Here is a 103,555-nt window from a genome sequence, read left to right on the forward strand (position 1 = left end):
TTTTGTGTTTTTTTGCGTCACTTTTCCACTATTTGATGCTATTACCAATTTGTTTTGCTCTTAGCAATTTGGTACCAACTACATTTAGCAAAGAAGTACTGCTAAATTACACTTAAAATGGCTAAACTGTAAACAAAACAAAACTCTGGCTCATTCTCAAACACAAGCTGAAGTGTTATAACCCACTGTTGAAACTTAGCACAGCAGAAATTCTATCCTTCCAATGTCCATAAATACAAGCTAGACCGGGTTACCCACAAAACTTCTGGTTTGAAAAGCTCTCATCGCTAAAAGCTCAAAACATGATGGTGGTGATTTGACGTTGTTTGCTTTTTTTCACAGAGTTGTAAATTACTGGTCATTCTATCAGGTGATTGCAAAATAACATCTGAGCCAAATGACTAAAATGCAGGAAGTCAGAGAAGTTTAAACTCAACTATTCACCTTTGGCAGAAAAATTGTTATGCTACTGTAATTATTACTGTGCATGAGCAGTACTTGCATCACTCTAAACTGGCAGTTAAAGGTGAAGTGAGTAATTTCTGTGCTACTAGTATCACCAAATGCAATTTCAAATGTAATGTTTTCAAACCATCTGCCATTGGTCCAAACAAATAGACAGTCCCGATTTAAACTCACACCACTGGTTGAGCCAATGTTACAGAGTAATTGCAAATTATTATAATTAATATAAATCATTATAAATATTAAAATATTATAGTATCCAGAAACTACAGACTATACCTTAAAAATACTTGATTTTGAAAACTAATTAGTTTAATAAACAGAAATGCACGCATGCCACCTGCAATCTGAGTGCAGTTTGTTGCTAAACTAGCACATAATGTGTTTACCAACTGCATTTTTGAATACATCTGCATTAATACAACTACACAGCGATTTATACAGATTGTCCACTTAGTTCTAACAAAACAAAAGTTATAATGGGTGTCAAAGGTAAAGCAGGACAGGCTGGTGTGTGACTGGATGCCTCTCCAAGACCCCCCGAGAGCAGCGCCAATGTTAATAATGACGAACAGCAACAAAGCCCATTACGAAAATGAGATCACCCTCTGTGTGGTGAGGACTCCCTGCCAAGAGCCCACACAACAGGCCCCAGGCAGAGTCACACATAAAAATGCCTGTCACCTCTTCCTCCCCCCTGACATGCTGTAAGAGAGCAGCTTCCACAGTTCAAAGGCAGGGCTAGAATGATTTCTCAACGATCATGTGACACTGAAGACTTTTTTTGCTGAAAATTCCGCTTTGCCATCACAGTAAGAAATTTTGTGTGAAAACATATTAAAATGTATTTTTAATTTATTTAATTTTTAAATATGTATATTTTTTAATTGTAATAATATTTTACAATAGTATTTTCACTGAATTTTTGATCAAATAAATGCAGCCTTGCTTGCTGCATTTATGAATTCTGACCTAGACATGCTTTGTGAGATTCACCCATATGTTCAATGTTTCTGCCAACAATTCATAGACCTGCAGGACATGATCCTCAGCTCATGCTCTAACTGGCTTGAGGATCTTCAAAATCCAGGACAGTAGCAGGTGATGATAAGTGCGAGGGTGTTTGGCTGTGGTTGAGTTGTAAGGGTAGAGCTGGGTATGTTGAGGGGCTGCTGAAGCAGGAAGCAGCAGATATCAGGATGCTGAGCATCTGTGGGGTTCTCCAGCAGTCTGTCACCTCTATGAATACCCACCAGACCTTGAAATTTAACACCACACACAAACACATCCCTCAATCTTCTGTGTTATTATGCATCAGGCTAATAGTTCACACAGTTAACAAGAATATTAACAGGGGAAAAAAACTGAAACATTTCTAAGAATCTGTATGTAACGATTATGATGTACAAAAGTGTTGGTCACATTTCAGTCAGTAGTGGTTCTTCAGATATCGATAAAACACTCATACCACTCACAAAAATATATATATATTTTTTTCTGTTCAAACTTATATACATCTATATCTTTTTAGGGGTCCATTTACTAAAAATGAACAGAATGAGTGCAAATAATTCATAGGAGTATTTGTATGCAAGTTGTCCTCTTTCCATTGAATGCAAAAGTGTATCTAAGAATGATTTCATGTACAATTTGCAAAATCAATGTGAACTTATTTAATGGATTTTTTTTTTCAGCTGAATAATCATAAACCAGATATACAACAATTTGACATTGAACAGACGGTATTTCTACCCTTCACAGATTAGTTTTTATTCACGCCTAATTAAATATGGCACCTACTCTAACAACTGCCTATAACTATAATTATATGGTCAATATCCCACCCAGCCCTTATATGCTGTCCAGAGACACACTCGAGTCAATATTCATGCTTAAAATGCAAGAGGCACAGGAATGGAATTAGGGGGAAATTAAGAGAGTACATATTAATAATCAGTGTTTTGTTTGCCAGTTATTAAGAGTATGAAGGGTAATAAAACCAATTAGTTATTGATTATAAGATTCATTTTTAGCTCTGTATTGGGAGGACTTTCTGCAGCAGTTGTGTTTCCACAGCACATTGCCAAACCTCAAGCTTAGACTGACAGCACTGTGAACATGACAGAAAAATCAAGTATTTATGTAGGCTGCTTGAATTGGGGCTGTCAGCATTCCTACAGACTCTGGCCGTGATTGAATGAAAATGTTAAACGCCTCAATTTCTCCCATCATATTCCCGGAAGGATTCAAACTTTTTTTTTTCCAGAATGCCACTGTGAGAAAGCCTTGAAGGACTTAGGTTATGTATACCCATATTTACATATGCCCCTCAGAAGTGTTTGTTCTTTTCACACTTTCAACATACTTGCATTGCAAAGACAAACTCCACACTCCAATGTGACAGCACAGGGCTTTTAGCCAGTGCTGCCATCTAGTGCATGCAATGTTAATTACAATCCAAATTATACAAAAATTCAAAAACACATATTTTAAGTACCCCTCTGAATCATTATAAAAAGGCCTAAGATAACTAACTCTTAATTCAGATAAGCAATTTATAAATCATGCAAAATTAACTGATCAAATAGCGAGGTAGCCTAACTAATGCACTTCAGCATCTCAGTCTCCCAATGTTTATGCCTTCATAGACTGGAATTGTGCTCTATGCATTCATAACACACCATAGTGAACATTAGACACTGAAAAGCAATGTTTCATTACATCCATAAATGTGCTGTTATGTAATACAGAATTATACAACAAGTCTACAGGTTACACACAGTACATACTTTAAAGGAGGAAAAGGTTGAAACTTTAGGTATATGAACTGGCTATTATCCCTTCTGCTTGTAATTCATTATATATATGAGCAATATCACATGAATAGGTATTGCTTTATACAACAGTTCAATGGCACAAGTCTGTAAATATATAAGAAAAACAACGGAGTGTCTTTAAAAACCCTTTTGTGCAGAACTACTTCCTTCCGCCAAATCTCAGTTTGACAGTTTAACAGCTGAGCTCAAGATCCATTACTAATTTGAGAACGTCACTTTAGAACTAGTTACGAAGGAACGTTGAGTTGCTTTATTGAAAGCTTATTGTATCACTGTATTAAAAGCTCTCTGTATTATATGTAGAGTATTATGAGAGAGAGATTGATTAAGCGAGTGTGATCACTTGCATCTGATAAAGCAGTCATTCTTCACCTCAATCTCATATTCACAATAAAACATTATTCTGAATATCCGCTGAGTGAAGGGATATCTTTGTCCTACTATTCTTTCATCTGTTAAAGGGATACTCCAGCCCAAAATGAAAATTTTGTCATTAATCACTTACCCCCATGTTGTTCCAAACCCGTAAAAGCTCAGTTCATCTTTGGAACACAATTTAAGATATTTTGGATGAAAACCCGGGAGGCCTGTGACTGTCCCATAGACTGCCAAGTAAATAACAGTGTCAAGGTCCATAAAAGGTATGAAACTCGTCATCAGAATACTCCATCTGACAGCAGAAATGCAATCTGGGTTATATGAAGCGACGGGAACACTTTTTGTAAGCAAAGAAAACAAAAATAATGACTTTATTCAACAATTCCTTTGTCAACAGTCTCCTCTGTGTCTCTCCATATCACTGTATGCTGCGTGTGCTCTTCTGTATAATCCGCGCCACAAGGATGTGCTGTTTCTATGTGTATTTAGCTTTGATTTGAAAGAAAACAGCACATCCTTTTGGCGCGGATGATACAGAAGAGTACACGCAGCATACAGTGATATGGAGAGACACAGAGGAGACTGTACTTCATATAACCCAGATTGCACACAAAAAAATAAGTTTTTATTGAATGTTATTCATATAAAGCAGTCATAAAAGTTGCTAGACAATTCAGTCAAAAGTACAAAGGCGGCACTCTGATATTCAGAACTGAAGTTACATAAAATTTTATGTGATGAGATTTTGCCCTCAGCCAAAACTATTTGCTCTGGAACAAATAATAGATTAATGAGACCAAAGACTGCCCATTAGAATTACCCAAAACAAATTATATCTCATGTTTAACCACTATAGAGACATCAGAGCCAGCAGCAAATTCCAGAAAATCTGGCCGATGTGAGGCTGCTCTCTGGACGAGTTCATGAGCACTGAACGGCCGCTGATGCCCTGGAGCTCACATCTCCGAAAATATTGACGCAAATTTTCAAATAGAGTTTATTTTTATTAACAAACCATATATGTGATGTCTAAACAAGTACATTCTAGAATTTGATATGTGTGGCAAGTCTAGCATAATCTATTTAATAATTAAAAAAATCTTCAATGCAACTTCATAAAGTTATCTCTCTGGGATCCCATAAACTCTCCATTCAGCGAATCCTCAGCAGATGCATTAGCATGACACGTTCCAGCAGTAATGAGAATCAGATGATGTGAATACAGCCTTAAATATGTTTACAATTCCTTCCCCCTTAATGGCACAGCTGAGAAACTCCTAAAATCAACACTGTTTGTCCTCAATTCATGGACACATTCTCTCACTGCCTGCTCGTTGGATTCATTTTGAAAAGATGAGTACAATGCAACATCTGTGTGACTTTTGGCACGCTCTCCACCATTTCCTGACAGTGAAGCAGCATCTGATGGCGGCACAGTCATAATGAAATGCACCGCTCTCTCCCCGGCAGCAGCCATCAGCTCCCACATTATCTGATACCCGGCTAGATCATTTGTAGCACTTTTGAACACATCATCTGCCTGAATCTCATGCTTGTCACAAAGTACAAGGACGCCAATTTGTTACCATGTGCCCGTAATGGTAATCTAGGCAGATCGTTCTATGCAGTTACTCCAGGGAGAATTCCAGCAAAACCCATCTGAAGTCTATGTAGACATGGCTAAGATAAACCTGGCTTGGTCAGTGTTGGGGCAGCTACTCTGAAGTTAAAGCAGTTTAACTTTAGTCAAGCTAAAAAGCAGTTACCTACACAACAAGCAACTAACAAAACACTGAAGTAATATAACAGGGCAATATATATATATATATATATATATATATATATATATATATATATATATATATATATATATATATATATATATATAAAAATCACAGATTATGTGCATGTTTATTTCACCAAGGCTACATCATAACTAAGCAATGAGTAGAACAATACAACACTTGCAAATAAATATATTTTATTTTAATTCCTCCCTACCACACAACCCAGCTCCATATAGTCAGAACAGAAATACTTGTTCAGAACAAGTATAAATAATATATACAGTAGATTATATACAGTAGCTATGCCAAGGTTGTGGGTTCAATTCCAAGGGAACATATGAACTGATTTAAAAAGTATACCTTGAATGCAATACAAGTCACTTTGGATAAAAGCATCTGCCAAATGAATAAATATAAATACACAAATAAATTATGCAGTTAGAGAAATTATCTAGCTCAAAAATTAAAGACATTTTAACATTGTTAAAAGGTATACGATTATAAGTTCATCCATTGGTATAAGAGATCATGCTCACAATCTAATAAAAAGAGATTACAGAGCACAAAACATCTTATCTTGCAGTTGAAGTACCTGAGCAGCAAAAACAGAAACTTACATAACCTTGAAAGACTTCTCAGAAAAGATTTAGATAATGTTGTTTACAACTAACAGGCAAAGTGGAAGCTAATTGGTTGCTGGAACATGAAACATGGCCTACGTAAGACTGGATAAGCTCTTTCCCTGTGGCTGTAGACAACAGGGGTGAAGTGAAATATATTTGTTATGATTCCACTGGAACTGGGATGTTTTGAAGGGAAGAATTAAAATAGAAAGCATTAATTTGCAAGTGTTATATTGTTCTGTTCATTACTTAGTCATGATGTAGCCTGGGGGAAATAAACACGCATGAAATCTGTGGGCCTGTGACGCAAAATTTGGAGTAAGAATTTAAAAATAAATAAAACTCACAGCACTTTGACTCAGTCTTACTCAAAGTGCAGCTATTTTCACATGAGTGTCCATCTGGTGTGCACTTCCTTTTATTGACAGCACATTTGGCGCCCCATTACAACTGATTCTGCTTTTCCCAGCCAACATCTGGTGCTTTGGCTATTGTTTTGTATTTTTCACCACTTTGTCTTCTTTGATGAAGCCATTTTAGCTTGCTGTTTGATTTGCTTCACTTAGAGTTGAGTGACATTGTGGAAAACGGATAGAAATTTCAGCTTTTTTTGTTCACAAGTGCGACATATCCAGTACACAGCGCCCTGGAAAAACTCTTAGTTGGAAGCCATTTAGCACACAAAGCAACATTTTCAAAGCAACAGTCCCCCTTGAAGCAACCTGGGATTAAGTGCTTTACTCAAGAACACAATGATGATGGTTCAGTTAAGGGCCTATAATTTCTGCCATGCTGAAAACACAGACGGAATCCTGGAATCCAGTTATAAAAATGAAATTTAGTTTGCATGTTTTGTGTGTCTCTGTGGGAATGATCGGCACAGTTTTGTCTACTACACAATCTCAAGCATGAAGTCTGCTAGTTTATGGTGTTTGCAGCAGAACTTCATCTCCAGAGCTGCTCTGGGAGTTCACTTCATGAGCATTTCACCATTTCATTTTCATAAAACTATTGTTATATATACACAGAAACTCAAAGGTGGCCGGATTAAAGGTCGAGTTTAAAAAGAAGAAATTATGCTTGAAATATATTACTATTGTACAGTATTTATTATTTTTCCAAGTAATGATAAAAATACAGTTTATTAAAACAACAAACATTATCATACAAAATCAACGAATTTTTCTAACATTTTTATTTAAACCTCTGTTGTGCAGCACTTTGTTAAAATTTCATTTGATTATATTTTAAAAGATTAATTACTTAAGATTAATTATTTTTAAAAGATTACAGTTTTATTCATTCATTTGATCACCATCATTTTTGAATTGATATGTATTAAACATTTCATAAATCACTAATATTGTTAAAAAAAATAAATTACTAAATTGTTAAATTTATGAATTAAACTGTTTAGACATCCTTTTTTATGTAAATTTAATTCATAGCCTACATTAAAACAGAATACAGGAAAGCACAGAATTTTAGGAAAAATAAAGGAATTTGTAAAAATAAATTAATTAATTTAACCAGATTTCACAGGGCCCTTTTCACGAATCGCTACATGTGGGGTTCAAACCAGCAAACCTATACTATTTACTTACTATTCAGGATTCACTCCTTCAACTGTTTTGCTAAAATCAACTTTCCACATCATAAACCTTTTGAAACGACTGGCTTCTCTTCTATTTCAGCAAACTAAAGATGTGGTCGTAAAAGCGGAATCGAATAGTTAACCAAGCCTTTCATTCAGTTCCTTTAGACCGTCCTCTCTGACATTGCAACCCCTCCCATGTCTCCTCCTATAACGCCTGTACTTGTCAGCATGTCCATGATGATCTGATATGCATTATTCATTAGGGCTAAGTAAGCTACATTTAATTTCCAAATCAGCTGCTCACATTCCCTTTAATGATATGCTAATAGCTAAGGAGACTCAATTCCCTTAGCAGCAGTCCCTCAGACTGGAAAAGTGTTTAGGATTGCATAATCGTGCCACGATAAGCGTCGCATTAGCCTTTATGTTTTCCTGTCTGCTGTGTCCTGTTCTATCTCAGTCAGCACAGTTAGCAGAACGATTATCTCTGGAAAACATGAGGTGTGCTAGTGCACATGCATATATGTGCAGAGCTAAGGGTTTTTTATTAGCTTATAGGTATTAAGCTTCAGGAAAATACACTTTGTACGCCAAATATATCTTGCTTTAAAGCAAATGGAAACGTGTAATTCACAGGCTAATTTACATTTCAAACAACGTGGCTTTGATTTTAGCCTAGCATTGTTACATAACTTGAAAGCGTTTGATCTTTTATACTAGCCAGTATTCCACCACACCAAAGGTGTTCAGCACATATGACTTTCTTTTCTTTCTTCAACTGATCCTTTTCTTTGGCATTAGCCTCTGGAGAGATAAGAAAAATACCTTTTTTTTTTCAAATCATTTTTTCTGTATTTTTTCCATTAATATTCACCATAGGGATTTCAAAAATTGTTTTAATAAAGAAACGTTTTTCTCCAAAATAAATGAATAAATAGACAATCCATTAACTGATCAACAGAAAAAAAAAGGAAAGAAAAAAAAAACACTGAGATGACTCACATCACAAAATTTGATTGGAAGCTCCCCCAAAAAAACATATACTGTAAAAAAAAAAAAAAAAAAAAAAAAAAAATGACAAGACTGTATTAAATGTCTTTTATAACTGAATAAAATGCAATCTTAGAAAGCAGTGCAAATGGTCAAATCAAATAAACAATGGTAAAATATAAAATTAGCTATATTTCTATTATCTAAGTTATGTATATTAACTCTAATTATCTATATTCATTTTATATTTAATATTGAAACATTAAAATTTTAACGTTAAAACATTAAAAATATAAAAAGTCATTTAGTAAACTACTACAAGTATAAAATAATAAAATACATGAATTTCCATTACTGTAGAGACTTTATGTCATAACAGACCTCTCTGATTATAGACTGCCCTTAGCTTTTGCAAAATTTGGAAAAACTTTTAAACATTATTGCTAAAAAAAAAAAAAAAAATGAAAAAAAAAAAAAAATTATCTAAGAGGAAAATGAATGGGATTTTTACTTCTGGAGCTGAAGAGGACAGAAAATGTTGATGCACCCAGAGAGAGAAAAGAAACAGGATTGGAAACATAGGCACCACAGCTCAAAGACCATGGAGAAGTTGAACTTCTAGGCTACGGGTCCACAATATATTTCTTCAACATCTTACATTTTCAAGATTAAAGCAAGCACAAGCAAGTTGATAATATAGTGTTAACAATTTAATCTACAGTACATTTATTCCAGTCAGCAGTTTCCAAACTTACTAGTCCTTTTAACTTTCATAAGGGCAGAGATTAAGTTCCTAAAAAGCCGACAGCAACCTGGGGTTGGTTAGGAAAATGAATATATGGCTCATCCATATGTTCAGTTTTCCCGGCTGCAGCAAACCTATGAACTGATGACCACAGCATTGTTCCTCCATGTGTGCAATCAATTTCTGCATTCTTCATTTTCTCTCTTTTTCCCAAAAGTAATTTCATTGGTTCAGATCTGGAGATCATGAATGGCACCTGTTGCACTTTGCAAGATACTTTCTAAAACTGTTTATAATGTACTGCCCAAAAACCTTTGTTACTACCGTCCTCTGATGCAGATGGAATATGACGCCGATTTATTACTTTAACGCATCAAGCACAGAAACAGTTCTTCCCATCCTCAAGTGACCTTTAATGACAACTAACCAAGTCGATGGAAGTGCACATCACAATTTCAAGCTAAATCAAAGAGAAAATGAAGACCATCGGTGTTTACAAAATCAATTTTATGCTAACTTCAAACCCTGGCTCATTTGTATGTCCGTAGCAGCTCATCTTCCTGGCTGCGATGAAAATACAGTATCGGTGCAACCTAAAAAACGATGATGAATTAGACGTCTTGGAGCACGCCTGAGCTAATGATAATCCGAAGGCGAAAATCTGAGATGACCTTCAGCGAGCACCTGCACATTAATCATCCAGTGATACGGCCAGCATTTCATTACCGGCCCCCGTATGATAGGTGCTTTCCTACACGCCTGTGATCTATTACATCATCGCGATTAGCATGGTACTCCAAGTTGGTGGCAGAGAAGAGAGACTGGTGGGTTGGAACATGGCGTAACAGGTGGCCTTGTCAATAAGGCTGCGATCCCAAACACACACGTTGCATAAAACTGTTTGGTTATACTGAAGCGCAAAGAATCACATTTATGGACTCACCAGAAACCAGTCACTCCTTCAGGAGAAGAAAAACATTATTATAGCACCTCGGCCACATTCTGTTAGAGTGGCTGTTTCTGATTTTGTTAAAGTCTCTGCCAACAAACACTGCAGGCTTGTTTTTCTCTCCAATACTACAAGCCAAGACGCTGACTTGCTTGGAACAACATCCTGTGCGAGGAACAGATTAATCATTTAGACAAGGAGGAAGGGAACGGTTCTAGAGTGAAAGTGAAAAGAAGGGAAGTGGGAAAAGACTGCTTTCTCACATCGACATGTGAGTGTTTTCCCTTAAAAGAATGAGCCAAGCCAAACTCAATCCAAATTCCATTTTTCCCACAATCAGATTACTGTCAATCCTCTTTCTTGCAGCTCACCAGAATAAGGAAGTCTCGGCTACAGCGGAGCTTCATCAACGGGGTGCCACTTCTGAGGTTTTTTTGAATGTTCAAGGATAGATCACGACCCAAAGCACACCCCCAACATCCTGCTTTTTGTGTTTAACTGGACCCCCAGGGCCAGCTGGAGATCAGGTTTGAGAACTAACTGTAGCAGTAACCTTATCAATGTAGTCTTTAGCAAAGATAACATGATGGCAATGACAGAAAATGTCCACCAATGTCCTTTCTGCTTCTGTGAGCTATAGCTGCTCTAACCCTGTAATCAGTCTCTCAGACCCAGGTAGCGCTCCGCTTCAGCAGGAGGGTCATGAGGAGGACGTTTCGGCTTCTCTGGGAGAAGTCATGTGGAATAAGCCCTCACTGAAGTCTAATCTGCTGTGCAAATGCTCCGTGAGGGCTGGTCAAGGACTTTGAGACCTCTGCAAACTATCACACTTCTACACACATAAACAAACATACAAGTGAAAAATGCAAAGACGCACATACGCAAACAAAATACCAACAACAACAGAAAATTAACCTATAAACAAAACAGTGACTTCATATCACTGTTCAGACAAACTCTCTGGGGTATAGAGGATGATGCTCAGTCATCCTTAAATAAGTGAAAAATCACACAGTCGACTTTGAAAACAGCCTTGGATAACTTAAGGACAGTGATATGCCTTTTGCCAAACAGAACATTATCGGAATCGGTTACCACTGCATCTGTCTGGGAAAAGAAATGCAGTGATTGAATTATAGTTATTTTCAAGGCTTTCAGTGTACTGTCATTATAAAATAAATTCATTATTGTTTATTTAATTCTAACAAGTAAACAGAATTGTAGAATAAATTGCTTATAATCTCTGCACAGGAGATTTGGTGTTATTTCTGAACAAAAGGAAATATATTGGTATCGGCAATGGCTATCGGCCAAAATGAGCTGAAAAATATCAGCAAAAATCCAATATTGTGCATCCCTTATATTTAATTTACCGATTAAAATCATAAGTAAGCATCAACACAACGTTTACAGGATAAATAATTTAATTCACCAATTTAACTGATTGACCCAAAATGCATGCAAAAGCAATGCAAATGTACCGAAGCTAAATTCAACAATACAACTTTTTTCAAGTTTTTTGTGCTGTAGCTTTCTGGTTCATATCATCCTATAATCAGTTAAAAAACAAATAAACACAAAATCAAAAATGAAACATTAAAAGTTAATGTCTTGTACTGTATATATTTAGCTATGATTTGAGATTATATGTTTAACTGCATTTATTTTATTTTTATTTTTTTGCTTTCAGTATAGTTATATCCCAAAATGGGTCATGACACGCCAGTTCAGAACCATTCATTTACAGAGTGGATTCTGACAGATTTCGATGCTTTGACGTTAGATCTATGATACTGACACAATGATTCACATCATCTCAGACTGTTCAGAGGGTAATCAGTCAGCCACGATAGGACACATATCCTCTCCTCAATAAAGACCCCACACAGGGTAGGAGATCAGGGTAGACTATCTAGACTATTTTCTGAGCAATGGGAAGAAAAAGTGCATTTTACAGCAGAGCCTCTCAGCATCAGTGAAAACAGATTACATCCGTTTGTGCTCCGATGCCCGTCTGACAGCGGCAGCGCATGGTACACCTGCCCTCCAACTTTGAGTGCATGCATTATTCAGCATCACTACAGCTCTGCGTGCCACCGGTGTTGTCGTCTAAAACTGCGGGCGTCCATATGCCGTAATCAAAGCAGGCCAGAGAGCAGCTTGTCTCGCTGTGATATCCTGCAGTTTCTACATGATAGTTTTTGAGAGACTTGGAGGGGAGGGAGGTGGCTCTAGTTGCCAGACTCACATTCAGTCTTGTGGTTTAGGTACTATAACTGCTGCTGGAAGTCGTTTTAAACTCCAACTGCAAAGTGTAAATAAATATTAATAATAATAAAAAAGTAACCAAATCAACTCAACAATTAAAAGTTAATGTCTATATATTTAGCTATTATGCGAGATTATTATGTTTAACTGCATTTTTTATTTTTTATTTTATTATTTGCTTTAAGTATAGTTTTATCCCAAAATTGGTTATGACACAACAGTTCAGAGCCACTCTTTTATCAATTTAACTCATAAATGATTTAATCAGTTACTTTACTTAATAAATATAATAATTAAAAGTATAATAAATGATAAATATTCACTATAAATAATTGTCTGAGACCAATAAAATTATGAATTAATGCAAAGAAATTTCCCTCTGCTTGTCAGCATGGATTTATACATAAAATTTATTGAGTGAATTTATGTCCATCATTAAAAACATTTGTCAGCTGAAACAAATTATCAAATGCCATTTTAATTAGTCTGAAATTAAATTTTAATGAACCACTTACAAGTACCAACTCTTTAAATGGTTCTTCTACTTCAAAAAGGAAGAAAATGAAAATAGCATCTGCAACTAAAAAATGAATTATAAGTTACAAAGGCACTGCAGGCTGGAGTTTGGATGACGCCAATGTTCTCCGGTGCTCTTCCCAAAAGCAGGTAACAGATGTAAACTCTCTCATCTGGCTCTCACGTCTGGGCTTCTTTCAATGGAGCCACACTGACATTTCAGAGAAAAGTGTTTTTCCTTACTATTCATAGAATACATTATCAGGAGAAATCAGCTGTTAAAAGGGCCAAAAGCATCTATACAAGAAACACCAACTGTGGACTCCCCAAGAATACTTTTTAAGTAGTCAATTTTGCCACCTTTGACTACTAATTATGTGTCAGCACAGTGGGAAAAACAGGGGGAAATGCATGCAAATCTATCATGCAATATCTAACAGCAAAGATTATATGACGGAAGAAGCAGGGGACTGTCAGATCTATAGGTCTTAGATATCAAGCCGAATTGTGTTTCAAGAATTGGGATATTTAGTGCAGAAGACAACAGCTAATGGACTCAATGGTCAAAACATCTGTCAAATCACATTTTTAAAAGACCAAACTGATTGCTGTAGACTGTCAGCATTTAGGCTTATGTTGAATGATATGGAAATAAATCAAATTAAATATTCAACTTTAAAGCCACTTTTCATCTATTTAATGCTTTACTCATTTGCCACAATAAAACGTTTTTTAAATTATCTTCAAAGCCATTGAAATCAATTGTTGGCCTTAATATAAACATTCTAAAAACTGATCATATTTGAATGTACTTCAATGTAACAAAACTGATCATATTTGAATATACTTTAATGATCTATTCAGCTGAACGGGTTAAATTATTTATTCTGTTTAATGAGCTGTTCAACATGGCATAGAATCAAGCTTGATCAAAATGTAACAACCTCCTCAAGCCCTATTTTTCAGCCCACCAATTAAAACAATTTTTCATAATCTACTCAATTCTATTAGGCAAGGCAAGGCAAGTTTATTTATATAGCACATTTCATACACAAAAGTAATTCAAAGTGCTTCACATAAAAGAAAAGATAATAATAATAATAATAATAATAATAATAATCACAACAATAATAGGAATTTAAAAACTTTGAAAATGATTTAAATATTGATTTAAGAGGTTTAAAATAAGTTTAAAACAGTTAAGAATAGAAAATGATTATACATAAAATATAGTGCAATCAGTTCGGACATTGCACAGTACTCATTCAATATAAAGGCAAAGCTAAACAGATGAGTTTTGATTAGTTAAAAAAATACTGATATTACTAATCAAATGGACAAAATCTTTGTAATAACAAAAGTAACATCCTCAATATAACACTATTTTTTTGGCATTTCACTTTAAAATACACTTCAATTCAAAGGTTTGGGGTCTATAGGATTTTTAAAGATGTCTCATATATTTATTTGATTGAAAATACAGTAGAAGCAGTAATTTTGTGAAATATTGTTTAAATGTAAAATTACTATTTCCTATAATAAAATGCAATTCCTGTGATGGCAAATTTAAATTTTCAACAGCCAATACACAAGTCTTTAGTGTCACATGATCTTCTAATATGTTGATTTGATGCTAAAGAAACATTTCTTATCATTATCAGTGTTTAAAACAATTCAATTTAATTTTATGTATCCTTGCTGAATAAAAGTATTAATTTATTTTAAAAAAAATTAAACTAACGTTCATGTTAACATGGTTATTATAAAGTGCAAAAAGTAAAACTGTCTAGAATCTCAGCAATCATTACATGACACAAAAGTGAGTAGTGATTTAATAGCGGAGATGGAAATCACTTGGTAGGCACAAAGAGCAGGTGGTCTGGTCTGCAGAGAGCAGAGGCATGGTTAACTGCGTGAAACGCCCCCATTACATGAGTCACACGCTGTGGCCATTACAGAGCCGCAACACCTGGGAGCTCCCCCATGATCCCTTGCACTGTTCTCATGGAGCAATGAGACATGCTTGTCCTTCTGCAAAACATCCACTGCCTCCCAAAAACCCTCCTCCCTCACAAATTTTAGAGCTGAAACATGAAAATATGCAAATGTGGTGATACCAAACTACAAGTATATGTCTTATTCCACTCTCTAGTTCCCTGTAATTTGAATTAGTATATTACGAACATGAATCCAAAACACTAGCCAGAACCTTGATACACTAAACACTGATGATTCAATTACCTGCAACATGATTATGAAGTTATGCATTAAAATGTAGCTGGTATTTATTAATACACATAACAAACTATATGCCTGGTAATATTTATTCAAAAGTGGGAAAATTTGCCAAAAAAAGTTTTAATAATTTTAAATTTAGTTCAAACTTCAATTCTGATTTAACAATATCTCCAGTTATTAAAATCCATACACAAAAGTGATATTGTGTGCCTGGTTACAGTGACATGTCAGATTAATTAATTGAACTAAATACTATGGTACTAAATTATTACAATATTCAATTACTATGGTTTTGTCATGGTACTCCATGATAATGCAAAATATACAGTGGCTTTACTATGGCATATTTCAAAAATATTGTGACATGGTAAATGTACAGAAAAACATGGTATTACCATAGTATCATGTCCAAAAAAAACATGGTAATATCACAGTAGATTAACACCCCCAACCTACCCCAAAGATGCTTAGGTGTTCACTATTTCAGACTTTTAAACCTGTTAATTTGTCCATAATGCAGAAAAACAGTAACTGGAAAACATCTAAGTAAGAATGATCCGAAACAACCTGAGACCAGTGAACTGAATCGCCTAGTGAGAGAATAATTAGAAGCCAAATCTCTCCTCTATATTAAATCAGGGGCCTGCATTAATTCTAATCAGCGTGTGTAGCCAGGCTTGACTGCGGGCCCCGAGGGGGATAGAGAACAGCACCCTATCCTCCACACCCAGGCCTGGCAGAGAGTGCATCTGGCTCGGACCCTGCTCTTCAGGGTTCAGCGCTTCCCTCCAGCACTCAGACTCACACACACAGGTGAGAGTCTGCAGCCTTTCCCTGCTCCAGCTGTTTAACTGTACCTGACGGAGCTGTTCAAATGGCCTTTGAGACACAGCGATGGAAATGGCAGAAGAATTATTGCCTGGCATTTGCAGCTATGATCCTACAAACAGCAAGGTAGACTGTCAAGGGTGTTTAAAGATATTTTAATTTAATGGTGTGTTTTGAAAGCATGATCAATGTTTAAATAATGAGACTTCATGTTGATCATTGACTTTCATGCCATCATATTAGATTGAGTAATGTGCTGGCTTGGATGACATTTATTAAAATATGATTGCTTATTAAAACTACATGTAATTAAAGATTGCATGTACACACACAATATATATGTGACCCTGGACCACAAAACCAGTCTAAGTCGCTGGGGTATATTTGTAGCAATAGCTAAAAATACATTGTGTGGGTCAAAATTATTGATTTTTCTTTTATGCCAAAAATCATTAGGATATTAAGTAAAGATCATGTTCCATGAAGATATTTTGTAAATTTCCTACTGTAAATATATTAATACTTAATTTTTGATTGGTAATATGTATTGCTAAGAATTCATTTGAACAACTTTAAAGGCGATTTTCTCAATATTTTTATTTTTTGCACCCTCAGATTCCAGATTTTCAAATAGTTGTATCTCAGCCAAATATTGTCCGATCCTAACAAACCATACATCAATGGAAAGCTTATTTATTCAGCTTTCAGATGATGTACTGTATAAATTTATGAATTTCGATAAATTGACCCTTATGACTAGTTTTGTGGTCCAGTGTAAGATTATGACTAAAAATCATGTAGAATGCAACACAAAATTCTTATGAGAGAGTGGAACATTACAATAAATATTCCTGAAATGTACTCCGCTTATATCATTAATTATATACCCATAGTGGCTCCTGAAACAATGCAAGTTTTGATTGTTCAGCCCTTTTCTGGATCTCTTGGTAGCAAACCAAGCAAATCATAGAAGCAGCACATATTTAGTGCACTCTATGGCAAAAGTACCCATTAATCTCTATAAGGATTTTCAAGAAAAATGTCCATGTCAGAGCCCAGGGACCCCTTCTTTTCTGGCTACACTCCACTTTCCTATAAAATAAGTGCAAAAGCCCCCAAAAATGAAATAAAAACGAAAACAGTCCACACAGCAGATAAAACCTATCACCATCAAGACAAAAAGTTTTACCTTTGATTTGACAGCCCAGTACTCCTCTGTCCCATACTGTTTCTGAGAGTGGTGAGGTAGTCAAAACTGATGACAGCCGTCTGAAAACATTCATTTCAGAGACAAAGAAAACTCTGAATAAAAATCTGCATACTGGACACAGAACAATACATTTAAAAAAAAAATATATATATATATATGTTTTTTAAAGTAACACTGGACAGGACAATACATTTAAAATATGCTGTATTTGCATTTTACTTTAGATATTTTTTTTAAAGTCATTTACTTGCTGTGATTCAAACACAACTATTTAAAAGTATTTAATATACATTTAATATTTAATAAATCATTTAATATAAAAGTAATAATTATTATTTAAAAGTTTTCAAAGTTTAATGAATTCAAAGCATTAAATGAAAAAAAAAAAAACATCATATTTACTGTCGCAACTTCCCTCCCAAATCTGATGATGCTGAGATAATTGAAGTCCACATTTTTGCTGGACAAGTAAATCCTGACGATGCAAACACTTAAGTGGCAACAGATGATACCTACAGTAGACGAACAGCCATGTGAGGAGCTGCAAAAAGACAGAGATCCATCAACATCATCACTGAGCAGCTGCCCCTGTAGTAACTACACTCAAAACATCAGCTTAATTTAAAAAACACACACAAACCAATGTTATACTTTAACTGATCATTGAATTTATCATAATGACTCTAGTCATATGCCTTCCCACACACAGTATGTAAACAACAAATAAACCATGAATGATATACTAACATATTTTTTAAAAATAATAGTAAACGATACTTAGTATTCACTAATAAAGTGTTGGTTACTTTGATTAAATTAATTTGCTGCTGTTAAAGTATTGGGGGCGTGGCACCAAGTTTGTGGCGTCATTGGTTTACATGTGAGATGGTTATGAAAACTAATAAATGAACCGGTTTAAGCAACTGAAGCAATATTTAGATATTTATGAAATTTATGAATGAGGTAAATGAAATACCACCACTACATAGTTTAAACAAAGGAAATCGAAACACGAGTGAACCGGTGTCATTCATAACATCAGTATCACAAATATTGTTTGTTACACAAGCGCTTGCGTAACACACAGCGAGAATATAACAAAATGACCGCCACCGTTTTATTGCATGATGTCTGAGTTAATAACTGTGACTAATGTTGTATTTTCAGAGAATTACAGAACAGGTGACTGATTTACCTTCATTGGCTGTCATCCGCTAACCGGTGTCGCTCTGTGACCTTTAAACTCTGGCGTATCTGTTGACAACGCAACGTGCGTGACGCGCAATGCATCATGGTTATTGAAGTTTACAATTATATTCAATCACTAGTGAAAAATACCCATATATGCCAATTAAAAATTAAATTAACCTTAAATATTAAATATTTCAAGGTATTAATCTATTTTCAAGCGTGCCTTCCATGTAAGAAACTAACACAGCTGTGATTTATTTTCTTACAAAAATACATTCTCATGGTTGAAACCTAATTTTAACATTTTCAGATAAGTACCACAACATTAAATTATGGTAAGTGGATGTAAGCTCAAAAATTAATGACCATATCCTTTTTTTTTTCAATTAAATGATATGACTGAGCAGATGCTCACAGCAAAAAAATAAATAAAAATCAACCACATTCTTCTTACAGGGAACCTCAGGCTACAAATCTATTTTAGAAGGTAAACACATTATATACAGTGTTTCTTTCAGGTGAAGAGGACAGGACAGGGTGATGGAGCGTGACGAGATTTAAGATGACATGAGCTCGGACAGATAATGTGACCGGAACATTAGCAAAGTCATCCTAGATGCAGCCTGATTAACAACACTGATTAAATGTCTCGTGCATTTGCATAGCATAAGCTATACATAAAACACTCAAGTTATCACTCATCTATTACATTTAAAAGTAATTAAAGCTAGATTCTTGACATTTTTGCACTGCTAGTGTCATGTAGTTAGCAGAACAACTATAGAGAGAGAGACAGAGAGAGAGAGAGAGTGAACGTTAGTAAAGAGTTCAGATGCAAAAGCCTCTAAGTGGCTTCTGAAATTTTCTTCTAAAATTAGATTTTTTATCAGGCTTCTATATTTATGTTATATATTTATTTCACATAACTGACATAGAAAAGGACCTATACATTCCCATTAAAGTAAAATTACTGAACCTAAACCTAGGAGCCTGATAAAAATGCTAATTTTAGAAGAAAATTTTAGAAGCTCCTTAGAGGCTTTTACATCTGAATTTGTTTTATTTTTTTATATATATATATAATATATATATATATATATACTATTTTTTATTTTTTTTTATATATGTGTGTGTGTGTGTGTGTGTGTGTGTGTGTGGTTGTCTTCAAACAACCTTTGCAAACGCCTCTCTCGCGTCACACCTCCCGCAACTAAAACATCACAAACACAGCTCTTAAGGATCTATTAAAGTGAAGTCATGTCTCAACAAGTAAAATTAGTCTACTACTTTCAATAAAAGGTCCAACATATTAGGAATACTTTTAACTTGAAGTTCAGATTGCCTGCAGAAAAGAAACTCTGCAACTTTGTTTCATAGATGAAACCCAAATCGATGAATTCTATAAAATTTCTCTAGTTTGTGTAAAAAATGTTGTAGTTTTTTTTTTTTTATTTATGTTTTTTTTGTTTGTTTGTTTGATTCTTTTTTTCTCCTTTTGTGGATTTATTGTTGGGTCGCATCCACCTTCAAATTTTGCTTGCACTTCTATAATTGAAAGAAATCTGAATTTCTTTTTCCACACCAGCTAAAGAAACTCTGGCTCTGGGAGGAGGGTCTGCTACAGCAGCCACGCCCCAAACTCTTGCCATTGGCTGGATGGCTAATATATATGTTGGCAGGCAGGTAAGACATCCTATCAATGCATATGGACCGAATACAATGATTGGACAAACATTTTACGATCTTAAGACTTCCACAGAGATAGATATATATTTTTAAATATTTAGATCACTTTAATTATTGTTTGCACTGAGGATGTGAAGAGACTTTCACCCAATATAGCAAAAAAATATTCTTGGAAAAAATATAAATATAAATAAAAAATATAAATATTTTTTAGAGAGCACTTTAAAAGTTTTGTAAAAGGCAAAATGCTGAAATACACACAAAACGAGTAGACTGACAAAGAAAACCCATCTGTAGCCAACACAACAAATTACTTTCCAATCTTTTTTTTAATTATTTGATTCATTTCATTAAACATTTTATAAGAAAGAAAAAAACACTAGACAATACAACAATCAACACTCATTAGGCTTCTGAAAAACAAGTGCGCCCAGTGACCAGACATCCACAATAAATACAATTCTGTGTTACTGAAGACACTTGATGCTTGAAATCAGATCATTTCTGATGTCCTCTTCAGATGTCTTCTGCTTCTTTGTTTGTTTTTCTTCCAGAAAACGGCTTTCGGTTTTTCTGCACCTGGAGCTGCATTAAAAGAAAAATATAAAATGAGATTAGATGCAGATGTTCAAACTACAATGTTTACCAGATACATCTAATGGCTACTTCATCTAGTTCCCACTCACCTTTGCTCCTTCAATGATGTGTGGATCCTTTTGTAATGCATTCTGCAGTCCTTCCTCAGTAGTAAACCCTATCCAGCAAAACCCCCGATGAAAACCTGTCTCTTTATCCTGTTAGACAAGGGAGAACTCATCTCAGCAATACAGACTTTTAACAAGATGAAACATTACATCTTAGTGCATTCGTACTTACAAATGGCAGTAGACACTTCTTCACCTGGCCAAACTGCCCGAAGTATTCTTTAACTTCCTCTGAAACCGAACACAGTGCAATAACATACATTAGACAATTATCTGTTGTACATACAAAACATTATTATGTTCTATTCTATCAATGATGCTGCGAAGTTAAGTAAGGATAATGACTTTACTTACACTCTTAATATGAATTTAATCTGATGTAATACCATGGATTAAATGAGATCTTTTACTCACTCGTTGCGATGGTCCATGGTACTTTTGACACAAATACTTCAAACACCTTCTTGCCTGCTGCTGCTGCTGTCGCCGCCATGTTTAGTCCTTGCGAATGAAGCTGACGGTGACCCCGACCACGTGACCAGAAGAAAAAAAATTATTCCATTAACCTACACAGTTTAGAAACTTAAAATATTGCATTAAGATGCATTTCATGTTCATAGTCGTTATTTTATTTACGTTATATAATAAATATATCTAAATCAAATCGAAGATTTTCATTGTTGACGTCAGAAGTAGAAAGGTCACAATTTGACGGCAAAGATGGCAGCCTCCATAGCGGAGCATGGAGAAGATGCTTTTAGAAAACTGTTCAAGCAATACAAGAGGAGAAATCCTCCTCCAGACTTCAGTGAGGTCATTAATTTCTCCAAACCTTGTAAAGACAAGGTGAGCCATTCAGATTTGAAGAATATTTCCGTATTCATTATCTTTGACACTATAAGTGTTTCCTAAACTGTGTACAGTGTAGTATTATTATTGAAATTAGTCAGTTATTAGAACATATGATTGCCTGTATAAACCAGACCTTATAATAACAAGGTGAGCTATCTAGACTTGAAGAATATTGGCATATTCAGGTCTTTACTTAACTGTGTATATTATTGTAATTTTTTTTTTTTTACCAGTAATTAGAATATGTTATGACTAAGATTTATTAATTAATTTGGCTGTGGACTGTGTTTATTGACTAATTCTAGCATCAGGTATAATATTAGATGCTAACAGAACTTGGCACAAATTCAATTTTGGGTTTCTAGTCATTAAAATTGTCTGCTTTGCAAGGTTTTTACCTGTGAACTTAATTCCGCTCCTATAATTGAGGAAGATGTTTCCAAAGCTGGTCTTCGGCCGGTAAAAGACTGGAGGGCATTTGGTCTTCATGGATATCCAGGTATGGTTTAGACAGGCTGGTGACACTTTTGAATAATTAACAATCTGTATGTTCTTCGGAATGTAAAGGATTTTATGGGTTTGCTTGAAACTCCCTGACATGTTGTTATTGGAATCTTCCATGTCTTTCTGTGTACGTTTGATGGGATTAAATTAACTATATTGTTACTGTTGGAATGTAGGGTTTATCTTTATATGCAACCCATTCCTGCCGGGTTCTCAGCAGTACTGGGTAAAGCAGTGTCTGAAGATCTATCCACGGAAACCCAACGTGTGTAACCTGGATATGCATATGTCTTCTGTGGAGACTGAAAACATCTGGGAAAAAAGTATCGATGTTATTCGGTAGGATCCTGCCTTGCATTGGCAATTTAGTGGAATATAATTTATTATATGTTATTTTTGTGCATTTAGGCAATTTTTTTGAATAAAACAAATGTCATATATGTGTATTTTGAGTATCTTCTTCCTCTGCTGAGCATATTTCTTCCCCATACACGCTTTCCTTGTGGCTATGTCTGTGGTAATTGTACTGAAACCTAGATGGTAGATTTGAGGATTTGCAGTTTGTTAGAGTCTCTTTATCACAAAGCATTTGTATAAATGGTTTGCACTGCACCTGATCTATCTCACAACTGTTCCTTATCTGAATGGGTCTGTGTATTATTGCAGGAGGAAAGGCTGTGGGAAAGGAGAGCCCAAAACTTTGCTTGAAAAGCTGCGCTGGGTGACACTGGGTTACCACTATGATTGGAACTCCAAGGTACTACTTTCACTTTCTAATGTGCTTTTAGCGAGCTTCAGCTGTGCGTCTAACACATTTTTTTTTTAATTTTTTAACAATGACTATAACAATTTAACAATGAGATTAAAGAATCCTGTAAAATGTTCACAGTTTCCACTAAAAAAAATCTTAAGAATTTCAACCAATTTCAAAACTGAGAAACTTAAGAAATGTTTCTTGAGCATGAATTCAGCATATTAGAATGATTTCTGATGGATCATGTGACAGTGAAGACTTGAGTAATGACTGCTGAGAATTCAGCGTTTGCCATCACAGGAGTAAATTACTTTTTAAGTATATAAAATAGAAAACAGTTATTTCAAATTGTAATAATATTTCACAATATTACTGTTTTTACCTATTTTTTTGTATCAAATAAATACAGCCTTGGTGAGCATAAAAACATTACAAATCTAAATCCAAATCTTTGAAGGTGCATGTATAATATGTTTGTTTTATAATTAGTCTAACCAATACCAGTATATACTTTTATTGATTTATTTTATTGTTTTGCAAAGTAAGTATATTGCTGTGGAGCCTATTGTTTTTGCTGTAGAGAAAAAGAGAGGAAGAAAACATTGTCCTGGATCTTCTTAGCATTATTTGCTCCTTTCCGGGCATTTCATCTCTAATTGTACAGGCCTGATGTCTGCCTGTCTGGTTTATATGCTAATTACATAAAAGTGTTTAGTCTTCTGTCCTATTAAATCAGCTAGGAGGTGCACACCGGATTCATTAGCTCTGAAGTTAGTTTGACGCCGCCGAACATCTGACAGCAATCAGTGAATTTTAAACAGAGACTCTTTCCTCCTCCCTTTAAGTAGAACTGAAGGCTGAGGCGTTCACCCCGCTCGAATCAGACGCATAAGCTGCTAATTCAGCTCTTTAGAAAGGCTGTGTTCATATGATTGTCCATTGATTACACTTTCATGCATAACCGCTGACAATGACCCACTGCAAAAGACACAGAGGAGAAAGAATGCTGCAAAATATCTATTTTATCATGTCAGTCATGATGTTAAAGTCATATTTGCACTTTGCCACAAAGACAAAACATCCATTTTTTTTTTTTTTACATTTCATGATCAAAGAGAATCAGGGTGGAAGCTTATTTATGCCATGTAATAAAAAATAAAAAAAAGAAATTTACGACTTTTTATCTCACTTTTTTTTACTCACACTTACAAGTTTATATCACAGTTTATTGTCAAAAAAGTCTGACTTGTGAAATATAAACTTATAGTTGTGCGATTAAAAAGTTGAAGTTACCTTTAAAAAAAATTTTTATTCCGTTGTGGAAATAAGCTTTCATACACCAGGGTGGCGGGGTGTGATGGTTAATTATCTAGGTTGGCTATTGTGCCCTTGAGCTAACCTGTGCTGTAAGTCGCTTTGAACAAAAGTGACTGCTAAATGATTATTCATAATAAGAGGCATTTATGCCATTATAGTATAATGAGATATAGTGTTCTGAAATACTTTTGTTCTGCAGACTTACTCTCCAGACCACTACACTCCCTTCCCCAAAGAACTTCACTCGCTTTCTCACAAAGTGGCAGCAGCCTGTGGCTTTCCTGGCTTTAACGCAGAGGCGGGCATTCTCAACTACTACCGATCTGATTCGTCGCTTGGAATCCATGTTGACGAATCAGAGCTTGACCATACCCGACCTTTGTTATCTTTCAGGTGAGGAATATTTTTTTACTCAAATTTTGGCTCCATATGCTGACTCATATTACTTATGAGTGTGACAAGTTGGCTTGGATTAATTAACATGGATGTGCTGGGCAATTTAATGTTGTGTGCTTCAAATAAAAACAGGAAGCTTTTTAGAACTAGAGCAACATTCTGAAGAAGAAAGAATGCACGACACTACAATTCAGATGTTTGAAGTCAATAAGTTTTTTTTTTTAATTCAGAAAGGATACATTAAAATTTATCAAAAGTGACAACACAAATGCTGTTCTTTTGAACATTCTAATCATCAAAATATTCTGGAAAATACAATTTCAACATTAAGGAGAAGAAGAAGAAATGTTTCTTGAGCACTAGATATAAAATTAAAATTAAAATGATCATGTAACACTTAAGATAATTGTGAAAATTCAGCTTTTCCATCAAAGGAATAAATTACATTTAAAAATATATTAAAATGGAAAACATTCCTTTTATATTGTAATACTATTTCACAATATTACTGTTTTACTGATTTTACCGACCCCAAACTTTTAAACAATAGTGTATGTATTTTATTATTTCTGTGCTGCACAGAGAATGCTGGGAAATTAAATTTAGTCGTGGATACTTTATTTAAATATATTAGTTAATTAATACCATATTTTTTGCCATGATGCATGCTCCCACGTCTGATAGTCAGGACTCAAAGAAAATCACCAATTAAACAAAAAAAGAAAGAAAAGGTTCATGGCAGAAATGGAAGGATTTTGGTCAAAATTTTAAATAAATAAAAAATAAAAACTTTAATTGTGGCTGTTGACCACAGAGTTTAATCAATACTTATTCTTTGTTGTGTTTGAATAGCAATTCCACCAAAATAATGGTCATTATGACATGATGGTGATGTTCATGAGTGTTCATCTACTAAATATGATCGTTCTGACATGACTTAAATGCAGCATTGGTGATTGGAGATACAGAAGGTTGTCATTGTCTAATATTGCTTAAAAAATAAAATGCATGCGCCATTTTTTCCATAAAGACATCTTAAGAAATGCATTCATAACTCTTTTTTTGCTTCTCACATTTAATGTTAGTTTTGGTCAGACTGCTGTATTCCTTTTGGGCGGGACTAAGAGGGAAGACCGCCCCACAGCCATGTTCATGAACAGCGGTGACATAATGGTGATGTCAGGACCCAGCCGCCTACTTTATCACGCAGTACCCTGCATCGTCTCCGCCCCGGCTGGAAACATGCTGCCACCCTGCCTGGGCCAGAGACTAGAGACGGAGGTGCAGGACGATGACATCATCCAAAGTGTGTCCGAAGAGGATTGGGATGTTTGCTCCTGGTATTTGCAGACGTCTCGGGTAAATGTGACCGTTCGACAAGTACTTGCTTCTGGGCAGACCTTTCCAGATTCACAGGCATCACATTTGTCAACAGACAGCTGTGAGAAATCAGAGGAAGGAAAAAATAAGAAGAGGAAAAGCGAATCAGGCTATGAGCGTGACACCTAACGTGCTTGTACTGAATGTCTTCCGAGTTTTATTTATGTAAAATGCATTTGGTATTAAAGATTGTACATATGACTGCAAGTAAATGCATTATTGTGATCACTTCCCAGATGATGACTCTTCGTTCCAGAGCAGGTGTTGGAAATACGTTACCACTTATGTGTCAAGTCAACTCAGCTTAAAGCGTAGTTCTTCATTTTATCCTGTCATGACCGACTTCACACACAATACTTCTCGGTCTGTAGAACAGCGGTGACATTCAGTCCAGTCTGTTGTGAGTCGTGACAATTTGCCTGGTGCAGGTCTGTTGATTTAAGGCTGGTTGCCATGTTTGCTCACCCAGGGCTGTAACACTAAACAGAGCTGACCTTCAGAGAAAACCAGGGAGACGGCGTATAATCTTTTTAATCTGGTCAAGCGATGAAAGCCAGTGTGAGCCAGTATGCCAGTGTGAGATTGCCTTTGACAAGTTCCCCGAGGGATCCAGGTTGACTCTGCCATTCTGACTGAAAACACTGGGGGCCTGCGTTACCATGGTGATAAAACACTTCTGTCACCGAGTCTGCCTCTCATGAAACCCTATCAAAAGTTCATGTCTGCATGTGAGATTTGTAAGATTAATGTTTCTGATCTTTAACATGCTGTAAAAACATAAATGCTCGACGAAAAACATGATAACGCCATTGTACTTGGATATATAGGGTATCGTGGTACTGAAAGATTATAAAATTTATGTACTGTGGTATGACACGCAAAAGTACCTCAAAGAAAAGATACTATGGTTTTGTAGGAATACTATGGTATTATTATTCTACTTATCATAGTATAAAACAACATTATTAGACCATGGTATTGTGATTATAGGCTACCATGGGTATGTACCATATTCATTTACCATAGTATTTAGATCTATACAAATAAAAGTACTGTGGTGGTACCATAGTACATTGATGTTATGAGATGGTACTTCAAAATATTTCAGGGTGCTGAAATTCTTTATATGATACTTCCAAGAATATCATCAGTGTTGTAGTGTAATAAAAGTCACAAAATTTCACTCTGTTTTTTTTTAAATAAATAAAAATAAAATATATAAAAAATTGGGCTCATTAATTTGAAAGAAATTAATTGTATGTTATAATATTAAATTTGGTCACACTTTATTTTAAGGTCCAATTCTCACTGTTAATTAACTATTATGAATTATGCCTCAATAAATTCCTAATTACTGCTTAGTAAGGTATTTGTTAAGTTTAGATATTGGGTAGGTTAAGGATGAGAATATGGTCATGCAGAATATGTGCATTATAAGTACTAATAAATAGCCAATATGCTAGTAATATGCATGCTAATAAGCAACTAATCAATAGAGAGAATTGGTCCCTATACTAAAGTGTTACCTTAAATTTTATTAGGGTGCATGAAATTGTTCAAAAGTGATAATAAAGGTGTTCATAATGTTTAGACTTTTGAATTTTTAATTCATAACAGAATCCATAAAAAAGTATCATATTTCTACAAAAAGATTAAACAGCACAGCTGTTTTCAACATTGATAATAATAACAAATCAGCATATTAGAATGATTTCTGAAGACTCATTTGAAACTGAAGACTAGAGTAATGGCTGCTGAAAATGTAGCTTTGCCATCAAAATAATACTTCACAATATTTCAGTTTTTACTTTGGTCAAATAAATGCAGCCTTGGTGAGAGACGTCTTTCAAAACGATCCAGTACTTTTGAACGGTATAGCAGGCCCATAGTATATCCACTTCCAAGGTTACGATGTTAGCAAGAGAACACTTAAGTTTGTTCAATACTGCTTAGTCCCTGAAAGTACACCAGTGTTTACCATTCCTGCTGCATTCCCCTGGATGTCTGTTTCAGGTCTTTGTAAAGCGATAAACAGAATTCCTTTATTATTAATCCAGTTGTCGTTGAGACACCAGAGCACTCTTGTGAGTACAGCGCTGGATTAATTACCTCCTGTTTTTGCTAATGTTTGACCGTGGGAGGCAGCATAGAATAAGAAGTAATTGGTTTTTGCAAAAGGCCTTTCGGCCGGCCCTTTAAGAAAGCCACACAAACACCTCTCCATTAACCAAAGCAATTGTTGCTTACCGCTGAGACGGTTCTACCAATTGCTCGATGGTGATTATCCTATTTTTGGGTTCACTCAAGTTCCTCTATAATTATATTAAATGAGAACACATTTCAATTGTCTGAAACTGAATTACTCCCTTGCTCCCTAAAGATGTAAAGCTGCGGGTTCTATAAGTGCCCAAAAAGTGAAATTCTCAAGTTTCCTACAGAAGTCAAAAGGACATTGAATATAGCATTATGTAAAATGCTATTAAACGCCCACAACCCCCGGAGAAGCATCAAGTATCTAGAAAGAGCTATGGGTGAGTGAAGATGTGGAGGCTTTCCTCTTCTAGCACCTCTGTGCACGCCAGACGGGTTCTGGTACCACATCCATTTCAAAGCAAGCAGAAAGGCCCTGCCCTCTCAGATAAAATTATATGCTGTCAGGATGATGTATGTAGTCATATAATTTTTATTGCTGCCACTTTATCTGCTCTTCCTGCTGGCACCGTATTTCTGCCCTGTTGCCCTCCCGTTTTCCCGCGTCCCTCCCATTACTCTGTCATTACCAGTCACTGGCAGGTACCGGCGGCGGGTGCACGAGTGCGAGACCCACTCGGCCCTCCATGGCTCTGCCTTAAATCAGCTGAAAGAATGAGTGCGTGGTGCATTGCGTTAATGCAACACAAAATTTACAGCAAAGTCAGTCACACATCCGTCACCAAGGGAGATGGAGCATCACATTAGATTACAAAGTACTACATTTCATGAAACCTTTTATCTATTGTGGGAGCTTTTCCTGCAGTGTTTATCTTACAGGGTGAACTATGACAGAAATATGAAGCTTGAAGGTTTGAATATGGTATATTTATTTGTAGGTATATGTAATATTATATTTATATTTAAAATTGAATTCATATTTTATTTAATATTCTATCATTATAATATAATTTATATAATATCAGTTTAATACATTATGTAAATTACATAAATTATCTATATATAACGAAATGTATATATTGAATTTATATATATATATATATATATATATATATATATATATATATATATATATATATATATATAATTTCAAACTTCATATTCCAATTATATAATATAATATTTTCTATAATATATAAGATTGTATAAAATATTTATATTTTATAATTATTAGAAAATGTATATTATTTATAGTTCCTTCTGGTTTTATTTTTTATTTTCTATTTAGTTCACAAAACAAGCCCTGAACTAAATAAAAGGTTGGTTGGTTGGTTGGTTTGATTGTTTTTATTTTATTTATTTAATTTTCCAATACTATGCTGCCATAATTTTTTTAAACCATAGTATAAAAAACGTGGTAGTAAAAGTGTTGGCTACTTAGTATACATCAAAAGATGGTATTCTGTCTGATAGCATCACTTGTACCACGACAGTCCTTTTTTAGAGGCAACACTATCACATTTACATCTGTGTGTAGGTGCTAAAATGTGCTTGAGTATCCTCAAGACAAAGAAAAAGGTTTTACCTTCAAAAACCCTCATTTTGGGAGCTAATTAGGCAACATTAGCTTTGCAAATTGGGGCAAAATTGCTTTTGCTGTGTCATTTTTAAATCACTAGCATTACCAATAATTACTGCAGCAGTCGCATTGAGATGTGGGACAGTGCGCTCTGGGAACAGGCCTGTACTCTCATTCTCTTAGCAAAACACTCCCCCTAGTGCCTCCGTACATGATCGTTTAACCAAAATCAACACTGTTCCTAAACATTGATCACAGCAGTCAGGCCATTTTTCCTTCCATACTTGATTTCATATTATCCTTTCATCTGAATTAAGTTGCTGAGCTTCTCACTGGCAAAAATCAGCTGCAATGTGTGTGATCTTGTCCACCCTCACTAACTGCTGGTGTGGGGTTTCCACACCATTAGCCTGCTTAGCTTTTGCCCTTTCTTTGTGGTTTAAAGAGCACTCAGAGCTTGTCAGGACAGCTGCCTGTGAGGTGAGCCGATCAGAGACAACATTTCACCATTGTGGTTAGTCAGAAACGACAGCACCGGAATACCAAGTGTCTGATAAAATGGAAGTGGGATTTTACATGTTCCATTCCACAAAATGAAACACTGTGCAGCCTATTTATTCATTAGCTATTCATTAGTGGCAGAATTAGATGCTGAATGCACAATTCATTCAAACTTAAATTCTTCAATTAAGAGAGCAATGAAATTTAAATGGTTCTGTCAATTTGTGTGCTGGTTATAGTTTTATGGATGCAAATGTGTGCTGATTTTCCAAATATGATGTTTGTTTTGATAACGGCATTTTTATTAGATTGTAAGTCCACAACTGTAAGATATGTTTTACTATTGATAATGCAGCATTTGCATATTGCAATTACTATTAGACTGTATATATAATAATTATATATAAATCATTACATAGAATATAATTGTGTGTAATTGATATATATATATATATATATATATATATATATATATATATATATATATATATATATATATATATGTATTATGACTGTATGTCTGTCATGTTACACGTGTGTGTGTGTTATATGATGTAAATCAAATAAGATTAATTACATATATTATACATAGTATATATATAAAATAATATAAAATATTTATTTATTTATTCTATTTATAATAAAGTAAATAAATAATACAATATAATTCATATATAATTAAGATAAATGTTTGTGTGTTTTTTTTTTTTTTTTTTGTTTTTTTTGTTGTTTGTGTGATTTTTTTTTTTTTTTTTTTTTTTTTATAAAATTGATTTGATGATAATGTATAAAATTATATGAAGACTTCGCACAGCAGTTTTATATATATATATATATATATATATATATATATATATATATATATATATATATATATTCTATTGCATCTTATAAGTCATTTAAAATGCCTGTCTTTCTTTTTTATTTTGTTGAGCTACCAGCTTAGTATATTTATCTTCTTTGCAGTTTAAGCTTTCAGATACCTCAGACTCAACCGAGTGTTTGAAATGTCATTGAGTGCTACTTTCCAACACAATTTATACCTTTGAAAGGTCACTCTATTCGATGGCCTGAACATTCTATGGATTTGTTTCTTTTGTTTTTTCTTTTTTCTTTCGCTTTGATTGTGAGGGAAATAACATATGAGTCGTCACACTGATTTGTCTCATCACACAAACTCTTCTCCCGTCGTGCCAGAGTAACTCGGTGAGCTCAGCTATGTTCTCTCATGAGCGACGCTGATGGCTGTAGCTACAAGACATGTTTCTCTTTTTTATTTCCTGCCTCCCCAAGCAAGCAACACAAAGATAATGTCAAAGTACAAAGCTGAATACACCCAAACTCTGAGTGCTGAGGCAGAGGAGGCCATAAATACAGTTTTGCTTGCTAATGCATATATCACAGCTGTAGTGTATCTTATAGAGTTGTTTGTAAAACTATCATCGGTAAACATTTTGGATAGTTGGCGCTGTGGCACAGTAGTATATCTGTCAACATATGAGCGGTTGTGCTCAAGAGGGCACTGGTTTGAATCTGACCTGTATTATGTCCTGATCCTGTTCCCCTTTCTCTCTCTCTCTTCCTGTGTGTGTCAGTTATGAAGGCAAATGTTGCGATGCAGTTGCTAGGGCGTTAACTAATAATTTAATAACATTGTTAAATTTATAACAAGTACTGTACTGATTTATATAGACATTATTTATTTTATTATTTTTTTGTATCAGCCATTAATTGGTTATCAACTTAACGATTTCAGCCAAACTTTTAATATCAGTGCATCCCTACATGAACTTTTGTATTTTATGCAGTGCACATAACCTGCATATCCGACCTTATATTCACCAGTTTTTGAGAAAAGAAACTGTTTTTTATCTAAGTCATGGTTGTGATTACAGTAGACCTTGTAGAGGTCAGCAGTCGATTTTACTTTCTGTCTCTCAGTGTGTTTTTCACCTATCTCAGGCTTTTTTCCATCCGTTTCTTTTCATATCTCTCATTCGTTCTGTCACAAAATCACAGATTTGGTGAGCAAATGTTCAGACACACTGAGGAGTACCAGCTGCCGTTGTTATGGTGATGTGCGCTTTCAGCAGGCAGAGCCTCCCGGTGTGTTGATTATGGCCCATTATGTTATTTGCGCAGACATTGTTTTTAATCGGCCTGCACCCGTTGCCATGGTAACGTGGATGGGGCAATGATTTTGAGGTGCTGGGGTCTTGCAGCTTGCTGCTGTTTCATATGCTGTTTGTTTATCTGTCACATATTTCAATGTTGTGGTCAGCGGGGAGGCATGAGGTGAGGTGTGTCTGACTTGCACCTGTATGTGTTTGTGGCATGTTGTTATGTTGTTCTTTTTTTAACATGTAATTTAAAAAAAAAAAAAGTTATTTATGTAATATGGTAATATAATAGTTTTTCCCAAACAACATGGTGTTAGCATGCTTTTTTTTTTTTTTACCATATTAATACCATAGTACTATGAAAAATACCATGGTACTGAAGTTTATGCATTTAGGTATTTACTCCAAGGTATTTCCTAAAATACCAAAGTACTGCTATGGTAAATTTCCAACAAACATTGTAGTACATGTCCAAAATATGAGGGTTAGAAAAATATGTCAGAAATTATAAAAAAAGTCATACAATTCTATTTTCTTTTTTATCACTCACCTGTCAAAATTCTCTGTTGATGTGAATAATATAAAGTTGTTCAAATAATTTATTTCAGTACAAAGGTACTATTATTTTGCATCATTTATGTTTATGTTAAACTCTGTCAGTTTACAATTTAAGTTCCTTTGAAACTCACTTGTTCCATGTCTGAAAATCATTGTGAGTCTTAGGAAGCAGGTGGCTTGGGCATGTACTTAACTGATATTTCAGACTAGCTAAAGGTGAAAAGACAATTGTTTACATTTGATCTAATATCTTGCATTTTCTGAAGAGCAAAATGCTCTTTATTTTCCCTGTCTCTGTCTCTCTCTTTCCCTTTTGGCAGCCTGTAATTTTTCTTTTTCAATCACACTGGCTCCCATGGCAACTCTATCTGCTGAGTAGCCACACAAGCTCTGTGAAATTGTTCCAGGGCCTCTGTAATTGGGTCCAGGTTAGATGCAGAGAGTAATGTAGTGCGCCAGGAACATTATAGATGCTCGCTGTGTGCAGCGTGGATGGCAGTGTTAGCTTTGATGTGACTACGTTACCTTTGACATTATTTGGGTCATAACAGCTCTTTTGATAAAAGGCTCTAAAATAAAGAACAAAAGGTTTGTATTTGCACAACCTCGTGATAGGAAACATATGTTATCTATGGAAAAATAAGCTGTTTGGATCATCTGTTATGAGATGAAGAAATAGTTGTTGAATAAAAACAGGATTTTTTTCCCTTTTTGGGGGGAGGGGGGTTAAAATGAGTCATTTTGCACTTCGATAAATCCAATTATTTTAGATATTATCACATGAAGCACATTTTCAAGGCTACCCGATAAAACATTTTTACAGGAAATTTTATACATCTCTGTTTGCTCCATTGGCTGATAAATATGGTTTAATAAGACTTAGATTTTTACGGTAGAAGTTGTGAAAAAACTTTTAATCTTAAAATTTTTAATTTTATTTTGTTTTTGTTATTTTTAAATATATTTTATAGTTGAAATGACAATAAAAATATCTTTACACATTTGCGTTATCTTTTTAAAGAGCCTAATATTCACCCATGCACTGCACTGACTTGAAAGCAGTATTGTCAGTTTTGTCTGTGCTGAGTGCTGTGGTCCATCAGCGTCCCCTAAAGGACATTTAAAGAAAAATCTAAGCAGGTGCTCTTTTTGGGCTTGATTGTGCCCTGAGGACAACCAGCTTAAGCAAAAACATGTTTACACGTACAGTGTGCTTCAGAATCTGATAGCCAGAGAACGCTGTGAAAGAGCTGAATTCTTTAATCAGATAAGATACTGTCACGATCTATGATTTGCTCTACACAATAAAACCTGTTTTTGCATTTGGCATTTGCAATCAAAACTAATGCCAAAATATACCACTGCATAATATTAGTGATAATTAACTGTTTTCTGTAAAAACCATTGCATAAAGGTTAAATGTTATCAAAAAAATACTCCAAAAATGCCCCATTATCAAATTCTTTTTTTTCTTCCTTCTTTTAAGCATAAACCATAAAGCATTTTTTGTTAGATGTATTTTAAGAATTATATATATATATATATATACACACACACACACACACACACTGTATATATAGTTTTCAAAAGAATTACACACACACACACACACACATATTTCTTGTAAAATATACTCCAAAAATCTTTGTTTTATTTACAACATACATATACAGTATATACTCCAGAGGCTCCTAGACATTTGCGTTTGTTTTTACAGGGCCCTGTGTGTCATCATCTGATAAAGGAGGGCAGGAAGAGAGAAGTTCCCTTCCAAATGTTCTAAAGCAAACAGGAAAGCCAGAGGAAATGAAAGCTGGAATGTATGTTTTGGGGAATCCAAAACACTTCCAGCAGTTCAGCAGAAGCTCCAGTGTTGTGCTGGCTAAAGCTATTCCATCTTTTCCTTCCTTTAACAAGAAAAGAAGGATCTGGAGGCTGGAAGAGAGGAGAATCCAATTGGATAAGCTTGAATGTTGACGATCCTTCATTTCTGCCTATTCAGTTCAGTGAATTCTCTGTTCGGTGTAATAGGTTTCGGAACGTGGTTTGTAATGTAGCCCTTTTTCTGGCGTCACGTGTGTTACCCCAGAGCAGCAGTGAGGGAGTCGATAACGGGAGTTTTCGATGTGTACTGAATACTCATCACTCATAGACATGTTTCTGGGATTCGACATCATCGTGTGGAACAGCCTATCTCCATATTTATGTAACAGGGATGTGAAGTAATATACACACCACATAAATCAACAGACAACATTTTTAGGGGGTTAATTATTAGTATTGCTTGCCAAATCAAACATCACAATTACTATTGCTCATACTTAAGATTAGGTATTTAAACAAACCCTTAATCCGAAGGATTAAATTTAAGGTGCATAACTTGCCCTGCCTCATGTCTGCTACAGGCATGAATCATACTTTAAATTGTGCAGCTAACTGAAAAGTTAGCTAATATTTTTCTAAGTAATTGGAGATTTTTGGTAAAATGGGGAAATCCCTTAATATTTATATCTGTATATATGTAAAATCATATAATTTCATATATGGGTCTATAAATCTAAAACTAATTGTTGTTGAGAAAATCTTTCTCTCTATTTTAAAATATACAAAAATGGACAATTATATATTCATGGCATATTTTATTTCTATATCTATATGTACATACTTTGTTATACATACACATATATATATATATATATATATATATATATATATATATATATATATATATATATATATATATATATATATATATATATATATATATCTTCATATATTTTTGGTCTGTTTTTATATATATATATATATATATATATATATATATATATATATATATATATATATATATATATATATATATATATATATATATAGTATTATATTTAAAATTTGAAAAATGTATTTTCTTAAGCCATGCTGAGTATATTTAGCATTTATTTAAAATATATTTTGGCCAAAATAAATAAATATATTTTTTGTCCATATGGGACTATTGATGTCTATTCTAATGCATTTAACAATCCCAAGAACATGTTCCTCATACAGAAAATGAGCCTGAAATGTATATAGACTCTGTTTGTTACGTCAGATGTACCCTCAGTAGACACCACTCTATGTATGACGCCACAACTAGATTGATGATTTATTATGCGCAATGACAGGTAAACCTGAAGTTGTTCATATAAACATGTGAAGGCTAGTTTCAGTCAAAACACCCCGTTTTGATCTCCTCATCTGCATTGTGACGTGGCTTAAAAAATGGCTACATTTATTCAGTATCCCTCTCTCCCCTTCTTTCGTTTTCTCTCTACCACTCACTTTCCAACTCCGGTGCATTTGGAGCCGGTAGAAAACATTGAATCTTAGCAGGCAGAGAGAGAAATAGAGTGAGTGCAGAACGCTGTGGTACCCCTGCCTGCCTCTGCAACCCCCCTCCTCAGAAACGCTTTATTCCCATCAGCTGCATTCCTCTTATCACTCCCTTCCAGATGCACGTTGGGCAAGAGGCTCCATAATTAGGAGGCAAGATCTCGGTCTCCGATCTCTTTGGTACGTTATCAGTGCTGACACCAATCTCCTTGAGTGACATTCTACCCAAACGGTTATATAAACCATGGTCTAGGATCAGTGTTTGAAAAGTCAATGCAGCAAGAAGATGAAGTGGGGGAAAACGAGTGTTTAGAGCTCTTAAAGGCTCGGGGCACCTGCTTTACTACAGTTCTTTCCTTTATTGTTTCTCTTTTTTTTCTTTCTTAATTAAACACAGAGTGGCTTCTGTGGAAAAGAAGGGAGAGCAGAGATAAAAGGCTTGTGAATAATGTTTCTGGCAAAGATTTCTTGGTGGGGCTGTAAAAATCCTAGTCTGCCTGGAAGGGAAGAGTCAAGATAGCATGTATGCTGAAATAGAAGAACATAAGAGAGTATTTGGATAAAACTGATTTGCAGAATGTCTTCTGGGTAACAAAAAAACAATAATCCTCTCTATGCACTGCATCTTATTTCTCTAAATCATTTTTATTGCAAATTCTTTATTTTTATTTTTCTTATTCATGATTCTTTGAAAATAATTACAAATAAAATCCCAATTTTAAGAAATAATGTTGCATTTTTAGATAATTAATGTCACATTGTAAGATATTGGGTCAACATTAAAACAGCTTAATTTTTGGGGGAAATATAAAGTCCCAAAATGTGTAAAGTCACATTTTTCTTCACATTTAACATTGCTTTGTGATATACTGATTAACATTACGAGAATTGCAATTTTTTAGATGCAATGTCCCATTTAAGAAAAATAAAGTCATTTTGAGATGTTCAGTCACAATTACAGTTGCAATTAGTAGAAATAATATTGCAATTTCAAAGAAAAGTCACAATTATTATAACCATAGTAAAAAATAAAAAATAAATAAATTACAATTGTATTTATTTTTATTAGTTTTAGAATCTAACCATTAAGCCCTATGTAATAGAAACTAATAAACAGAAATACATACATATATAAATAAATATATTGCGCACACACACACACACACACACACACACACACACATATATATGTATATAAATTTATGTGTGTGTATATATATGTGTGTGTGTGTGTGTGTGTGTGTGTGTGTGTGTGTGTGTGTGTGTGTGTGTGTGTGTGTGTGTGTGTGTGTGTGTGTGTGCGTGTGTGTCCGTCCATTGATCATTAAGCTTTATATAACAGATCAGATAAGCTCATTTAATATATGCTTTGTACTCATCAAGGATCTAACTGTACATACTGTATTGGTTTAGGGGTACCAGAAGTAATAATTTAAGAAAAAGCATCTCTGTCAACCGCTAATGTGAATATTTGAGGCACCGCGTCCTGCTCAATGTCAATGGTGATTACAGCTCTGCCTGTTGTTCATTGAACCTCACAGATGTTTTATCACAGAGTAATGACTCCGGTGCATGATCCAGTTAGACTATCCCTGAGGCTTTACTGAATTTGGGCACTCATATTTTCCCTGAGATTTCACTCTTCATAATATAGTCCAAGTATCACTAAATGCAGTGCGTTAATGTCTTTTACAGTCTTGTTTTGAACAGAAAATGGCAGCTATTTTTAATGAGTGAAAACAATACAACCTTATCTTGCTTGTGCAGCAAGAGATTGTGTTTTTATTCATTCATTTATATGTTTATTTATTTCCAGATTGTTCTCAAACAGGTTCAAAGCGACGCTGATGTCACTGTGTGGAAAACAGAGGGAAGGGCCTTCTTGGGTTGGTTATTAAAGAATCGTTTCTGTCTTAAGTGTAGTTTGGAGAGGGCGTTCACAAGCTTTTCTCTCTGCAGAAGACACAGGGTGTAGTCTGAGATGTGCAATGCGCTGATTGGGGCAAAATCCTCACAGTTCCTAGACAAACTGCAAGACTGGTGATGTAAGAGAGACACCAACTGGCCCACAGCATTTACTCCACCCTAGTGGAGTAATGTATTTTCTCAAGATGCTTTGGATAAAACCATCTGCTTATTGTAATAAATTTAAATGCAATGAAAACGAAATGAAAATGAAAATGTCTCAGTTTTTTTTTTTGCGTTATTCATTTGTTTCTATGTTGCACTAGTGGATGTTTAAAGATGTAAAAGTCCAGTAACACAAATGTCTGTTTTCACTAACAGTGGTTTTGTATGTTGGACTACTATATGTTTGTAAATTAGTCAATCAATATAATTTTGTAATAGTTGTTGGTTAAACATGACAACATGATAAAAACATGTGCTTGGTTTTTTATTTATTTTTATTTATTTTATTTTTTACATTTTGCTATAAATAAACAAACAAACAAACAAAAAAACTTTAATAATGGCAGGTTACAGATTTTGTGAAAATTTACCCCATATAATTTTTTTGTATCCCAGACAGGGTTTTTATTGTTAACTAAAATTTTAACTAAAACCATAAAAAGCTACCTGAAATAAAAAAAAAATAAAATAAATAAATAAATAAATAAATAAAATAACTTAATGTTAACTTAAATTAACTTGATGTACTACATTTTTTTAACTAAAATAATAAATAACTATTAAAAAATAAAACCTTTTTAAACTAATAAAAATGACAAAAACAAACAAAATTACTAAAACATACTTAAACAAAAACTATATATATATATAAACATTTAAATGTAATGATGCTAAAAAGGTTAAATGATGCTAAAATAACACTGATCCCAGATTTCAATGGATGTAAAAACAAAATTGACTTCGAAAAATGAACTTACCCTGATAAATATTCACTTGAGTAAAACATGTGACAACTAGACCCAGTCCCCTATATAATAATACATTTCTTTTATGTTATATTCATTTGAGGTTTTAGTAATGTACATTAAATAATAAATAATATTTACATTTATATAACTATATTTTAATGACGTTTAAAAAAAATCTAATCAATATAACAGCTACTGGCTAATCTAATAGCTATTAGGGCTAATATTGTATAAAACACAGTACAGAAATCTTAAAATAGCCTACATGTTTTTCATCCATTCACTTGAATTGAGCTCATGCATGGAGAAGTAGCTAGGAATATTGTAAAAGTATATTTGAAAATATGCGCAAATATGTTATCTAAGCTTGTTCACATTTTATAATTGATCTTATATCATTTGCAACTGCGAGCATCAGACAAATATTCGAGTTATGCAGGGCCAGACAGGTGAAACACACAGAGGTTACAAGAGTTCATTTCTACTACGCCTTTGCTACACAAACCACGCCCCATAACTAATCTCTGCATTCTGATTGGTGGGCGCGACTAACGGGGCGTCGATTTCCGGTATGCGGAGGCTGGAATTTCAGGTTTCTCTCTAGTGTGTTTCGGGGTAACGGTGACGCGCGTCGCCCTGATCACCGACTCTTTTCCATCTTTCCGTCTTCATTCATTTGATTGCATGCTTTTAGTCTTAGATAAGTATGACTGAGAGCGCGGGGAATAAAAATGAGGATTGTCATGCAGCGAATGGTGTGAAACCAGGAAGAAATGGCATGGTGAAGAACCATCATCACCATCATCAGTGTCAAAAGCAGGAGGAGGTGAGTCCACATAATGCATTGAGATCTTTGAATCATGCATGGCTGATATTTCATATCTGCTAGTGCAATTAGTTGTACGATGAAAATGATGATGCATGGCAACACACAGCAGATGTTCTCAATAGTGTGTGTGCCAGGATTGTGCTCAGTTAGTGCATGACATGCAGTTTCACTGTTTATGGCATGGTCACATGTGGAAAAGTAAAGTTTGACAGCCAGATGAGATGTAGACTTTCTCCTGATAATATTGTTTTATGGGCCCTGGCCATAGCAGCACCAAAAATATGATGATGTGGCTAATGTGAAATTGCCATAAGTGAAAACTCGTCTGGATAAACTGTGTTGAACCTGAAAGTTAATGTGCAATTTCATGCTGCTTATGCATTCACGTAAGTCAAATGCATTGAAAACGGCAAGTCAAGATATAGATCTATAGAGTTATGTTCTAAGTTTATATTTATTGTTCTGTATAAAACACTGCAGTAGTTTTAGTTATGAACATTATCATTTATAATTATAATCTGTATGTAGTTTATGTGAATATTTTCATTTATATTACTAAAAATAATATTAATAAATGGAAATGTATATTAGTATATTTTATTTAAAGTTATAGAAAATAGATCTATAGATTGATCAAAAAAGCCCTATATAGGTAATAAAATTCTACTTTTGTATTTGATTAGTCTCTGTATTAAATATACTATGGATTTTAGTTATACGTTATAATTTGTCATTTTAATCTGTATTTATTTTTTAATAATATTTAAATATTCATATGTAAATATTATTAAAATTAACATCTATGTTTTATTCTATTTATGTTTATAGATGATAAATCTTTCAGTGGATTTAATAGCTAAATCGCTAAATGCACTGAGGAAGGCAAGCCGAGATCTTGATCTCATACCATTGTCTTGTGCGGGTGATTGTAAACAACTCATGATTCAAGTTAAAACTCTAGGAATTTCTGTCACGTGCCTCCTGTACATACGTGTTTTGAGTGGGAGATCGGTCAGCTTCATCTATTCCAAGATATTCTATGCTTTGTTAATGTCACAGTTCCTTTGTTTATGCAACTAAAAAATATCAGTCATATCAGCTCTTTCGACGACTTCTGATTGACTCTCCATTATAATATTCAGCAACAGCTTTCAAAGGTATATCATCTAAGTTTTGCAAGTGTGTTATCACGCATTTTTCTTTCAGCCTTGCAACTGAATGCAAAGTTGTGCTGCTGTCTTGGAGCTGGTGGCAGCTCACGTGGATGTCAGTGTTGCTAGACTCTGGTATTTGTTAGTAGAGCATGACTAGTCACATGTGCCTGCAAATCACAGGGTTTTGAATGAACTACTTCATCTGTTTGGTCCAAAACTTGTATGTGATTCTTTGGTCACCATGAGTACAGAGTTTTTGACAATGAGAGGCCAAACTTTGACTCTATTTATGTTAATCTGACTTTTGCAAAGTATCTGTGAATAAAGCTTTCAAAAGCTTGCCATGGTTTCTGTACTAAACTGTAAAAATAACCAAAAGGAATCTGTTGTTTCTGCAAATGTTTCCATTGCACAGGCGTTTTACACATCTTGTAATCAGTAACCACAATGTGATGGTACCATGACTACAGTGTTTTAATGGGCTTTGCTTTACAGGTTTACCATGCTGCATGCAATGGAGCGCTTTACAGCAGGCCGTTCATCGAGTCCTTTGAGGAAACTCCCATGCTGGTCGCCGTGCTCACGTACATGGGCTACGGCATCCTCACGATCTTTGGATATCTGCGGGATTTCATGAGGGAGTGGAAAATAGAAAAATGCCACATAGCCAGAGAAAGGGAGGAGCAGAAGGTAAACACTGTCACGTGTGCATGGCGGAAAAAAGCAAATATTTACACTACCGTTCAAAGGTTTTTTTTTTGGAAAGACATTAATGCTTTTATTCAGCAGGAAAGAAATTGATTTTAAAATATTATAATATATATAATATATATATATAATATATATAATACATTATATATTAAAATAGAATTTTTTTTTTCAATTTACAATATTATTTTTGTGTGTTTTTGTGTATTAAATAAATGCAGCCTTGGTTAGCATAAGAGACTTCTTTCGAACACAGAAAAATCATACTGACCCCAAACCTTTGAATGTTACAGTACCAGTTTTAATGTAAAGATGGAAACTTTTTATTATCAATAAAGTGATTTATTGTAAACTTCCCTTTCAGTTTCATGTTATAAGGAACATTTGTAAAGATTAAATTACAAAAATTAGAACTCCTTTAAGCTGTTTTTAAATGATGAAAACTCGTATGCCTGAAAAAATGGTGTAATTTCAATCCATTCCTCCAAAAAATGAAGCTGTGTAAAGCATTATGGTAAGTTTGAGAGGAAGAGGTTATTTTGTCAGAGGAAGGATATTGTGCAGTTTACCGTTATTGTAAAGTACTTTAGGGCACTGAAAGGTTGCGCTCTGTTTTGCTATGCACCTTTCATGGGTGGTGTTCTTCCTAAAATATTGGATCCAAGACAACTTAGTCACCTAAATGTAAGAAGCTGATTTCAGGCAATGAACAAAAAACATCAAGTATGTGAATCTGTTCTTGTTTCTTTCTTTCTTTCTTTTTTTTTTGTCTAGGACTTTGTTCCACTTTATCAAGATTTTGAGAATTTCTACACGAGGAATTTATACATGAGGATTCGGGACAGCTGGAACAGGCCCATTTGCAGTGCTCCTGGGGCCACGTTTGACCTCGTTGAGCGCAGTTCCAATGATTACAACTGGACCTTTGAGTAAGTAGGCCATCTTGGACCTGAACAGGAAAACAACACCATGTCTTTGTCTGTTTTACCTCCCAGTGAGAGCTGCATTAATCCAATGATTATAATATAAAGGTCACTTTCAAGCCAATGTGCAATAAGCTTTCAAAAGTAAGGCTGCTAGTGAAAGGATTTGATTATTATAACCTGATGTGAAACATGAGGTTCCATTAGACTTAAAATCCAGTCAAGGGTTAGTTTTGGCTCAAAAGAAATCTTAAGCAAGTGTATTGTGCTCTTTCAGGTACACTGGGCGAGTGGTGAAGGATGTGATAAACCTTGGCTCGTACAATTATCTGGGCTTTGCAGAGAACACAGGCGCCTGTGCCACAGCTGCTGGAGAGGTGACAGTGAAATTTGGGGTGGGCATGGCCAGCACCAGACAGGAAATGGGTGAGTGCTTATTGGTTACTGTTGCTTTTTGGGGAATATTGGGAAATAAGGCACATTTAAGCATTAAACATAGGCATGCAACTCATTCCATTTAGAATTTGTGCTATTGCCATAATTGATAGCTCAGAGTGTGGAGATTACTAAGGAAATGTGTTCTTTTCATTTTTTTCGACGTAGCGACCACCTAAAATCCACCCAGAACACACTGGAGAATTAGAGGACATACTGTAGAACTGCGAACCAGTCACACAGAAAGTATTTTTGTTTGAAAATGTGACGTATAGAGTAGTGAAAATAAAAAATTAATGCAAGATATAGATAGGCGTTTTTTAGAAGTTAGTTTCTTTTGTATTGCGACCTATAATCAAGTATAACGGATTATCGAAAAATAAGAAAAACTTAGGGAGGGAGACTTGGTTCTGTCTATTGGTTTTTGATTAGATGGAGGCAGAGTTGAATGTGGGCTTCCTGTCAATTATAAGAAAGGGGCAGGGTTTAAGTGGACTAAATGAATGGAGAAGTTTGCCATACGTCTGTTGTTTTTGGCGGTTGGTTCAATTATGACATTTTGATTAAGATTTGTAAGATTTGTCATAAAAGTGAAACATATACATGGATGAATTGTTCACCAAAAGATCAATAATGTGTGTTTAGAAAAAAGAGTGAATTTTCATTTCATGCCGTCTTTTAATCTAGTTAATATATGGACTTATGTTGGAACTTTCTAGGAAGACTTTGTTTTCGAAATATACACAGGTGTTGGTTCTCTAGTTACTGTTTACAATAAGTGAGTGTTTGTTTGCATTAGCTGATTTATTTGTGTGATTTGCTTAGGCAACCTCGACAGGCATGAAGAGTTGGAGAAACTGGTGGCATCATTTCTGGGAGTGGAGTCGGCTATGGCTTTCGGCATGGGGTTTGCAACCAACTCCATGAACATTCCTGCGTTAGCTGGCAAGGTTTTAAGCACTAGACCATTTGGTTCCCTCACTATCTCTCTCCTGCTTTGCCAGCTCCTCTGTCCCTATCTCTTGCTGTGATGATCCACCCAGGCAACTCCTAAAATTCACAGGAGTGTCAGCACAGGCGGATCCCGCCTTGACCTGTCAGTGCTTGTTTAAATAATACATAAGTTTCTGGTGTGTGAATGTTTTTCCTTTGTTGGTTTAAGCACACTGGGTGGATATGCCACATTTTATCACCAGTGCAGAGGGAGGAGATTAATGTAATGGTATTGATAGACCACCGGTTCCAACTCAAACAGTTTATGTGGCTCACACAATGGAATGTACTTGATAAGGCACAAAATCACCACAGGAAACATGAGCTTAGCTGCAAGTGCACCACAGAGATTTCCCAACCTCACTTCCTGTTGCAGGCCTAGTGCAGAAAGTCTAGTGATTTAGCACTAAAACGCCTGACTTTCCAGATTTACGCCATCGAAACTGACTTTGAAGGATGCATATTTTTGCGAAAGTCAAGCATTGAAACAACAGAGACAAAAGAAGCAGCAAAAAAGCTCATCATTTCAAAAGCTAATTAAGTCCTTACCAACGATATGTATTTTGTCATGATTCTAAAAAGTTTTGATTGTAAAATACTGTAATACATTTTGTAATATGACACTTAACACCGCCCACTTAGTGGGAGGAGACCTCCAAAAGATTTTAAAGAACCATTTCCATGGTAACGCATTGTTCATAATATGACACTTAACACAGTTTAATTATTGTGAGTTTTGATTTTTTAGGTTTTAAAGAATGATATCTAGCAAAAAATTATGTAATGGTTGTGGGCCCACTTGTGTGCCGGTGACACTTGAGGTAAAAAAGAAAAAAGAATTTTTAACATACACTACCATTTAAATAAGGTAGTCAGTAAGAAAGTACTTTTATTCAGCAAGGATGCACGAAATTTTCTATTTCAGTTTCAAATAAATCCTGTTCTTTTTAACTTTTTGTTAATTAGTTTCCACAAAAATTTTAAGCATCACTACTGTTTTCAACTGTGATAATAATAAGAAATGTTACTTGAGCACCAAATCAGCATATTAGAATGATTTCTGAAAGATCATGTGACACTGAAGACTGGAGTAATGATGCTGAAAATCTAGCTTTGCCATCACAGGAATAAATGACATTTTAATTACATATTAAAACTATTTTAATATTTTTTTGATCAAATAAATGCATTTTCTTAAAGTTTTTTCTGTTTGTAGGGATGTTTGATTCTAAGTGACGAGTTGAACCATGCCTCTCTGGTACTGGGAGCCCGGCTGTCCACCTCCACCATCCGGGTTTTTAAACACAATAGTGAGTTTGCACTGACAGGCACATCTCTTATCTTATCATCACCATATCTATATGCCCTCAGTCTTTGTTCACAGCTGTTAACAGCACAAGGTAAAGAATGAACTGTTGGTGCAGCTCCAGTGCACACAAAGCATGACCCATGTTGCTGCAACTGCTCGAGTGGAAGCTAGACAGACCTTGAGCCATGTTAAAATCTTGAAGTTGAGGTCATGAAGTTTACTTTTTTGTAGTCTGGGTTGTTTATAAGGCTTGTTTCTGAATGCCATTTTGGTTAATGTCCAGTCAAACACTATGAATACAAATTTTATCACTGGAAAGGTCAGCTCTCCATCGCATTTCAGCTGTGTTATTCTAAATGAATCATTTAAATTGGCAATTTGGACAGATGACTGTCAGTGATTAATAAATGAGCTTTTAAACTGTGAATAGGTAATGTCCTTGAAACCCTTTGAGTCAGATTTAGAGGCTTGGGGAAACTTTAGCAGCACTCTGATTACTTATTACTGAAGTGCTTGAAGCAATTCTTGCACTGACACCACGTAATGAATTGTGGAATCTGTGGTTCCTTAAATTATGACCAAGGACGCAGGCAATATTTTACTACACTATGACCCCAGAATACCACATCATTTTCACATACCACATCACTTTATCAGTAGCTTATGTCACAATATCATGCCATTTAAATTTTGTAAGAAGACAAGCCTTTGTGTCAAATGTAGTTATTTTACTCTGGGTTAAACATTTTATTTGCTTAAATGCAGATATGCAGAGCCTGGAGAAGTTGCTCAGAGACGCTATCGTTCATGGCCAGCCTAGAACACATCAACCCTGGAAGAAAATCCTCATTCTTGTGGAGGGCATCTACAGGTGATTGAACTCTCTCATTTCTGGGATTCCTCTCATTATTGCAAATGTGCATCTGTATTGCAGTGGCTTTCTCAGGCGTGAAACATGTTATTACATGTACATTGCTGCAATTTTGACAGTTTAGCTATTAAAATAATTGCTAAAGTTTAATTTACTTGAACTTGTTTTTTACTCAGTATGGAGGGCTCCATCATACGGCTGCCAGAAGTTATAGCCCTGAAAAAGAAGTACAAGGCCTACCTTTACCTGGACGAGGCTCACAGTATCGGGGCATTAGGACCCTACGGTCGAGGGGTGGTGGATTATTTTGGACTGGACTCCAAAGATGTAGACGTCATGATGGGCACCTTCACAAAGAGCTTCTGTGCTGCTGGTGGATACATAGCAGGGAGGAAGGTATGAAGTTCAAGTGCCAATTTGTAATTGCAATACATTTTTACCAATAGCAGAAGTAATTATATACTTTCTTAAAATTTTTAATAAGGTTGTATTTATTAAAAATAAATAAAAATACAGTACAAATGGTAATATTATTGTTAAATATTATTATAATGTTATTATTATTTTTTAATCTTATTACAATTTAAAATAACTGTTTTCTATTTTAACACATTTTTATATTAATTTTATATAATTAGAATATATTCCTGATAGCAAAGCTGAATTTTCAGAAGCCATTACTCTTAAAGAGTCTTAAATCGCAGGATCCCTCCGAAATCATTTGAATTTGCTAATTTGTTACTCAAAAATGTGCTGCTTAATATATATATGTAATTTTTTTTTCAGGATTCTTGATTAATAGCGAAAGAACATTATTAATTTGAAATCTTTACTGTCATTTTTGATCAATTTAATGTATCCTTGCTGAGTAAAAGTATAAATTTTTTTTAAGTTTTGAACGATAGTGTATAATTTTCTTATTGTCATTAGTAAAACTGATATACAAAGCCTACAAGATACTTAGTTATATGAAACGTCTTGCTTTTTATGCTTTAGGATTTGATAGACTACCTGCGAACTCATTCTCACAGTGCAATTTACGCCACCTCTATGTCGCTTCCTGTCGTGGAGCAAATCATCACTTCTATGAAGTGCATTATGGGGAAGGATGGAACGACAATAGGTTAGTTTTACTTTATTTTACCTACTTAATTTTTCCGGGCTTTGATTTCACTTTTTTTTTTTTTTTTTTTCACTTATGCCTCAAAAATCTGAGGCACCCAAAAAATATTCTTATTATTTACTTGCCCTCATACTGTTCCAAAACCATATTATTTTATTTCATCCATGAAACACAAAAGAAGAAACACTGAATAATATAGTGACTGTAATCTGAAGCTTTTAAACTTTGAAAAGGAAAAAAAAAGCACCATAAAAGTTTTCCATAAGACTTGTGATCAAGTCTCATGAAGCCATACAATAGCTTTGTGTGAGGAAGAGATTAATTATGCAGGCATACAGGTTTGGAATGACATGAGAGTGAGTAAAAAAATACCATTTATCATTTTCAGGCAAATAAATGTCAACTGTGTGTTGTTCAGTGCACCACAAGGTGGCAGGATTGACCCAAAAATAGATAATCAGCCTGCAAGGATGTACCATGGATGGTTTTCAGCATTTTGAAGCTGCTTTACATTACATTTGTATCATTATTTACCTGCCAGATGTGGGGTTTTTTTATTTATTTTATTTTTTTTACCAAAGTGCCGTGCTAGAACTTGCATATTACAGCAGATAATTCAGGTGGCATAGATACAGATCAAAATGCCAAACATTTCAAACAAAAATGAATACAGGCCAATAGTGATCCATTCTGTTTTCACGAGATGAAGGTGTGTGTGTGTGTGTTTTTTTTTTTTTTTTTTGTCTGGCAATCAGTCATACAGTAAACAGTCACGTCTTCCTCCACATGTACAGTATTTCCTATTCTCATCTGCACATCATGAAAAGCGTCCCTTTACTTTGTTAACTCTATTGTTCTTGTCTTTGCTTTATTGGCTGTTTTATTTCACTGCGCAAATACAACCTTTATGTTTGTTTGCACTGTGCGCTCTGGATAAACTTGGCCCAGAAATTGAAATAAGTGTTTCTCAAGGATCACTTTGAAGTGAGACGAGGGAGGAAAAAAAAGATCTGTCGATGTGAGATTTTTCTTCATACAATTTCCCAGCACTCATGAAATGAGACTGATTAGTTCAACAGCTGTACGCAGTCTCCGTCCAGGTAAAATATTTAGCTTAAGTTTTAAACCTCAGAAATGTGTTAACAATTACCCACGTAACTAGTGTGATCTGGCCCTTTGGTTAGACCCACCAAACTGCCTGTTTTCCCCCCTGCCACTCAATCAACGCTGGCAGCTACAACAAACAGGCTCTACCGGTCTGTCGGGTCCAGGTGCTCAATATGAATGATATGAGTATTACTTTGCTTGGCTAAGGGCTATTTTCATCTCCTGACAAAGACTTATTGTTTCCATCATCTTTAAAGATGTCTTCTGAGAACATCTTGCTGTCTCCCAGTGACTTTTCTCTTCTCCTTCACCTTCTAATGGACCTGCTAATGACTTTCACCAGCATCCCACATTAGTGCAAAAAAGCTCCAAACTCTTGACCTATGAGATGGTTGAGCTTTCATCCTGCAGTAATAAAGTGCTTTTTAAGTAATTATTTCTATTTTCAAGAACAAATGCAATTAATTATGAGTATTTCAGTCTCTCCCCAACCAACTGAGAACAGAGTGGAAAATCATAAGTGTAAAGTTACAATCATTAAATTATTTTTATAAAAACAAGAACACACACACACACACACACACAAACACACATATATATATACAGTGGAGATCATAATTAGAGAACAACCTATAATTTCCTAAATTTCAAGGTAACTGCTTAGTACTATTTGAAGTTATACTAACAGAAGTAAAGGGGCAGTTTTTAAGCATATTTCATAAATTAACTGTATTCTGAAGCACAGTGTAACAAACTTAAATTAGATATTTGAAAGATCTCTGAATCAAAATTAGAGAACACTTGCAGATACCTCCAAGTTATTGGTGTTAATCTGGTACCTGGTGCTACTTTCCTTAATTGTATGACAAACGCTATTTAACTGGCAGCATTCCTCCAATTCTAATGAGATTGCAAGATGGTGGGCCGCTCTAAGGTGACTGAAACCCTGACAGGAGACAGTCCAGATGAAAGCCAAAGAGATGATAATTTCAGCCATTGCAAGAGAAGTTGGTCATTCCAAATCTGTGATTTCTCGAATATTGCAGGTTTACAATGACACTAATTCATTCGAGTCCCCCAAAAAGGCTGGTCGTCCACGTAAGTCAAATGCACGAGAAGACAGGATAATGCTGAGACTCTCAATGGGGAATCGGTTCAAGACTGCAGCTGAATTTGCTTTTATTATGTTTAAGAGACATTTAATCACTTTAGTGATGAGAGCAAGTTTAATTTATTTGGGTCTGGTGGAAAACATTTTGTTCAGCGTCAGACTGGGGAAAGACTGAAGCCCAAGTGCGTAAAGAAGTCAGTGAAAGGTGGAGGAGGAAGTGTCATGCTTTGGGGGATGTTTTGTGCAGCAGGAGTTGGGCCTCTTATAGAGCTACATGGCAGGGTGAATTCAGATGTTTATCAGAACCTCCTTCGGCAACATGCGGTTCCTTCCCTGCAAGCATGCAAGACAATGCCCTCTGTCACACTACAAAATGGGTAAAGCAGTTCCTTGAAGCTCAGAACATCTAAATAATGAAATGGCTGGGCCAAAGTCCTGAACTAAACCTGATTGAAAATCTCTTGAAAATCCTTGGTGACGAAGTTATGGCTAAGAAACTCACTACACTTACCGAACTATGGAAGAAAGTGTAGGAAGAGTGGACCAAGATCACACCAGCGCAGTCTTAGAAACGAATGACGTCCTGCTGCCGCAGATGTGCTGAAGTCATTCAAAGCAAGGGCCTCTACACTTCCTACTAGTTTCTGACAGCTGTAACCCTCCAAAATTTTTAGTTGTAATCTTCTTTCTTGCTACAGTGGTTACTGGTCTCTAATTTTGATCAATGTGTGTTTTTTTTTTTTTTTAAATGCCCTGGATATTTTGTCAAGCATGTTAGTAGAACAGTGGTATACCAAATGGCTAATATTCCTGGTATTTATAGATTGTTCTCAAATTTTGATCTGTATTCATTTATATTTATACACACACACACACACACATATAAATTTACAAATATGAGCTAGATCGTATAATAATGTTATTTTACATTATTGCATTTGACTAATTTTGGATTTTTTTGGAGAAATTGCTTATTGCTTCAAACCAAAAAGCAATCATTCATATTACATTCTTTACACGCACTCCCTTCTCTTTAATAAATTAATTATTTATCTAGAACTACAAAGAATTGCTGTGTGAATGCATTTGGAGCTTTTAGGTGCATGCAGTAATAACAGGTTACTGATTAACCGATGACATTTATTGTAGATTAACTGATATTGGAGCATCTAAGAGTGAGAACAAAGGTGGACCTGAACAATCAGAGTGTTTGTGTGGGTTTGTTGGGGGTTGATGTACAAAGAAAACTAATCAAGCAAAGGTCAACTGGGAGACATCCTGCGTATCCTCTTGGGAACTGAAATCTATTCCTCCCTGCTTTCTTGGTCCTTTCATTCTCGTTTTTTGCATCCCACTCCAGCTACACTTGATCTGCTCTGTTTTACCCACATGTTTGATTTGAAGCCTGCAGCAGTGTATTAATCTGACATGTGACTTCAGTGTGAACAAATTGCCTCCAGCACTCATTTACTGCCAGGGTTACAATTTATATTCTTTCCTAATGTGTCATTTTATTCCTATAGCGTCAAAACAAAGATTTCAATCCAGCTTAAGCAATATTTCAATAGATCTTGAAGGCAATTTGAAACCTACAGTACTTATTTCAAGTTTGTTTTGGATGTCATACTTGAAGATTTGCTGTACTTGGGTCGCTGATTTCATCATCAGGATGATTATTATGTAGAGTTAATTTAATTATGTAGTGTTTATTTCATCTGTGATTCATTTGCATTTGTCGTCCATGCGCAATGCAAAAATATTTTCTAATACAAGCAAAAAAGTCTGTCAGTGCCGAAAGACAAAAACACTTATATTCAAAATGCAGTCTATTAAAACAACTCTTAAAATTACTTGAAACAACAGTGCATAAAATATTATCTTCTTTTAAGGATTTTTAGACATTTTTACTGGAATACAAGCCAATTAAAATCTCAAGTAATTTTTTTTTCCCAGTTCAATGAGGTTTGCCCTACATTTTCAATTCATTTATTGTTTCTGAATACAGATGCAGATGCTTTCACAGTCTAGTGATTTCACAGTCTGACTTGTCCTTGGCCTGAAGGGAAATAAAGTTTTCTTTCAATCAGATCTGGCTTTCAATCCATCCAAAACTCCAGGCGTCCCCACACAAAAATGCAGATAAGAAATATTCCTGGCCTTGTTCATTCTCAGGGGAAAATGCGCAAAAAATGTGTGAATTTGAAAGATTTTGCCCCTTAAATAACAGAGGTTACCCAAGTTGACATTTTTATCTTGCTGTGGTGTGTGGTGATGAGCATACCTGATCTTATTGTTAAGCCTGGTTACTTTTCTGGACAAACAGGTGGACTTGACAAACACTGGACATTCATCTTTATCTCGAGGTGTTGACTTGTTCTGTGAGAGAGGGCAGATACACATGTTTTAGGTGTGTGAATGTGTTTACCCACACCTCCCTTAGAGCAGGGTAATGGATTGTTATTCCAGATGTTGTGATGTGCTTCTGTTTCTTTGACACTTCCATTGTTGTGCAAGTATTTCAAACCAACAGACATACACTAACTAGCATCCATCGATGACTAGAGCTGCAACATCTAATTGTTAATGAAAATACTCAACAATGGATTTCATTATTGGTTTATAAACATTAGTCAGGGTAGCACCAGGCTGTGAGGGATAGAAGTACAGTCCGTTCAGTGGATTGTACTGATATTTCATGCTGAATGGTCAGCTGACAACACGTCTTACCGAAAAAAAGCATTCAGTAGATAAAAAAAAAAAAAAGTTGAGTTGTGAAAATTACAGGATCTAGGATCTTTAACCAGTGCATGCCATTGTAAAGACTGTAAGTCTTTTCCCTCACAGACTTATTTTTATCAGCATGAAAGTCAATATTAAGCTTAAACTGGTCTCCTTTGCATGGCACCCATTGAAACTCTATCAGTACTTCAACTTTGCAGTAGCGAAAAAATCCATTTCTATGGGGGGAAATTACAGGATGGTCACATAGCAAAAGAGAACATTTTTAATGCTTCAAAAAGATGTTCATAAACAGTTTCATGACAGTTGTTCTGCTGGGTGCTTGTGTTTAATGCACTTGAGAGGTCTTTTTTTCCCTGCACATAACTTACACTTACTCATGTGAGTATCTAATTTTTGAGCAGTGAGTCACATAACTTACACTTACTCATGTGAGTATCTAATTTTTGAGCAGTGAGTGAGTACAAATACAAATACATGTATATGTATCAAACTAAATTTATGAAAGAAATGTGGGTCTGTGCATTTTTTTTTTTTATGTTTATGAAAAAACTAAATTTATGAAAGAAGTGTCTTAATCTAACCAAGGTTGCATTTATTTGATCAAAAATACTGTAAAATCTGTAATATTGTAACATTCAATTTTTTATTTTTGTTCTTAAATCTTAAATCTTAACTTATCCCTGTGATGGCAAAGCTTAATTATCAGTGTCACATGATCATTCAGAAAAGATTCTAATATGCTGATTTGGTGCTCAAGAAACGTTTCTCATTGTTTTTTTCATTAAAGGTTTATTATATGTTTATTTGGTGCTCAAGAAACGTTTCTCATTGTTTTTTTCATTGGCTCAAGTTAAAAAATATAGATGCTGCTTATTATTTTTGTGGAAAGTGGGATACATTTTCTGAATTCTTTGATGAATAGAAAGTTGAAAAGAACAGCATTTATTTGAAATAGAAATATTCTGTAATATTATGTATGTCTTTACTGTGACCTTTAATTGCTTTAATGCATCATTCCTGAATAAAAGTTTAAATTTCTTAAAAAAAAAAAAAAAAAAATCTTACTGACCCCAAACTTTTGAATGGCAGTGTAAATGTGAAACGTCTCTTGAATTCAGCAAAAAAAACACATTCCTGTTTGTGTTGTGCTTCCTGTTGCCCTTCTCCAGAGAGGTCCTCGTAAGGGGCGAGGAGGCTTTCAGCACGTCAGCCACCCTCAACTCCTGGTGCTTTTTACTTATCTCCTCCCTTCAGAGGAAAAGGAAGTGAGGAGGAACTGGCGTTTCAAAAAAGGGAAACAGTCCCCACATCTGGAAGCTCTTTTGGTCCCTTTCCCTGCCTCTCTTGCTCCAGATCCTCCAGCTTTGGGTCTGGAAGAAGTTAGCAGGGGTGTGCGTTGTGGAACTAGCTGTTGAAAAGGTACCCCAGAAAGATTTACTTTGCAGACTCGAGCTCCACCTCTGTGCACTCGCCCTCCCCCAAAGCCCTATGGCCCTTGTTTGCTATCTCAGTGGCCCAGTGTTGGAGAGCTTGCACTTCCGTTAATGGCTATTGCTTTCAGATGCTCATTTTCATAGAGTTGTTGACCTGAGCTGTTTGCGTACTGTAGCTGTTCAGTTCTCTTTGGTATTCTTTAGAATCTCTACAGGTCCCTCTGTTGTAAGGGCTGTTAAACATAATAGCCATGATTTAACTCTGTCTTCCTGAGTGATTCAGCTTCTTGAAGTTGCTGTTGGAATGTGCATTTTTAAAACTTTCATTTTACTTTCATTTAAACATGCTCAATTTGCATAATTTCTAAAATAAAAATAGACTGAGAGGTTTAAGAGCTTCTAAACAGAAAAAATAAAGTTTAACATTGATAACATTTTTAAATACACCTTGCAGTTCAAATGTTTGGAATCAGTAGAAAAAAAAATAGTTTTCGAAAGAAGTATTTTATGCTCACCAAGGCTGAATTTATTTGATTAAAAATATAGTAAAAACAGTAATTGTATTGAAATAATACTACAGTTAAACTGTTTGTATTTTAATATATTTTAAAATGTAATTTGTAATTTATTGCTGTGATGACAAAGCTTAACTTTCAGCAGCCATTGATCCAGTCTTCAGTGTCACATGCTCCTTCAGAAATAATTCTTATATGCAGATTTGATGTTCAAGAAACATTACTTATTTTTATCAATATTGAAAATATTTTGCTACTTAATATGTTTTTTTGTGGAAACTGTTTGATTTTTTTTTACAGGAATTTTTGATTTAATTAAAAGAAATTGACAGAAATCTTTTATGACGTCAGAAAATTAAATGTGTTCTTCCTATATTCAAATAATATTTTAAAATCTTACTGACCCAATACTGTACAGTATGTTTTTATTTAACATTGAACATTAGTGTTTAACTTGAATTGCAATGTTGCAATTGCAGTGTTTGACTGATGAGGCTTTCACAGCTGCATGATTTATCCAAACTACATATTGATTGATATGATATTAATGACATTTATCTTAATCTGTTTTGAAAAGCGTCTCAGTGTTTTATTGCCCATACAATGAAAGTCATTGTTGTCCATTGGATTTTTGGATCCCAATGACTTACATTGTATGGGCAAAAACAGTTGAAATATTCTCCAAATGTCTTCTTTGGTGTTCCACAAAAGGCAGTAAGGCATTCACGTTTAAAATAAAATGAGGGTGAATAAATGATGAACCAGGTGGTTCTAAAAGATTTGATCAGAACTTTTTGAAAACCACTGCCATAGTTTGTAGCACTACATTATTTGGGCAAGGAACCAATGGGAATCACCGATCACGTAACTGGCCTTCCATTGTGTTTAATGTTACACATTGGCCAGGTTTAATTTCCTTACCAGAGAGCGGCTGGGCTGACCCGGTCATGACTTGTGGAACCTGCATTATCTGTCAGTGGCCAATTTACATTGGGGGATTGAGGAAGGAGTCCAGTTTCACAGCCAGTCAAATCTCCTTTCACAAGGGCTCATCGGATGGAACCTCAATAGCCCCGTTATATAGACCCACCCGAATTGTTCAACCTTGAGATCCCTTCTTTCTTTATGACTCTTGTTTTTCAAAACCACTAAAAAGCAGAATATTACAAAGCCAGACAAAATGTTAAATCATAACAGCACAGCAACTTTTCGGGACCTTGTAGTTGTGTCACTCTACTTGCACGGCAAGCATGACGATTGCTAGATTTTTGGTGTCTGGATGACACCGAGGTGAAACATTGTCACAGAGCAGGAAATTCCTCTGTTCAAGCTTTTAGCATGCATGGAATGTTTGATGAAGCAGAACCGAGGCTTTCAGAAATGTAAGACCTTTAGCGTGGCTCTCAGATCACTGCGGTGGACTAAGTGTTTTAAGAGCTCCATTGATGTGGATCGCTAAGCAATCCTCCCCCAGGGAACATAAGTTCTGCTTCCAGAGGGAACCGTTGAAAAATCAAGACACTAATTTTCCTGTTTTTGTCAGGATTATTGGAACCATGCTGGCAGATTGTTTGCAGTATAATTCTCATTACTGTATTCTTCTTCCGCACCACTCACACAGTGGATTGTTGCAAGCTTCTGTAACCTGCAGCACCATGGTTTTGTTTATCCAGCTGATTAAAATCTTTCTGCCGTTAGACGTCAAGCTTGGATCTGAATTGTGATTAAAAAAAAAAGCACTTTGGATGCAAACATCTGATATGTTTTTTCTGTGTACGAAGGGCATGTGCCTTGGTGATATCATGGGGGAAAGTTAAAATGTTGTATAAAAATCAGCAGGCATTAAATATTTCTTCTTGAACAGTTTCAGATCTAGCGATCGTGCAGGCTTAAGTATAAAGTTTATAGCTCAGGTGGTCGACTTTCCTAGTATCTGAAGTAATGAGTTTTGTGGCTTGGTGAATTTTAATTGTCTGATCGCATGAAAGGCTGTGGAAAAAGATGCGGAGTGCCAGATGACAGAATCACTTTTTTTTTTAATCAGCTTAATGGTTTGGGTGTGTTTCTTGGTTTCAGGCCGTTCACGTATCCAGCGGTTGGCTGAAAACACAGTCTATTTCCGTAGGAGACTGCAGGAGATGGGATTCATCATCTATGGCAACAATGACTCACCTGTGGTACCCATGATGCTCTACATGCCCGCCAAAATTGGGTTAGTCTTTTTTTCTCTCGTTTTTCAATCTCTCTGTATATTAATACATATGAATACATATTAAAGTAGTAGTTCACACAAAAATCCCTTATACAAAGATCCCTTGAAAAAGAAAAAAAAAACATGTTCTGGTACTTTGTTCAGTGAAACACAAAATGAGCAAATCTGAATGATTTATGACTCCATGTCTTGCTAAAATGGCAGTACATATTACGTACATATGTCAAGCTCTAAAAAGCTCATTAAATCGTAATAAATGTTTGTAATAAGTGTGTACAGCTTCATGTTTGTGATAGCTTTGTGTGATGAACAAGCCAAAATTTAAGTAATGAATTCATGCAACTCAGTATGCAACTCAAAAATCCAATGAAATGTATGATTTGACTTAAATCAATGATTTGATTTTAAGTCTGTTCCTCAAGCTTCCAAAAACAAAGAATATAGTGCACAAGTCGTATGCACTATTTAGCAAGTACTTTATTCATCCATTTCAATATTCTTCCTTTGTGTTCCAGTGTTATTTTAGTATTATTTATATACCATTTTAGCATGTATTAATATTTTGAATTGGCTTATATTTTCAGCTTTCATTATAATTTTAATGTACTTTTAGACTAATTTTAAGATTTGCGCCTCACAATTATAATGTTAATAGTGTCTCTGATTTACATTTCTGTAGCAAAAACAGCATTTAGTTTTAGTTAAAGTTTTAGTATTTTCTGTGCTTTTGTCATTTTATTTATTTATTTTTGTCATTCTCATAGCTCTTAACTAATTTTTATTTCAGTTTTACTTTCAAAAACTTGGTTTCAGTTAGTTGCCAGGACAACATTTCTAATTTTTGCTGTATTTTTAAAGTTTAGTTTTTTATCTAATATTTATATTTTATTTAATTGCACCCTAATTTCAATGACCAAAAACGATTTACATTTTTATTTTAACCGCATACTAGTTTAAAATGACATGAGGTTGAATAAAAAATGACTGAATTTCCATTTGCAAGTGAAGTAATATTCTTGAAGAAAAATGTCTTGTTTAACAAGGTTTCAGGTCTATAAATGTCCAAATAAATCCAAATGGATTACCCTCATAATAGTTTCTTAATAGTCCCTCATAATAGAACAAAAACAAGCGCATAAGGGAAAGCTTAGTTAGCTTAGTTTGGAAAGAACTTCTTGAAAATTGATGAGGCGGTGTCTGTGTTTCCAGGGCGTTCGGTCGGGAGATGTTGAAGAGAAATATTGGAGTAGTGGTGGTGGGCTTCCCAGCCACGCCGATCATAGAGTCCAGAGCCCGCTTCTGTATCTCTGCGGCCCACACCAAGGAAATGCTGGACAGGGTAACTACTCGTTTTCTGGCCACAGCGAGTACATCTAATCGTTTAGATCACTTCAAAGCAGCATTGTACCCTTTTAACAAGGCTTTGTTTCTCATGCCATAAATTTTAGTGTTTACAATGGAATATGTTGACTTAATGGAAAAAACTATGAGCTTTGATGACATACTGATGTTAAAGTCAACGTACAGAGCCCCATAGGGTAAGTTTAGTTGATATGTGCTTTACATTTCAAGAAGGATGTGTCTCAACAGGAATTACACCAGGAATGTCTGCCGTCTCTGTACTTCAAGTTCAAAACCACTGTCCATCAATCTTCTGAAATTTAGTATCTCAAACTTGATACAACTTTTATGTTTGAAAATAATAACTGTCTAAAGAATTCCAGGCTCCTCCTCAAACTGTCCTGTGCTATAAATTAATGCAGGTCTCGACGGAGGGTTTACATAAGCAGCTCTTGCTACAGGGGTCTGCACTGGCAGCAGATCAAAGAGCATCTTAATCTGCCTCCCCAAGGACCCTTTGATTTAACTATGGTGAAAAGCACACCGGCCGTCAGCCCCCCTCCCCGTGCTTAAGAAAACACTGTGCACTTTGATGTGACCAGTTATCACGTCAACACATTTTTCAATGTCTTTTCTGACATATTTTCTTGCATTTCTTCCATTGCTGAATGTCTAAGATTGTACAAAGTGCATAACAAAAGTTTAAAGGGTTTAGGGCTGGACAGTTTAATGGAAAAATATATCACAATATATTTTTTATCACCTTTTGATGATTATTTAGTATGTATCTTGATTATTATTATTTTATTTATTTTTTTGTCCGATTTCATTCTATTCAGTTTTGTCATAATGTATTTTTTAGCCTTTTGGTGATTTTTAGTATATATCTTGATTTATGTATTTTACTTTTATTTAGAATAATTTCAACCAGACAGACATTTTTGACAAGTTGATTTAAAATGTTTAATGCAAAAAGTAAAATCTAGTAAAAATAGAAAAAAATCTAATTTTAAAGTATTAACACAGTTTTTTAACAAATGAACACACAGACGAATATTTAAATGACTTTTAAGTAATAATACCCAATTGTTTTATTTATATGCACAAAAACATTTTTTTGGCTGAAACATTGTAATATATGACAGAAGTCAATCAGAGACTTTATGAACATTTTGAGTGATGATTCAAATGAATCATTGAATCAAAGTTTTAAAACAGTTCATTGAACTTACCAAATCTAATTCCATTTTTTTACAGTGTTGGTCAATTAATTGTGAATGTATTTTGAAAATAGAATATATTGATCCACCCTAGTGCATATAGTATTACATTTCTTTGATTGTGCATTTCATCGAAACTTGAACCAGAAATATTTATGGAATCAATTGCAGTATAAATAATTCAACTAGCATTGCCATGACTGTATTATATCAGACTTTTAAAGTACTGCATTGTAGGGGGCAGCTGCTTCTCAGCATTAGCATGTTATGACTTACATGTGTAACCATAAAAGTAATGGAGCATGTTGATTGTTTTCAGGCGCTGGATGTGATCAGTGAAGTAGGCGATCTGCTGCAGCTGAAGTATTCGCAGCACAAAGTTCTTCCCTCGCTGGACCGGCCCTTTGACGAGACCACATATGAGGAGAACGAAGAGTGAAATATACTTCCTATCTGAACCAAATGTGCACTGCTCATCTACTGCTCTCCAAAAGGAAGCAGTGAACCACTTAATAAATATATCTTTTTTTAAACTTAGGTATATCATCTTTATTTTAATACATGAAGCTCTGAACGACCAAACACTGATACTTTTAGAAAAAGGAAAAAAAGGCTTTCTTTTGTCACTTGCCAGTTTCCTCTACTGCATTTGTCACCTCAGTTTCATTTTGACGTGAGGTTTGGGGTCTGTTTTTAACTCGTTGTGGCATTCGTTTAGGGAAATAAATATTTTGATTTTTCTCTGCCAGCCACAGGAGGCTTTGAGCTGCTTGTGTTCTTGCTAAAGCCATATGTCACTGCAGCCTTCGAAACCATTTTTGTGTACAAAGACCATAGAGACATTTTATTTTTTCTCTAGTAAGTCAGAACAGACTGGTAGCGAACCCATAATTCCGAGGATCCTGACCTATGAAAGGAATTACAGGTTCTTCTTATTGCATTGTCATTACATTCACTGTGTTGAAAACCTCCACAACTTGGCTCTCTTTTTGTTGTTGTTTCCACAGATTTTGACTTGCGGCCTGCTCTGGTTTCTTGCTTCAATCTGGCTATGGTTTTTCTTTTTACCAGGATATTTATTTTTTCATTGAGATACAAATCATGGAGGGTGAAGCTGGTTATGTCTGAGGGAAGTAGAAACATGCATACTTATCAAATTTTCACCTCTGAGGAAACTTGGATGAAATGCATTATCTCCAAACCTGCAGCGCAAGTTGTGCGGTAGGATTCCAAAACCTTGTAGAAACTACAACTTAAAAAGAATCATTCATCCAAAAATGAAAATTTGCTTAAAGTTTACTTTCTGATAGGCCATCCAAGATGTAGATGAGTTTGAGTTTTTGTTTTTTTAATCGATTTGATGAAATGTAGCATATCACCTGCTCACTAATGGATCCGCTCCAGTGAATGGGTGCCGTCACAATGAGAGTCCAAACAGCTGATAAAAACATCACAATAATCCACAACCAATCCTCATGACTCCAAGTCCATCAATGAATTTCTTATGAAGTGAAAAGCGGTGTGTTTGTATGAAATCCATCAAGCCATTTTAACTTTAAACCATCACTCCCAACTAAAATATGAGTCCTCTATCCATAACGTTACCTCCAGTGAAAAAGCCCATTCCCTGTTGTCCTCTCACACCAACTTATTTTTTAGAACCGTTTTGGATTGATTTTGCTTAAAATCTGCTTAATCTGTGCATATTTTTCAACCTTTTTGAAATATTGAAAGCATTATTATGGATAGAAGATGCATATTTTAGCTGGAAGCAACCATTTGAAGTTAAAAACATTTGAACTGACAATGAATTTATTACAAACATGCAGCTTTTCGATCCACAAGACATGAATTGTGGCTGAGGCTGAGTAAATTTTCAGCAACTTAAATTTTTGGATGATCTATTCAGTGACTTGCGACCTCTGATAACTATTTTAATAGTGACTTATTAGTGTATGAGTGCAATGGCATGAATAACTAATAAGTTTGCTCTCTCTAAAGAGTTTTCATTCTGTAGTTGTATAAGCTTTGCTCTATATTGTTGTCTTATGATTTCCAAAGTCTTTTAACACTTTTCAGCATTCATAAAAGGAGCTTTATTTTATGTATATGGTTCTTTAATGTACATATTTATTTATTATTCAAGTTTCATATCTTTTATTGTTTGGAGAAGTGTACTTTTATCATCAACGGCAGCTCCAGATATCCTCTTATATGCACATGCATGATGTGCATGCTCTCACTGCACATACTACTGATGAGTATTTTTTATATAATTTTAATATTCCCAGCAAAGCATGTGGGATGTAATCGCTGAGTCTGCTGGTTTATGACGTTTTAAAGGTGCTGAACCGTACACTTCTGTTTTGTGGATTCTGTTGCTTTGGTCCTGTGGGGTAGAACAAGTCTTTTACAACATCAAAATCCAGGGATATTTCTTTTTAACCATTTTTAACCTGTGTTCCTTTATATGCTACCAGAGAAGTAACTACACAGACTGAGAGATGTTTTAAAATAGCAAGAAACAATCATATATTTTTTTTCTTGATAATATAAAAACTGACATTTAAGGAAGATTAATCCAACTATGAAGACTTATTGTTCATATAAAACACGTTTTACCAGTACATTCACTGTATGTGTTGTAATATGACTTGGACTTTGCTGCCTGTAGTGTATACAGTTTTTAAGACCTTCTTTTCAATCAAAGTACACTGTGGGCTTCATCAGTTCAAGAGTTGTTTCACTCCTAAGGAAATTAAATTACTTTGACTAAATCTATCGTTAAGGTCTTTTTTATCCTTTTCTCACTTTACATTTTGCACATTTCCATACTGTCCCGACACACTTCATAATTAAATTATATTGGTAATCCAGCAGCTGCAAGATTACAAATGCGATAGTTTTGAATTAATAATACCTCAGAGGACTACATATAAATGACCACAAGACCACATCAGAGGAAACATACTGTATATATTAAGCTTCTTGGAACTGATCGTTGGCAAAGCTTCAATTTATACAATTCACAAAGTAATGAAAATATATATTTAAAAAATAAATAAATTCACTGCTGCATAAAAAACGTTTATTTTATACAGAACAGTTTTCAAAAACTATAAAATTGATGTTTGATATACTTGGTAAGATTTTTTTTTTTTTAACGTTGAAAGTCATATGCTCAGCAAGGCTACATTTATTTGCTCACAAATACAATAAAAATGTAAAATAACAAGTAATTTTGTGAAATATTATTACAAATAATAATAATAAAGCTTTTTTATTTTTTATTATATTTTCAAATGTCATTTATTTTCGTGGTGGCAATAATAATTTTATAATTTTTTTTATAATATAATAATTTTATTTTTATAATAATTACTTCAGTCTTCAGTGTCACATGATCCTTTAGAAATCATTCTAATATTCTGATTTGGTGCTCAATAAACATTTCTCAATAATATCAGTGTTGAAAACAGTTTTTTTTTTTTTTTTTTTTTTTTTTTTTTTTTTTTTTTGTGGAAACTGAGAAACGTTATTTTAAACATTTATTTGAAACAGTAATATTTTGTAACAAATAAATTACTGAAATCAATTTAATTTATCCTTCTCGAATATAAGTATTTCTACAGTAGTGTATACAAATCTAAAAAAACAAAATAACATATATTTTAAAATAATATGGACCAAACTTAATGCCTTAAATAAGCCAAACATTTCTCTTCACTGGATCTTATGAGGATGCTATACCCCACGCATGCAGCTTCAGTCATTCATTCATTCATTCAGTCAGTCAGTCACAGTGGGGTTTATGAACCCCTCCTCCATGCAGAGACGTCACACAAGCGGAGGGAGATTAATGTCACCTCCAGCCAGTGAATTACTGAGGGCATTTCACCACAGTACCTGCATGAGGTGTAGACTTCTGCGTGCGCGAGTCAGGAGCGCATCATAGATCTGCATTCACGGGCAGTGAGCATACTAGCGCTGCGTTGATCGTCTTGGATCTTCAGTTGCTCAGTGCGCACTGAGCTCCGTAAGACGCGTGTTTGAGGAGCTATCCACACTCAAGCAAGACTGTTCTTCATTTATTTCCACTGGATAGAGGCAAACTCACGACACTTGAAAGATCACTTGAAGAAATCCGAGAGTCTGGCAACTGCTGAAATGCGTTTGGAGACCAAGAACCTCTCAGAGTCAGAAGATCTGAGGGACACGCGGACATGAGGGTTGTTCTGTTGCTCACTGAGAATTTGCTTTACATGTTTAATGCCTAATGCATTTCTGACGTTTTAGATGGATTGGTTTTATATGAGGGATGGACATATATGGGCATACAGAAACTTGGAACTGAAGAGGGTTGAGTGCTGTTCATAGAAACTCATCAAAAGTGGTGCACGATAGCAAAATCATAGAAAAAAACTGCCCTTATTATATATATTTTTTACGAAGTCATGCTGATTCGAAGCCAAGCTTTACGGTGGGCAGTTTTCTTGACACTTTGTCTGTTGGTGAAGGGGTTCCCTGCAAAAAGACGAAGAGCAAATCAAATCAAGAGCAAGAGTGAAGCATCTCTAGAGGTAGGATTTCATCAGTATTTTTTGAGACTTTTTATTTTACAGCAACAACAGAGGAATAACTTAGAATTCCTACCTATTAAGTTAATTTGTCAGAAAATCCCAAATAAATGCTAATTTCATTCTGGGATGAAACAAAACTTTTAGAGCTTTTACATCTGCAGGCACATGGAATAGTTCATGTTCCTGATTGTATGACCATCTTGGTCAGTGATGCGTGTCAAAATTAAGTTGTCACCTGATCTGGTTTTTTAACCAATAGGAAAGACTGGAGCTAATTGTCAAACAGGGTAAGATGTCACATCCAATAACATTCAAATAAATGTTTGTTTTATCTATATTTCTATATATTTTAACTGAAAGGAGAACCGTTTTCTCAGGATTATTTGTCATAACATTTTCACGTTTTAAAAAGGATGCAATTATGTATTACAATATTTGTAAGCCAAAACAGTGATTTGATATTCATTGTGACAATTAGCCCCGGTCTGCTTTACTATGCTGCAGAACACGTTGAGTTTTCATAGAGCAGCAGGTGTCAGACAGGTATGAATCTTTTTATTCCATGTCATATCATATTCAGAATGAACCAGGATAAAGGTCAAACACACTGAAAATACAGTTTCCATAGTTAAAGTGTGCTTAATGCCTGGAATGGCGGGGTGGTTAATTTGCCCCATCTGTTAAATGATAAACCACAGTTTAATGTTCATGGGTTGTTTTGGGTATTTCATTAATTCATTTTTCCTTTAGCCGAGAAGTGAGGTCACACTGAATCCAAGGTTATGCTGTGACTTTTTTTCATGGATCAGCTTTATGGAGTGTTAACCCAGAGAGGAAATGCAAACCTACCCCAGGCTGCCTTTTAATAGTCATTTCCCCTCTGAAAAGAATTTTGAATACAAGTCCACTATCCTAGATGTAAAACTAAGGCCCCTCTTGCATGTGCACATGAATCTATCTATATAGTAGATACTCGACTCACTACGCATTACCTGAGCAGGGGGTTAAGAACAAGGGTGCAAAGACCTGACAGAAAGCACATTGGTAAGCATTGATACTCGGGTGATACAAGACCGTCTTTGTGCGCTGTGTGAAAACATCACGTCTCCCACACCTTTTAAGCCAATTGGGAAAGATGTTTTTATTAAAGTAGCCACTGGGGTTCATGCAGACATGGGAGGGCCATTGTTTCCCCTGCACAACAGGACGTCTTTGCTTCACACAAAAAACTGACACTTACTAATCAAAACAGCCAGCTGGAACCTGACACGCCACGCTCAGAGAAATCTCATAGGAGTTCTTCGGCCTTGGTGCTATAATTGATAAGCCCAATAATCACAGGGCACTTCCTCTCCTCAAGCTCATGCAGACACCAATTCCACAAATGGCGCCAAATTCTTGATCCCCTCTTGGAAGCTTATGTTGCCGTTTCTTAGCATTGTGCCGGATGACTCGGGTGCGGAAAGCTCTCAAATGTCCAGTGCTCTAATTGAGGTTAAGCTGAAACTGTAAACCATAATCTGTTTGAAAGTACATAGCGAATGCCTTGGTAGAAGCTATATTCAGAATTTAATAAAGAAACACCAGATAATATTTCACAAAAACCACCAGAACACACAGTTAATAGCTTGTGAGTTGGTATAGGTTTTATTACGTGCCTGCATGTTGCTGAGTACAACTATTTTTTAGATCTTGGCCCTACAAAACATGTTGTGCAGCACCGAGATCTGATTATAAACATCTGAAGTTTGTAAAAAAAGAGATAAACTGCCTTTTTCCAGTTTACAATATAGGTGGTATGAAGATGTACAGTACCACTGGTACATTTGGTACAAGTTGGTTATCAAGTGTCAACAGGAATTCTAGTGGGATGTGATTAATGGGGCTTACATGACGTTAATGAAGAGTTTTTGACACAAGCCATCTGAGAGAAGCCAGACATGGATCTGTGTGGGATATATCCATCCAGGCGCTCTAACCTTGAGGTTCACTTGCTGCACACAAAAGTGTTTTGCATGTAAACCCATTTCTGCCCTTGAAAAAAAAATAGGTACACGTGATTTAAGTTTTAAATAAGAATAATTAAGTCAGATTGTGAGATATAAATATAAAATAAAAATACAATCAAAAGATAAAGTATGTTTAACAATGTAAGATATGCAGCGTCAACTGTGAGAAATTAAGTCAAACAAATGTGAGAGATTTGAAGTCACAATTATGAGAAAAAGTTGCAACTGTAAGAATGTAAAGTTGCAATTTTGATATACAAAATTGCAGTTCTAAAAAAATAAAATTGTAATATGATAAATTAAGTCAAAGTTGCAGTTATGACAAATAAATTTGCAATTTGAGAAACAAAGTTGCAATTGTGATGTAAAGTCAACATTTTGAGATGATAACTCACAATTTTAAGAAATGTCACAATTTTGAGAAACAAAGTTGCAATTATAATGAAAGTTGCAGTTGTGGGATATAACGTCACAAATCCAAAAATAAAGTCACAATAACGAGAAACAAATTAAGGCGACAATTACATTTTTATTTTTTCACATTGACGCAGAAATGAGCTTCCATAGTTTTAAATACATGACACACTAACTAGGAATAAAGACTTCTGACAGTGTGACTAATCCTTGGCTCATAGAAAAACTTGCTTTTCCCTCTTTTTTGGAAGAGAATAATCAAATCCATCTATTTTATTGAATTATGAACCAGCCACTCAGTTTTCCGTTGCTAATGCGTCCCATTTGCTTTCTTTCTAAGCGGTCAAATGTAATGCTTTGTGAGGGTGTTGGGGAAATCAGACTGAATGTTTCATGTGCTTTGGGACTCTGTTCCCTCTCCAGATTCGGTGCCCTGATGCCCTTGTTGTGGTGGCACCTCAGCTCCAGCATATTCAGCTCAAAGCATCCTTAGACCACGTGTGTGTGTGTGTGGTATTTATTTTGGCAGGAGCGTATTCGTTTATTCTCTTAGGTCTCCGCGCCCATCCAGATGGCACGTCCTATAAAACACAATAACTGTTTGTGAGAAGAGAAGATAACACATGGTACACTGATGCTGTTGAGGCATGCCAAGAGAATCAGATTGTAACATGGTGGTATGCTGGAAGAAAAAAATATAGAGAAAGAACAACATAAAGGCATGAGGACAATGATCATCTCTGCCAGGATCTGGGCAGGATTCCATCCTTACCATGTCACTCTACTCACGAGTGGCCTTGCTGTCTTTCCTCTTCTGTTTCTGTTGGCCCCCTTTGTGGAGAGCCAGTAATTCTGGCTCCAGGGACTTGGTTGTTGCGAGCCGCTTTGCGGCACAGGAAAGTATTCTTTAAAGTTTCTTTTCTCGTATTAACCTGTAGCACTCATGTGAAATCATAGCCTTCCTTTTCGTCTCAGCTGGTGATTAAGCAGTTTTACCCGTGTAAAGAAAGAGATTAATACAAACAGCAACGCTGAGTGAGGAGCTTACCTTGGCATGACTTTTTCTCAGAGGTTTGATTATAGAATGATTGAAGGGAACTGTATGAAAGCTCTCTGGAAGGCGCACAAAGTGAGGAAACACTCTCCAATGAAATCCTTAAATGCGCTCACAACAGGCAGGCAACAAAAACTTTGTGGATGGTAACATCTCATTGGTTTTCACAGGACTGTGAAAAATGGACAGTAGTTCCCAACTGCACTCCGACTGTGCACTTCCTAGTGATTCATTTAGCTGACACATTCATTCTGCTCCAAATCCTAGTAAGCTGCCTTGATGTTGTTAACTATCTTCTAAAGGCCCTTCACATTAGACATGAATATTCAAATAAGTAAAATGGTCTCTACATTAATTTATTATACAACAAAATTCTGTTGTCATATGTAGCCTACCTTAAATTAAATGTCATAACCAGTCAGAAAATAAATGGATGTAAGTCTCACGAAAGTCTCACATTTATGTAAATGTATTTCCACTTGTCAAAAAATGGTCCCTGTGTTGAACAAATTCCAATGAATATAATAAAATTACTGAATTTAAATAGAAACGTTAGTCGTTTGGACGCTAATAATTGTTTAAGAATCATTAAAGAAGCTTCCTTTCCTCCTTCCCACTCCCTCACTGATGATGAACTTCATTATTAGAGCCAGGGTGAAGTTTATCGTCTGGAGCAGAGGACATCTGTTTTGCGTGTGGGAGAGACACACAAGCAGTGAAGTGAGACAAGGCAGGCCACGCATGATCAGTAGAGAGAAGCTTTGATCAGACAGACCCAACTCCCCCTCTCTCTGCAGCGTCAGAAGGGGACATCAAACCGAGTCTCTAGATGAGGAAGAGCAGGAATACCACATGCTGAAATGCACCACGGTGGAGATTTGAAAGTAAGGGAGATATAGAGAATGCTTGCAGAATGATGTGGTCATGATGAGGACATATGTGTCTCTTGCTTTCTGATTTATGCTTATGTATGTTGCTGTTCTTTTGAAGTCTCTGGTGGCTTATAGACAGGGCCTCCACAAGAACTCTTTGAAGCGCAGCATGACCCAAAATGTAAAGTCTAAACTGAGTTTCATCTGGCGCTTATTGCATGTTGGAGAGTGCATGCAGCTAAAGACAACATGAGCATTTGTACTATTTATCTACAACATTTAAATGTCCCTGGTCTTATTCTAAACAATTCATAAGTGTATATTAAGAAAAAGAAAACAATGTTTTTTTTTTTTGTTTTTTTTTTTTGCACAATGTGTTTGCAGAAAAAACTAATATTAATCAATAATGTTATAGTCTACTTTTTTAACCCGTCTGAATATTCTTTTGATTTGTTATTTACATATATATTAAATAAACTAGAGAGAGAGAGGTGAAGAATTATTATTAACCAATAATATAATAGCATATTTTTCATGACCAATTATAATTTAAGGTAAATTTTGTGAAAAAGAATTAGTCTGAGGACATTACAGAATTACATCGATGTTTTACATTTAATAAATAAAATAAGCACTTTAAAAATCCCTTAATATTAAAAAAAAAAAGTCACCATCATCTGCCTTATTCTTGAGGCTTAAGACTTGTTGACATGATTAGTAACAAGGAACAAAGTGCTTTAGAGTATCGTCATGGTTTGTGGACAGCAGGAAGCCTTTCTTTGTACCACCACAGACTGTATGTCTCCATATTAAAGTAAACCAGATGAAAGAGATAAATATCCCTTAATGTGTAATCATTTACCTGCATGCACTGTCCTGACTCCTGAGTCTTCCTCCAGGAATTCATAGTCCCTCCATCTGTTGAATGCAGCATTACCCGTAATGTCAAACAGCTGTCAAGAGAGTGAGCCATGACTGTCTCAGACTTACTGAGAAAGAATGAGCAGCAGCAGTAAGCGTGCAATTCCTCTTCCTTGTTGATGTTTCTCTGCTGTCTGTTTTGTTATGTTGCTAATGGTAATCCAATGAAGCATCCATTGACTAGATATGCAGCATGGAAATCAAAAAACACGAAGAGCACTTTTTGTATACGAAACCTTAAAAGAGACTGACAAAGTCTTTCAGAGTTCTGGGAAACAGCCTTTTCCTGGATCATTAAAGCAAAAGGAAGGTCTATTATTCCCATGATTTCTACTAATCCTGTTCCAAAATCCACCTGATACGCTGTCATGTGCTAGACATTTCACTCCAGATGGGTTTATTTGAAACCCAGACATCTTTTTTCATATGGGCCATAAGGTCAAAGCTGTATAGATTTGATATGGTGTTAAACTAAGACAGATCCTCTAACAATCTTTATGTGCATGACGGAATTTCTCAGAAGTATTTATCTTTGGTCCTTTCTGGGGGTTTATACATAAGGATGCTTTCATCTAAATAAAGCTGGTTAGATCACCAGATGTTCCTTTCATAGGATACTATATGTGTGCACTTCCTAGGTCAGAGGTCACGGTGACTCCAAAGATGTCAGACAGGCTCTGCGGGACATTCAGCGGCAGAACCAATTGAGGAGCGAGCCACCTTTGCCTCACCGTCATAAGAGGAGATGGTCGCAGATTCGCTCGGAGGGAGACCTTCCTAAACCTGCTCCACAGGAAGAAGAAGAACCCTTCATTTTAGACCTGAAGAACTTCCCTGACCTTGCCAATGCAGACCTGGGCTCCCAGAACCCAAACATTCAAGTAAGAGCAGGTTCAGTCTCACTTTAGTGTCATTTTGATTGTCTCAGACTCAAGTTTTTTTCCTGTATATAAATGCTTTTAAAGAAGTAATATGCTGTTTACAGGCCCTTGAACCACAAGAAAATTTGGTAAATGAACTGAATCAGTGATTTTGTGTTTTGGGGGTCTTAGGTTTCTTTTGTTGTATATTTGTATATCTTGGCATTAGTTTTTCTAAAGACAGTTGTTAATATTATGAGGGTAGTTTGTTACTCCAGATATGTTTAACCTCTCTCTGTTCCCAAAACCTTGTCATTTCTTTCCTTAGGGTGAAATAAATCATTGTATAATGAGCCGGGTAATGGATTGATTTTACTTGGCAACTGTTTGTGGTGTATGTGATTAACCTATGCACTCATTGTTTCACTGTTATTGCTGCTGTGATTGCAGTTGGGACTTCAGGTTTCTGCGCTGTTGCTGGTCATGTCATAGCTGCTTCTAAACCAAAGAGGCCTCTTAAATTACCCCAAGCAAGACCTTTATTCTGGTGTAGCTCATTTCAGCCATGCTGCTCAAACTTCTGCACAGTGTACCTAAAAGAAATCCCGAGAAAATTCAAAAGGTGAAAGGCCACAGTATTATTTTAACAGGCACTTTTAATGCTCCCTCCAAGAGCAGATCCCAATCTTTAAATGTTTTTACAACACCAGTAAAGAAGGAATTTTTATATTTTTAGTACTGTTATGAAGTTTATGTGTGTAAGTGGACTTGAGAGGAAACGAAGTTAGACTTCAGGGAAAAAATACGCAGGAGATCCCTAGTAAGAAAATTGACTTTTATAATAAGGAAAATTCAAGAGTCTTCCAAGTGGGACGGGTCCATCTTCCATGCTTTTTAGAAAAAGCTATTTTGTTTTTATGTCTCCAGTATGGTGGCTGCCAATGTAAATGTATATGTTACTGCGTTTAGCAGGTAATGTGGTAAACATTATTATTTTAAGACGTCAGTTTGTACTGAACATTTTCTTACGTTTTTGAGCTGGTATATTTAATGTTATCTTCTTTTTTTATGACTCAACTTTCCTAGTGGCAGGAAATTTGATAAGACCTTAACAAAGAAATGCAGCAGAGATTTCTTTTACATCTGTTTTGCCATTAAACTTAAATTTGCCATTTAATGGACCTCCAGTGATCTAAACCTTGGATCTTTTTGTCTTTAAAAATGACGTCTTGTGTTCTTTGGAAGTAGAACACAGTCATGATTAGTTCAAGGAGGAGCTGGAGGCAGACTGTTGTAAACAGTGCAGTTACAGTAGCGTAATCACCCGCTCTAAACTGCTCTGTGCCTTTATAAACAGCTGCAGCAGCCATCAGATTGTTACGCTGTAGGGGAAATAAACAACCAGTCCTTTGTCTCGGCCTGCTGGAACACTTGCTATCGTTTTCAGGTCTGCCTGACTCGGGCACTACGAGCCCAAGCATGCAAAGAACAAATCTGTCACCTCAAAACATCCTTTGAAATAAACAAATAGGAGAATAGAGAAAACTCTGAACATACTTAACATGAATGCACGGCTATAACAAAACAGTACTCAAAGGGGGTGGTAGAGTTACCTTTTAAATGTGCAATTAAACCCAATATGTTGTGATTCAGGAAAACATAAATTACTGTTCAAATGTTAAGGGGGTTAAGATTTTGTTTTTAGTGTTTTTGAAAGAAGTCACCAAGGTTGAATTTATTTGATCCAAAAAAAAAAAAAAAAACATATTACAAATTAAAATAACTTTTCCATTTTTAATGTATTGTAAAATGTAATTTATTCCTTTGATGGAAAAGCTGAATTTTCAGTTTCAAATAATGAATTCTTCGAAGCCACACGAACCTTCACAATTCATTCTAATATGCTAATTTGGTGCTTAAGAAATATTTCTTATTATCAATGTGTAAAACAGTTCAAACAGTTCAGCTGCAGAATGTTTTTGTAGAAAGTGTGATAATGTTTTTTTTTTCCCGAGGATTCTTCAATGAATAGAAAGTTCAAAAGAACAATTTATTTGAAATCTATCTATCTATCTATCTATCTATCTATCTATCTATCTATCTATCTATCTATCTATCTATCTATCTATTATAATTATAATATATAGCATATATACTGTATATAATCTAATTTGCTTAGAAAGACTTGTCAGATTTGGTGGTTGTCAGAATAGTTTCCAAACTGGCCATTTATGGTCATTAGCTGATCCAAGCCTGTCTAGATGGTTGAACCTGGCTTGCTGGACCTAGTCAGTCTTGTTTGGGCTGGTTGCCCATCTTGAACCCGCAACAAACTGGTTATCATGTTCCAAAAACCAGTCAAAACCAAGGTTTTGTAGAACTACAACTTTCTGATATCAACGTGTATCTCTCTATAAGGTTACCATTGAGGTTGTGGACAACCCACAGATGGAGATTGAGATGGACCTTGCCAAGGAGAGCATGAATGACTGGTCCTTGAGCTCTGAAGAGTGGCTGGGCCATAAAAAGCTCTTCTGGCCATTGTTCTGGGAATATCACGACTCCAGTCAAGAAGGTCCTGGGCAAGGCAGTCTGGAGGAGAATGGGGAGGACCTCAGTTATGAGGGAGAAGATTCCCTGTTGAGTGGTGTGGGTGCAGACTGGAACAGACGATGGAAGGGCTGGGACTCCATGGACAATTACGGTAAGCACGGGTATTTTTTGCCAGTTAGAGTTTGGACTCATCCATATTGCTGTGCAAAAGTCAAGAAAAATCATAATAATTGACTTGAATTAAACTGCTTTGATGTTTGTTTTCAACTGTGTAATTGGAAACCCTGAGTTTTTAGTTTTAGTTTTTCTTCAGCCTTGTTATCGGAAGTATCAGTGCTCTTGTTGGGGCTTCTTGGAACGCCGGGGCACGTATGCCTAGCTGATTTCCTCAGCAATGCGGGCCCCAGCCTCCTCTTTAGGACTTGACATTATGATTTATGCTTCAAGGGTTGTGCTCAAGAACTGCTACATAAACATGTGCATTTCTGTCACCACTTCCAGAGACTTTCTCTAGATGCCTATCAACAGCAAACAGTGAAAGGTGACCCAGTGATGTGTGTCCTAATACATTATCACAATATTAGTTGTGGTACGCATGTTATCTCACCACCAGACTGCTTCTTTTTCGGTTAAGCAGATCGTTACCTCAAAATGTTTACATACGGGGCAGACTGTAGTGCTGAAATACCATTTTAATGTGAACACAAGCAGAACACAATCTATCATCAAGTGCTCTGAACCTTCTCAAAGTATATGGTGAAGAAAAGATCACAGTAAAAAGTATTGAATAAGGGATTGCAGCAGGAAACTCAACGCTACGTCTGGTTCATGTTAGTGACAGCGGGCTTGAGCATCAGCTTTGTGTGTCTTTCCTTTGAAGTTGACACCAGTGCTCAGAAAACGTGGCTGTTTGAAACCGGGGCCCCAACGCTTGCTAAGAGCAGCATGGGGCCTATTCGCTGGCTAAACAACTAATATTTGTGTTCAATTAGACAGTAGATTGAAAGAAGGGCCAGCATGCTTGGGCTGACAAAGAAAGCGTCTGCTGTGTTTTCATCCCATGACTGGCGCTTTGGTATGATTCACACGGCCTAGCCCTTTGAGTTCTCTCTGGAATTCATGGCAGTTCTCAGGCTTTGAAATAAAAGTGTTTTTTGCATTTGTTTTGTCTGTCATTTCCACTTTTCCACACCAGAGTTATATACACTGCCTGAGGAAGTTGTTAAAGCATTCAGTCACTCTTTTATGTGTAAGACATTTAAAAAATTGGCAAACAACAAAAAACTGCTGGGAAGTATAATGTTGTACTCAAAGCTGTTTTGGGTCATTTTTCTGCCTCTAGGAGGCACCAAATAATGAATGAAATAATGTTTATTTCTGTTTCAAATGACTGTTTCCAAACAGGTAGTCTTTAACTCACAAGATTACTGTTCAGACTATTGTTCACTAGTATGATGAATGTAATAAATTATATTTATTTTTCAAATGACTGTTTCCAAACTATTTTTTTTATTTGTTAAAATTAAAGTAAATTTTATTTTTTTTTTTGTTTTAAATTTTTTTTTAATTTCTTTTTTTTTCAGTTTTAAATTAATTTTAACTTTCTATTCATCACAGAATAATGCATCATAGTTTCCACAAACAACTCTAAACTTTTTTGGTATTGTGTATTACAATATGTTGTAATATGTATATTTATTTTCAAAATGTTTAAAATTTAGTGATGCTATTGAGCAACACTGTGGTGTTAAAAGTGTCTCTTTAAACTTAAAATTGGCAAAAACTGTGTTGTGTTTGTTTTTGTATTGGTGCATATGCATGGAAATAATTTATGTCATTCTTCTTTGTGTTTATTTAGTGGAAAACCTTGATTATTTTTAACTAGATTTTTTTTTTTACTTTTTAAGATCTATCAGCCCTGCTTACTATACTAACCCTAGTGTCTGCATAGTAAGCAGGGCTAGCAGAAAGTTTAAACAGCACAGAAAAGTACATAAGCTCACACTGGATTGTTAAACTAAAACTTTAGAGTTTAACTTACACTGCAATGACTTTAAAACCAGAATTTACATTTATCCTTTAACCAGCTTTATTTCACAAGGGTATTTTTCGTCTCCATCTGTCATTGACTTTCAGGGTGATCCTCCGTTGAGGTTGTGTTCCACCATGTTCTGTCAGCTTCATTAGAGAGAAAGTGCATTGGTGGTGTGTGGTTAAATCCAACAACCAGCCAAAAAAGAAGCAATTGCAGCAAGCCCGCTGTGGTTGTGTGAGCAGGAGAGCCTCTGAGGATGTGGGTATGAAACTGAACCGGCTTCTCTCTGTTGACCCAGTGGATCCCCTGTTCTAAAATAGACCTAATGAGTGTACTTAGAGTAGGAGTGTGTTGTGTACAAACAAGTCTGACTGGGAAACAGAGAAGGGCAAATGAGCCACATTATTAATGATGTGGTCTGCTCTAGAGGCGTACAGTAATGAAGCGCTTTTCTGCAATTATGGTGAGCCACAGAATTACAGGCAGGCCATGTTCGGCAACAGCTCAGTAGAATGTTATAGCTTTAGGTCATTTTTTGCTCTCCACTGCCCTAATGAAAATTATTTACCACAGTTTTACTATAGTAACTTATTACAGCGCCTATAGTATTTTAGTTGGTATAAACAAGGTTCTCTGATAGCAAATATAAATCTATTCAGTGTGTGTGTGGTCTAGATCACTTGTGTATCTCTCATTGGAAATGAATGATGTCTGCAAACCAGTGACGTTGTGTGACACAACACAGTATCAAAACATTATATGATGTTTAATAGACAGTTTTGTGCAGATTTTATACTGTACGGGGCTACCAAGCTCAATTACGCTACATGAATAAAGTTGGTATTTCTTATTTTAGTTTGAAGTCAGTGTGTTATTTTGCTGTGACAGTATGAGTGTGTGTCTTCATCATCAGAATGTGGACACTGAATTAGCAACAACACCTGGTAACCAACAACAATGCAGCCAAAATACATCAGCGAGGAAACAGTGCACTTATTTCTCTCCATCACTACCGCCATGGAGTGCTCTGAAACTTTAATCTCTTTAGCATGGTGGTGGAAAGAGAGCATTGTTGGAAAGCGTCTAAGCTATTAGGCCTTGCCTTCCTGCTGAAGTGTTTGTATTGGCTCAGTTCTCACAGCTGTAATCGGCCGACTTTGCCTCTGACATATTTATTACCAAAAAAAGCAAGTCTGGCCTGCCAGGAGGGCCCACATTTTGTTCATTAGAGAGATTATATTTTACAGAGAAATACGCAATATTAATTTAGTTGCGCATCATTAGCTTTCTTACGCAAACAACAGAGAGATGCACTTACCATCTTAGTTGTTTTTGGATTTATTTCTCTTTGTCAGTCCCAGTATGTTGGAGTTCAGATGCGAGTAGATTAAAGTTAAAGGTTTAAGCTCAGTACTAGAACTGAGTTAACGTATTTTAGATGAAGATTTCACTTTCAGGAGCTTATGTAGAGTAAAGAAATTCCTTTACCATTAATCCCAACTCATTTGTGCTTTGACCTGCATTGCATAACATTCCCACATGCTGTGTGAGGAATTCGCTAGTTTCAATTTATACTGTAGAAAAGGTCATGCTTTTTTGTCACCGATTTCCTACACTCATTATTTTTTTTCATCTACAGAATATGAGGAGGAAGAATGGAGCGACTGGTCACCATGCAGTGTCACCTGTGGACACGGGAATCAAAAGAGGATTCGTTCATGTGGCTACGCCTGCACTGCCACAGAATCACGGACATGTGATTTATATCATTGTCCCGGTGAGACTGTCAATGCTGTCACTTACTCTTACGCCTTTGCAACCCCACAATGCACTTCACTACTCACTATTGATCTTGATCTTAATTCCATCCAGCTCCTAATTATGCTAATAGTGATGGAAAACTTAACTAATGCCTCTCATTCATCTCTGTCAGGCATGCAGAAGTCGAACAAACACCAGGGACACCAGACTCGTGTTAGAAAAGGAGAAGTCTGGCCTTCTGTGTGTGTACTGTATACACTATAAAACCACTCTTTGAGAGCAGCAGGCGTTTACTTGGCTTTAGTATGACAGCTCAATGAGGGCTTTCAGTTTAAAAACCCCTGATACAGGGCGGTCCACAGCCTGCCATGCACAAAAACGGGCATTACACACAAAATCAGTTCGCTTACAAAATCAAATACGCTATGTGAGGCTCTACAGTACTAAATCTACATAAACACCATAGAACAACTTAATTTGAACGTTTTCAGGTCCTGAAAAAAACAAATCTAAAATATTTTTAAACGCCTTCTGAAATAAATTGGTCAATGAAAAAACATCTATTTGCTTTAATGAAGTACTTGCAATGTAAAATACACTGCTATTTTTGAATGGCAAAAGAAAAACTATGCTCTTTTTTTTTCAGTTAGACGGTGTAGTTTTGAGATAGGGACTTTAGACCCCTGGATCTGGACCAGGTTAAACTCGTTATTGTTGCTGGCAGATCAGCTTAACTAGTTTAGCCATGGTGGCATAGACGGAATGTGAACCAACTCCAGGGTAAGGCTATAAGTAGCCTAATGTTCGTGTAATCTATTAACTATACGCACATCATAAACCCTTCTTTTTAGGCAAGTACCAGATTTAAAATACCAACATTTTAAGTTGCTAATTATAATGCTTTCATTTCCACAGTTCCACAGTAACAGCGAATCAATTATATACAGAAAGCGAGCAAAGAACATTTACATTAACAAAGAACATCACATTATGACTCAAGTCTAGCTCGAGTTTAAGCACTAAAAACACTTAAACACTCACGTTATGATCAGTGAAGTTGTCGACAGTATGCAGTGAATGAATCTCTTATGCTGTATGTATATCTGTACTTTGTTGTTTATGAGAGAATTCACAGAAGTGCAGGATTCAATCAGTGAGTGCACGTGCACTGAACAAAACGTTTCACCGATGACTAATCTGAATGCCTCTGATTGGCCATTGTGTTCATAAGCTCAACAGAATCGTGTTTGATTGGGTATAATGCACAACGCTGTAAACATGTAAAAAGAAATATCCTAGATGAACAGATCTAAATTTAATGCCGCAATCAACATTTTCCATTTTATTTTCATTTTCTTTGCGACAGCCCGTTAATTTCAGACCCGTGGCCAGGGGAAGGCTAAGCCTGGCACAGCCCTACACACGCTCCGCCTATGCATGGTGGAGAGTCAGTACATTTCAGAGATTTTTGCATGGTGGAGAGTCAGTACATTTCAGAGATTTTTATTTTCAGGAGGGTTGTTAAGATCATATTGTGTTTTTATTTAATATTTCATGTTGATTTTAAATGCCTTCTTTATTACATCTACAGATGACATAATTCCTGTGACAGAACCTACTCCTCATGAAGTGGCAAACAGCACAGAGCTTTTTGGCACAGGTTGGTTTGTTTTGTTTGTGTATTTCTGTGGTGTTGTCATTCAGCAATTCAGTATTCTGGTGGTACCATAGTACTTTTTAAATGTGGTTAGGGTGACCATATGCCCTCTTGTTCTAGTCGGGAGTTCTAAATTGCCAAAAATGCCTCTGAAGTCTTCACACAGTATGTGTACCTGTATTTGCATTGTTCTTTTTAGATCCCACCTTCTCGCCCGCCACGATTGGACAATTATGTACAATGCCTGCACACTATTGGTCAAACTACTTTTCAGTCATTTTTCAGCAAGTATGAAAATGAGAGAAAAAGAAAAAAAAAGCCAAAACCTGAATTTTCGGTATTTCAGGGGAAAAAAAAAGAAGGTATTTGCATAACCCATGTCCAAAATCCCATTACAGTGCCAGGTTACACTGTTCAAAAACTTTTTTGTTAGTGTAACTATTGCCATTTATTATAACTAGTATTTTTGCTATCTGCAACATACTGCACTACTGAATCTCTTAATGGAGGCTTCAGTTAATTGCCTTTCAAGCTTCTAGTGTGTTCTTTTATTAGTTGAAACATTTATAGATTTGTTGTCTTAGCTTTCATTTAACTTAATGTCTAGTTCAAAACCCGTTTAATCAGCGTTGTAGTAGAAACTTCTCCTCTGAGACTGCAGCAGGAGGAACTCTGTGGGAGCCCTGTTAGACTGTAAAAGATCTGACATTCAAATTTTTTACAAATGCTCCACAGAGAGTGTTACTGAGACCACAAAATAAAGAATCCTCTTCCAAAAACCCCAGTATTTGCTTTGGAGTTTTTTGTTGGTCTCTTACTTTTGGCATTGAAAATTGAATGTAATAGCTCTTTTCATTTAACCGCAATAATAATGAAAGTAGTTTAAAAACATAACAGGATAAAGTGTTTTTTTTATCTCTTTACAATGAAACATAAATGTACATAACAGCTATGTTTCAGCATGACCGCAGAACATATTTTTTGTATCTTTATGTTTTGGCAGCAGACTGAGACAACCCCTATTGTGTGTTAGGCCATGGTTCTCAATAATTTCTTCTGGCATAAATTAAATATTAAATATTAGCAAGAAGTTAAATATATAAAATATTTTTGCCAATGTTAATAAATTGATCTGATTACCCTGTAGATGTTGACAGCTGTGAGAAGTGGTTGAATTGCAAGAACGACTTCCTCGAGAAATATCTACACCAGGTCCTGACAGAATTACCCAACTGCCCTTGCATCTACCCATCCGAGGTGGTCTACAGTGCTGTCAACATTTTTGATAGGAAGTTACAAAAGACTTATCGCTGGCGAGACGCCAGCGGCCCAAAGGAGAGGCTGGACATTTACAAGCCCTCCGCAAAGTTCTGTGTTCGCTCGATGCTCTCCTTTGACAGCACCACGTTGGCTGCACAGCACTGCTGCTACGATGATCACATGAAGCTCATCACTCGAGGCAAAGGGGCCGGAGCCCCCAACCTCATCAGTACGGAGTTCTCGCCGGAACTTCATTACAAAGTGGACGTTCTTCCATGGATCCTTTGTAAAGGAGACTGGAGCCGCTTTCATTCGGTTCGGCCTCCCAATAATGGTCTACTGTGTGTTGAGAACCCGCAGGAAGACGTCTACATGAATGAACTAGAGGAGGCCAGGGAGTACTGATCCAGATCATGGATTTCACATCAAATCAACAAGTGTTTGCTTAATTCTGGAGAGTCCTCTAGAGATTCTTCTGGAAACTAAAGCTTAGATACTGTAACAAACTGTTTTGTACAGCTCAGTTGCAACAACACTGGTTTAACATGTTGGTCCAAAGCCCAGATTGGAAGATCATGATGCAATTTTCTGTCTTCTTTCTTCTGTGATGTTACGTACGTGCTCCAAACAAAGTTCAGCAAGAGTTCTTCAATGGCATTCTCTAGAACAAATTTGCTGTATTTTCATTGGATGCACGTTTGTTTTCCTCAAGTGTCCTCAAAGACTCTGCTCCACCATTAAAGGAATTCCAGTAAAGCTGCTAGAATTGTGAGATATTCAAAAATGCAACAAAATGCCTATTTTGTTGTCTTTAGACCTGAAGCTCAATCCTGGCCTCGCTCCAATCTGTGCGAGATCAGTCCAAACAAATCAAACACAAGCCGCACCACTCGCAAACCAATTCAACAAATTTCTGAGAATAGTTCTTCTCTTTAGAGTTTGTTTATTGTTACTCCAAATATACACAGACTTTGTGTCATTGGATAGATATTTATGCAGGATCATTTGACCTTTGACCTACCTTTTTGTGGAGAACTGTAGCAGAACAAAATTAGGGAATCTGAGAAGCGATAGGGAACCTTTTTTGAACTTGTCTTTGAGAAGACGCCCCTCAGCAATGGGAGGCTTGTTTTTTAAAATCTGAAGTATAATTGGATCCCATTCTGTTTTCAACACAACTCAGCTTTGTGCTGAATGCAATATGAGACAGCCGCCTGACACCAGTGCAGGGGGCTGTCAGAGCTTGGTTGATGGATTGAAGTCTTCCTGTAAAGGTGAGGTGAAGGTGACACTTGTTGTAAACGAACTTCTCTTTAAATACAATGGCTCTTTCAATGTCTCAATTCATCCTTGAGTCCAAAACAAAGCCTAGAGGCTTACATGGGATGTAGTTTGAAGGACCTAAGCCGCCCTTTTCAGCACAAGTGTTGTCATGATCTATTTGTGAGATGTTGACATGGAATGCTGGTGATTTGATTTGTAAATTCCTGCTGACAGACAACTGTTCCATGTAGCAATAAACATCCACCTTTGATAATATCTTACATTGTGATTTTAAGCACAGTATAGTAATATGAAAACTCAGTTCAGTCTTTTTACTAGATAAATGAAAAAGAGTAAGGTTAGTTAGACCTCTGGGGGTCTTCAATGCAGCTGTGATTCTGAACAAGGTACTTTGATGAAAAATCATTATCAAAATCACGCTTCATGGCTCATCTGCTTGGTTCATCTTAAGATCTACATTCCTCTAGATTTAAGTTCTAACTCTAAATAAACTTCTAAACTTTAAAAATATAATCAAAGTATTTGCATTCACTTGAAAAATACAGACAGGTTGCAAGTAACGCTAAACTCTGCAGGAGATCTCCAAAAGTAGGAATGAGCCAAGTGCACATTAGCATCGCTTATGATCCCCTTCAAACCTGAGCAAAACCGTGAAGAAATTTTAGTTGAGATAACAGTAAATGCCAGCCATGAAAATGTCATTCAGTCCAGCTGTGAGAACGTTGGAACGTTAGAACGTTAGAACGTCCTGCTCTTAGTGATAGTATATTTTCCTTAAATAGTACAGGCATGGATTTTATGATCTTTGTAATATGTACTGTACATGGGTTCTGTCCAAACTAGGCTCATTAGAAATACGTGCCTCTTCTTAATTTTTTTTTCAAAACCCCAAACACATACCTATGCATACAGTTTACTAAAGTTTCCAGCTTAAATGAACACTGGTGGCAGTAAAACTGCATCAACTTTTATTCCTTTTCCCACATATTATGATTACAGGGCAGATTATCAATTAATGTCTTAGAGTATTTCAGCCTGATTCTTTGCATGACCTAAAAACACTTTTACCAAAGCGAATGAACAGTAAATGAATACTTTTTGAAATTTGCATCACTTAATCTGCTCCTTATGTCTGGCTTTTCTAATGTAGTAAACTTGCTTGGTTGCTCACCTGGTACTTCATTGAACTTGCAATGTGGAGTGCTCTGGTACAAGTTCCAAGCAAGCTAAAATGGCATGGTTGCTTTACCTACAGTTGCTTTTGTTTACACTATTGGTTAGGTTTAGGGTGAGGTTTAGTATAGGACGTTTCACTTTGAAGGTGTTGTGAAACATGTAAGAAGCAATGCAGTATTTTGCAGAAATGTCCAGTATGTCCAGTGAGCCTGGGTTGGTTCTGTCACAAGTAACTCGCAGCGTCTACCTACCCGAGTTTTGACTTTGGCTTTGTGTGTCAATATTTTTGGTGAATAAACTGATGAATGTGGGTATTTGTATAACTTGGTATAACTTAAATGGAAAATGTAGTACTTTTTTCTAATACTGGTTGTTGAAGTTTAGATAAAATACACTCTTTTTTTTAAGTACATTTGATGGTAAGATTTCACCTTTCAGAGCTTCAATAAGAAAGGCACTTTATTTAAATATTGATATTGGAATATATTTGTATATATAATCATATATTGAATCATACTTGTACAATTTAGTGACTTTATAAAAATGTTATTGTAAAGGTATGAATAACAAATGCTGTTTTTTTAGGATATTGTATGTAATGTAAAATTTTGGCATGTCATTTTAACTGCAGATTTATCATTGTACAGTATTTATTACTTTTGATTTGGTAACTCATTGCTATGAAGTGGATAATCAAATAATTCTATGCACTATATGAGTTATTTGTCTTATAGGGGAATTCTGGTTTGTGAAAAGGAAAGTGCCATACCACACACCGTTCTACTTCTACATCTTTCTTTTTTATTAAACACTCCGTGTCCAGATATAATAAATCTAACTTTGATTATGTCATGTGTGCTTGAATTACAGTGTCCTGGGTATAAACATGGTGTTTAGTTAAAAAGATTTATTTTGAGTAAATGAATTTGTTGAAATTAATACCCGGTGAATTCAGAATCTCTCAACAGTCCCAATATATGAGCAACTTTTTTGAGCAAAATATGTTGAATTTTTTATACTGAGCATAATGTTCATTTAAAATCCAGAACTATCATCTTGATTTTGGTCAACCCACACCCGTCTTATTTTTATTAATAACCTCAAAAATGAAGTGTAAAATAGGTGCACATCTCATAAGGTTTTAAATAGCACAAAAACCTAAAGTGTGGACAGCTGTCACAGCAAATGGACACCAGCACCAGTCGTTTTCAATTTGAGCATGATGATGGAGTTAACAGTAAATTTGTGTTCTCATTTTCCACTAGATATTAGGTTGCCTTTAATACATGTGCTGCCAGCTTTTCTCAATTACCAATTAAGAGGGAGAATGTTTTGTTTTTGGAGGAAAAGAAGCATTAGCTTTAAGTTGAGCTAATTCAAAATGAATTGGACAACTGGCTTAGTATGATGTCTTTATCAGAACTACGCTTAATGTTACATATTGAGTAACAAAGCTGAGAAAAGATTGAAGCCCTAAAGGGTTTTTGCAGTGATTATCATTGAATAGCAGTCTTGCTATGTAACTGCCATCTGCTACACTAATAATCTAATTGCCTTCACGTAAAGCATTGCTTGAATGCCTCAGCCAAGACACAACCTGAACCAAGTCCACGTCAGGTGCTGCAGTGGAGGTCAGTAATCTTCCCCCTCCCCTTCTGTTCTTTGAGAACCCGTTAAGTGGATTTCCTCAACAATTTTGTCTGGTCTGTCTGCCTCAGATGCATTTTTCTGACTTCAGTGACTGATGCCCATTATGATGTCAATAATGATTGTTGTCTATAACAATTGCTATTACTTTTCTATAAATGATTAGATGACAAATTAGGGAAAAAAAAACTCAGACTCATAAGCAACCACCCAGAAGTAGGTATGAAAAGAAATAATTCTGTTCTCCTTATGATACTTAACAGTTTTCGTTCTTTAACCATGATTCATTACTTTTATCGAATAAATATTTGAGAAAAAAAAAAAAAAAAAAATATATATATATATATATATATATATATATATATATATATATCTAAGATATATATATAATACATATTTTTTGTTAAGGGAGTGTTTTTGATGAATTTTGTTTGTTTTGAGTCTTTCATTGTTGGTTTAATTTTAATTGTGGGTGAATTACAAGTGAATTTTTTGTGTTGCATTAGGAGTTTTTCTTTTGGCATTCTGTGTTTTGCTTTTCAGTTATTTGTATTTTGTTTTTTGATTTTTATTGTCTATGCGTTTTGATTGTTGTTTGGGGAGGGATTTTGATATGTGTCGTGGGAAGTGACGTCACTCACAGACGATTGTGCCGAATGCCAAGTGCATTATGTGTGAAACGAACAGACAGTTGGGTCTCCTTATATTCTTGGCACCTTAATAAATATTCCATTGTTGATTTTACAACAGCAGCGACTATCCTCTGTAAAGCGCGGGAGAGCGGTACACACAATGTCAATTTTTAACCAAACGCTTTCACTGTCTCAAGATCTGCGTTGGCACTCTGATTGTGCATGTAACTTGCTACACTTAAACAGTTGCTGTCAATCTCTTTTAATCCGTTATGGGGGAGCGTGCGTCCCGTGGGATGCACTAAATAGGGGCGTGCGTGCACAGTAGTGACACACGTTCGCTCAGGCTTCACTTGCTCTATGTTTTTGATTCACAAAAATTACTGACTAATTGAAATCTTTTTGTTCGGGAGCCCACACTGGTTGCTGAATGTTTTTAAGTCACAAAAAAAAAAAATTGAACAATGGACATGATTGAGTCATTTAAAGCTCATTCTCACTAATTCAGTTGCAGTGTTTGCAGCAATCCGAAATAAACTCCACATTTAGTGGACTCCACGAACATGTGAGACCATAAATTGAACTGAACATCTGGTTCTGGTAATTTTTGTAATCTGAGCTCCAATTGGTAAATGTGTTCTACCCACAACACCTTATATTCTTGAGAAAATATTTAATATTTATTCCATTGTTTTGAGAAAAAAAAAACAACTTTTACATTGATTTAAAACATTTAGCAACATCACTTAGAGTTTTTTACAACAGCTTTATTGTAGGTGTAATATTTTCAATTAAATACTAAAAAGGCGTTTGAAGCCCTTTGAAGTGAACATGGCAACCTCTGGATCTCCCACAGCTCTCATCATAATGTTTCTTTTCTATCAGTGGACATAGCAAGCAGAAATTACACTCACTACAGAGTTAAAACAGAATATTTATTAGAGGTCAGCCCTCTAAGGCTCCCATGGTGAACTCAAAGCTTGGCGGCTTGGAACTGGGTGCAGGGAGTCAGGCAAAGATAACTCTACCTGTATTTGGGGTTGTTTGCATAGAAAACACCCCCCTCCTGGAGAACCCCAGGAGGTCAGAGGGATGCCTGCTCTTTGTCCCTCACAACGAGAGGAAACAAAAATAAACAGAGGAGTGAATGGTCACAGGACATTGCTCAAACATAAAGACCATGCTCTAAAGACAGACAACCAAATTGGGTTATTTCGTGTACAACTATGGCCTTTGCTCTTGCCCATACATTATGAATAATTAGGAAGTCTATTTCCTAGCATATGTCTTCTCAACATACTTCAAACCATTAATGCATTAGAAAGCATAATTACCAGTGAACACATAATGTGGAAATGGTTTTGTGGCTCATGAAACAGATCTGTTGAAGAGTATTTAAGCCTATATTTCAATGATTTAAAAAAAATACTTTCACTACAAGTCAAAAGTTTGGAATAATTAAGTTTTAAGTTCAAAATTAAGTTTATAAGGTTATACAAGAGTTATATTTCATAGCCAATTATATATATATAATCTTTGAATTTTTTCAGTCACTGAACCTTAAATCTAGGGCATCCAGTTCTTGTTTTTGCATATATTGTTTGTGATGAATGTAGCAAAATTAGGGTGATATTTTCTGGTTTATGATGATATTCATGTCAGTTAAAACTGTAGTACATGCTGCGGAATGTCAGGGCAAAAGCATCACTGCAAGCATTGATGAATGAGAGCAACTTTTGAGAGAGGCTTGTTTTACAACCACTGTTCAGGCTATAAATAAGGGAGAGAAAGAGATCCAAAGCAGACCTGAGAAAAGTAAGTCCATATGGGTGCTGGAGGAATGGACCGTGATGAGCCTAGATCAAAGCCTCCTGCTCTGACTGAGTACAGCTCGCAGCACAAAACCTGTACTGCACCAGATTCAAGCTAATAGAGGAATCTGTGTTCTGCTATTGCTTGATTCTGCCCCTCTTTATTATAAAGGAATCAGTTAAATTCCTATTTCTAGCTTCTAAGACTTAATGTGTTATTTAAAAAAGTGGGTCATAAGTAAACGCATTCAATATTGGATAGGCAAGAGTGTTTTTGTTACAGTTACATCAGTTGAGCGAATCTAAAATTATGCATGCATTGCAATAACTATTGCTAATTTACTATTTAAAACAGACTCCAAATCCTTTCACCTGGAGGACAATAACATTTACATTTAGTCATTTAGCAGATGTTACAGGATCCAACAGGAAAACAGGAACACTGTATATAATATAACAGCAAATGTTTCACAGATAAAAATGTTGATTGTCTATTGCCAGAAATTTAGCGATTTATGAAGCACCTAAGTCACTTTCAAACCAAGCAGCTTCCTGTTGTTCAGTGCAGCAAATCCATGTGACCACTTCGAACTAGTTACTAAATTTGTGTGGGAAAATCATTTCCAAGGAACCTGTACATGCGGACTGAACAGAGGAGCAAGGTACCCTGCTTCAATATCCACATACTCTCGTGAGGGACATCTCTCTCGATCTGGGCAGCAAGTCAAAGGGAACTGTCCTCAGACAGTTATCAACTTTGATGATGTTACAGGTCGGCCACTGAAATTACACTAGAACCCTACTTAAAACCCCAAATCACTGGGGAGGGGCATCTTGCTACAATCTTCATAAAATGGGATAGCCATCAAAGTAAACTGTTCTCAATCAAGTACATCTCTGATAGACTTCTGCTTAGGAGGCAAAAAACAGCTCCTGAAGACAAAAGAAGTTTATGACATGCTAATGACTGCTAATGACGTCATGGGCTGTGCGGGCCAATGATTTGGAGTGTTTACACACGTGCTTCAGACACCGGTCATGCTGATAGAATGCGCTATGGGACGCAGTGTGGATCTATCTATCTGTTTTAATAAATATTAATCTGAACACATAATTCACACAAAACGAGACAAACTGCACAAAACGAGACAAACTGCACATCTGTTGAGCAGAAAATGACCAACCACAATTAATCAACTTTTTTACATTACACTGGTTTGCTGGGTGTGAAATGTTCCAGCTATTAGCACATTGCTGTTTATTTGCATTACAGCCACTTCCCAGAACTGATATAATTTATTCCCTGGCATGCTGGGTAGGTTTCAGGAGCTCTCTGAGTCTGAAACTTTAGATAATATGAATGAAAAGCTTTGCTCTGTTACATCCACCAAATGTCGCTGCACGAAAAGTCTGTAAAAACAGACCACCAAATTTGTGACACGGAGCATTAGAGAAACAGGAACACAAGCTACATTTAACTTTTGATGTGAAGAGAGCCTGAGCAATGGTGCGTCATTGCTAATTCATCACCAATTCGCTTTGAAAAGGGTCGATCCAAATATGATTTAAGAGAACTGCCTGATGGTGGACATCTGTATGGTGGCATAAAGCACATTACTAATTCAACACATTACTACAGTAATTCAGAGGGAACCGGGGATAAATGGACAAGGAAATGCAGCCAAACATATGTAGTCCACATTGGCGTCCTTGGAAAAGATGAGGAATCATCAGCAGATGTGTAGACTGTTGAGGGAAAGTGAATAAAGGAAAAACAGTGGGGTTAATTGCATCAAGATTTGTTATGTCATATGTCATGATGAATGCCCGATTCAAGCTAGAAAATTGTAATGTTTAGCAATCTAACGTTTAGATAATGTTTACATAAGCTCTGTGTTTTAAATGCACTTTAGAATTATATATTAAATAATGATAACTAAGAATTAGATTTTTTTTTAATTAGGTCTTCCTTAATTTGGCCTCCCACCTGTCTGTGAGAAATTTTTCTTTTTTTTCAGAGCCGTTAGCTTAGTGGTGCATTAGCCAGCTCATGAAAGCATAGGCACTGGTCTGCTGCCAGTGCCTGGTGGTTAACGCCATGTTTACTCTTCTAGACCAACAGCAATCCCAGATTTCCTTAGTGCTTCCTGCAGGGGAGCCACAAATGCCTATGTTCAGTCTATACTGGCCACCAGGTCTCTGTCCCTTACAAAAAGAGCAGTGTACATGCATATTTGTGCTTGTGATTTATGTCCAAATATCCTCACAGAAACAGGCTTATATGGCTGATACAAGCATATGAAAAGCCTTCATTCTTCCAGATTGCTGGATTAAAACCAAGGATGTCTGTGAAGCCTGCAGAAAGCAATACATTCCCATTCCTAATGTGATTTAATATTTACATTTAGTCATTTAGCAGACGCTTTTATCCAAAGCGACTTACAAATGAGGACAATGGAACCAATCAAAATCAACAAAACAGCAATGATATACAAGTGCAATAAGTCTCAGTTAGCTTAACGCAGTACACATAGTAAGGGCTTTTTAAATAATATAATAAATAAAAAGAAAACAGATAGAAATAGAAAAAGAAAAAGAATAAAGCAAGCTAGTGTTAGAGGTCTTTTTTTGCTTTTGTTAGTTGTATAAACAATGAAAAGAAAACAGATAGAATACAAAAAGATTAGAATATATTACAATATGCCATCTTTTCTCATGGATAAAGTATTTATTTTATTTTATTCATTTTATTCTGTTTGCACCACAACATGCACATTATTAGGGACTAATAAAATATATAAATAAATAAATAAAAATACTGCAATAGAATTATGTATAAAACCAAGGATGTCTGTAAAGCCTGTAAAAAGCTTTAACATTCCCATTTATCATGGGCTATATTATTATTTTTATTTATATTTACTTTTTATTCATTTTTTTATTTTAATCTATTTCTTTTTTGCTCCACAACATGCACATTATTATTGATTTGTTGTGAAGGCAGCACATTTTTTTAATAAATTCATGCTTTGAAAGACCCTCCAATAAAATTGTCATTGGCTAAACATTTAAAAATTGTTTTCAACATGGGGGGGGGGGGGGGGGGTTCAATGGATATATGTATCAATGAATGCTAAAGAACAAAGTTTTTGCAGCAAACAAGGTTGGAGCAAATTTATGAAGAATTTTAGACCAGCAACACGATATGCAGAAAGAAATAACAATTATTGTAATTTCTTCTCTCTGTGGATGTGTTCGATATGGCATGTGCATTTTAGCCATGACCCTGCTGGCCTGTTCACAGCTGAGGCTGATTTGGGCTTTATCGGTTTGGGATTTCAGCTCTGGTTCATTCTTCCACAGGCACAAATAAAACACAAAACAGACAGACCAGTGATGTCAGCCTTGATTATCTGCAATTGTTCCTTTAGTTTTTGCCCCGCTGTTGTCATTTCCTACTCCTTATATAACGTCATTCTGTCAAATAAAAAACACAGGATGAGACCCCAAGAGCTCAAGTATGAATTCAGATGCACTTAGGATAGATTGGTATATTGGCCAGACCAGTTAATCAAAAACATTATTTGGCCTACTGACAGCCTTGTCAAAGTTCTCAATGTTTTGTTTAAATATATATTATGTAAAACAATTGTTTTACCTTAATTCAGCAATTTAATAGGATTGATTGATTGATTTTTTTTTTATACCTTATTTTCTAAGAGTGATATTTTGAAGTTTGGAACTCAAATTTTGACGTTTTAAAATCATTAAATGCTAAAAATTATAGAAAATTTGTTGTATTTATTTATAATAATGACAATAATAATGTTTTCTTTTTATATCTCATTTTCTAAGAGCAATTGATAGGTTTAAAAGATTGTCCTTCCTCAACCTGCACATTACACCACTCACCAACTAACAAAAATGACCAATATTTCCAATTTGTAAAACAACCTTAAATTGCAGGCCTTTCTCTTCTAAACCCACAGTGATTGCTGGCTTCCCAGACTTTTGTAAGAACCTCTTGTTTTCAGACCTGAGGTCTGAGGTCTTAGAGAGAATTCACACAATCCCAGAGTGAACCATCGGAGCGGCTAGAACTCAACCTTTCGGGGTCAGTCTATTGTCTGCTGCACATTTGGTTCTTCATAAAACCTCTACCAGGAGATGTTATCACTCACTTGGGGAGGGTATCTCAGCTATTCCCATTCACAGAGCACAATAGCAAAAGATAACTCACCTGACAATGCAATGCTATGATTGCTATGGATGGCTGTAAAGGCAGATCTTTCATTGTTCAACAGGAGAGTTAACCAAATGTTTACTGCTGGCTCTCTACGCACGGCGCCACATCTGCTGAGCTCCAAGGTCCTTATAACAGTTTATTTTCCTTACGGATGCTTTCTAGTCCTGTGTTCAGCAAGCTTTTACAGCCTCCAAAGGGCAACCCTTGATCCGTGGTGCTTCAGACATGAGTCTGACCACTCAAAAAAGTGTGTGTAGCTTTTGAGAACTGGGAAGAGGTCTTTTTCAATCAACCAGAAAGCTTACTCATGAGAACACGGTATTGTGCTGTGGTTTCTAAGGTATTCTGGGTGGTTTCTAGGGCATATCAAGGTGATAGAATGTTCCAAGTGGTTGCCAGGGCATTACTAGTGATTGCTAACTATTCTGGGAAGTTCCAAATCCAGGTGTTTGCTAGGGGGTTCTGGATGGTTTGTGGGGAGCTGCTATGTGGTTGCTAAGGTGCTCATGGTGGTTGCTAGGGTGTTCTGGGTGGTAGCTATGTGGTTGAGCAATAATAATAATGTTTTCCTTAAGGTAAAAGTTTGTTTATAACACATTGAAGCCCATCAAGGATTATGGCAGATGTGTTTGTCACAATTTATAACTTTTATGGTCAGCCTGTATCTTTGCCAGCTATGCAATGCTGTTAACTTGGGGGAGGGGTTCGGTCCGAGCCCTAAATTGAGTGTTGGGGCAGTAGCCACGTTGTGCTCCAGGTCTCTGGAGGGGGCAGGTCCTCAGGAAGGACCCAAGCTGTGAGTAAACAGCTGTATGTAGGATCGCCTGGCGGTCTGGAGCCAGCCAGAGACCCTTACTCCCACTCACTGACCCGTTTGTGTCAGTCACCCCAGCCCTATTAACAGACAAGACTACAGCCATACACACACTTCTGAATGGAAAAACGTTAAGCATGACAACAATGGACCTTCATCAGATTTGTGTTTCATGGTCTGGTAGACCACACTACTGTTCAAAAGACAGGGGTCAGTAAGATTTTGTTTTATTTTTTAAAGAAATTTTGGATGCAACAAAAGGGACAATAAAGACATGGCCTGATGAATGGATGAATGTAAAAAGTGATGTGTCCACTGTGATGAGCAGTGACACATGGCAGAGAGAAACGCTCCAGCGCCTCTCCAGAACTCGAGGATCTGGGTCTGTGGCCATCAACCTTTTGATAAGAGGACAGAGAAACGTGACAGGAAATGGGAGTTGTTCAGGTTCAGCGCTTCACTTAAAGCTTGCTAGAGGAGAGCACTCACTAGTGTCCCATTAATTGACCATAATTACCAGGAAGACAGAGTGACTAATTTAAGATATGAAATGGGTTCATGTTGGGGTGACATGGTTGTTTTGATTTGAATGGGCTCGAAACAACCCACTGTACATCCTACAGCCACATGGTCCATCCTTTATAAGGGGGGAGTAGTCAAACCTTTCAACATTTGCTGATTTTACATCATATGTAATAATCATTGTGTCATTGTCTGGAAAATGGTGGCTCAGTTTTCAGTCATGAAGTTTTCCGCTTCAGATGTTATTTGATCTAATGTGATTCATAAGGAAAATAAATACCATTTTTAAACGTGATGACAGGTTTATTTATTTTTTTTTTATTTAAAGGTACACTCTAAATCTTCTTGACAAAGGGAAGGATGATCAGAAGCACCATATGGGTGGCAGACTATTATTAATATTTAATTCCCATGACTATTATTAATAGTTTATATACAAGACAAGAGACCAATCAGTTTCTTTAGTAAGGTGCACATCATTCGTCTGTAAAAAAAAAAAAAAAAAAAAAAAAAAAAAAAAAACAGTCAGTGGTGCATACAGTAACTAACCAGGAGTTATATTAAATTAAGATGAATTATGTATTAGTTATTTAAAACTCAATTATTTTAATTAATTAAAAACATGGCAATTTAATGTTAAAAAGCTCTTAGTATTAAAACCGTGCATCGCTGGACTGTTCTTATTAATTAAATTCACAACAGCAGGTCATTTCTTAAACTCCCGTGTGTGTGTGTGTGTGTGTGTGTGTGTGTGTGTGTGTGTGTGTGTGTGTGTGTGTGTGTGTGTGTGTGTGAGTGTTTAAATATATTATTATTCAAGGAACATTAGCATTTTTATATATTTGTTCATTTGCAAACATTAAACAATATACAGTTAAGTTTGTATAACCCATAAATCAAGGGAAAAGAGGGGAAAAAAGAAAATTAACTATATTATAAAATGAATAAATAAAAATAATTATTAAATCATGAAAAATAATTATTGTAGTGCAACACTGCCATCTATTGGCATTAGATGGTTACACTCACTACATACATTTATTTTCTTAAATTAATTAACTAATAATGCCAGTAGGTGTCACTATAACACCACATTTAATTCATTTGAAATGAACATTAGGTCTAGCACTCTTTGGCTCACTGTTTTTTTTTTTTTTAACTCTGTCTCTTTCTCTCTATATATTTATGATTACACATATACACATTTGTTATAATAACCATGATTACATAGTGACTACTTTAGACACTTGCACATCCTGAGAAATTTACTAAAATGACATTCATCTCTTCATTGTTTAACAGGTAGACCTGCTCTGTAAAAGATGTGTTTCTAGAGGCAGCGAGCTAAATGACTTTTCAGAGGGATGCCAACTTTGTAAAAGAAGTTGGCAGAGATAGGCTGGCACTACCTACGTGATTGAATGCTCAGCATATCAATGACCTTGCTCAAAACAGAGCTGGAATTCAGCACACAAAGACACCATTATTCAAATGAGAACAATGTCATCTACCCACATTTGGATAACACAGATTTATTTAGCTTCTGTTTGGATTTTAAGAGGAATACATTAACTACAAGCAAACTACAAAGCTTTTTTTTTTGTTTTTTTTTTTTTTTTTTTTTTTCAAAACCCTGATTAAATATATACAGCAATTATCCTCAAGCTAAAAATGCTGCTTAAATATAACTCTTGAAAAGAAAAAGCACGTTACATTATTATCTTTACATTAGTATTTTACTTTACATTTCCATATGATTAGAAAATGTATTTTAAAAACAACTCTTCTACACACTGCTGATACCATGCAGGCTGCTTTAAACACATGTATACTATGTTAATATTCCCCTTTGATCAGTTGTGTTAATCCAATAATAGTGTCACATTGCTAAAAAAAAAGATCTTTGGGTGATTGTAAGAATAAGATGAGGCCCCAGCGAGGATCGAACTCGCGACCCCTGGTTTACAAGACCAGTGCTCTAACCACTGAGCTATGGAGCCAAAGCGCTGTTTTGTTTCCAGCTAATGGCTAATAAACTACGAAAACACTGCGAAAAACAGTAAGAAATACTATTATAGTAATACGATACAGTGTAATATTGTACCAAAATATTTAGTTTTCATGTATTTCTATATATCTATTTTATTGGCGTATTTAGCCACAAACGTTTACTAAAGCAAACGAACCCGCCCACTTTAGGCTACTCAACAAAACGAATTTGCTACTAAAAATAAATAACTAACAACTTCATAGAAAAGGTTATTGTTTAGAGCAAATATAAAAAAGAAGAAAAACAAAACAGCTATAATGGCCAGTTGAACTAGCGATAGTTTTAAAGTGATTCTACAAGATTGTCATATCATGGTACTTTGACAGATCGTTTATACACAATATATGAATACCAATACCATATTCATATACTATGGTATTTATATTGTACTCCAAAGTACGTCAAAATATACAAAGCCACCTATCCAAGACATATTAAAAGGGATTTACCTAAAAATTAAAATTATCATCATTTAGGCTAGGCCTACTCAGCTTCAAGTTGTTCCAAACCTGTAGGAGTTTCTTTCTTCTGTTTCAACACAAAAGATGATATTTTGAAGAATGTGGGTAACCAAACAGTTGATGGAAGTCACTGACTTGCATAGTATCAATGGCTACTGCCAAATCATTTTCATTTTTTGGGTGAACTATCCCTTTAAGCTGTAAGTGCTACATGCTGTTTTCTGCACTACGTTTTGTGTTGGTTTTAAATAATCACAAAAACGTTATCATTCTGAATTTATTTGTTAACGAATGATGGTAAATTAACAGTTACAAAAGTTATGCAATGACGTCATATATTTGATAACATAACTTCATTGATTCAGACAAATTAAAACATCCACATAGGTCTATAAATTTGAGCATCAAACCATGAACATGAATGCGTATTTATGATAAAAATTAAACTCAAATATCACATTTTATTATAGGCCATATGTCTTCTGTATTGTAAAGATGAGGTAGACCTATGTGCTATAACTAATAACAAAAAGGTTGTTTTTTTTTTTTCCGGATTACTCCAGACCTGAAACTGAATTTCCACATATTACTCCAGCATCTTCATAGTGAGCGCAGTTGTGTACCCCAATCCCAGCGTGCTGACAGTCCAAAAGAGTTTCCTCTGTCCCTTCACACTGCACATCATCCAGAATAATCTTCAGGCTCGTCCCCTCTCCAAACTCAGCATGCTTGGCAGCCTTAAGTGCATGGTGGAACCCGAGCTGCCGGCAAACCACTATGGCATTCTTGGTATTCCAGAGATCATCACAAATGGTCCCCCATTCCCCATTGACATATACTTCCACCCTTCCCCGATCCCTCCGACCCTCTTCATCCCCGACCAACCTCACAGCTCCCTTCTTGTGCTTGCCCTTCCTGCGTCTACCCTTCCTCTGCCTAGATGTCCTGAGGGGCTTGGGTGTAGTTGGGGGGAATGGTGTGGGGGTGATCTGCTCGTCCTGTTCTCTTAAGCTGTCCAGCAGCTCTTGAAGCCTGTCTTTTGAGCCAGCGTCAGGAGGTTCCTCTGTATTTGAGAGTCTGGGATGCTTTGTTGGAACATGGACTCCTATTAGTGCTGTGAAAAGAGGGATTTACTCAGAAATCAATGACTCAGTCAGGTTGTTATAGAGAGCCGCAGGAATGAGTCTTAGAACTCGGAAAAGAGTTGGTATTTTTGAGCTTTGGGTTCCATCATCCCATGGTGACGCTAACTTCCAGTTTGGCCTACAAAAATACATCATCCCTGTGGCAATCTATTACATATTTGGCTAAAAATTAAATATTTTGAGCACATAGGCACACCGTTTTGGAAGTACAGACTTACTAGATCTCTTAAAAAAAGCAGCCAACTTACTTTCCTTTGGCTTGAATTGTATGAGACTGCTCCTAACACGAACTGAAAGTGGCTCATAATGACATTTTCCTGGCGGTGCACGTCTGTAATAAAGCAGGGAGAGCATTTTAATATTTTTTTTAATGAATATTCTGGGTTCAGTTGACGTCATTTGTGGCCTAATAATGTTGATTACCACAGAATTTATTTCAGCTTGTCTCTTGTTTTCTTTAACACAAGTAAAAATCCAGGTTATGGTGAGACTCTTACAACTGAAGTAAATGGGGGCCAGTTTTATTAAAAAGGATTTATTAAAAAAATGTGAGGCTTAGAATTTTATAAAAGCACTTATATTATGTTAAAACTTGTGTATTATTTAAGCTGTAAAAGAGTTCTCACCATTTTACGGCTGTTTAAGGGTTTTAGGTGTTACGTTGCCACAATGTAGTTGTAAAAATGGCAGCTTTACACAGAAAAGGCTAGTAAGTACATTTTTAGACTTAAATCATGTTACTATGCATACTGTTTACGCCTTGTGGCAGTGAGTATTTTAAAATTACGGACTGGTCCCTTTGGTTTGCTTTGTAAGGGTTTCACTGTAACCCAGATTTTGGCTGTTTTTTTTTTTTAAGTAAGAGAGGAACAAGTCAAAATATTGTCAGTGAGAGAGAGATACATAGCAGCAGCACGTTTTACTGCCAACACAGCCTTTTCATCTTTTGAGAGTAAAGTCTGTTAAGAGGCAACACAAGCTGATCTTTGCACACCATGAGACTACATCATGAATAATAAAAAATTAATACCTTGAGGGGTCAACAATCTTGTACACAACACCTGTAGGTGATTCCGCACTCGGTATTTCAGTAGACATAAAATAGAGTTCACCTGGTCACAAAAAACAAAACAAAAAAAATTAGGTTACATTACCTATTTCTCAAATTATTATAAAGCTTTAAATAGAATTTTGTACATTAGGAGGTGATAATAACTCTTTTATGCAGTATATAAAGTGTGAAAAAGGAACATATAGCCTTTCTGGGTACACACCTGCCTCATCCTCTGCAAACGAAATGATGTACGGATAGTAATTGTTGATAAGCCCTGGAAATGAACAAGTCAGACCCACTCCCATGCAAATCTCATTGTATTCCCAATTGCGTGAGTTTCTGTTTTCCTTTAAACTCATCAGGCGTCTGTGGAAATTCATACAGTTCACATTTAAAAGAATGTTTGTCATTTTGAAAAAGTATTAGTTAATGAACTATTTTATGCTCACCAAGGATGCTTTTTTTTTATCTGAAATTATTTGATAAACTATAATATTGTAAAATATTATTACAATATGAAATAACTATTTTTTTATTTTATATATATTTATTCTTGTGATGGCAAAGCTAAATGTTCAACAGTCAGACTTTTAAATAGTAGTGTGTGTGCATATATGTCATTACGTACCCGCTCATGAAGTCTCCAAATATGTACATGCCATTTAAATTTGGATTTTCACAGCCTCTGTAAACATATCCACCTGTGACAGATTTACCCATTTTGTGTGGATATGCGTAAATTGGAAGAACATCATCTAGAAGTAAAAAAGTACATAGTGTTTTCATGGGTTGAAAAAGATATTTACTTATCCATCCATCCGATCACAATTAATTACATTATTCCAAACATTAAGAATTTGAAGGACTGACTTTGGGAGTAACTGTATTCCCACCTAAGGAGCTGTTGGCACAAAGTTTTTTGTCATAACAAGAGAAGCCCTCTTTTGCTCTCCAGCCATAATTCCGGCCCTTCTCCACAATGTCGACTTCTTCATACTTATTCTGGCCCACGTCCCCACAAAAGATTCGTCCTTTTCCTTCCTTGGTTATCGGATCTCCTCTGTCTACTGAGCACCTCCACATGTTCCTCACCCCATAGGCAAAAACCTCTGGGCGAGCACTGGGTTCATCCACAAATGGATTGTCCGGTGGGATTCTATACAGTGGCCCCCTTTCGTTGTCATTTACATCAATGCGCAGAACCTTTCCCAAAAGGGCAGATCTAGCAGTAACATCCAGATAAGAGATGGAAAATTATCACAGGCAATCTGTCCTTCTTGTACCAAACTGAATTTAGATTCTTGTAGAATATCAGAGTTGAGTTCCAGACTAATCATCTTAACTTACTTGTTCTGTGAATTTCCAAATTTCCCAAATGGATCTCCTGCCATTCCACCATCTCCAGTAAAGATATATAAGTATCCATCATCGGCGAAGAGAAGCTGTCCACCATTGTGATTAGAAGCAGGTTCATCGATCTCCAAAATGATTCTGAGGGGACATGAAGACACAGGGACTTTTGGACGCTCTGAACTCAATATGAAAGCATAGGGTCAAAGAAAAACCGCTCACCTTTCTGAACCGTGGTCAACCACATTCATATCTGTAGAAGAGATACGGAACTCACTGATACGGATTCTCTCATCGATGCCCACCTCAACAGAGTAGTAAACATACAGCTTCCCATTGTATTTAAAGTCAGGGTGAAAGGTGAGTCCCAAAAAGCCTCTTTCATCACCTTCCCATGGAGATGTCAACACAGCTTTTGTGATGTTTAGAAATGGCTTTTCAAGTTTTGATCGATCTGGAAGATATACCCAGACCAGGCCAACTTGTTCAGCAATGAAAAACCTGTGCGTGCCATCATTGGCGTGAACCATGGCAAGAGGATTTCTGAGTCCATTGGCAACCTCCTCCAAACACAGCTGCAAGCAGCCTTCAGAGTCTGCTGTGGTGCGGCCCAGATTTTTTGTCAACCGTTCATTGCTCAGCAGATGAGGATAGCAGTAATCTGGGTCATCCAGCTCGAGGTACTGACAAAGTCTGTGCTGGTCATGTTTAAGTTCTGGAAGACGTGGATCGTCAGACAACAAGGAAAGAAAGGATCTGCACTTGGAATGGAATTGAGAGCAGTAGTCTGGGCAGAGTCCAGGTATGGTCCGTAAGGGTGTGCTGGGGTCTTCAGCGTCAAAAAGGTGAGCAGCGTATGGAGAGCATTCCTGAAGAAGAGACACAGGAAAAGAGGGGGATGTAACTGAATTGCGATGGCCTCAAGCAATTGATTTGCAAAGTCATGTCTGCTTTCCCACATTCAACAGTCTGAGAAACCACAACCACTTTAACCACTTCAGTGACCCCTGTTTGCTACCAATTGCTATGGTGTTATGTATACTGTATGCATATGTGTGTGTGTGTGGGTGCACATGAATGTTTCATGAGAGCACCTGGAGATTTGGTTTGGTGCTCACACTGCACAGTGTGACTCATTAAATATAACTATAAAAATGAAATAATTAATAATAGTGATAATAGTATTATTGCAATTTATTTATTTTGTATTTTTAAATACAATAATAAACAAAATAATAAATAGGTTGTGTTCATTCTTTTATATATTTTAAAATAAAAAGTAAATATTAAATAAAAATACATTTGATAATACACTTCAAAATACAATGCTAATATTTACATTTTTCATCTTTTTTTACTTATTTGTTTTTTATATGAATTTTCATCATTTTCAAACCTAAAATCTAGTGAGCCAAAAGATAAATTGCGATTAATCACATCCAAAATAAAAGTTTTTGTTTACATAATATATGTTTGTGTATTGTGTATATATATATATATATATATATATATATATATATATATATATATATATATATATATATATATATATATATACACACACACACACATACAGCATATATTTTGAAAATATTTACATGTATTTACATGTATATATTTATATTCATATAATTTATATTATATATAAATGTATTTAATATATAAACGTAACATATTTTTCTTAAATATATACATGCATGTGTGTGTATATATATACTTAATAAATATACACAGTACATACACATATACTATGTAAACAAAAACTTTTATTTTGGAGGCGATTAATCGTTTGACAGCACTACTAAAATCAGTATACAATATTACAGTTTTTATAATCTATAACTGGGCTGTGAACCATGTCTGTACGCAAAAGAGCATTCTGAAATTATTGACCCAGCGCGGTTTTTATTTTGGTCGCGCATGCGCACCACTTATGTGCACCCCTGTATACTATAGGTTTTTAATAAGAAATTAATACTTTTATTGGTCACGGATGCATTAAATTAGTCAAAGACAGTAAAGACATTTAATTTAAAATAGTATTTTTTAAAAACATTCTTTTCATAAAGGAATCATGAAAAATATGTATTTTGGTTTCTACAAAAAAAAAAAAAAAAGTTTTATGTATTTCTATTATGCTACGCTATTTGTGTGTTCATTTACATGACTATGCATGCATATGGATTTTAATTATTTGCAAGTTCAGTTCTGTTCATACTGGCCAAAAGAGATTCCTCGTGATTACTAGTGACCTCATTTGGCCTCTAACCAAACAACTGTATTTCAACTCAATGGCAACGCTGGCAGGCAGTCTGCTGGGAAAGAACCATCGTTTACAATTTGTAATGGCTGCAAATTGCGGTAGGCTACGTGTTGGGAGGCGAACATATAATGGTTCGAATACATTTACAAGCAACAAGCAGAAGAACATTTCTAATTCGTTTCGAAGAAGTTTCAGATTGCAGTCGACCAAACTTACCTGACAGAGCAGATCTTGAACATACGATGCACAGTTCGAATATCCATAATAATCGAAGTTATCCATTATCCTATAGTATTTTGCCATCAGCTCTTGGTCTCTGGCATAATCACAGCAGCCGAAGTATTTATACATTTGACAGAACTGAAGTTCTTGTTGAGGTTGAAAGGGAGGTTTAAAATCCAAACACTGCGGATGCAGGAACGCAGGTGTGATCCAGAACGCAAACAAATAAAACAAAATAAACGGCGATTGCCAGATATGGCCAATAATATCGCAAAAGTACCACATAGCGCTCAAATCCTGGCGCCCAACTTCAGATACATGGAAGTAAAAGTTATGCAATGTCGAGGAAAGCCCACTCTGCGTGTGTCCTCACTGACTGTAGTCGTGCACTTTGCTCTGATTTTAATCATCAACCATTTCCAAACAAATACACGTCTCATTTACTGTGTAGCGAATAAACACGAATCACAGATCGGTTGGATCTGTATCATACTAAACCATCTCCTCCATGTTTGAGTTACGAGACGTGTCTCCTGAGCAGATGTGAGACAAGCACATGTCCAAACCGCAATTCTCCGACTGTAACTCATGTCTACCAGCAAATGTGTGTTATGTCAGAGTTTACCATAGAAACGACAAAACTGTCTCATTTCCACAGCCTTAATGTGTAGTTTAACCCTTTAAAGCCCCCCTTTAGCCCAAAACCTACTTAACATTAAATATGATCGTAACATGTTTCAAATTGCTGAAGTGAAATTGAACAAATCAACTTTCTGAAAAGTGCATGTCTGCAGAAAATAGTTTTCATGTCAGGTCAGATTAACACACTGACATAATTTGAAGAGAAAATGGGGGATTAAATTAACAGTTGTTGTTACAAAAACCAAAGAGAAAGTAAAGTCACTCAACAGAAAATGAGGCTTAGAGCATTAGCTTTGAATGTGCGGGAACAAAACTGTAATCTTTGTTCCATCTGTTCTTTCTGTTATGTAATCAGTTTACCAGAAATATTTTAAACACTTGGATACCCTCAGTTTGTACTCATGTTCTGTTGAAATAAGCTTTACTTCCTTACTGTTTGGTGTATCACTGTCTCCTGTTGTTTGTGTAAAAATTAAATAGTAATTCCAAAATAAACACGTTTTTCTACCTGTAGTTTTTATTTATTTTTTCCCTTACTGAACTAATTAAAACCCAGTATAGCCTAGTGAAATTGTTATTTATTTATTTTTTTTACTTTTCCGAAAGGTGATTATTATCCAGGATAGTAATATTTTTGTTGTTTTGAGTCAGTGTGACCCCAAGTATGAAAATATGTAAAGCAAACAAGACAAATGGTTTTGTGTATAGTGTATGCAAATCGGATATGAATGTTAATTGTATTTAATCTTTTTCATATATCTGAATGAGCATGCAGAAGTGAAGCTTCAATCTGGTTTGTAATCAGTTATTGTAACGTTTAAGGAGTTTGGGGTCTCTGAATGACTTCTTAACCCCTTGTATTTAGAAACAAAAGTAGCTGACAAGTAGCTGCATACTGGTTGATGGCTGTTATTGTGCAATTTGTCTGTTTCTAGTTTATTTTCCTGATGAAATAATAGAATCAGGTTAAGCTTGAATTCCCATAGATACTATTGATATGTTATGTTGGTGTCTGCAGTTTATTTTTTCATTTTGAATGTTTTCTGCAAGCTCTTTGCAGTCTCTGGTTTAGTTCCAGCAATTATGTTTGTTTTTGTATGAATCTCTCATCAGTTCTTCAGCTATTTTCATGTTGATACCATGTAAAAACTACAGATGTGAGCGTAGAGTAATTTTAGCCACTAGATGGAGATGTGTTCACACCAAAACCCTTGAAGACTCCAAGTTCAGTACCCACGCAGATTAAGTGGGATCTGCTTTTAAAAGGTTTAAGTGATTTCTGATCATTTTATATTTAAATTTTCTTATACATTCATTTACATTACAGGATGTATTAACATATGAAAAGACAATTGTCTGATGTTGCTCTAGTCTTTAATATCCACTTGAATGTTCCTAATGCTTCATTGTTTAAAAATAGGTCAAAAAATGTAACAAAGTTATTATTAACGAAATTAAGCCCCATTTGAATTCTCACAGAAAGCTTGGTGGCTATTTTTGGAGCTACATTCACATAAAAATTATGAACTGCTTTCGGGACTAGAATTTTACTTATTCCCTATTGGTTTAAACATGCCTACCTCTCCTTTGTCATTCACGCATCTCAAGTGGTGCAAGCAAGTACTTAGTAGTGCTATAAATACCACCACATTATTGGTTTTATACTTAATGTGTCTCTGACGTTGCCAATGAACAGTTGTACAATTATTTTAAGCTTATTAAACTATTTGTAATCTTATGGATGAGGTAATGTGTTTTTATTAGAGATCATGGTAGAACCCCCTGGGCAAATGTCTTTTGAGACCCCTTATTTCCATGTTTCTCCTAGTGGCAGGGCCAATACTTTAGGCAATGTAGCATTAAAAACTGGAAAATGTGTTTTGGTAGGCTTACATTAGACATCTAAAATAATAGCCAGGGTCCTGGTGATAATACACTGTTAAAAAATCTGTAGTTTTTACAATATAACTTTGGCAGCTGTGGTTGCCAGAATAATTTTGTAAAAAATTCAGAAAAACTGTAAAAACATTTTACAGTATAAAACTGTAATTTACAAACAAGAAACTTTGAGTGTAAACTAGTAAATTCAACAATGCACACTGCTACTAAAATCTGTTTTGTATCTTTTACATAAAGTGACAACTACCATGCAGGTGGTAAAAGAGACAGCAGTATAAAGAAACAGTTCATCACAAGTAGCTTTTCCACAAGATGAAGTACATACTAATATATAGAAGGCACACAGAGTCATTCACGCAGACACTAAACACCATCATGGTAACACACAACACTTAAATAATGCAATAAACATTAATTAAACAACACAACATGTAACATAAACCCAAATGTACATAACTGATCGCAAAGATAATAAAACTATTAAGAAACATGATTATTTAAACAAAATGTGGAGTGTCACGCAGGGAATTCTGGGAATATCAGCTTGCATTGTATGCATCAACGCTCCATGGGCCACTATATGGACAGTTTGTGCTCTCAGAGAGGCACAGTGGTCCTAATGAAATTAAATTCTGTATCTTATCTTAATGTTAATTTTCATAAATGTACATGTACATAAATTCAATGGCATTGACTTGGTGTCATTATTCTGGTGTTATTTATTGTTGAGGTTGTGCCTGAAACTGGGTCTGGATGGGATTACTTGAGATTACTGGATAGCACATTTCTTAAATAATAATAATAATAATAATATTAATAATAATAATAATGAGTGCAGATTTCAATTTTGTTAAGAAATCCTTCAACATTATTTTAACACTTTAACTTTTATGTACATAACCAGCTATCAATATTATTATCGTGTTATTGTTTTACAAGAAATAAGTTATGTTTTCAGAAACA

General features: G+C 35.6%; 5 protein-coding genes, 2 long non-coding RNA genes, 1 other non-coding gene and 1 pseudogene across 9 annotated transcripts in view; 4 read left to right on the top strand and 5 right to left on the bottom strand.

Annotated features, from left to right (window-relative positions):
* The window catches only part of LOC109110844, a 101,307-nt pseudogene extending 83,343 nt beyond the window's left edge, over nt 1-17,964 (bottom strand).
* LOC122148138 overlaps nt 1-20,338 on the top strand; it is a 34,470-nt gene extending 14,132 nt beyond the window's left edge. The window contains exon 3 of the long non-coding RNA XR_006162112.1: nt 20,208-20,338. This is a non-coding gene — a long non-coding RNA (uncharacterized LOC122148138). The remainder of the gene's footprint in view (nt 1-20,207) is intronic.
* A 280-nt stretch (nt 20,339-20,618) lies between these two features.
* LOC109048985 (SRA stem-loop-interacting RNA-binding protein, mitochondrial-like) lies at nt 20,619-21,555 on the bottom strand. The gene is made up of 4 exons (XM_019066652.2): nt 21,427-21,555; nt 21,185-21,243; nt 20,995-21,102; nt 20,619-20,893 (listed from the first exon to the last, which is right to left on the bottom strand). The coding sequence occupies exons 1-4, from the start codon at nt 21,503-21,505 to the stop codon at nt 20,825-20,827; spliced, it is 315 nt and encodes a 104-aa protein (XP_018922197.1). The 5' UTR covers nt 21,506-21,555; the 3' UTR covers nt 20,619-20,824.
* A 53-nt stretch (nt 21,556-21,608) lies between these two features.
* Nucleotides 21,609-26,443, top strand: LOC109048982 (nucleic acid dioxygenase ALKBH1-like). The gene is made up of 6 exons (XM_019066648.2): nt 21,609-21,858; nt 22,255-22,363; nt 22,545-22,707; nt 23,035-23,125; nt 24,639-24,832; nt 25,921-26,443. The coding sequence occupies exons 1-6, from the start codon at nt 21,733-21,735 to the stop codon at nt 26,342-26,344; spliced, it is 1,107 nt and encodes a 368-aa protein (XP_018922193.2). The 5' UTR covers nt 21,609-21,732; the 3' UTR covers nt 26,345-26,443.
* Nucleotides 26,444-39,936: 13,493 nt separating this feature from the next.
* Nucleotides 39,937-62,175, top strand: LOC109048983 (serine palmitoyltransferase 2-like). Its single transcript, XM_042773817.1, has 12 exons — nt 39,937-40,198; nt 41,851-42,045; nt 42,838-42,992; nt 43,264-43,412; nt 44,247-44,371; nt 45,631-45,724; nt 46,489-46,594; nt 46,771-46,990; nt 47,591-47,717; nt 56,702-56,837; nt 58,047-58,176; nt 59,718-62,175. Exons 1-12 carry the CDS (start codon nt 40,079-40,081, stop codon nt 59,835-59,837), a joined length of 1,677 nt encoding a protein of 558 aa, XP_042629751.1. The 5' UTR covers nt 39,937-40,078; the 3' UTR covers nt 59,838-62,175.
* A 1,062-nt stretch (nt 62,176-63,237) lies between these two features.
* LOC109108967 (isthmin-2-like) lies at nt 63,238-82,684 on the top strand. Of its 2 annotated transcripts, none has more exons than XM_019122083.2 (6): nt 63,238-63,978; nt 69,887-70,129; nt 72,527-72,812; nt 76,336-76,473; nt 78,049-78,117; nt 79,262-82,684. In XM_019122083.2, the coding sequence occupies exons 1-6, from the start codon at nt 63,853-63,855 to the stop codon at nt 79,777-79,779; spliced, it is 1,380 nt and encodes a 459-aa protein (XP_018977628.1). In that variant the 5' UTR covers nt 63,238-63,852; the 3' UTR covers nt 79,780-82,684. The 2 variants fall into 2 exon arrangements, with proteins under 2 accessions (XP_018977628.1, XP_042629752.1); XM_042773818.1 differs by lacking the exon at nt 63,238-63,978 and adding an exon at nt 66,976-68,339.
* On the bottom strand, nt 66,684-69,348 carry LOC122148139. Its single transcript, XR_006162113.1, has 2 exons — nt 69,190-69,348; nt 66,684-66,982 (listed from the first exon to the last, which is right to left on the bottom strand). It is a non-coding gene; the product is annotated as an uncharacterized LOC122148139 (long non-coding RNA).
* Nucleotides 82,685-93,433: 10,749 nt separating the features above from the next.
* On the bottom strand, nt 93,434-93,506 carry trnat-ugu. The gene has a single exon. It is a non-coding gene; the product is annotated as a tRNA-Thr (tRNA).
* Nucleotides 93,507-94,280: 774 nt separating this feature from the next.
* On the bottom strand, nt 94,281-100,626 carry LOC122148140 (HHIP-like protein 1). The gene is made up of 9 exons (XM_042773819.1): nt 100,046-100,626; nt 97,789-98,435; nt 97,564-97,707; nt 97,110-97,438; nt 96,845-96,971; nt 96,437-96,582; nt 96,193-96,274; nt 95,411-95,493; nt 94,281-95,131 (listed from the first exon to the last, which is right to left on the bottom strand). The coding sequence occupies exons 1-9, from the start codon at nt 100,334-100,336 to the stop codon at nt 94,572-94,574; spliced, it is 2,409 nt and encodes an 802-aa protein (XP_042629753.1). The 5' UTR covers nt 100,337-100,626; the 3' UTR covers nt 94,281-94,571.
* Nucleotides 100,627-103,555: the final 2,929 nt, after the last annotated feature.

This window comes from Cyprinus carpio, chromosome A17, assembly GCF_018340385.1.
Source record: "Cyprinus carpio isolate SPL01 chromosome A17, ASM1834038v1, whole genome shotgun sequence".
In the NCBI taxonomy this organism is placed as follows: domain Eukaryota; kingdom Metazoa; phylum Chordata; class Actinopteri; order Cypriniformes; family Cyprinidae; genus Cyprinus; species Cyprinus carpio.

Bases quoted from the DNA above. Each gene is read 5' to 3' on its own strand.
- LOC109048985 (XM_019066652.2), bottom strand. From the start codon at position 21,505: ATGGCGGCGACAGCAGCAGCAGCAGGCAAGAAGGTGTTTGAAGTATTT. The intron at 21,103-21,184 runs GTAAGTACGAAT...CTTGTCTAACAG, and splicing joins AGAAGTGTCTACTGCCATTT to GATAAAGAGACAGGTTTTCA. The intron at 20,894-20,994 runs GTGAGTGGGAAC...CTTTTAATGCAG, and splicing joins ACATCATTGAAGGAGCAAAG to CTCCAGGTGCAGAAAAACCG.
- LOC109048982 (XM_019066648.2), top strand. From the start codon at position 21,733: ATGGCAGCCTCCATAGCGGAGCATGGAGAAGATGCTTTTAGAAAACTG. The intron at 22,708-23,034 runs GTAGGATCCTGC...GTATTATTGCAG, and splicing joins AAAAGTATCGATGTTATTCG to GAGGAAAGGCTGTGGGAAAG. The intron at 23,126-24,638 runs GTACTACTTTCA...TTTGTTCTGCAG, and splicing joins ACTATGATTGGAACTCCAAG to ACTTACTCTCCAGACCACTA.
- LOC109048983 (XM_042773817.1), top strand. From the start codon at position 40,079: ATGACTGAGAGCGCGGGGAATAAAAATGAGGATTGTCATGCAGCGAAT. The intron at 42,046-42,837 runs GTAAACACTGTC...TTTTTTGTCTAG, and splicing joins GAGAAAGGGAGGAGCAGAAG to GACTTTGTTCCACTTTATCA. The intron at 47,718-56,701 runs GTTAGTTTTACT...TCTTGGTTTCAG, and splicing joins GAAGGATGGAACGACAATAG to GCCGTTCACGTATCCAGCGG.
- LOC109108967 (XM_019122083.2), top strand. From the start codon at position 63,853: ATGCTGATTCGAAGCCAAGCTTTACGGTGGGCAGTTTTCTTGACACTT. The intron at 76,474-78,048 runs GTGAGACTGTCA...TTACATCTACAG, and splicing joins TGATTTATATCATTGTCCCG to ATGACATAATTCCTGTGACA. The intron at 78,118-79,261 runs GTTGGTTTGTTT...ATTACCCTGTAG, and splicing joins CACAGAGCTTTTTGGCACAG to ATGTTGACAGCTGTGAGAAG.
- LOC122148140 (XM_042773819.1), bottom strand. From the start codon at position 100,336: ATGTGGTACTTTTGCGATATTATTGGCCATATCTGGCAATCGCCGTTT. The intron at 98,436-100,045 runs GTAAGTTTGGTC...TCTCTTCTTCAG, and splicing joins TTCAAGATCTGCTCTGTCAG to GAATGCTCTCCATACGCTGC. The intron at 96,583-96,844 runs GTACGTAATGAC...GAATTTCCACAG, and splicing joins TTTGGAGACTTCATGAGCGG to ACGCCTGATGAGTTTAAAGG.